The sequence below is a fragment of the Abramis brama genome (genome assembly GCF_963993115.1).
Source record: "Abramis brama genome assembly, chromosome: 3".
Taxonomy (NCBI): Eukaryota; Metazoa; Chordata; class Actinopteri; order Cypriniformes; family Leuciscidae; genus Abramis; species Abramis brama.
Window position 1 is genome coordinate 43,881,707 of NC_139965.1, and position 144,179 is coordinate 44,025,885.

The 144,179-nt window shown below is 39.0% G+C and overlaps 1 protein-coding gene across 1 annotated transcript; it reads right to left on the reverse strand.

Annotated features, from left to right (window-relative positions):
- Positions 1-8,682: 8,682 nt before the first annotated feature.
- LOC311079575 (B-cell scaffold protein with ankyrin repeats-like) lies at positions 8,683-117,469 on the reverse strand. Its single transcript, XM_084109129.1, has 16 exons — positions 117,334-117,469; positions 115,839-116,234; positions 102,552-102,676; positions 99,875-100,013; positions 99,205-99,347; positions 96,273-96,387; positions 93,110-93,303; positions 54,977-55,037; positions 27,446-27,652; positions 18,362-18,424; positions 18,002-18,183; positions 13,703-13,766; positions 13,293-13,322; positions 9,635-9,714; positions 9,482-9,516; positions 8,683-9,309 (listed from the first exon to the last, which is right to left on the reverse strand). The coding sequence occupies exons 1-15, from the start codon at positions 117,344-117,346 to the stop codon at positions 9,484-9,486; spliced, it is 1,845 nt and encodes a 614-aa protein (XP_083965255.1). The 5' UTR covers positions 117,347-117,469; the 3' UTR covers positions 8,683-9,309; positions 9,482-9,483.
- Between the last annotated feature and the right edge of the window lie 26,710 nt (positions 117,470-144,179).

The window sequence follows — 144,179 nt, forward strand, 5'->3', positions numbered from 1 at the left end:
ACTTTCAATAAAGATCAATGTTCCCATGGGTGAAATGCTCCTTTAAGATTGCTTTATTAAAAATCTTCCTGATCAGTTTCATTACCCAGATAGCTTAGAAGAACTCAATATTGCGACAGAAACTTTTAACTCTCTCTTTTCCAGTACTTTAGACACAGTTGCTCCGATGTGCTTAAAGAAGATTAAAGAAAACAAAACTAGAGGTGTTTCGCATTTCATGGAAAGAGAGCACGATTGCATACAGAGAGGCATTAAAAGCTGCTAGATCTGCTTATTTTTCAACCCTATTAGAAGAAAATAAACAAAACCCTAGGTATTTATTTGAAACAGTGGCTAAACTAACGAAAAATAAAGCTTCAAGCCCAGAAGTTTCCAACACAGCAGTAATGACTTTATGAACTTCTTCACTTATAAGATTGATAATATCAGGGAGAAAATTATAACCATGCAACCGTCTACTACAGTATCGCATCAGACAGTGCATTGTAGTCTCCCTAAGGAAAAATTTGATTCATTCATTGCTACAGAAGAGGAAGAATTCGCTAAACTTGTTAAATAGACCAAGTGGTCACTCACCGAGTGGTCAGGGGTGTTCACTGATATGCTCACACAAAAATCGCTGCAAAAGATGCTTTCCAACAGGTGTTTTACCATTCGTTGTAAAACTGTGGACCTATTTTTACAAATGCCTCACACCCGTACATTCTTCCATTGAGAGCTTGAATAATAGACACTCCTACAGAAAGAATACAAACAACCCCACTTCCGGCGGAGTAATACCGTACCTCACAGCACATCCAATACAAGTCAATGGAGTTGGACAAAAACTACGATAAAACCTGTTGGAAAGCATCTTTTGCAGCGATTTTTGTGTGAGCATATCAGTGAACACCCCTGACCACTCGGTGAGTTTCACGTCTTTGTAAACGAAAGTTTAATGCGTTTTAGGAAGGATTGTTCCAGTGCACATATGCAGCCATTCTGGAGGTGGGGGGGGAGGTGGGGGGGGGGGGGGGGGGGGGAAGCGAAAGAAACCTAAAATTCTCGGGCCAGCAGCATGTGTCCAAATTTTTATCTTAACCATTCTATTTCATCAGAAACGATTTGTAAACAGGGCTTTAAGTGTAAAATACCGAACTTGTCCTTTAATTTCAAGATCTGAGGTGAATTATCCATTGTTGCTTTTACAGCTACAAAGCTGGGAGAACTACTATATGATATTCAAAGTCACATTGCATGCTTTTAATATTAAATAAAGCACATTAACAGTACCTGAGATTATCATTGCCACACTTTGTGTTTGTTGTTCCAGCCGCGACGTCGCAGAAAAATAAAAACCGTTTCTAAAATAGAATCGTCGCGTGTCTCCGTTAGGACAAACACTCTGATTAACATGGAAAAGATACATTTTATTGTGCGCCGCGTGTAGTTAGGACACGATGAAGAATGGCATCTATGCTAATATTAGTCTTTCTGTTTATCCCGAGGTTTACTGTAGTCAGCCGGATCCGGGCTGTATCCGGGCCGTATCCAGATCAGATGAAGGACCTGCGCCTAGACATAACCACAACGCAGCCCTGAAGTGTCAGCAGAGACCATGTCAACTAGACTATCCACTACGAAGGCCTCATCAACACGACATAAGTTTTTTTTTCCTCTGTGCAGATGAAAACATTATCAAAATGATTCCAGTTCACACGGATACAAGGAAACAACTAAACAAAGCTGTGTTGTGCATGCCAGACAAGTAACTGGCAATGTCACTTTGTAAAGAAAGACTACAAACGCGCACACATACGCATTCAAATGTGCATGCCTATAGACTAAACGTAATATGCATGTGCATGTCGTCACCTTTTTTACAGATTCACGTTTTTGCACTTTTGCACACGAAACTTGCACTTTGAAACCTACTTTGAAAGTTTGCATTCTCAGGTCACAAAAAACCCCCCAAAAAAACCTTGTTGTGTAAATGAACGGCCAGAACCCATTAAAAGTTTTCTTTTTTCAGTTCAAATGGTCAAAACGGTGTCGTGTAAGTGGCCCCTAAGTTAATAACTAATGATTTTTACAACTGAAGTGAATCAATCAAAACTTACTTAAAGGGGTGGTATAATGCCCTTTTCACAAGATGTAAATTAAGTCTCTGATGTCCCCAGAGTGTGTATGTGAAGTTTTAGCTCAAAATACCCCACAGATATTTGTATATAGCATGTTAAAACTGTCACTTTTTGAGGGTGAGCAAAAACGCACCGTTTTTGTGTCTGTCCCTTTAAATGCAAATGTGCTGCTGCTCCTGGCACAGGGGGTGGAGCTTCAACAACTCATGTCCTCTTACCTCACACACACATGCACTGAAAATTTCAAAAACTTTTAGCCTTTTATGTTCAAACCGGACAAAGATGGAGAGACTCAAGAAGAAGTGACAACATGTAGAATGCAACAGGACATTTTTGAATGGTTAGTTTGTGAATTTATGTAGCTTATGTGTAGTTATCTCCTAGTCATTGATTAGCATATTCTGTCATGATAATCTATAAATCGTGTTCAGGGGGCGGGGTTTATGTAAATTCTATGGTTGGTGATGTCACTAACCCGGGAGGAATGTGGTGTAGTCCCTACCAGCCGTTTGTTGTAGTCCTTAAAAAGCAATTTCTTTAAAAGAAAATATCTCCCTTTGCTTTGAACTTTGAGCGTTGTTACTTTGCAGATGTTGTTTATGCCCAAACAGCAATATTACACACTAACTAAAGTTAAGAAAGTGAAATCATAATCACCCCTTTAAGCTAAACAATGACTAGTATTTTTTGCATTAATTTCTTATTATCATTGTAAAGCTGCTTTGAAACAATCTGTTTTGTAAAAAGCGCTATATAAATCAAAGTGACTTGACTTGACTAAACATTTGATATTAATTACTACCATACTTCAGATGTACTTCAGACACAATAGTTGTCTTAGATGTATTACATCGAATTTGATTGGCCAAGTGGTGATCAGAAAGCGTTGATACAGTCCAACAAAACTGGAACTTTTTTCCCTGTTTGTATTAATTTGTCTGCATTTGTGCACATTCCAGACAGACTGTCAGTCTGTGGATTAGTTGATGAGGATAGTTTAGTTTAGGAGCAAAATGAAGCAACTAACAATTTTATGTCTAAAAAACAAAAGCTATAAGCTACACTTTGTAACTTTTGTCCCTCTGGCAGTAAAACTGCATGTGTTTCGCGGAAGAACAGTGTTTTGGTTGTGCTTCGGCTCTGCTGCTCCTCTGTACGAATGAATGTAGTTTGAGGCAGTGTATACATGGTGCACACTGTACACATTATCTGAGTGGATGGAAAAAAATAATGTTTTATTTTTGTTTTGTTTGTTTGTTTTCACAACAGGGGATTCACTGGAGGTTTGCTGTTTTGAATGATCCCTGGTTATTTTTTTCTCATTGTCTCAAACTTTCACCTTCACGCTAACCACAGCCGGAGATGCTTTTCTTTGTGTATGAATATGATGTGACACGAACCTACCAATGACAAATGTATGCTTTTTCCCATGAAATTAGTCACCACAGCTCTAAAATTGAATCATTATTATAGTGAAGACATGGTTTGATAGATTTTTTTAACTCTCTAATTAATAACATTTTGTTATTTTTTCATTAACAAAAAAAGTTATGATATATGGTCTGAATATCAGCAAGACAGTGTTATTTAGAAAAACAACATTCTTGCTTAATTCTACTTAATGTTTTTCATTAGCACTTTTTTTGTTATACTGGTTGAAACTCTTTTCACATCCTGATAGCAATCAATAATATAAGTGGTATAAATATTAAATATATATTAAAATGAGACAAAGAGATAATTTAACATCGCCTCTTGTGACACTTTGCAGACTCTGCTCTGGCTGTGCACGCTCATGTGATTTGAGAGGGTGTGAGCTTTTGCTTTCAAAACTAGCTTGCTATTGCTAGCCTCTACAAAACTGCACACCCTAAGATTAGTCTGGAGCACCTTGACATTTGGCTAGGGTAAGCTCTCTTGGAAAGAGTATAAATATTACAAAGCCAAGTAAACTTTCAGTCTACATTCATTGCATGCAGAACTTCAGCATCCACAAGGTCTGGAAATGGTCCAAGCATTTATTAAATATAAATATGTTCTGCAATCAGCCCTTTCATGCTTTACAGTATTTGTTCAATCACTAAAACTCTTATAAAAACATACTAAATCAACCCTCCCCCAACATACCACAGCCCTTCATGAGGACATCAAGCAGTCAAAACATCCTTGCAAAAACACAACCATCAGCTTCAAAGACTCAACTCCCTCTTAGAAGAAGCGGACCGCAAATAAAAGATAAAGCCTTTAGCCATCCCTTTTTATCATCGTAGCCTTTGATTCAATCTGTGAGTGACTTTGGTGGGGAACGCAAGTCACCGGGCTTCCATAGAGATAGTCTTCTCGCTTCGCCTCAGCGGAAGTGACCTTTTTAGGGGCTGCTTAAAAATGCAGAGCCGCTGACCTGCGGCGGAATTACTGCATCCCTGTGGCCGCGGACAGCTTGGCCTCGCCTGGGCGCTGCTGCACAAAGGCCCTGCATTGGGGAACAGTGCTGCTAATCTACCCAAAGCTCCAGCACAGGGGCTTTCAGCCACAGACTCAAGGGTACAGCCACACTCCAGGGGTCTCTTTTGGCCCCTGATCAGACAGGCGAGGGGTCGGCAGGGGCTGTGCTGTCCTGTGTACCTTTGCCCTTGCACCAGATGCTGTTTTGCCCTTCAGGGAATGGAGTAGCTCTGGAAGGGGGCACCAAAACACCATAACCAAGGCGAGAGGAGATGGAGGATTGAAACGTTCCGCTGGGGGGCGGATGACATTTTAGAAAGTGCTTGCGAGGGACTTACTGAATTATAGTCCCTGCTTCTCCTGTGCCTGCGAAAGGTTTACAAAAGGAAGCACAGGCAGAGATTAAAAGCCCAGCTGGAACACCAAGGGGAAAGGTTGAGGGATTAAATCACAACAGAATTCTGTTCAGAACTACTTCTATCTCCAGAATATGTAAATTGATGGTTATCTTGTTTTTCTTCTTTAGCCAGATATCATTTTTAAAGTAAGAGAGACAGTTGTGCCCAGCTGTATTTGAACATCCGGGTTTTCCAGTATCTCTCTAAACACATTCAGCCACAGCGATTTCTTGATTTCTCCTCTTTTATGCTTGATTAATGCTGTCTTTATTTTGCCAAGTGTAAGACGTATGCACCTCTAGTTTACTTTAAAAAAGGTGATTTGCAGGTCTTTTACATAACAAATGACTAGGCACTTAATAACTTAGCAGCAGTGGTGTAGTCTACGTGATACGCAGGTATACGCCGTATACCCACTAGAAAAGGCCAAGGATTTCCGTATACCCACTTAAAAAATCGTGAGGATACGTAACAACTTCGTTTTGTGTCAGAACTTTCACACTTTCATTCATAAATTCACCCCGTCTGTGTTTGCGAAGCGACACCGAATCGCGGAATCCAGTCACAAATGGAGCTTGCTAAGCAGAACGTCATCACGGAATTTGGCTATTTTTTAATGAATAAATCAAAAGTAGGGATATGATATGGACTAGTGTCTGTGAATATTAAAGTTAAAAGAGACTGCAATTGTTCTACGCGTCTCTGGGAATGAGCGCTCTATGTGTGCTCCACTACGCACACACACACACACACACACTGAAGCACGCGTGACTCACGCTCGTGGTGTTTTCAGCGTTTCACTGTATTGAGACATGATGTAGGATAGGATACACATGTGCACTTTCATCGCAGAGCTGCTATGAGAGTCAATGCACGAGAATTTCACCATTTAATTTGACAAAACTATCGTCATTCATTCGTTTCATATAGCCTACACATAGAAACTGTAATGTCTTCAAAACAACCTGTCAAAATAAAAGTTCGGTATAACTTGAAGAAATTATAACAGAAATATATTACTATTGCACAGTAGAGTATACTTCAAGTAGGCCTAATAATAATAATAATAATAATAATAATAATAATAATAGTTTATTAAAACACACAGAAACTCAAATGTCTACAACCCACCAAAATAAAAGTTTGGTCTAACTCAAAGAAATTAGAAAGAAATTGCACAGTAAAATGATTTTTAAAATAATAATAATAATAAAATCTATTAAAACGTTATTTTAAGGGAATATCACACAATTTTTCATACATGTTATAATTTAAACAGTAAACTTGCCAAAACAATAAATTTGTATTTGTGCCTATAATTTTTTTTTTTTTTAAATTGTCAGCTGATAAAACCTGTGCTTCAGGGACCATATTCATATAACATCTAAGGCTAAATGTAGCTCTTAACTGGCTAAATTAGATGGTGATTAACACTAAACAGTAGAAAATCAGTCCAGTCTCCCCAGCTGTAAATGTCATTGGCTGTTAAAGTCTTGTGTTGCTTATAATAAATTGACATGTTGATAACACCTAATACTTCATAATGCTCTCAATTTCATGTCGATGCATATATGCATTAGTGAGTGTGGTGGTGCTTATGGGGTGACGCTCTGGGATGGGTGAGTATGAGGCGGTATATTACAGTATACTCACTACAAAAAACTAGACTACACCACTGCTTAGCAGTAATAACAAGCCCATTGTGGGAGTTTGTAAATATCAAATATGTGATACGCATTGCATTAAAATGACAAGTGAAAAGTTGGGTCAGTGCCTCATGCTTGATGATTTTCTCCTGCCAGTATTTCAGAAAAGTATTTTGTTAAACATTTGTTGAGGTGCAGTCAGCACTAACACTCTCAGAGGACACCTGGCTCTTGTATTTGCTGATTGGCAATCACTCCATGCATTGTCCTTAGCATTACAAACACTCAGCATTAAGAGGGCAAGCCATTAGCAACATGTTAATGAAGAGTGCCATTTACACTAATAAGAGCTGCGTGGTGACTGTGAGAATCAGTGCAAGGTTTGTGGCTCATTTAAAGCCAGGTTTAACTCTGAAAACATATTTCCATGCGACTCATTTCAATTCATTTCAGTTAATGTCAAACACTTCGGCATTGCTTCAGGCTGCTCATGGATGTGCTGGTGAGCATAAAGGCAGAATGGGGGGCTGGGGGTGGGGGGATCCTGCTGTGGTGGACTCCATTTAACGGCCTGGTTCTTCCCAGACAGGAACCCCAAATCAAAGCTCTTCTTATCAACCGGAGGTACCCCGACAGCGACCTTGGCCCTTGTTGAGGAGGGTCACGTACTGTACACATGCAGGGGGATTATGGGATGAGAGAATGCCACTGGCTGTGAAATTGCCTGATTTTTATTAGGGTGCAAAGGGGAAGCAGCTGTGTATAATTCTTGGTATTAATCCCAGGGACAGGGACTAGAATGCATTTTTGTGTGCAATTGTGTTTTCGTAGACCCGTGGGCTTCTGTTATGAAAAAAAAAACAAAACAAAAAAAAACTGTGGGAACTATAATTTTACATATCTGCGCAAGTGATTTTTTACCTCAGAAATTTGAAAAGGTTAGTTCAAATAAACTAAAATCCAATGAAATCATAAATTATAAAAAATGTATATGGCTGATATATGGCAGAGGTATGGTCTGGGTTTACAATTGGTTTTGCAGTCGACTGTGTGCCTCAGCTGGGTTGGATCTCTATCAGTTTGTGGTATTATGAGAGTATTGTTGGTGCATTTGAATCCTAATCCTGCCCTTCACTCCCCCTGATAAAGCTCTATACTTCAGGGAAGACTTAATCCTTTGTGTTGGGTTTATCATTTCTCTTCCAGCTTGAGAAAAGTGAGAGCTCCTGATGTTAATTTCCATAAGAGGCCAAGGACTAGCGATATAAATGATCATATTTATTTTGGCAACTAACAGTCGTGATTAGATGCTGCCGATTGATATTTCTCTTGCATGTGAACTGAATGAGATCTAACATGTCAGAACGTCATACAAGATGGAGGGCTTGAGTGCTTCCCTATCCTGTTCAGGCTGGTGCTGCTTCTTTTATACTGGACTGAACACTCTCATAGTTGAAAAAGGAATGTCGAAGCTTGATCCAGCCCAGGATCAGAAAGCCCATCTCTTTCCCAGAGCAGCAGGTGACAGGCAAACACACGGCACAAATGCCACCAAGGCTGCAGGAGCCGAATCATCTCTGGAGGCAGAAATGGCTCATCCAAGCACTGCAGAGCAGTAAGGCTTTAATACATATTATTCACAAAGAGCATGATTGATAATGCAAATGTGTCCAGCTGCTAGGGTTGGCAGGCAGAGCGGGTTAGCAGCACCGCTCCCGGGGTTTTGCCTCAAATCGCAGATCCGCATTAGATCGTGTCCCCTGACACAGAAGTGGCGTGTGGGAAGACCTCACTTCTGTAGATGCTTTCTCCCAGACGCTTGTTTGTGTCCTTACTTACAATCAGTGATCCGTATGGTACTGAGAGGTCCACTGGGACAATGGGATGTGCAATGACTTTGTTTTTGTCTATCAAAATACCCGTCAATACAACATGAGAAATCTGCGTAAACCAGAAATCCGATCGCCATGCTTAGTAGCACAGCACCCCCTTAGGACCAGAACATGCAATGTAACTAAAAATATCATTAAAACCATGAAACAGAAAACATTAAAAAGACATCCTTATCAAATTATAGTAGAATCTCAGGTTGAATGTTCTTTATTGGATATAAATAATACATTTGACAACATTTTAAAGAAATGATAAATGTATTGTCCAAATAATATTGAGTAAACAGTGGTGGTGAAGGCTACAAAAAGATCTTTATATAAAAAAAATTACAACTACTAAAGTCTTCAGAAATCAATCCCAGTTCATGTTATGAAGCATTAAGTAAAATATAAACAAAAAAACAAAACAAATAGTGGGATAGTAAAATAGTGAATAGTGGGATATGACTAAGTATGACTATTTGATTTTTCTATTGCTCTGACGGACTGGATACTAACCAACCTGATCTCATGATCTCATGGGAAAACTATTTTACTTGGTGGCACTTTCATATGAATGTGTATGAGGGGATTCATATGAAAACATGATTAAAAAAAAAAAAAAAAAGGAAGCATGAAGTTCCACCCCTAACCATAACAAATTTGGTATTGTACAAATTCAAACAAATTAGCCACCACTTCGCTAAAACGTAAAATAGTTACAAATTGCTGTGATATTGTGCTAATATTACCAACAATGTATCAGTTCCTGTTTAGTGCATTTCTTCAGAGCAGCATTTCTAGTGCATTAAATCCTCAAACAGGATGACTGAAATAAGACAAAATAAATAAATTCATTAATTTGACATAAAGGTGACAACACATTGTGGCACTTACTGCATTACATGTGTGTTATGTTTTGGCTCAATCAATAACACTTACAAAATCACTGTGCATATTTTTATTTAAAGAAAATGATAAATGGTTTGTTCGTTACTTACTTTTACTGCTTGTCTGCCTTCTTGAAGAAATTTGTCTATTAAAAAATAATAGATAATATATAAGACAACTAACTGGATAAAACAATCTGCTGGCTAAGTATTATAGAATTCTTGAGGAACAGTACATGTACAAAATGTCCCTCATAAACTCACATTCTGTCCTTTAAGAGGTTTACTGTAGAACTCTGTGTCCAGTTGCTGGCTCGCTCTTCGACACTCGTTTGCAGATGCAGCTACACAGAATACACATACATACCAACGTGATCTCATGAGAATACGTGTGTATTTTTACGTAAAGTGTAGTTCTACCATACGTACATTTATTTACGTTTTATACACGCAGAAACGTATAATACTGACGTATTTACAGCACTAAAACGTATAATATTTACGTATTGACAGCAAAAAAAACAATTTATTTACGTATAAACAGCTTTACCGACTTACAAATTTGTACGTATTCCTATTTAACTTAATGCATATTAAAATCGTGGCATTAATGTTTTGACTCTATTGCATTCAATTGTCTTATCAATTAAATTTTTTGTCACATTTATTAATACAGTTTAACTGTCACATTCACCACCTTCACCGTCTGCCTTCTCTTCACTACACTTCCCAGCATCCCTCGTGTCTTCACACCTGCACTCACTCTCCCCTGAGTAATCATCATCACCTGTACCTCGTCATCTCACCCCTTTATATTCTACACTCACCCTTCAGTCATTGTCTGGCCTCGTCAATTCATGACACTCAGACTCCCCGAACACTTACCTGGTTCCTTACCTGAGACGCCATCATCCTTCATCCGTCTGCCTACCTTCATCATCGATCCTCCGTCATCACCATCTGCAAGAAAGAAAGAAAGAGACACTTTACCAATTCAGCTAAGACCATTCAAGATTATCTGTGTTACTGTTACTCACCAATTGTCTTCATCTCCGATTCATTCTGCAATTAAACCTTTAAACTTACCATCTTGTCTGTTTCATCTGTAAACCCTGACAGAAGACCAGACCAAAGATGCAGAATCTTTTGGATTCCAGAGCTAACCTATTGTCCCTATATGACACAGCCCCGTTCATCCGGTTGGTTCCTGCCGAGCCGGCATTCCAGTTCGGATCCAGAACGCAACACTACGATGATTTCTCCGGTCCCCCTTTTCCACTGCTCCCGCCCAGCCCACCCTCATCACCGCTGGTCCCGTCCAGCACAGAGCCCTCTTCACCGCTGGTCCCGTCCAGCACAAAGCCCTCTTCACCGCTGGTTCCGTCCAGTTCAAAGCCCTCTTCACAGCTGGTTCCGTCCAGCTTAAAGCCCTCTTCAACGCTGGTTCCATCCAGCAGAAAGCCCTCTTCACAGCTGGTTCCGTCCAGCTTAAAGCCCTCTTCAACGCTGGTTCCGTCCAGCAGAAAGCCCTCTTCGACGCTGGTCCCGCCCAGCCCACCCTTTTCGACGCTGGTCCCGCCCAGCCCACCCTTTTCGACGCTGGTTCCGCCCAGCACAAAGCCCTCATCGCTGGATCTGCCCAGCACAAGGCCTTCATCGCTGATCCTGTCGTCTTCGAAGCCGCCTTCGCCGCTGGTTCTGTCCAGCACAGAGCCTTCTTCACCGCTGGTCCCGTCCAGCACAGAGCCTTCTTCACCGCTGGTCCCGTCCAGCACAGAGCCTTCACCGCTGGTCCCGTCCAGCACAGAGCCTTCTCATCCTGTTTTGCCAGCTGGGTAGGTGGATCTCCATTCTTCGCCTCCAACCTCCGTGTCCAGTACTCCGCCTCAGCCCATCTGTTCATCACCGTCCCCTTGGCTCCTACCTCCTTCAGTTTCTCCGTGGCCCATCAGTACACCAGTTCCGCCAGGCTCCCTCGTCCCCCCGGATTCACCTTGGTCATTCGTCCACCTTCCCTCACCTCTGGACTTCACTCCTCTGGCTACGCCTCGTCCCTTCGTCCCCCCGGCTCTGTTGGACTCCTTGGTCCTCAGTCCCTCTGCCTTCACCGTGCCCTTCTCAGACTCCCCGAACACTTACCTGGTTCCTTACCTGAGACGCTATCATCCTTCATCCGTCTGCCTACCTTCATCATCGATCCTCCGTCATCACCATCTGCAAGAAAGAAAGAAAGAAAGAGACACTTTACCAATTCAGCTAAGACCATTCAAGATTATCTGTGTTACTGTTACTCACCAATTGTCTTCATCTCCGATTCATTCTGCAATTAAACCTTTAAACTTACCATCTTGTCTGTTTCATCTGTAAACCCTGACATTAACGTTACTCGTATAATAACGTTACTCAAATAATTTCGCTCTGTTCCTTCTGCTGCAAACTCGTTTCGGAGGATTAGCCTACATGGTGTTAAACAAGAATACACTTTAAAACCTTAAAATACCTTCTTTAATCGTTTAACCATTTTGTAATATTTGGTTTAACGTTATCTACTGTGAGACACAAAAGGCGTTTTTCTCCTATAGACCCATAATACACTAAAACACAACATAAATTCACAAAAGACATCAATTTTATTAGCTTGATGTAATCCAAATCTTTAGAATCCAAACTTTTGCAAGAAACAGATCCAAATTCAGCCCTTTATCCAGTGATCTTCATCTCCGTTTCTCAGCAGAGACCGTAAACGTCAAATCCCGCGCTCGTGGTGAATTCAAATTCAAAAATTGTGCCCGAAGCGTTACGACACGTTTTACAGCAGTGATATCAAACGCTCATTGGCTCTTGCATGCTTCGTCACAGATTGCGACATGCCGTTTTTAAGTTGGTGTACTACATTTGAAATGGAGAAGCGCGCGCCTTCACAGAGCGAACCGAAACCGGATTAACATTTTCATGGATTAATAACTTAAATTCTGCTCTGTAACGTTACCTCATACGAAACTATTATATACTGCCAGAGAGGACTGCGACACATCGTCATGTGAACGGCTTTTGGTACCGGTTTTGACATTTTCTCAATAAATAAAATATTGTGATTATACGTGTCTGTCTGTTGTTTTTCTTTATAATTGTAGTTAAGAAATTGTTAGGTTTAGGGGTAACTTAGGGGTAGGATTAGTGGCTCAAACTATTTTTGAATGCTATTGTTAATAAAACTGACATTTCCCTACACATATCTGTCCATTACGTTTTATCCTTTTAATATTGTCAATAAAATGGGTATGTTTACGTGTGGGAGTAACGTTAGGGTTAAGGGATCTTACATTTATAATCTATAAAATGGTAAAAGGGCAATTATACAGATATCTTTATGATATGAAATATTCGTAAATAGTTTACGTTTTTTAGCTGAAAAAACGTAATAATGTTACGTTTAAACGTTGCAGTTACGTCCATATTATACGTTTCAGCATGTATCCAAACGTACAAAAAAGTACGTTTTCTATATTTGAAAATTACGTATTAATACCTACGTATTAACGATGAGACCAGGCTGTACATACATACACTTAGCACCACAGGGAAACTTCTCCACCTCAGCCCTCCAATAAACTATCAGACACTTTTATCATGAGTATACAGAGCTTAGTAAGGGGTGGCTGGCTCTAGATGGTACTTTGACAGTCATATAAATCCCAAAGACACTCTTACAGAAATATATAAAAGGTAGTACGTCTTCTCAAAGACTTCCATTTTTCCCAGACACAGAGACTAAAACCCTTGTGTAAAAGCCATTCTTCTCGCTAACAGTTCCCCTGAGACACAAAAAAGCCGCATTGCCACAGATATGGAGGAGACAGATACAGAGATAAAGTAACAGCAACAAAAAAAAGTTTTCTTGCTTTCATGACAGGGCACTTACTTGGCGTGTGATGAATAATGCTGATTTTATCTGATGGAGAGAAAAGAGGCCTGTTAACTGACATATTATATATTTCCATTTCGTCTTGCTCACCCATGGTGACTTTATTTTTTCTGTCATATTCTCGCTGTAATCTTTACAGCAAGGATTATATCTCACTGATCCATGAAATGTTTTCTCTCAACTGATTGGCTCTGGCTCTATTTTGAGATTGATTCATCATTGTGCAGAATGAACAACACAAGCAGAGAAACAGTCTTTTGATGTCTATCCAAAACACCTTATAAAAACATATAAAAACACCTTTTTGTAAACTCTTGGAAGCATCAAAGAGAAATTTCTAGGGCCTTGTGTCAGACTTTGTATGAGAGATTTATCTCAAATTTATTGAACAGATGCAATAAACCTACCATAGACACTTTCATCATCCTCACTGTTGCTGATGATACTTGCCCTCAACTGCTGTATTTTCTCCTGTGGAAAACAATTAGTTGAACAGGCTTTAATATGCACTTTTTAGGAGCATACCAAGATGATTCAAACATGTATTTGTTGGTAGTTTATAGAGCATAATATATATATATAGTAAAACACTCTAGTAATCTTTATTTTATTTACAACTTTGAATTTTTTTTTTTTTTTTTTACACAATGTATGTAGTTACTGTAGTAATCACAATAACTAGGTAACCTTAACCCATCTGCTTATTTTACTCATTACTTTCTTGGGTAAGTACACTGTAAGTGCACACATTGTACTGTAAAGTAAAGTGCAAATTTTGAAGTATGTCTGCTGTGCAGGTTGGTGGGATGCACTTGTAAAAAATAACCTCTTACAGCAGTAATGATGGAGATGACTCAGGTGTGCACAACTAAAACTATAAAATCTACAGTAATTATACACTAGTATATACTAGTATAATATATAAACTATAAGTATAAATAATATTTGTGTATCAGTCCCTTTATACAGAGAATAATTGCACTTTATTTCGACATTCCACTTTAGGCATTCTACATATACAAGTATGCATTCTACTATAAGTAACTTTGCAACTACATGTCAAATAACTAATTAATTTGCTACTACATGTCAACTTACTCTCATTAGAGTATTAATAGACTGTTGGGTTAGGGTTAGTAGAATAAGTTGACATGTAGTTGCAAAGTTAGTTATAGTTAGTAAAGTAGACTATCGAAATAAAGTGTTACCCATGGTTTTTATACAGTACATTTACAGTCATTGGGCCCTATATTTTAACGATCTAAGCGCATGCAAGCGCAGGGCGCAAGTTCACTTAGGGCGTGTCCGAATCCACTTTTTCCTTAAACCAATCAGAGTCTCATCTCCCATTGCCTTTAAATGCCAGTTGCGCTGGCGCCATGGCAGATTTGCTTTTTACATGACGGAATTTGATAGTGGAAAGACCGAACGCATCTCCAGAGCGCAAACGGAACTGCTCGTGCGCGAGGTAAAAGTGCGCAAGCAGACCATCTACGGAACAAGCCGGATTCCACCATATCTTTATGTACACAATAATAATCTTTTACATTGTAATCCTTTTATTTTAAATATTTGGCATGTTTGTGTGCTGCTGTGCATCCCTGTGTGTTTAATAAGCAGAGTGTATGCCCGTTGTGGACCCGCCTATAGGCGCACATTACTAACCATTAATTGACTTTAGACAAGGTTTCAATTGGTCAATAGCCCAGTCTATTTCTGTTGCCTCAAAATAGCAGCGTGCCAACAATGCGCCAGAACACACCTCGTTTTCAGACCAGCACGCCCATGGGCGCACAAATGGGTGCAAATGCATTTGCTATTTAAACAACGCGAAAACGAAAACTGCGTCGGACTGAAACTAGCAAAAAACCCTTTTGAAAAAAACACGCTGCATTGCGTCGGGTGTAAGACAGAGCCCATAGTGTCACTGTTATGTTCAGTTAATTTCAGTTTTCATGGACTTCTAGTTTGTTTTCATTTGTCACATGTGTTCCTTTCTTTAGATTCCATGGTTACTATTATTAGTTAGGTTTAGCTGTTCACCATGTTATCGCCATGTTATAAGTTCCTATGTGTTCCCTTTGAGTTTGTCCGGTCTCTTTTCAGTTAAGTGTGTGTTTCCCGCTACCTTTTTGGATTTACACCTATTTGGATTCTTATATTAAACCTTGTATTGGAACTTTATTCGTCTTTGTCTTCATCAGTCTGCCGATGCACACTCGTTACACCTTGTATATATTACATTTGTACCTACAATATGTTGCATGATCCACTGCTGTCAGGTAGAAATATTTTTATTTCATTCTTGCCTTATGTTTTAACTTTAATAAGAAAAATGACAATAAAATTGACTTATAGTGTTTCTTCACTTACAGGTACTTTTATGTCCAAGGAGTGATTTGTATTAAAACTAAAAGATTTTTCTTTTGTCATTAAGGACTAATTAAAATTATAAGAAACTTTTTTATATATATATATATATATATATATATATATATATATATATATATATATATATATATATATATATATATACACAGTCGTGGTCAAAATTGATGGCACCCCTGATAAATATGATAAAAAATGGCTGTAAAAAATAAATCTGCATTGTTTATCCTTTTTTATCTTTCATTCAAATAATTCACAAAAATCTAACCTTTCATTGAAGTAAAAGAATTGAAATTGGGGGGTAAATCACATTATGAAATAAAAAATTTTTTCCAAAACACGCTGGCCATAATTGTTGGCACCCCTAGAATTTTTTTATGAGAAAAATATCTCTGAAGTATATTCCCATTAATATTTACCTTTTTTAGCACACCAGGGTGACTAGGAACATGAAATTGTCTAGCTATGACTTCTTGTTTCACAGGTGTTTAAATATGAGGAAACACAAAGGCCAAATTTCCTGAATCATCCATCACAATGAATAAAACCAAAGAATACAGTTCTGATGTGCAGCAAAAGATTGTTGAGCATTACAAAATAGAAAGTGGCTGTAAGAAAATATCTAAAGAATTGAAAATCCCCATTTTGACCATCAGGGCAATAATTAAGAAGTTATAATCAACTAAAGATGTTACGAATCTGCCAGGAAGAGGACGTGTGTCTATATTATCTTAATGGATAGTGAGGAGGATGGTTTGAGTGGCCAAAGACTCTCCAAGGATCACAGATGGAGAATTGCAGAGATTAGTTGAGTCTTGGGGTCAGAAAGCCTAAAAAAAATTATCATCAAACAACCCCTACATCACCACATGTTGTTTGGGAGGGTTTCAAGAAAAATCCACCTCGCTCCTCCAAGAACAAAATCCAGCATATTCAGTTGTCAGACACGACTGGATCTTCAAAAGGGACCGGATTCTGTGGTCAGATGAACCTAAAACAAAGGGCTTTTTGGCAGCAAACCCAGCAGATGTGTTTGGTGCAAACAGGGATGAAGAGTACCCCATGCCTACGGTCAAATACACTGCTGGATATTATATGTTGTGGGCCTATTTATTTGCTGGAGGTCCTGGACATCTTGTTCAGATACATGGTATTATGGATTCTAGCAAATACAAACAGATAAAAAATCAAAACCTGACGACCTCTGCTAGAAATCTTATACTGGGCCGTGGTTGGATCTTCCATCAGGACAACGGTCCAAAACAAACATCAGAATCAACACAAAAATGGATAACTGAGCACAAAATGAAGCTTCTGCCATGACCGTCCCAGTTCCCTGACCTGATGAGTGGAGTGAACTGAACAGAAGAAGCACCAACATGGATCTGGGAATCTGAAGGATCTGGAGAGATTCCGTATGGAGGAATGGTCTCTGATCTCTTGTCAGGTGTTCTCCAAACTCATCAGGCATTATAGAAGAAAACTCAGATCTGTTATCTTGGCAAAAGGAGGTTGCAAAAAGTATTTAATAACAGGGTGCCAACAATTATGGCCAACGTGTTTTGGAGAAAAAAACATTTATTTTATAATGTGATTTACCCCCCCCACTTTCAATTCTTTTACTTCAATGAAAGGTTAGATTTTTGTGAATTTTTTGAATGAAAGATCAAAAGGATAAACAATGCAGATTTATTTTTTACAGCCATTTTTTATCATATTTATCAGGGGTGCCATCAATTTTGACCACGACTGTATATATATATAGATGTGTATATATTCATATATGTGTATATATTCATATTATATATATACATTTTATATATATATATATATATATATATATATATATATATATATATATATATATATATATATATATATATACACAGTGAGGAAAATAAGTATTTGAACACCCTGCTATTTTGCAAGTTCTCCCACTTGGAAATCATGGAGGGGTCTGAAATTGTCATCGTAGGTGCATGTCCACTGTGAGAGACATAATCTAAATATATATATATATATATATATATATATATATATATATATATATATATATATATATATATATATATATATATATATATATATATATATTGGCAAAATGTGATTTGTTTCATGATAAAAAAGTTGTTGATTTTTATTTCCAAACATGTTTACAATGTAATTTCCACCACCGAATGCTATTAAACACAATGCAAGGTTTAATATGTGATTAAAATGACATGTTAGAATACTATTATAATACACAAACTAGGATTGTGGTATTTTAAAGAGAGATACACATAAACATGTTTTTGAAATAAATTTGCTTTCCTCACCTGTTGGACACTGTCCATTCCCTTCTGGAGCCTTTGCCAGTCATTGAATCGATCCAGAGCATCATCTATACTTAGAGTGCCCATCTTCACCTCCTCCTGAAGTTTGATCAGCTCATCCAATCCTGGCGGCTGACTGGGCACAAAGGTGTCATAAGTGGACGAGATGCTGTCCCTCTGCCTCGCTGTCACAATGGAGACCACAAAGTAGTTAAAATGTTGGACATATGATTTATCAATATTTAGTTATTATTTAAACTCAGGAGGAATAATGCTTACAGCAGATCCAAAACATGAAATCTCATGTCATTTCATAGTGTATACTGTATAAAACTATTCCATTTTCAGACAAACAAATCTTACCCTGTCTAGTAGGAAGAGAGTATAGTGTTTCAGCATCTCCTTGGGACTTTTTCTTTTGGAATACTGTTAAAGAAAAATCACATAAATACAGCACTATTATAGTTGTGGTTATTGCTTCCACACTGCATCAGTATACCAAACACATCTGAGAATGAGTCTGCATTATCCTGGAATGTCCACAAGGTGGAGGCATGTATTCAAAAACATTCAACTCTCCCAGTCTCACAACAAACAGCATGAATGTTTCAAGATACGAGGTGTGTCAATATTGGATTATAATTAAATGTTTAATTATATATATATATATATATATATATGTGAAACAGTTTCACAATCCTCATTGGAATAGTTGAATGAAATATAAGGCTCAATGAGATCAATGGATTTAAAGTGAAGCATGCAGTTAATGATGAAACTGATCGTGCTTTAAATGATATGCTGCATGCTCTCTGTGTCCCACTGCCATACAACTTTGAACCTGATCCTTTTGTCATTGTTTGAGGCAGATGAGAAAAGTGGTTCTGAACTCCGGTCCTAGGGACCCACTGCTCTGCACATTTTGTATGTCTTCTTTATTTAACACACCTGATTCAGATCCTCAGCTCTTTAGGAAAGAGCTCTGAGTGTGTCATATAAGGGAAACAGTGAGTTTAAAGAAGTTGAGAGTCACTGCCTATAACATACTCATGAAGAGCACCACATTTAATTCAACATAGATTACAAAAGTAGCTGCAATAATGGGGAATTTTATGTGGCAGTCCTGCATACTTGGGAATCCTCTTTCATTCTGTCGTCGTCCCCTGAGAAAATAAATGGTGCTGGCTTTCATTCTCTGTTATCAAGGGTTTCGTTACACTTGTGAAGTCCAAGTTGCCGTAGTTTGAGTCCAAAGGCACAGTACACATTGGCCCCTCCCCCGAAGGCTCTCTACCTCATGAATAGGCGAAGAAATTTGATCCGTGCGTAGGCGAAAGACCCTATGTAGGAATGGATGGAAAAATCTTGCTTTTTTGCACTTAGTTTTTTCATGTTGTGGAATAAGAGAGATGGAAAACATATGTAATGTGCAATGCAGTTGACTCTACTTGGCCCCTGCTCTAAATGGTTGCAGATGTTGCCATAGTGGTCTAAATGGTGTGTGTGTGTGTGTGTGTGTGTGTGTGTGTGTGTGTGTGTGTGTGTGTGTGTGTTTGGGTGGTAAACCCTACAAAATGGACATTTTTTGATCCCCATTAGGAACACAGATTATAAATGTGTTTTTTTTTTGTGTTTTTTTGGAAAAACTTCTCGTCTGAAATTTTCGTACGTTAAAAAATAAATACAACCTCACGTTGTGTCAATCACGTTTAAGGTCCTTGCACACTGAGTCCGAAATTTTCGCATGCGTTTTTTTCATATTCGTCATTCGTTGGTTTTGAATTGTCAAAACACCATTCAAAATGCTTGCTACGGATGCGAAAAACACAGAAAATCGAACCTGATCCGAATTGGTTTATGACGGACGAAAGTTTCGGAGGCAGTGTATAAGCTTGATTGACAAAAAGTGACCTTTAGGGTTGTGTTTAGGGGTAGGGTTAGGGGATAGAATATACAGTTGTCCAGTATAAAAATCATTATGTCTATGGAAAGTCCCCATAACATAGTCCCCCATACCAGCTCCCACTGTAAAGACCAGCACATTATGACACACAGTATTCCCAGCAGCGAGACTGATAAACTCTTCCCAACCCCCTCTGAACCCAACACACGCATACAGTACATACACTCATCTTGCTTACCGCAGCACTGCCACACAGACACAGCATAATGACAAGGAAATATGACTCTAAAACAGTAGCTAAAACTACACCCTAAAGACTTGTTCAACAATCTGTGAAGAGAGTGATGATGATGTATGATTCAGTTTCAACCACTCATGTAACGAATTTAATACAAATGGTTCATGGAAAATAACATGCCTCAAGATTTTTATTACTTTGAACATTGTGCACACTATATTTAATGTGCTCTGATGATGTATGTGAAATATATACAAGGCCATTTAAACTGGTCCATGTTATTCTTTCTAAAACTTTCACTTAACGTCAGTGATTAGTGGCAATCAGTGGTTAAAATGAACTATGAAGACTCCCTCCATGATATAAATACAAATGCCCAGATAATATGAATTTGATGTAAGCCTGTTGTGATGTCTGTATAAAATACAGAAATATATACAAAATGAGTTTGTATATCAGAAGGAGGGGATTTCAGAGAGAAGCTGATAACAACTAGCCTGGGTTTCCCCATGCTGCCTTGCGCGCAGCGCGATTTTATTCACGCTGCTAGGCAGCCTGGATTCCATGGACCAGATTTTCGCCTCAGCGAGGGGACCAATCACAGAACGGGGAGGGAGCAGCAAGACGATGACGACATCTATGCGACACACTGAAGCAGTTTGTTTATATCTATGGATCCAACATGGCAGCAGTGTCCATATATACCTTCTACCCTCATGTTTGTCTTGCACAAACGGCAATAGTCGCTGAACGCCATCGTGTATACATAAATCTCTGACCCATCGTCTTCTTCCTCGTCAAATTTCTGTCGCTCTACATACGTCATCTGGTATAATTGAAACAACTGGCTATAAGCTGCATACAGGCGCATTTGATAGACATTCGTAGTGCCCAATAAACGGCTCTGAACATGTGGTTCCCAGACCACGTCTCACTGAGACGAGGTCTGACGTTAGCCAGGCTAGATAACAACTATCCTGAAAAAATAGCACATATTCTTCTTCTTTTTGTCCATCATTCTTCTTTTTTCCTTCTCCTCATATTTCAGTCCAATAAGAAACCTTAGCCAAGATTTTGATTGTCAATCAGAAAAAAATGTCTTCAGTACTGAACTTCTACAACCGAGATTTTAAAATCTGAAAAAATACAGACAGATGAGCAGATAGGGACACTACTACAGACAGACAGTTTTCTGAATGTGAGTCACTGCAGTGCATATGTTTTCATCTCTGCATTAAAATATGAGGCTATTACAAGGCGACCATAGCAACACTAGCTAGTTACCATCGGTTTCATGCAAAATAGCTTCTGATAGTGTTGTAAATATATCTTGTTGCTTTGCCTTACAGTTCCATTCAAAGGACACATATATCAAGCATAGCATCAGTTCTAGCAGGTCAAGTTAGTCAAGCTCGCATCAGCTGACTCTCAGCTGATCCATGTCTACCTATAGGAATACGATGCCTATCACTGTATTCATATAAGCTCCTTCAGTATTATCAACAGCTATCATATTTCTCAGGTACCAATTCCCTCCTCCATAGACCAACGCTACTTTTGCGTCATCGAAGGGCAACGCCCCTTTTTGGGGGAAGACAAACGGATTCCCCTGAGAACAGAACTCGCTCGCTCTAGACCTGCAAAGTTTCTTGATAGCAAAAATCGCACAAACATACACTCTCTTTGACGGCCGAGGACCGTGAGCGGTATTTAAAGAAGCTACTGGATAGGGAGTTACAGAGGTGTCCCTTTGAAATGGTCGAAAACTGGATTAATGACCCCACGCAGTGGCCAAATATGGACTATTCAGACATCTAACGTTACCACTATCTCGTGGAATCACCAAGTAAGTAACGTTAGCCTTTTTTTGTGTCATTAACACACTCACAGTATGACAAACTAGACGATGAGGCCATGTCAAGAGGAGTCGGTGGTTTACTTGGATCATATTTCACTTGATTTAAGCTATTAACAGTTTTGTTGTCGACTAGCTATACTAGTAAGAAACCCTCAAACACTGTAATCAGAACAATCATGTCAGAGGCTAAAAACATAAATAGTCCGTACCTTAAGTGGGGTAGAGACAATGAAAAACATGCCCCATACATAGGTCCCATACATATTTTGCCGTACACTGTAAACCTTTTTACAACTTTCAAAGTCCTAGCACTTTCTAGACACAAGCAGAAACCAGCCAAGTCCACTTTAGTCCTAGCCTGCCACTATTTCAACAGTAAAATCAGTTAACAGCCAAGGTAGCGTGCCTAGTGAGAGCTAACGTTAATCACGTAGCTGCTAGCAGCTTCGTCTTTCTAACTAGTAAGTTATAGCTAGTCGACAACAAAACTATGTCAATAGCTTAAATCAAGTGAAATATGATCCAAGTAAACCACCGACTCCTCTTGACATGGCCTCATCGTCTAGTTTGTACTATTTTTTACAGTCTATGAGTTTGTCATACTGTGAGTGTGTTAATGACAAAAAAAAAAAATAGGCTACTTACTTGGTGATTCCACGAGATAGTGGTAGATGTCTGAATAGTCCAAAGAGAGTGTATATTTGTGCGATTTTTGCTATCAAGAAACTTTGCAGGTCTAGAGCGAGCGAGTTCTGTTCTCAGGGGAATCCGTTTGTTTTCCCCAAAAAAGGGGCGTTACCCTTCGATGACGCAAAAGTAGCGTTGGTCTATCCCCAGCTCCTCCTCTCGTCAGTCAGGATTTGGCATTCTGAATCCCCCTGAATCAGACTAACATTCTCTAATTATGTTGTACAATAAAATTAATTAATGATATCTGCAACACATTCATGTTGGTTCTGTTCTGTTTATCCAAAGGGGGGTTATTGCTGCTTGCCCTGCTCTTATCCATGCTAGACTGCATGGATCCGCAGGGAGTTCTTTCCCAGAACAGAACCATACCGCCAATCCAAACTGTATGCTAACTGTCAATCGTATTTGATGATAGTGGTCCTGAAAAAAAACTGGCTCATACTCACAAACACTAGGCTTTGCTGCTCAGACTCTAGTGTTAAATATGAGAATAGTGACAAATATAAGGCTATTAAAAATGATGTATGCCTCCAAAGAAACAGTGGCAATTAGCTAGAGACATGGCTGTGGACACTTGATGTGTTGTAACTTTTAGTTGCCAAGCAATTGTTCCTATGTGAGTGCTGGTCAAAGGTGATGCAGGAATTGCGTGTTTTATTGTTTCACAAAAATAAGACAAAAGTTATATCTGGAATCATGCTCTGAATTTGCAAGGAATGTCTAAAAGGGTTGAATACTGTTGTTCATGAGATCTTTCGGTCATAAGAAGCTAAAATTATTGTGATCTAGGAAGAGTACTGCTTCTTTTATGCTTTATGAATACAGCTCAAGAACTGTGTAAATTATTTATAAAGCTCTAACAATACAAGTCACTTGGCACCTTCATCTAAATTAATTATTAATGAAACTGAAATTGAACATTTTAGAATGCTGCCTGTGATGAACGGTCCATATTAAGGTCTCTTTTCTCCCAGTCTATTAAAGGATTATAGGGGAAATAACAGTCTGACATATTAAGTATTTATAAACACTGAGAACTGACTGAACTGGGCCAGCACAGCGGCACCATCCATTGTAATAGGCAAAATTGAAGGAATCATTTAGACAAGCATCAGCTCTTGGAATCATTTTTTTTATATGTTTTGATGTCACAACAGATATTGAATAAGTGAATTTGCTGTCAGTGTCACCAATCCATTAAAGGTCCTCAATTGGCCAATGACAAGAACAAATTCTGCATAAATAATAATACCGTAAATCCTCTAATATAGGCCCGGCCTTTATTTTACTCAAGCGCATTGTGGCCCAGGCCTTTATTGGAAGGAGGCCAGAATTAGAGACAGGCCTTTATTTCTATTTGAGCAAAACAGACTACCAGTAGAATGAATAAAAACGAGATTTTGTGTCTATTTGAACCTATAAAATACTAGGTTCATTTATTGAAAATAAATGCTCTGCGGCTGCCACGGTAAACAACATTAGCCTACCGGTGACCAGTGGTGGAATGTAATGGAGTACAAATACTTCTTACTTTACTTAAAGGGGCTATATGCGTTTTTCTGAAATTTAAACTCGCGACTGACACCTGTGGCCAAAAAACAGAACTGCTCTTCCTTTCTGCTCGCTCTCGTACGTGCACACTTCACAAGTCATCTGCTGCAAGGAGGTCAACATTATGTTTACAGAGGTAAGAACAGTCAAATACATATATTGTTTGAGATAAGTGTTCTCTTACACTGATAAGAGTAAGTTTCTCCATTGCACTGCTTGCGAGTGTAGGCTACTTGCTGACTAGCGGTGGTGGCAGAGTGATCTGAAACGTTTAACATAGACGCGCTTGACGTCAGACAGCGCGGGAAAAATCCGACCCGACAGAAAATAGGAAAAATAGGATACAGGCTTATAGGTACACCCACTGTGAGCGGACAAGGTGTCAGTATGCTCATCAGGAGATGTTTGAGTCATAAATGGTAAAATAAAAAGGCTATTGTTACGTTTATTTTGGGGAAAAAGTTGCATATAGCCCCTTTAAGTAAATTTTTCACGTATCTGTACTTTACTTAAGTAGAATAAATAGTGCATGCTTTTGACTTTTACTTCGTTACTTTTTGCAGCAATTATTATACTTTCTACTCCACTACATTTTTACAACATTTCGTTACATTTTCTGATCAGTTTTTCCCCCTGCCAAAACAGGGATTTAAAAAAAAATCTCCATGTTTTCGGTGCTGACGCGTTCATGGTGGCGCTGCCAATAAAGCACCTAAGCTGTCACAAAGAACCGGCAAAAGTAATGAATATGTAAAATATAGCAAGGAGACATTTCAATTGTTTATTAATAAACAAGCGTTTTCTGTGTCGGCTGCAAAGATGAAGTTGATGAAGACGATGCTGACTCGTGATCTTCGCAGTAGTGAACGCGCCAGAGAGAAATGCGCATTTCATACGGATTAAGCAGAGAGCAGTCTGTTTTCTTTCGTTTTGAATTGTTCTGTTTAAAAGTACACATTTAAAGCTGTCTAAAGATATATTTATCAGGTCTGTAAGGCTTGCCATATATACGCTGAGTTTCGGTTAATTTATGAGACGCGCTTCAGTTTACATGCTGGCGCCTCCGTGTTGTGATTATCTATTTTCTATTTACTTCTTATTTATTAAATCCTGGCAATTGGTTGATGAAAATTAAGATACAATTAATACAAAACGAAATTCACTTAAAAAAAAAGGCTTTGTGCTTTCTGTTTGAGGTGTCTGTGAAAGTTTTAAAGCTGTCTTTTAGTGCCGCTTTCAGTGCGCTCACGTCCGTAACTGTTTTTTCCTCATAAATGGAAACACGAAAAATAAATTAAAATGAATATTTTGTGTTCTGTGGAGAGCCAACCCTTCCTCATCCGGTTAGTATTACTTTTGGTTTGCGCAGTGTAATTCACAGAATTACTAAAAAATATTTTGCTACCTAAAAGTTAAATATTTTTTGTGTCCCGTAACGCATGTGTAGCCTAGGCTATTTCCCTCATATTAAATATAAAACGCATGTGTAGACTGATATTTTTCAATATGTATTAAATGCATTTTCTGAGAATTTATATTTCAAGTTTTTACTGCAAATGTCCCGTTTATAACGCTGGAATTGCCCAATATTAAATTTATCCTCAACTAGTTTTGTGGTGTAGGTCTACGTATTGTATAATGTTAACTTCAAAAAAGGGGTGTGTCGCGATTCTGCCTTCTCACACCGCGACACAGGTTCGTAGGTCTGAGTGTAGCGATTTCGGATTCATATTGCATATTGTTACAGCCCTAGTTATTAGAATATATACATTATGAGAATAAATTGTTAATAAAATTAGGGATGTCCCGATCCGATCACGTGATCGGAAATCGGGCCCGATCGCGTGTTTTCAGACTCGATCGGAATCGGACGTTACCTCCCGATCAGGACTCGGATATATATGTATTTATATTCTCATTATTTTTTAACACCTCTATTATGCGGTGACACAGAGTTACGGCGGTTTCACACTGCACGCGTTATTAGAGTGTAAGCAGCGCAGGAGCAGTGCATATGGTGAGCAGGAGCAGGACACACGCGTTTTGCTTTCATACTGGCAGCGTTTGTCACGCGCGGCTGAACCGCGGGTTGTGTACAGACAGAGTCTATAATGGATAAGTTGGCATTGCTTTTTTTCGTTTTCAAATACATTTAAGAGAAAAGACTTGTCAAGAAGCTTATTTTATTAATAATTTCATTTATATAACTTTTGGTTCATCTTTGTTTTTATTGTTATGGCAACAAGTTTGTTTTTGGACATTTGTTTTCTTTTTAAATTGCTGTTGGTCATTTGATTGACTGTTTAAAACACAATAGATATCATCAATGCACTTTTTGGATAAAACTGCGGTGTATTTTGGCCATGATCAATGTATTGTCACTTTAATTCAGCAAAAATAGACTCGGCGCCGAAACGATCACGGCACTCCTGCTCTGCTACGCACTGCCGCGCCACCTCTGCGTGCGGTGTGAATGCTCTAAAGCCTGGTTTAATCTGTTAACATGGGCGGCGAAAAAAATACGCGCTGCACGCTCTGCTAACAGTGCAGTGTGAAACTGGCATAAGAGTTAGGAGTGCAGTTCCTAAAAGCACATTACTGGCTACACACTGTGGCACTTTTATTTTTTATTTGTTTACATGCCTACCGGATATTTTAAGTTGAGGTGCTATTTGTTTATATATTAGACTTTTTTTATATTTACTGTTGCACTAAAGTCCAAAAGTGAAGAATTTATTTATTACTTGATTGTTCAAGCTACCTCACAGAAGTGCTCTGTTTGTTAACAGAGTTGTTGAATGTTAAAATAAGGTGAATTAAATAAAAAATAAGGAACATCCTGGATCTGTTTTTTTCGCTCTTCTTTATTCTTTTTTTTTTGCATTATAGAAGTATCGGATCGGGACTCGGTATCGGCAGATACTTAAAATCAAATGACTTGGACTCGGACTCGAGGGCAAAAAAACCTGATCGGGACATCCCTAAATAAAATGTTACTATCACAAGCATAATGTTGTGGCCTGCCCAGTAAAACGTTGGTTCTAATAATAGCTCCGGCCACTATTAAAGACCGGCCTTTATTTACCTCGACAGCGAGACTGGCCAATGTTAGAGACCCGGCCGCTAATGGAATACAGGCCAATATTAGAGGCCAATATTATTATTATTAATAATTTCTTGATCTTAATTAAAGTAGAAAATTCAAACCTTGTGCAATGAAAGGAGTCTTGTCCTCCGGGGTGGGAAGTGAATCAGGCCGTGGGGTCGGTGCAGGGGGGCGGTTCACTATTACCACAGGGCTGCTGGATGTAAGGATGGTGTCATACTCTTCCTCATTTCTACCCAGAGGAGTATAGACATTCTCATCTTCATTGTTTTGGTGTTCCTCATTAGGATCACCCACCCGAAGATTATCTGTGTAAAGAACAGCAGGGGTAAATTTCTTGTCTGTATTTGCGTGTTCCAGACTGTTGGTCAATATATTAAAAATACTATTAAAAATACATTTTGAAAAACACTTTATATATATATATATATTATATATAAAAAAATCTTTATATGATATGATCTTACTTTTATTAATACGATACAGTGAATGACAATCCTCTGTTGTATTCCAGAGATGTACAACTTGGGCAGTTTTGAATTATGATTAATTTACAGCACAGCAAAATAAAAATGTTTTGAATTTCATAATGAACTTGGGCAAGCTCTGTGCTGACTCCACACATTATTTTTCGTGACTGAAATGCTGAATGAAGGAAGTGAAATGAAGGCTTCCTTTCAAGGATACTACAAATTGAGACATCCTTCTAAGATGTTTGATGATGTTGGAACTGAGGTATGCAGCCATCCAATCGAGAAATACTCAAATGACTGTCTTAATGAGTGAGCCATTGAATCATTCACTCATTCGATTTGTAAAAAAAAACCAAAAAAAAACTGCTCATTCATGGTGAAACACCACTGTGTGTTGCTCAGAGGAGCAGCGGTTAATTTTGCTGTGGGTTCTTAGGGGCCAAGCCCCGAAGGGGCTGAGGCACCTATTGTATCTGTTAGTTTTCTTATTATTAGGGGCCAAGCCCCGAAGGGGCAAGGCACCTATTGTATCTGTTAGTTTTCTTATTAGGGGCCAAGCCCCGAAGGGGCAAGGCACCTATTGTATCTGTTAGTTTTCTTATTATTATTATTATTATTCTTCTTCTTCCGCCAATGGAAGTCTATGGCAGCCCTATGAACCGTACATAGGAAAATGATGAAATTTGGCACAGTTGTAGAGATGGCCATGAATAGTAATTGGACCAAATTTGGTGTCTCTAGGGTCAACTCTATAGCGCCACCACCAGTTCAAAAATTCAACATTGAAATGATTATAACTTTTGAACCATTTGATCTAGAAAAATAAAAGTTAGTACACCTGATTCCTCTCATCATGCTGATCAAAACCAATATAGTCCATTAAGACTCCGCCCATTACAGTAGTAGCCATTTTGAAAAGTACAGTATTCAGTTTTTTCGCTACTCCTCCTTCAAAATTTCTCCAATTTTGTCCAAAATTTGCTCAAATGATCTTTGGACTGAGCCGCACAGAAATGACTGAACAGATTTTTTTTATTCATCTTTGTTCAAAAGTTATGGTGTCACAAACTTGACGAGGTCCACCCAAAATTGGCTAAGAGGCTGTATCTCGGCCAAAGTTTGATCAATCGAAACAAAAATTGGTACACTTCATCAGAAGCTTGGTTTGAGGTTCCATGCCAAAGTTGGGAACAGCGCCACCTACGGGTTATGAGATATGAAAAATTGCTATTTTGGCCAATAACTTTTGGACAGTTTGTCAGAAAATCATAAATGTGGTATCTATGGATTCCTTGCATCATGCCAAATCCGTGGATACCAATTTTGCCAGGATGGGATCTACCACGTGTCCGCCATTTTGAATTTTGTCATAATTTGCAATAACTTTTAAACTATTTGACATATCTTCACAAAAATTAGCATTGATCATTGACACATTGTCATGAAGGTACATGAGAAGATTGAACACAGCGCCACCTAGTGTTCCATGGATATAAGGTATTTTGCAAAAATGCTTATAACTTTTGAAAACATTGTTCAAATTTTGATTTCTTTACGTCATTATGTTCCTTGGCTTATGCCGATTCCGTTGATATCTCATTTGTCATTTTCCAACAATGTGACTATCCGCCATATTGGAACAAATCAAAAACAGTTTTTTCGCTACTCCTCCTTCAAATCTTGCTCAATTTTGTCCAAAATTTGATCAGATGATCGTTGGACTGAGCCGCACAGAAATGACTGAACAGATTTCTGATATTCGCTACCGTTCCCGAGATATTCATCTTCAAAGTTGACCTAGCCTGTGTTTTTTGCCTTATGCTAGTTAACTTATCATAATAATTGGTTAGCATGCTAACCAGATGCCATTCTTTCTAATGTGGCTCTTCAGCTATCAGGTTAACCATAAGCTACATTAGCATTAAGCTATCTTAGCATGCTAATCTCGTTAACATGATTTTGTGTGCTTATTCTTACACTGAAGCCTCTGCTCTGAAGCTTTGTAAAACAAGTCCTCTGGGTGGTGCAATCTGTTCAACCATGCGTCATGAATCCCGAACCATTCCGGTCGTGGGTTCGAGACCAGTGTGGGGCAATTATAAAATTGTCATTTGAACTCCTTTATCATCTGGGTAAAAGCTGTACTAATGTTTCTAACACTGGGATTAGAAATGTGTTTTTTCTACATTCTGTGTTTGTTCTCATCAGAACTTTTGTTCATTTTGATTTCATCCTATCTGTACCTCTGAACCCATCTGTTCTTCATGTACATTCTATTTCTGCTGTTTTTGCTCTTCTGGCTCCGCATTGCGCTACAGCCCTACTGTGCTACAGCGGCTTGGCCCCTGTATTGCTGCTTGCAGCTATATTTATTATTATTATTATTATTCTTCTTCCGCCAATGGAAGTCTATGGCAGCCCTATGAACCGTACATAGGAAAATGATGAAATTTGGCACAGTTGTAGAGATGGCCATGAATAGTAATTGGACCAAATTTGGTGTCTCTATGACCAACTCTATAGCGCCACCACCAGTTCAAAAATTCAACATTGAAATGGTTATAACTTTTGAACCCTTTGATCTAGAGAAATATAACTTAGTACACTTGATTCCGCTCATCATGCTGATCAAAATCAATAGCTTACATTAATACTCCGCCCATTACAGTAGTAGCCATTTTGTAAAGTACAGTATTCCGTTTTTTCGCTACTCCTCCTTCAAAATTTGTCCAATTTTGTCCAAAATTTGCTCAAATGATCTTTGGACTGAGCCGCATAGAAATGACTGAACAGATTTTTTTTATTCATCTTTGTTCAAAAGTTATGATGTCGCAAACTTAATGAGGTTGACCCAAAATTGGTGTAGAGGCTGTATCTCGGCCAAAGTTTGATCAATCGAAAGAAAAATTGGTACACTTGATTGGAAGCATGGTTTGAGGGTCCGTGCCAAAGTTGGGAACAGCGCCACCTACGGGTCATGAGATATGGAAAATAGCTATTTTGGTCAATAACTTTTGAACAGTTTGTCAGAAAATCATAAATGTGGTATCTATGGATTCCTTGGGTCATGCCGAATCCATGGATACCGATTATGCCAGGATGGGATGTACCACGTGTCCGCCATTTTGAATTTTGTCATAATTTGCAATAACTTTTAAACTATTTGACATATCTTCACAAAATTTAGTATGGATCATCGACACAATGTCCTGAAGGTACATGAGAAGATTGAGCACAGCGCCACCTAGTGTTCCAGAGATATAAGGTCTTTTGTAAAAACGCTTATAACTTTTGTAAATATTATTCAAATTTTTATTTCTTTATGTCATTACATTCTTTGGCTTATGCCGATTCCGTCGATATCTCATTTTTCATTTTCCAACAATGTGACTATCCGCCATATTGGAACAAATGAAAAACAGTTTTTTTACTACTCCTCCTTCAAATCTTGCTAAATTTTGTCCAAAATTTGATCATATGTTCTTTGGACTGAGCTGCACAGAAATGACTGAACAGATTTTTGATATTCGCTACCGTTCCCGAGATATTCATCTCCGAATTTGACCTAGCCTGTGTTTGTTGCCTTATGCCAGTTACCTTAGCATAATAATTGGTTAGCATGCTAACCAGATGCCATTCTTTCTAATGTGGCTCTTCAGCTATCAGGATAACCATAAGCTACATTAGCATTAAGCTAGCTTAGCATGCTAATCTCGTTAACATGATTTTGTGTGCTTATTCTTACACTGAAGCCTCTCCTCTGCAGCTTTGTAAAACAAGTCCTCTGGGTGGCGCAATCTGTTCAACCATGCGTCATGAATCCCGAACCATTCCGGTCGTGGGTTCGAGACCAGTGTGGGGCGACTTTGAAATTGTGTATAAAATTGTCATTTGAACTCCTTTATTATCTAGGTAAGAGCTGTACTAATGTTTCTAACACTGGGATTAGAAATAAGTGTTTTTTTTTCTACATTCTGTGTTCATTCTCATCAGAACTTCTGTTCATTTTGATTTTATCCTATCTGTACCTCTGAACCCATCTGTTCATGTACATTCTATTTCTGCTGTTTTTGCTCTTCTGGCTCCGCATTGCGCTACAGCCCTACTGTGCTACAGTGGCTTGGCCCCTGTATTGCTGCTTGCAGCTATATTTAGGGGCCAAGCCCCGAAGGGGCAAGGCACCTATTGTATCTGTTAGTTTTCTTATTATTAGGGGCCAAGCCCCGAAGGGGCAAGGCACCTATTGTATCTGTTAGTTTTCTTATTAGGGGCCAAGCCCCGAAGGGGCAAGGCACCTATTGTATCTGTTAGTTTTCTTATTATTATTATTCTTCTTCTTCTTCTTCTTCTTCTTCTTCCGCCAATGGAAGTCTATGGCAGCCCTATGAACCGTACATAGGAAAATGATGAAATTTGGCACAGTTGTAGAGATAGCCATGAATAGTAATTGGACCAAATTTGGTGTCTCTAGGACCAACTCTATAGCGCCACCACCAGTTCAAAAATTCAACATTGAAATGGTTATAACTTTTGAACCCTTTGATCTAGAGAAATAAAACTTAGTACACTTGATTCATCTCATCATGGTGATCAAAATCAATAGCTTACATTAAGACTCCGCCCATTACAGTAGTAGCCATTTTGTAAAGTACAGTATTCCGTTTTTTCGCTACTCCTCCTTCAAAATTTGTCCAATTTTGTCCAAAATTTGCTCAAATGATCTTTGGACTGAGCCGCATAGAAATGACTGAACAGATTTTTTTTATTCATCTTTGTTCAAAAGTTATGATGTCGCAAACTTAATGAGGTTGACCCAAAATTGGTGTAGAGGCTGTATCTCGGCCAAAGTTTGATCAATCGAAACAAAAATTGATACACTTGATTGGAAGCATTGTTTGAGGGTCCGTGCCAAAGTTGGGAACAGCGCCACCTACGGGTCATGAGATATGGAAAATAGCTATTTTGGTCAATAACTTTTGAACAGTTTGTCAGAAAATCATAAATGTGGTATCTATGGATTCCTTGGGTCATGCCAAATCCATGCATACCGATTTTGCCAGGATGGGATGTACCACGTGTCCGCCATTTTGAATTTTGTCATAATTTGCAATAACTTTTAAACTATTTGACATATCTTCACAAAATTTAGTATGGATCATCGACACAATGTCCTGAAAGTACATGAGAAGATTGAGCACAGCGCCACCTAGTGTTCCAGAGATATAAGGTCTTTTGTAAAAACGCTTATAACTTTTGTAAATATTGTTCAAATTTTGATTTCTTTATGTCATTACATTCTTTGGCTTATGCCGATTCCGTCGATATCTCATTTGTCATTTTCCAACAATGTGACTATCCGCCATATTGGAACAAATGAAAAACAGTTTTTTCGCTACTCCTCCTTCAAATCTTACTCAATTTTGTCCAAAATTTGATCAGATGTTCTTTGGACTGAGCTGCACAGAAATGACTGAACAGATTTTTGATATTCGCTACCGTTCCTGAGATATTCATCTCCGAATTTGACCTAGCCTGTGTATGTTGCCTTATGCCAGTTACCTTAGCATAATAATTGGTTAGCATGCTAACCAGATGCCATTCTTTCTAATGTGGCTCTAGAGCTATCAGGATAACCATAAGCTACATTAGCATTAAGCTAGCTTAGCATGCTAATCTCGTTAACATGTTTTTGTGTGCTTATTCTTACACTGAAGCCTCTCCTCTGCAGCTTTGAAATTTACGTCCTCTGAGTGGCGCAAGTTGTTAAACCATGTGTCATGAATCCCGAACCATTACGGTCGTGGGTTCGATTCCTGTGTGGCACATGTCCAGACTGAAGAGGTACTGTGGCCTTAAGTGGTGGAAAAGTTGTTTTAGTTCCACACATGATGTGTATCTGAGAAAGGATCTCCATAAATATAACATGCAGCAAATTTATATAAAACATCTTCATATTGAGTTCATTTTCACTTGTACTACTAAAACAGCTGTTTTTTTTTTTTTTCAAATTTAGCACACTTGTAGTGATTGTAATGAATAGCAATTGGACCAATTTTAGAGTCTCTAGGACCACCTCTATAGCGCCACCACCAGTTCAAAAATTCAAGGAAGGGCAGGAGAGGGGCAGAGGGGGCAGGAGAGGGGCAGGGGTCAGGAGAGGGGCAGGGATCAGGAGAGGGGCAGGGAGGGGAGTGATGGGGAGAGTTGCTGCTGCTTCAGGGCTTGGCCCCTGTATTGCTGCTTGCAGCTATATTTATTATTATTATTATTCTTCTTCTTCCGCCAATGGAAGTCTATGGCAGCCCTATGAACCGTACATAGGAAAATGATGAAATTTGGCACAGTTGTAGAGATGGCCATGAATAGTAATTGGACCAAATTTGGTGTCTCTAGGGTCAACTCTATAGCGCCACCACCAGTTAAAAAATTCAACATTGAAATGATTATAACTTTTGAACCATTTGATCTAGAAAAATAAAAGTTAGTACACCTGATTCCTCTCATCATGCTGATCAAAACCAATATAGTCCATTAAGACTCCGCCCATTACAGTAGTAGCCATTTTGAAAAGTACAGTATTCAGTTTTTTCGCTACTCCTCCTTCAAAATTTCTCCAATTTTGTCCAAAATTTGCTCAAATGATCTTTGGACTGAGCCGCACAGAAATGACTGAACAGATTTTTTTTTATTCATCTTTGTTCAAAAGTTATGGTGTCACAAACTTGACGAGGTCCACCCAAAATTGGCTAAGAGGCTGTATCTCGGCCAAAGTTTGATCAATCGAAACAAAAATTGGTACACTTCATCAGAAGCTTGGTCTGAGGTTCCATGCCAAAGTTGGGAACAGCGCCACCTACGGGTTATGAGATATGAAAAATTGCTATTTTGGCCAATAACTTTTGGACAGTTTGTCAGAAAATCATAAATGTGGTATCTATGGATTCCTTGCATCATGCCAAATCCGTGGATACCAATTTTGCCAGGATGGGATCTACCACGTGTCCGCCATTTTGAATTTTGTCATAATTTGCAATAACTTTTAAACTATTTGACATATCTTCACAAAAATTAGCATTGATCATTGACACATTGTCATGAAGGTACATGAGAAGATTGAACACAGCGCCACCTAGTGTTCCATGGATATAAGGTATTTTGCAAAAATGCTTATAACTTTTGAAAACATTGTTCAAATTTTGATTTCTTTACGTCATTATGTTCCTTGGCTTATGCCGATTCCGTTGATATCTCATTTGTCATTTTCCAACAATGTGACTATCCGCCATATTGGAACAAATGAAAAACAGTTTTTTCGCTACTCCTCCTTCAAATCTTGCTCAATTTTGTCCAAAATTTGATCAGATGATCTTTGGACTGAGCCGCACAGAAATGACTGAACATATTTCTGATATTCGCTACCGTTCCCGAGATATTCATCTTCAAAGTTGACCTAGCCTGTGTTTTTTGCCTTATGCTAGTTAACTTATCATAATAATTGGTTAGCATGCTAACCAGATGCCATTCTTTCTAATGTGGCTCTTCAGCTATCAGGTTAACCATAAGCTACATTAGCATTAAGCTAGCTTAGCATGCTAATCTCGTTAACATGATTTTGTGTGCTTATTCTTACACTGAAGCCTCTGCTCTGAAGCTTTGTAAAACAAGTCCTCTGGGTGGTGCAATCTGTTCAACCATGCGTCATGTATCCCGAACCATTCCGGTCGTGGGTTCGAGACCAGTGTGGGGCAATTATAAAATTGTCATTTGAACTCCTTTATCATCTGGGTAAAAGCTGTACTAATGTTTCTAACACTGGGATTAGAAATGTGTTTTTTCTACATTCTGTGTTTGTTCTCATCAGAACTTTTGTTCATTTTGATTTCATCCTATCTGTACCTCTGAACCCATCTGTTCTTCATGTACATTCTATTTCTGCTGTTTTTGCTCTTCTGGCTCCGCATTGCGCTACAGCCCTACTGTGCTACAGCGGCTTGGCCCCTGTATTGCTGCTTGCAGCTATATTTAGGGGCCAAGCCCCGAAGGGGCAAGGCACCTATTGTATCTGTTAGTTTTCTTATTATTATTATTATTATTATTATTCTTCCGCCAATGGAAGTCTATGGCAGCCCTATGAACCGTACATAGGAAAATGATGAAATTTGGCACAGTTGTAGAGATGGCCATGAATAGTAATTGGACCAAATTTGGTGTCTCTAGGGTCAACTCTATAGCGCCACCACCAGTTCAAAAATTCAACATTGAAATGATTATAACTTTTGAACCATTTGATCTAGAAAAATAAAAGTTAGTACACCTGATTCCTCTCATCATGCTGATCAAAACCAATATAGTCCATTAAGACTCCGCCCATTACAGTAGTAGCCATTTTGAAAAGTACAGTATTCAGTTTTTTCGCTACTCCTCCTTCAAAATTTCTCCAATTTTGTCCAAAATTTGCTCAAATGATCTTTGGACTGAGCCGCACAGAAATGACTGAACAGATTTTTTTTTATTCATCTTTGTTCAAAAGTTATGGTGTCACAAACTTGACGAGGTCCACCCAAAATTGGCTAAGAGGCTGTATCTCGGCCAAAGTTTGATCAATCGAAACAAAAATTGGTACACTTCATCAGAAGCTTGGTCTGAGGTTCCATGCCAAAGTTGGGAACAGCGCCACCTACGGGTTATGAGATATGAAAAATTGCTATTTTGGCCAATAACTTTTGGACAGTTTGTCAGAAAATCATAAATGTGGTATCTATGGATTCCTTGCATCATGCCAAATCCGTGGATACCAATTTTGCCAGGATGGGATCTACCACGTGTCCGCCATTTTGAATTTTGTCATAATTTGCAATAACTTTTAAACTATTTGACATATCTTCACAAAAATTAGCATTGATCATCGACACAATGTCCTGAAGGTACATGAGAAGATTGAACACAGCGCCACCTAGTGTTCCATAGATATAAGATCTTTTGCAAAAACGCTTATAACTTTTGAAAACATTGTTCAAATTTTGATTTCTTTACGTCATTATGTTCCTTGTCTTATGCCGATTCCGTTGATATCTCATTTGTCATTTTCCAACAATGTGACTATCTGCCATATTGGAACAAATGAAAAACAGTTTTTTCGCTACTCCTCCTTCAAATCTTGCTCAATTTTGTCCAAAATGTGATCAGATGATCTTCGGACTGAGCCGCACAGAAATGACTGAACAGATTTCTGATATTCACTACCGTTCCCGAGATATTCATCTTCAAAGTTGACCTAGCCTGTGTTTTTTGCCTTATGCTAGTTAACTTAGCATAATAATTGGTTAGCATGCTAACCAGATGCCATTCTTTCTAATGTGGCTCTTCAGCTATCAGGATAACCATAAGGTACATTAGCATTAAGCTAGCTTAGCATGCTAATCTCGTTAACATGATTTTGTGTGCTTATTCTTACACTGAAGCCTCTGCTCTGAAGCTTTGCAAAACAAGTCCTCTGGGTGGCGCAATCTGTTCAACCATGCGTCATGAATCCCGAACCATTCCGGTCGTGGGTTCGAGACCAGTGTGGGGCAACTATAAAATTGTCATTTGAACTCCTTTATCATCTGGGTAAAAGCTGTACTAATGTTTCTAACACTGGGATTAGAAATGTGTTTTTTCTACATTCTGTGTTTGTTCTCATCAGAACTTTTGTTCATTTTGATTTCATCCTATCTGTACCTCTGAACCCATCTGTTCTTCATGTACATTCTATTTCTGCTGTTTTTGCTCTTCTGGCTCCGCATTGCGCTACAGCCCTACTGTGCTACAGCGGCTTGGCCCCTGTATTGCTGCTTGCAGCTATATTTAGGGGCCAAGCCCCGAAGGGGCAAGGCACCTATTGTATCTGTTAGTTTTCTTATTATTATTATTATTATTATTATTCTTCCGCCAATGGAAGTCTATGGCAGCCCTATGAACCGTACATAGGAAAATGATGAAATTTGGCACAGTTGTAGAGATGGCCATGAATAGTAATTGGACCAAATTTGGTGTCTCTAGGGTCAACTCTATAGCGCCACCACCAGTTCAAAAATTCAACATTGAAATGATTATAACTTTTGAACCATTTGATCTAGAAAAATAAAAGTTAGTACACCTGATTCCTCTCATCATGCTGATCAAAACCAATATAGTCCATTAAGACTCCGCCCATTACAGTAGTAGCCATTTTGAAAAGTACAGTATTCAGTTTTTTCGCTACTCCTCCTTCAAAATTTCTCCAATTTTGTCCAAAATTTGCTCAAATGATCTTTGGACTGAGCCGCACAGAAATGACTGAACAGATTTTTTTTATTCATCTTTGTTCAAAAGTTATGGTGTCACAAACTTGACGAGGTCCACCCAAAATTGGCTAAGAGGCTGTATCTCGGCCAAAGTTTGATCAATCGAAACAAAAATTGGTACACTTCATCAGAAGCTTGGTTTGAGGTTCCATGCCAAAGTTGGGAACAGCGCCACCTACGGGTCATGAGATATGGAAAATAGCTATTTTGGTCAATAACTTTTGAACAGTTTGTCAGAAAATCATAAATGTGGTATCTATGGATTCCTTGGGTCATGCCGAATCCATGGATACCGATTTTGCCAGGATGGGATCTACCACGTGTCCGCCATTTTGAATTTTGTCATAATTTGCAATAACTTTTAAACTATTTGACATATCTTCACAAAAATTAGCATTGATCATTGACACATTGTCATGAAGGTACATGAGAAGATTGAACACAGCGCCACCTAGTGTTCCATGGATATAAGGTATTTTGCAAAAATGCTTATAACTTTTGAAAACATTGTTCAAATTTTGATTTCTTTACGTCATTATGTTCCTTGGCTTATGCCGATTCCGTTGATATCTCATTTGTCATTTTCCAACAATGTGACTATCCGCCATATTGGAACAAATGAAAAACAGTTTTTTCGCTACTCCTCCTTCAAATCTTGCTCAATTTTGTCCAAAATTTGATCAGATGATCTTTGGACTGAGCCACACAGAAATGACTGAACAGATTTCTGATATTCACTACCGTTCCCGAGATATTCATCTTCAAAGTTGACCTAGCCTGTGTTTTTTGCCTTATGCTAGTTAACTTATCATAATAATTGGTTAGCATGCTAACCAGATGCCATTCTTTCTAATGTGGCTCTTCAGCTATCAGGTTAACCATAAGCTACATTAGCATTAAGCTAGCTTAGCATGCTAATCTCGTTAACATGATTTTGTGTGCTTATTCTTACACTGAAGCCTCTGCTCTGAAGCTTTGTAAAACAAGTCCTCTGGGTGGTGCAATCTGTTCAACCATGCGTCATGAATCCCGAACCATTCCGGTCGTGGGTTCGAGACCAGTGTGGGGCAATTATAAAATTGTCATTTGAACTCCTTTATCATCTGGGTAAAAGCTGTACTAATGTTTCTAACACTGGGATTAGAAATGTGTTTTTTCTACATTCTGTGTTTGTTCTCATCAGAACTTTTGTTCATTTTGATTTCATCCTATCTGTACCTCTGAACCCATCTGTTCTTCATGTACATTCTATTTCTGCTGTTTTTGCTCTTCTGGCTCCGCATTGCGCTACAGCCCTACTGTGCTACAGCGGCTTGGCCCCTGTATTGCTGCTTGCAGCTATATTTATTAGGGGCCAAGCCCCGAAGGGGCAAGGCACCTATTGTATCTGTTAGTTTTCTTATTATTATTATTCTTCTTCTTCTTCTTCTTCTTCTTCTTCCACCAATGGAAGTCTATGGCAGCCCTATGAACCGTACATAGGAAAATGATGAAATTTGGCACAGTTGTAGAGATAGCCATGAATAGTAATTGGACCAAATTTGGTGTCTCTAGGACCAACTCTATAGCGCCACCACCAGTTCAAAAATTCAACATTGAAATGGTTATAACTTTTGAACCCTTTGATCTAGAGAAATAAAACTTAGTACACTTGATTCATCTCATCATGGTGATCAAAATCAATAGCTTACATTAAGACTCCGCCCATTACAGTAGTAGCCATTTTGCAAAGTACAGTATTCCGTTTTTTCGCTACTCCTCCTTCAAAATTTGTCCAATTTTGTCCAAAATTTGCTCAAATGATCTTTGGACTGAGCCGCATAGAAATGACTGAACAGATTTTTTTTATTCATCTTTGTTCAAAAGTTATGATGTCGCAAACTTAATGAGGTTGACCCAAAATTGGTGTAGAGGCTGTATCTCGGCCAAAGTTTGATCAATCGAAACAAAAATTGATACACTTGATTGGAAGCATTGTTTGAGGGTCCGTGCCAAAGTTGGGAACAGCGCCACCTACGGGTCATGAGATATGGAAAATAGCTATTTTGGTCAATAACTTTTGAACAGTTTGTCAGAAAATCATAAATGTGGTATCTATGGATTCCTTGGGTCATGCCAAATCCATGCATACCGATTTTGCCAGGATGGGATGTACCACGTGTCCGCCATTTTGAATTTTGTCATAATTTGCAATAACTTTTAAACTATTTGACATATCTTCACAAAATTTAGTATGGATCATCGACACAATGTCCTGAAAGTACATGAGAAGATTGAGCACAGCGCCACCTAGTGTTCCAGAGATATAAGGTCTTTTGTAAAAACGCTTATAACTTTTGTAAATATTGTTCAAATTTTGATTTCTTTATGTCATTACATTCTTTGGCTTATGCCGATTCCGTCGATATCTCATTTGTCATTTTCCAACAATGTGACTATCCGCCATATTGGAACAAATGAAAAACAGTTTTTTCGCTACTCCTCCTTCAAATCTTACTCAATTTTGTCCAAAATTTGATCAGATGTTCTTTGGACTGAGCTGCACAGAAATGACTGAACAGATTTTTGATATTCGCTACCGTTCCTGAGATATTCATCTCCGAATTTGACCTAGCCTGTGTATGTTGCCTTATGCCAGTTACCTTAGCATAATAATTGGTTAGCATGCTAACCAGATGCCATTCTTTCTAATGTGGCTCTAGAGCTATCAGGATAACCATAAGCTACATTAGCATTAAGCTAGCTTAGCATGCTAATCTCGTTAACATGTTTTTGTGTGCTTATTCTTACACTGAAGCCTCTCCTCTGCAGCTTTGAAATTTACGTCCTCTGAGTGGCGCAAGTTGTTAAACCATGTGTCATGAATCCCGAACCATTACGGTCGTGGGTTCGATTCCTGTGTGGCACATGTCCAGACTGAAGAGGTACTGTGGCCTTAAGTGGTGGAAAAGTTGTTTTAGTTCCACACATGATGTGTATCTGAGAAAGGATCTCCATAAATATAACATGCAGCAAATTTATATAAAACATCTTCATATTGAGTTCATTTTCACTTGTACTACTAAAACAGCTGTTTTTTTTTTTTTTCAAATTTAGCACACTTGTAGTGATTGTAATGAATAGCAATTGGACCAATTTTAGAGTCTCTAGGACCACCTCTATAGCGCCACCACCAGTTCAAAAATTCAAGGAAGGGCAGGAGAGGGGCAGAGGGGGCAGGAGAGGGGCAGGGGTCAGGAGAGGGGCAGGGATCAGGAGAGGGGCAGGGAGGGGAGTGATGGGGAGAGTTGCTGCTGCTTCAGGGCTTGGCCCCTGTATTGCTGCTTGCAGCTATATTTATTATTATTCTTCTTCTTCCGCCAATGGAAGTCTATGGCAGCCCTATGAACCGTACATAGGAAAATGATGAAATTTGGCACAGTTGTAGAGATGGCCATGAATAGTAATTGGACCAAATTTGGTGTCTCTAGGGTCAACTCTATAGCGCCACCACCAGTTCAAAAATTCAACATTGAAATGATTATAACTTTTGAACCATTTGATCTAGAAAAATAAAAGTTAGTACACCTGATTCCTCTCATCATGCTGATCAAAACCAATATAGTCCATTAAGACTCCGCCCATTACAGTAGTAGCCATTTTGAAAAGTACAGTATTCAGTTTTTTCGCTACTCCTCCTTCAAAATTTCTCCAATTTTGTCCAAAATTTGCTCAAATGATCTTTGGACTGAGCCGCACAGAAATGACTGAACAGATTTTTTTTATTCATCTTTGTTCAAAAGTTATGGTGTCACAAACTTGACGAGGTCCACCCAAAATTGGCTAAGAGGCTGTATCTCGGCCAAAGTTTGATCAATCGAAACAAAAATTGGTACACTTCATCAGAAGCTTGGTTTGAGGTTCCATGCCAAAGTTGGGAACAGCGCCACCTACGGGTCATGAGATATGGAAAATAGCTATTTTGGTCAATAACTTTTGAACAGTTTGTCAGAAAATCATAAATGTGGTATCTATGGATTCCTTGGGTCATGCCGAATCCATGGATACCGATTTTGCCAGGATGGGATCTACCACGTGTCCGCCATTTTGAATTTTGTCATAATTTGCAATAACTTTTAAACTATTTGACATATCTTCACAAAAATTAGCATTGATCATTGACACATTGTCATGAAGGTACATGAGAAGATTGAACACAGCGCCACCTAGTGTTCCATGGATATAAGGTATTTTGCAAAAATGCTTATAACTTTTGAAAACATTGTTCAAATTTTGATTTCTTTACGTCATTATGTTCCTTGGCTTATGCCGATTCCGTTGATATCTCATTTGTCATTTTCCAACAATGTGACTATCCGCCATATTGGAACAAATCAAAAACAGTTTTTTCGCTACTCCTCCTTCAAATCTTGCTCAATTTTGTCCAAAATTTGATCAGATGATCTTTGGACTGAGCCGCACAGAAATGACTGAACAGATTTCTGATATTCGCTACCGTTCCCGAGATATTCATCTTCAAAGTTGACCTAGCCTGTGTTTTTTGCCTTATGCTAGTTAACTTATCATAATAATTGGTTAGCATGCTAACCAGATGCCATTCTTTCTAATGTGGCTCTTCAGCTATCAGGTTAACCATAAGCTACATTAGCATTAAGCTAGCTTAGCATGCTAATCTCGTTAACATGATTTTGTGTGCTTATTCTTACACTGAAGCCTCTGCTCTGAAGCTTTGTAAAACAAGTCCTCTGGGTGGTGCAATCTGTTCAACCATGCGTCATGAATCCCGAACCATTCCGGTCGTGGGTTCGAGACCAGTGTGGGGCAATTATAAAATTGTCATTTGAACTCCTTTATCATCTGGGTAAAAGCTGTACTAATGTTTCTAACACTGGGATTAGAAATGTGTTTTTTCTACATTCTGTGTTTGTTCTCATCAGAACTTTTGTTCATTTTGATTTCATCCTATCTGTACCTCTGAACCCATCTGTTCTTCATGTACATTCTATTTCTGCTGTTTTTGCTCTTCTGGCTCCGCATTGCGCTACAGCCCTACTGTGCTACAGCGGCTTGGCCCCTGTATTGCTGCTTGCAGCTATATTTATTATTATTCTTCCCAGTGGAAGTCTATGGCAGCCCTATGAACCGTAAGTAGGAAAATGATGAAATTTGGCACACTTGTACATATGGTCATGACAAGTAATTGGACCAATTTTAGAGTCTCTAGGATCAACTCTATAGCGCCACCACCAGTTCAAAAATTCAACATTCAAAGGGTCATAAATTTTGAACCATTTGATCTAGAAAAATTAAACTTAGTACACTTGATTCCTCTCATCATGGTGATCAAGACCAATATAGTCCATTAAGACTCCGCCCATTACAGTAGTGGCCATTTTGAAAAGTACAGTATTAAGTTTTTTCGCTACTCCTCTTTCAAAATTTGACCAAATTTGACAAAAATGTACTCAAATGATCTTTGGACTGAGACGCACAGAAATGACTGAACAGATTTTTTTTATTCAAGTTTGTTCAAAAGTTATGGTGTCACAAAGTTAACGAGGTCGACCCAAAATTGGTTCAGAGGCTGTATCTCAGTCAAAAATTGATCAATCGAAACGAAAATTGGTACACTTCATCAGAAGCATGATCTGAGCTTCCATGCCAAATTTGGGAACAGCGCCACCTACGGGTCATGAGATATGGAAAATGGCTATTTTGGCCAATAACTTTTGAACAGTTTGTCAGAAAATCATAAATTTGGTATCTATGGATTCCTTGGGTCATGCTGAATCCATGGATACTGATTTTGCCAGGATTCAATGAACCACTTGTCCACCATTTTGATTTTTGTCATAAATTGCATTATCTTATTAAGTATTTGACATATCGGCACCAAAATTGGTAAGGATCATCATTAGCATGGCCTGAAGGTACCTGAGAACTTTGAACACAGCGCCACCTAGTGTTCCAGAGGTATAAGGTGTTTTGCAAATATGCTTATAACTTTTGAAAACATAGGTTAAAATTTGATTTCTTTATGTCATTACGTTCCTTGGATTATGCAGATTCCGACGATATCTCATTTGTCATTTTCCAACAATGTGACTGTCCGCCATATTGAAGCAAATGGTAAACAGTTTTTTCGCTACTCCTCCTTCAAATCTTGCTCAATTTTGCCCAAAGTTTGCTCAGATGATCTTTGGACCAAGCCGCACAGAAATGACCGAACAGATTTTTGATATTCGCTACCGTTCCCGAGATATTCGTCTCCAAAGTTGACCTAGCCTGTGTTTGTTGCCTTATGCTAGTTAGCTTAGCATAATAATTGGTTAGCATGCTAACCAGATGCCATTCTTTCTAATGCGGCTCTTCAGCTATCATGATAACCATAAGCTACATTAGCATTAAGCTAGCTTAGCATGCTAATCTCGTTAACATGATTTTGTGTGCTCATTCATACACTGAAGCCTCTCCTCTGCAGTTTGGTAAAACATGTCCTCTGGGTGGCGCAAGCGGTTCAACCATGCGTCATGAATCCCGAACCATTCTGGTCGTGGGTTCGAGACCAGTGTGGGGCGACTTTGAAATTGTGTATAAAATAGTCATTTAAATTCCTTCTGGCTCTGCACTGCTGTTGGTGCTTAAATGCTATTGTGCTTGATGTACATTTACATGTATATTCAATTTGTGCTGTTTTTGTTCTTGCGGCTCCGCACTGCTATAGTAAGAATACTTTGGTTATTAAAGTTTCTTATAAAGTTTTGAAAGCAGAGTATTTTTAGCTACTTTTTGAACCCAGGGAACCATTGGAGGGCTTGGCCCCTTTGAGGCTGCTTGCAGCTTTAATTTTGTAACTATTTTCACTGACAAAGGAAAAATAAACAAAGTAACTGGCAATATTGTGTCTAAAAAGTTAATAAATTACTGTGTTTCACAATTGCTTTGACTCAATTCTCAAATAAACTTTTCTCAAAACAATACATTTCTTGTTTTGAACAATTAGTTCCTTGTGTGTTGCATGTGTTTTGGCATAAAAGAGTAATTTTCTCAATAACTAAATGCACATAACTTTCTAATCAAAACTGACGAGTTGATTCTCAGTAACGTTGTCACAACTTCTAAACATTCTTTCATGAAGTGAGTCATCACATGCAAAATGATCAATTCGGTTGTCAAAATCTGTCAACATACATGTATGTTCTACAAATGTGTATGACATGGAATGTAAAATTGGCAAATTACTTGCTATAGTAATAAAATAGGAATCACAATCTTACCAATCAACCAATCAAGTTTGGAAGCATATATAGGTCATTTTCTGGCAATTTTTTTGTTCACTATATTTGTAAGATTTACATGTAAGAATTATGTAAAATTGATATGCAAATGGGAATGTTTACATGTAACAAAATAAATGTTCTGTATAAATAGATATCTGCATATTATTTGAATGTGTACTACAGTTTTCCCAGTAAACTTTTACCTACTGTTGTGATACACAATACCATTTAGCTACACAAAATTAAATGTTTAGGGCGAGTTATTCACAAACAGAGTTGTGATGTCCCACAAAACTAATGACTAAAAATAATGACAAATGTATTTGAAAAAAATAATAATAATTGCATTAACCATGCTTGTATTTTAATGCATTGTATTTTTAGGGCTTGCATTTTTATAGGATGAAATTCAACATGGTCGTATATTTAAACTGTAAATATTTCATTTCAAAACATTTCAGACACATTTTCAGTATTAAAAATTCAATAATCCATATTTACCTTTCAGACTTCATTTTTAAAATATTCGGTCTGTTTAAAAATACAACTTATTTGACAATAAATTTTCAGTCCATTTTATTTAGCTTTACAAATTAGCTTCCACAAATTCAGTGGTTCAAATTCAACAGAAAATTCAACATTGCACATCCGGGAACTGCAGGAAAAGCAGTAGAGTACCGATGCATAATCTCTATGTGCTGTTTGTTTGCTCACCAGCAGGTGGTGCAAGCGTTTGTTAACTAAAACCAGAGAAACAGTTAGAGAGAATCGTTCATTCACAAAAATGGATTTACAGAAATGGAGAAAGTGGTAAGTGTATGTGATGATTATCAGGGCCAGTATATATGCAGAAAAGCTGATAAAGACACACAATTTGTGTTTACGGTCGGTCCGTGTACTTTTTCGTTCATTCATTATTCTATTTCGGAATGAAAGATGAAATTTAAAAAAGTGTGCAGCTTGGTTTTTTGTTTAAAAGAAAAAAAGCAGAAATGGCTGTATTTTGTTTTCCAAATGTATTGTTGTCATCAAATAATAGTATTAGAAAATTGGACAACATTTCTGATCGTTTTTTAATTTGTAATATTTATTTGTACGTTTATTGTATTTCATTTGACTGATCCTATCTTTACCCGAAAGTGAATTACACCGTCGTGCGAAGTAGGGCTGGGCGATATATCGCATGACATTGTTATGCGCATCTCATCAGTAAAGCCGGTTCCTTGATTAGTAGTAAATCACCTGCTTTCAAATGGAGTGGCATTTACTACACAGAGCCGTAGTTCACTGACAAGCTGAGCCATATCGCATTAATTATCGCAGGCGATACGTCCGAATTATACGTCCGCGATAATTAATGCGATATGGCTCAGCTTGTCAGTGAATTACGGCTCTGTGTAGTAAATGCCGCTCCATTTGAAAGCAGATGATGGCGATTTATTACTAATCAAGGAACCGGCTTTACTGACGAGATGCGCATAACAATGTCATGCGATATATCGCCCAGCCCTAGTGCGAAGTCATAGATATCTACGCTAGATGTTGCCTTGGCTACGGCAGTTCATTGGAACGAATGCGTCAATAGAGCCACCATCTTGGAACAGGGGAGCCCCTCCTCTTTAATGCATCAGCGTCAATGTAGGCAAAGGTATATATTATCTCTTCTGATTATTCTTTTCACTCCTCTATCAGAAATCTTGCGAGAAGCACTGGTCGAGGCAAATTTATGGTGAAATTATTGTCTTTCCACTTCCGTATTATGGCCCCAAAAGTGCTCACTGGACCATTCAGAAGCTTAGAATGGCGCCTATAACCAATGCCATCATTATGTTTTGCAACAATTAGGTTGCGAAGGTCTTGAGACAGCTCTTTGCTTTTACCCATCATGAGATGTGTCTTGTGTGACACCTTGGCAATGAGACCTTTTTGTAGGCCATCATTTGGGACTGAACCAGCTGTTATTAATTTCCACTGACAGGGGGCTGGATTGCTTTTTAATTACTGTAAGTTTTCAGCAGTTGTCTTGGCTTTCAATGCCTTTTTGCGCCTCCCTTTCTTCATGTGTTCAATACTTTTTCCCTGTGTCATTTCACATTATTACACATAACTTAATTTCTGAACTTATTTTTGTTTGTTTCTTTGTATGTATGGCTTACTTGGGTTGTTACCAACATCTGGTGAAAATTTCATGTCAATAGCACCTTTGGAAATATATTTACTGAGAAAAATGATGACAATACTTATTTCCCCCGCTGTATATATGTATATATATATATATATATATATATATATATATATACAGCGGGGGAAATAAGTATTGTCATCATTTTTCTCAGTAAATATATTTCCAAAGGTGCTATTGACATAGCCATATATATATATATATATATATATGGATATATATATATGGATATATATATATATATATATGGATATATATATATATATATATGGATATATATATATATATATATATATATATATATATATATATATATATATATATATATATATATATATCCATATATATATATATATATATATATATATATATATCCATATATATATATATATATATATATATATATATATATGTATGGGGGGCCAAACAGGAAATAATTCTATGAAAATCCGAATATAAAGTTAAAACTCTGAATATATAGTTGTAAATCCTGAAAATATAAATGTAACCCTGAATATATAGTTATAACTCTGAATATATAGTTATAAATCTGAATATATAAATGTAAATCCCGAATATATAGTTAAAACTCTGAATATATAAATGTAATCCTGAATATATAACTCTGAATATATAAATGTAAATCCTGAATATATAGTTATAACTCTGAATATATAAATGTAAATCTGAATATATAAATGTAAATCCCGAATATATAGTTATAACTCTGAATATTTAAATGTAACTCTGAATATATAGTTATAACTCTGAATATATAAATGTAAATCCTGAATATATAGTTATAACTCTGAATATATAAATGTAAATCCTGAATATAGTTATAACTCTGAATATATAAATGTAAATCTGAATATATAAATGTAAATCCCGAATATATAGTTATAACTCTGAATATATAAATGTAAATCTGAATATACAGTTATAACTCTGAATATATAAATGTAAATCCCGAATATATAGTTAAAACTCGGAATATATAAATGTAAATCCTGAATATATAAATGTAACCCTGAATATATAGTTATAACTCAGCATGTTAGCTCCGCTCAATATTCCGCTCTATGCCAATGTGCTCCACTCAATCGCTCACGGCCCAAGCGCTCAAATCCCGCTCCGACATGAAATCTCAGTGTAACGTAGGCTACTGTACTATAGCCTTTGTTGATTATTTTTAAGGCATTGTTGGGGGCATTTACCATTTTGCATAGGTGGTCTCAGCACATTGTTTGTGTGATAATAGGCCATTCTTTAAACTTTATTAGTTTCAGAAAGATTCTCGCGGATACAGAGACAGTTGAAACAAAGGTAGATCTTTATTTTACAAAAGCACAAGGTTTTGGTGTTATTGTGAATGTACACAAATTTGTAGACCCTTTGTAGTTGTCTTACACACTAATCTGTATGGCCAAAAATTGACGGAGTTTCTTCCGCTGTCATTAAAGAAAAATCCATCAGAACGCGCTGGCGCGTTCGTTGTACAGGGTTAGAGAAAAGCTTATTTAGTTTCATATTTATGTTTAAATAATATGCTGGGCTGCATTTCCCGAAAACCTTCTTTTACGCTATCATTCTTAAGTTATAACTCAGGCTTTACCTTAACGTTAATAAGTGTTTCCCGAAACGTTCTTAGTACGAATAATTTAGAATGAATAATTCAAACGAATGTCCCAAAAAAATTTTTTTTTTAAATAATTATATATATTAAATGGGGGGGGGGGGGGATATTTTATTCGTTTCGGGAAACACTCATTAACGTTAAGGTAAAGCCTGAGTTATAACTTAAGAATGATAGCGTAAAAGAAGGTTTTCGGGAAATGCAGCCCAGCATATTATAGTTAGTACAGTACACTTAGTACAGTAGCCTACGTTACACTGAGATATATATTACAATTTATATATATATAGTTTTAACTATATATTCGGGATTTACATTTATATATTCAGAGTTATAACTATATATTCAGGATTTACATTTATATATTCAGAGTTATAACTATATATTCAGGATTTACATTTATATTTTCAGAGTTATAACTATATATTCAGAATTACATTTATATATTCAGAGTTTTAACTATATATTCGGATTTACATTTATATATTCAGAGTTTTAACTATATATTCGGGATTTACATTTATATATTCAGATTTACATTTATATATTCAGAGTTATAACTATATATTCAGGATTTACATTTATATATTCAGAGTTATAACTATATATTCAGGATTTACATTTATATATTCAGAGTTATAACTATATATTCAGGATTTACATTTATATATTCAGAGTTATAACTATATATTCAGAGTTACATTTAAATATTCAGAGTTATAACTATATATTCAGGATTTACATTTATATATTCAGATTTACATTTATATATTCAGAGTTATAACTATATATTCAGGATTTACATTTATATATTCAGAGTTATAACTATATATTCAGGGTTACATTTATATATTCAGGATTTACAACTATATATTCAGAGTTATAACTATATATTCGGATTTACATAGAATTATTTCCTGTTTGGCCCCCCATATATATGTATGTATGTATATATATATATATATATATATATATATATATGAGCAAAACTTGGCCACTAAATATTTAATATTCAATTATTTTAATGATCACAATTAAAGTTTTAATTTTATTAAATTGAACAAGTAAACGTTGCATTCATATTCTGGGCTCATCAGATTTTTTGTACATAGCATAGCCTACTTTGTTATGATTTTAGTATCATAATGATTAATAAATGCACGCACAATTATCCGTGAACTTGATTTGAACAAATGCCTTTCAACTGGTGTGTGCAAAATTCAGAATTAGGCTAAATGAATGTGCAGCAATTTGTACAAATAGAGAGTCTGTAGGCCTACTATACTGTTGTAGCCATTAAATAAGCGCATTTAGATTCATATTTGTTAAAATATTATAATGTTATTTTTTTTTTTTCATTTATGTTGATTTATGAAAAGTGAACAGCACGAGTAAGATAGGATGCGCAATATATCGAGAGACATGGAGCAGGTCAGACATGATTTTGACCACTTCATTAAGTTTTGTTTTGTAGAAAGCCTTTCTTTAAAGTGAATTTCGTTTTGTATAAATTGTATCTTAATTTTAATAAATTTTTCATCAACCAATTGCCTGGATTTAATAAATAAGAAGTAAATATAACAGACAATATAATCATGGAGGCGCCCGCGCGGTCACTTGCATTGCTCGTGAACTGGAGCGCATCTCATCCTAACTTAACGAAACTCAGTGTATGCCTCACACAGACATGAGAAATACATCAAATACACAAAGCTTGAAATGTCTTTAAACGAAATAATTCAAAACTAAAAGAAATAGGCTACTCTCTGATTATGTAATCCATTATGTGCATTTCTCTCTAGAGGCGCGACACTGTCACAAGAAAACACTATTTTATTAATAAAAATCAATGCACGCGTCACTGGATTTACAAATGCACATCTTGCTTGTTGCACGCACACATATTATGTCGAAATAACGAGATATTATGTTGAAATAACATTATTATTAATAATACATCTTTTAGAATATTTGTTTGAATGCTGAATGTTGCGCTTGTTCAATTTAATAAAATTAAAACTTTAATTGTGATCATTAAAATAATTGAATATTAAATATTTAGTGGCCAAGTTTTGCTAATTTATATTTATATTTATATATTTATATTATATATATATATATATATATATATATATATATATATATATATATATATATATATATATATATATATATATATATATATATATATATATATATATATATTCGTTCCAATGAACTGCCGTAGCCAAGGCGACATCTAGTGTAGATATCTATGACTTTACACAACGGTGTAATTTACTTCCGGGTAAAGATAGGATCAGTCAAATGAAATACAATAAACGTACAAATAAATATTACAAATTAAAAAACGATCGGAAATGTCGTCCAATTTTCGAATACTATTATTTGATGACAACAATACATTTGGAAAACAAAATACAGCCATTTCTGCTTTTTTTCTTTTAAACAAAAAACCAAGCTGCACCCTTTTTTAAATTTCATCTTTCATTCCGAAATAGAATAATGAATGAACGAAAAAGTACATGTATGCTGTAATACAACTGGGGTTGCCCTTATACGTCATACTCCAGAATTCCCCAACAACTTTTAATGAGAAAAATGCGAAAAGATGGAATTTGAACATAATGCAAAGTTTCATGCTAAGCGTTGAAATACTGGCATAAAAGTTGGTTGATATTTATTCATATAAATATGAGCTCATGTGGTAGTGAAAAAATAGCAATATTTACACATCATCTGAGAGTTTATTTTATTGAATATAAAAAGTCTAAAAGGTGTGCATCACGCCTGACACCTACATGAACACTTTACAGTTGGTTTTATGACTGTAAGTCATTCTCTTCAAAATGCTACTGAAGTTAGAAACGACGGTCCCTAAAATTGTTAACATTGAACTAAGCATTGTCCCATAAAGAAAACGCTTAATATGGTTTACTGTGATGATAAAAGACCAAATTCGGCATAATATACTATGTACAGTTAAGCAGATGAGCCCAGAATATAAATGCAATGTGCAAAATTTCACGTTTACCGTTTTCATCCCATAGAAAACCATTATAAAGAAAACGCTAAGCGTGCAGCTGCTTGCATCACCAATATAGCGAGTTCGGTCTTTTTATAGCCTATATGCACCCTGGGCTTCTTCGTCCGAAAACGACCAAAAACTTGAACGTTTCGAATTGTTTATTTTTTTTGCTTCATCGGATGGGGGTGAAACTTGGTGACTTTTGTTGTATTATCTATATGAACACACAAAAAAAAAATCAAGGAGATGATTCTGATATGTTAAAGGGTCGTAAAAAAAATAGTCACACTTAGCTTCCTCCCGGTCAAAAACGGGCGACATAGGAAATGAATGGGAAATACGAAAAAATAGGAAAACTCAGAGAAACTTTTGGTGGTACAAGCTACAGATCAGCCACTGTGCTGAAAAAAAGTGTACAGCAATGAAGGGGTGACACTCTAAAACATCAAGAATGCAAATAAGACACCCTCCCCCCCACACACACACACCCACACACACAAACACACACACACACACAGAGAGAAATGAACTGGTAAGACTGAAACAGCAAATTTTGCCCCAAACTATATAAAAATTATATAATCATAACTCCAAAACTATAGCAAGGAGAGTCAAAAGGTAGGTATCGTTTGAAAGAACTCTTTTTAAATTTTTTGAAAATATAAATTACATTACATTTGGACATTGTCCTGCCAAGAAACGGCGGATAAAAGACAATATATATATATATATATATATATATATATATAATTGTTATTATGATTTTGCATATCTTTCATGGAATAACTCAGGAAGGAAATAAGGTAGGAGGAAAATTCTTTTTTAGTGAAGTCCCCCTACATGTTAGCTGCATCTGGATAAAAAAATAATATTTTTTGGATAAAGGAATCAAAAGTTACAGCATTTGGAAAAGAGATAGCCTTTTTGTACAGTCTTTGACACCCCCTCATGGGCAATTTTTTCTCCATGAAGAATATCTTGTCATAAAAGCAATAGATTATGTTAATTTTGGGCTCATTTTAATTGTAATAATATGCTGTAAAAAATGAAGTGCCATTTTCAATTATCTGAGAATGTTTCATGAGCTGTATGATGTTTTTGACACATTGCAGTACATTATTTTATAGATTATGAAAAAAAAGAAATTCTATTTATCAGCAAATAACTCAGCAATACTTAAGAGTTTTTCAAAGTGGATACATTCACTGTAAAGTTCAGACTCTAAGCTTTCAAATGACATCAACTTTGTGTTAATCAAGGAAAGATTTTTTTAAAATATGGTAATGAATATTTTCGCAGCTAGGTGGCGCCTGCTGGCGGTACACTCGGTTTTAGAGGGATTACTCAGCACTCGTTAGGAGTTAATAAATGTATTTAAAAGTAGAAAAATGTTGTTCCATTCAGTGGTTGCTTAGTAATTCATTTTTTTTCTTTCCGAATGGAAATAAATCAAATAAATAAATAAAAAAGCTATAGGCCGCCTATAGGCGGTTATAGGACATGACACATATTTATACATTTTGAAGCCACTAGATGGCGCTCTTCTCACTTGAAATTTTTTTTTTTTTTAGGCCTGCACTCTATTTTGATGTGAAATGTTGCATTTATTGAAAAATAAAATAAAATAAATAAAATAAAAATATATATATTAATTCTAATGGAAAAAATAGCTCATAAAAATTATATAATTAATGCAAAGTATCATAAAAAATTCTAAAAATTCTAAATAATAATCAGAAAACATTATAGAACAAATGTTTAAGGTTATTTAGAATGTTTTGAAGCATCGAAAATACATTTTGGTCCAAAATTAACAAAAACTACGACTTTATTCAACATTGTATTCTCTTCCGGTCTGTTTTCCATCCGCGTCCACGAGTCCACATTGACGCTGCTGACGTAAGACGCTGCTGACGTGTTATCTGGTGCGTCAATGTGGACTCGGATGGAAAACCGACCGGAAGAGAATACAATGTTGAATAAAGTCGTAGTTTTTGTTAATTTTGGACCAAAATGTATTTTCGATGCTTCAAAACATTCTAAATAACCCACTGATGTCACATGGACTACTTTGATGATGTCTTTATTACCTTTATGGACGTGAACAGTGACACGTCCATTGACTTACAATGGAGGGACAGAAAGCTCTCGGAATAAATCTAAAATATCTTAAGATGTCTTCAGAAGAGAAACGGAGGTCTTACGGGTTTGGAGTGACATGAGGGTGAGTCATTAATGACATAATGTTCATTTTTGGGTAAACTAACCCTTTAAGCGTTTTCTTTACAACAGGTTTATATAGGAGGGAAACTTGAAACTTTGCGTGTTAAGTTCATATTCTGAGTGCATCTGCTTACCTGAATATAGTATGCACCATTAATAATGTTTACTGAGTTAGGTCTTGTATTAGTCCATTATGCCACATTAAGCATTTTTCACATTAAGAGTTGTTGGGGAATCCTGGAGTATTCAACATGTTTTTTTGTTTCAAATACATTTGTCATTATTTTACTTCCATTAAGAATGTTAAGACTGTTTAAAAAATTTGCCAAAGCAATTAAGAAAAACTGTAACTTTTTATTTATGAAATTGTATAAGCAATGTTACACTTGCTACTGGTCTGAGTATCAGCTGATATTTGAAAGTATAGCATTCTTGCTCATGACATTGATTAAATATACAAAATATTAATATTTTCACTTACATACCTGCTCTGCCCATCAACTCATATACACCGGTGTCAGTGTTGCCATCATTGTCATCAGAAACCTATGAGAACATTGTTAATGACACATGAATGACAAATGACAACATTTTAAAATAGCATATATTTGACCAAAAAGATCAACACAATCCTTGTAAAATGTTTAAACATCAAAGTAACATACATTTTTGCAAGTGCTTTAGAAAAAAGAAAAATGTTTGGTTAAACTGCTGATGTACTGTACATCAGGTCTTCTATGATGATTCAGAACTGAGTTGAAATTAGCTTGAATATGACAGTATTAGAAAAGACAATATGTCGTTTACTGACAGACTATAAAGTTGGTCAGTTCAACCAATTTTAAACAGTTCAAACAATAAATACAAAATGATGATAAGTAGGCACACTACAAAGTGTTAACTTAAGTGTAATGCACACTTCTTTCTTACTGCCGTTCCTTAGCAACCTGCTACTATTCACTTGTGATAACAGCCTCCACTTATTTCCCTTCAATATTGATTATGCACATTATGCATTCAGTGTTATGAATATATTCATTAGAGTAGAAAGGGAGAATTTACAGATAGACAAGACAAGCTAATTACACATCACAAGTTGAGGGGTTGTGAAAGACAGCTGCTTTGATGTTGGACATGAGTGTAACATTATCATTTATCCACAAGTGCTCTCTTGTTGTGATGAATAATTCAAATATTTTTCTGTTGTCAGAGAAATAATCTGACATGTCAACAAACTGATTGACAGACAAGTAAAAAAAGACCAAGCTGTGGGTTAAATAACCATGTTGCTTATTAAAACTATATTTGGAAATGATTTGATTCAGTTTCAGTTTTTAATAACCATGTTTTCAAATGCATGTTTATGGCACTGCTCTTGTCCTAAGGTTACACATCTGATCTAGTGCATGACTAAAGTGTAGGCTAAAAAAAAATCTTTCAGCTAAGACTGACGTACTTATAAGAACGCTAAATGTGGCTTAATGCATATTAGAATGTCCCCTTATTATGTCGAAATAATGAGATATTATGTTGAAATAACGAGATATTATGTTGAAATAACGACTTATGTCGAAATAACGAGTTATGACGTCGAAATAACAACTTATGGCGAAATAACGAGATATTATGTCGAAACAACGACTTAATATCTCGAAATAACGAGATAAGTTTTCTTTTTCTTTTTTTTTCAACTTGCGGTTCAGGGCTTCCGTAAAAATCAGTGCCAAAGGGTCAATTACAAAGTGTGTATAAGACAAATAAGAACCTTCCTTCATTTTTGCCAAAAACTATCTGAAGCAAATTATAGTGATTTTCTTGGGGAATCAAAGTCATAACCTTTGCATCATTAGTGTCATTCTACAGGAATTACAAGGCATTACAAGAACTCTAAAACATTTCATAGGGCAAGAAGCTCTTTTCCTTTCTGCCTGCTGCTTCTCCTTCCAGCCATACCTCTGACCTGGGCAGGACATGTTAATGTGACTGAGAGGGGAACAATGAGACAACAATATTCTATGTAGAAAACTAATTTTGTTTAAGCTTGATTTCTCTTCAATCGAGGAGCAATTATGGTGATATTGCCAAATGGTCATAAAGTTTACCCTAACAACACTATATCATGCTTCAGGCTGGGGCTTCTTTTACCCCCAGAGTGGGGTTAAAATGCCCCCTCTATAGCTTATTAATATATGATTTTTAAATCAAAACTAATTTCTTTTACCATTTATTTCAACACAAATTATTCAACACAAATTATATTCATTAATAACCAATGAAAATAAATATATTTACATTAATATCGATTCTGCCAAACCTATATTGTGTACCCTTCCTAAAACTACATTTAAAGACCTCATTGTGGCATCACATCACATCAAGTTACACAAAGTTTTTCTGTGAATGCAGTTTGAGTGACTGAGAATGGAAATGTATCTCAATAAAATCACAGTAATATTTATTAGCATGCAAAAATGGTCATATTGAGATCCAAATGCTTCAAAAAACCCACAGCTGAATTGTGATAAGACCATGTTACTCATCTATTTTGTGAATATGTCATTTGAGTCAGAAAGTGTCAACAACGATATACTTTAAAGCAAGCTAAATGTCTTTTCAGGGAAATGTGTAAAGTTGATTTGACTATTCTATTATACACTAACTGAAAGCCCCCACTGTTAAACATTACTGAGGCAGATGCTGTGAGGCTGTTATTCAAATATCAAACAAATCTCAGTGCTATGCCAGTATCCTGCTGGTAATAATGCATTCATTCAATGACTGTGCTCAAGTTGGACTAAAAACGCAATAAAAAGTAATGGCTGTTTGATGAAGGATCATTAGTAAAGATGCAACATGGATGTTCAAATGTAAAGGGAGACTGTTCTCTCTCTGAGAAGCAGAAGCGAGGATCTTTTTTTCTGTTTTTTTTTTACCAGTTTTTTCTTCTTGATCGTTTTAAGGGTTAGTACACTCAAAAATGAAAATTCTTTCATCATTTACTCACCATCATGTTGTTCAAAACCCATAAGACTTTCGCTCATCTTCCGGAACACAAATGAAGATACTTTTAATGAAATCTGAGTGATTTAAGTCCCTCCATTGACAGATTTGCAACTAACATTTTGATTCTTCAAAAAGTTCATAAACAAATCCATATGAATTGAGTGGTTTAGTCCACATATAAACATTCATCAGTATATCAGAGCTCGAGTTGAAACTGCTTCATCGAGCCCCTCATCAGTGGACAGCAAGCCAAATAAGTTTAACCTAATACCTTAAAGACAATATGGGCAAACTTGTTCATTGAAGGGCCCTTAGAAATCAATCCACCCCTTGGATCAATACACCACAAACATTAAGCAATTTCACTCCTCTCCATTCAGGATTCAACCTACATTTTGAGTGCATGTCAACTCAAAGCAATGCTGGTCTCCTGCAAAACATGGCTACCTTATACAATTGATAATATTATTTTAATGGCAGCATTAAACTTTAAATTTGAGGTTATTTAAGATTTCCGATGTTCTTGGTACTTTGGGTCTACCAACACTGTGGGAGTTGCATTAGTGTGGGGTAGTGTTGCACGATATACCGGTACTAGAAAGGTATCGCGATACCCTGCTATTAAAAACGATATGATATTAACTTTTATTAGTACCGGTACTTTAAGAGTGACAGTACTCTAAATAATAAGAGCAGTATTTATTAATTTGCGTAGCTGTGTGACAGCAGGAGTCAGGACGTGTACATTCACTAAACAACGGAAGCAGAACAGTAAAATATACGCGCAGCACTTGACAAAGAAACTTGCATGCATGAGAAAATAAAGCGCGGGATGTGCTCGCGCTGCCGGGCTCAGACCTGAAGCGTGCGCACACGCCGTTCAGACAGCATGCGATCGCGACTTCAGTTCTCTTTCGCGGATTATTAGGTTTGAATAGTCAAAATGATATGTAAAAATGCACGTCCTGGCGAGTATTCACGTAAACACAGTCGGGTATGTCTTTAGTGAACATAAACCGTTTGTAAAAAGAAATCGTATATGTTCCAATGTAGGCTATTGGATATGTGCAGGTCTTAAAGGGCCGGACCGGCAGCTAATATTCTGTGTGATTAATGTTAATCCAACAACAAAAGAAAATAGACAGTCACCCAATGCTTCACTGAATAAATTGAATCTATTTATTAATAATCAGTCTATAGTTAATTTATAGAGTGAAGACCTTATTTTTTTCAGCTACAGAAGATCTATTTAGCTTTCAAAAAAGAAATTAAGCACTGTTTATTTTATTTGTCTCTTATAGTATTTGTCATATTGTTTGTAATTTGCTTTTTTGCCTATTTTTAATAACAAAGATACAATTTAATTAAATATCTATATTACAATTCTAAAATTACATTTAAAAAATATGAAATGACTCGTATCATGAAATAAGATTTTGGTCATCCCAACCTCTTCAGAGTTGTGAAAGGTTTGCAAATGTTAGCATGATTGATAATGTGATTGTTGCAAACATCTCAGTAAGGATGTTCATGTATTATTATTATTATTTTTAATAAAGAGGAGGGAATGGTCATAAAGCAGGGCAGGAACATGCTGGTCATGTGAGTTTTTAGCTTTTTAAAATTACTTTATTAAAACAATGATTTGTAAGTTCTGTCATATTTTTCAATTACTTTTACTGTTTTAGTTTTTTGCCGTGGTATCGATTCAGTATCGGTATCGAGGTATTTTGGTCTGGTATCGTATCGAAGTCATAATTTTGGTATCGTGACAACACTAGTGTGGGGTGTAATGTTCTAGATGTGACATGCTAATGTAAAGCCCTCACAGACTGAGCTGTCAGTGAAAGTTTACTGAAGTTACTTTAACACAATTTATATTATGTGGTGTATTAAGGGAGTTAGCACAGATAACACTTTCTTTAGTCAAAAGAGACCATCTTAATCCATAACACTCCACCAAAAACAGAATGGAATACTTAAACTTCAAAATGTTGATTTTGTTTAACCAAAATGTTTCTGTTTGTCAGTTTCTGGCTAATGTTTGACCAGCACTGGTGAAGCTTACCCTGAAGGGCTTAAAGTGCTTAGCCCAGAGATTAAGGGAGCTGTTCTGAACCAGGAGATGGTGAACACACCACTCCTTCCCCTGGAGGAGGGCAGGGTGGAAAATCTTTAGTTAGGGTTTCAAGCATGAAATGCTGAAACCCTATTGTAATTGTAAGGATTCGTAAAACGCATCGTGCAGGACAAACCGTAAGGCCTAGAGACTTGAAACCTGGCCAGATGGTAGGCCTCAATTTGGGGACAACCTATCAGAGTATGACCCCGATTGGCCCATAGGTGGCGCTACAGCAACCAAAAGTTCAAAATCGCTCATAACTCTTAGACCGTTTGTCCCAGGATCAAGTGTCTTATATCGTTGGAATCTTGGCTCAAGGCGGACAAAATGGCTATCTCCGATTTGGATGTAGGCAGGGAAAAATTTCTGCTATGTCGAATTTTGTCCAAAACCTACTTTTGCGAACTAGTCCCTGGTTTTTCGCCCGATCGGAACCAAACCAGTCTAGGACAATTCTCTGGACTCTCTAGATCAATAATTATCAAAAAAAAGTTGAACTTTGGCATTTGGGTGGCTGTAACAGGGTCATTTAGAAAAGGGGCGTGGCAAAATACACTCAAAAGCCTATAAATCCCAAAGGAAAACTCAGAACTTCACAAAAATTGATGAGCATATGTGTCAGAACACGGTGAGGAAGCATGCAGAGTTTCATGGAGATCGGACCATAGGTGGCGCTATAACTGGCAAAAAGCCTTCATTCTTATTAGGGGTTCAAGCATGAAATGCTGAAACCCTATTGTAATTGTAAGGATTCGTAAAACGCATCGTGCAGGACAAACCGTAAGGCCTAGAGACTTGAAACCTGGCCAGATGGTAGGCCTCAATTCGGGGACAACCTATCAGAGTTTGACCCCGATTGGCCCATAGGTGGCGCTGCAGCAACCAAAAGTTCAAAATCGCTCATAACTCTTAGACCGTTTGTCCCAGGATCAAGTGTCTTATATCGTTGGAATCCTTGGCTCAAGGCGGACAAAATGGCTATCTCCGATTTGCTCGCCCTTCAGGCGCAAATTTCGAGTAAATTGCATTTTTTTGAAAAACCTATTTTTGCAAACTTCTCCTAGGTTTTTGGCCCGATCGGAACCAAACCACTGCAAGAATATTCTCTGGAGTCTGACAATCAATAATCATCCAAAAAATTCAAAATTTCAATTAACGGTCGATAAGGGGAACCAAAATATTTGATGGCACCAGGGCCACTTTTACTAAAACGGTTATAAATTGTGAACGGAAAGAGATTTTTTTGCTAAACTTGGGATACATCTTCCTGAGCTCAACCTGAGATCACTTGAAAAAAATCGCAACAATTGGCCACTTGGTGGCACTATAAAACGGTTATAACTTGTGAACGGAAAGAGATATTTTCGCAAAACTTGGGACACATGTTCATGAGCTCATTCTGAGGTCACGTGAAAAAAAATCATGACAATTGGCCACTTGGTGGCACTATAAAATGGTTATAACTTGTGAGCGGAAAGAGATATTTTCGCTAAACTTGGCACACGTTCATAAGCTCAATCTGAGTTGACATGAAAAAAATCGTGACAATTGGCCACTTGGTGGCGCTATAACAGTGAAAAAAATCATGAAAATAGCTATAAGCGCACCCAACTGTTAGTCTACTGAAAATTGGCACGCAGTGTCTTTGTCCAGGGTGCCATGATAGTCTATGAGAACATTGGTGTATCTCAAAAAACTCAGTATACGTCATTGGCACAATGCCTTGAAGGAGCCTTAGAAGTTTCAAGCCAGTGTTTTTTCACAGGAGGGACCTCCTAAGACTCCTGAATCCTTGCCGAGTCCAACAATACCAAACATGCCAGGTTTCGACCTTTTGGTTTTTGTAAGTGTCATTTAGAGCTTTAAAAAATTTTGTTTATCTTCAAAGCCGTTAGTACAATCGAGACAACAACCAAAAAAACAAAGGAAATTTGAAAACATAGGTAAATAGCTAAACAATAACGCCAAAATGTTAAAATTATGATAGGAACTGACAAAAAAATTAATTAAATCCAATAAATTTCACCCATGGATCATTTTGATGCTCTCACATGTTTGAAACGAACAATGATGGATTGTGATGAAATTTGTTTTGAATTGGGACTGGCGAATCCCCGTCCATACTGTCAATGACCATTCGCAAAGACCCGCCCACTTTAGTTACTGTTGCTATGTCTGTCAAGCGACGCCACTCTCACACCACACCAAGTTCTCACGCAGTGAAAAATACATTGCGGATCAGAGAGGAGACTGCGCGCTGACAGACAAGTACTTTTGATATGAAACAAATGGCGCTTTTCCACTACACAGTACCAGCTCGCCACGGCTCGGCTAGACTCGACTCGACTCGGCTTTGTTTGGTTTTCCACTGTGTAAAAGTTGTACCTGTACCTGCTTCCAGGTACTTTTTTTCGTACCACCTCCGGCGAGGTTCTAAGCGAGCTGAGGCGATACTAAAATGTGACGTGAAAACATGGCAGACTGCTGATTGGTCAGAGAGAATCGTCACTATTCACTGCGTCATCATTGCACGCGCCAGACGGAGTATCCTGAATAAAAAACAGCAAAAACAAAAACATCCAAAAACAGCATACACTCGATTTCCTCCATTGTCCTGTGTGTGTGGCAGCGGATGTATCTCGCGTAGAAGATTAAGTCACGGCAGTTTTCTGCGGCGTCGCTATGACGACCAGGTACTATTGTGGAGGTACTATCTGCAATGGAAAACGGAGCGAAAAGCGAGCCGAGCCGAGTCGAGTTGAGCTGGTACTGGTAATGGAAAAGCGCCAAAAGTCTCACCTTTCAAATGTAGTCATTTTTTAGAGACATTTAAACAATAAATACCATTTTGTGACTCTTTAATGTGTCTGACAGATCGCTGTAGACTCGAGGCTCAGTTAAAGCTGCTCGTGAACCAATCATCTCTTCCTTTTAGTTAATTTATAGCATTAAAATAAACATGAATGAACATAAAAGAAATGTTGTTTTAAAGTGCTAAGACGTCAGCACACTTTGTTTTTCAAATTTAAATCCTCCAATGTTAATCTACTAACTCTCCTGACTGCTTTGTGGGACAAAATGGCAGATTATGATTAGTCAGATCGCCTGTCAATCAAACTCCCTGCGAAGGGTCAATTGAGAATGCCGTGCGCACAATCCTGATCTAATCGACAACTTTGCAGTTGCACATAGGAAAGCCCGGAAAATCCCGCTATAATGTAAGAGAGCATCTTTTTTATGTATTTGGACCTAGGCCTAACAATGTGTTATGGTGCGCTGTCACCAGTGTTTTTTTTTTCCGTTTTTTTTTGTTTTGGTGAGCGTAGGCTCCTCCTGATTTTGTTAGTCATCTCATCTCTTATATGCTGTGTATGATCATATCCTGCCCTATTCATGGTAGCCTACTCGCGGACATTGCGTTATCAATGTCATCAATTGCGTCATCAAGGGGCCCGCCTTGATAATCCTACTTAAGGGCCCAGTGTTGGCTCGTTACGCCACTGAATATAATTGTCTAAACTCCTTATCAAAATTACATATTTACAACAAATCTGACACATATATATGGGCACACTTTGAGTACTACTAATAAAAGTGGTGGAGATCAGGCAAGACTATAAGAAGACTCAGGCAAAAAGGTTCTATAACTGTAAAAACGCTTTAAAACCATATATTCCCTATGGTAAACTGCCTGTATTGGCTGTAAATTGACTTTTTCATTTATGGCAGTTGTTAAATGCTTGGTAAAAAAAACTTAATCTCTTTTGATGCTTGTGTGCTTAAAGGCCTTAACTGCTTGAACCCCGATGAATGCTGCTTGCAGCTTTAATTTTGTTTTATTTCTGTTCCGACGCAGGTCCCAGCGGTACCCACTTTTTCAATAAAAGAGCAGTTTCCTCAACCATACTCGGTCTGTGCTGACAGTGAGCAACACTCCGCTTCCTCTTTCTCAGCCACCCCTTCATTCGCCACGGGCGGGGAGTTTGCATTTCAAGGACGCATTGCTTCCTCAAGCCTCCCTAGCCAGTCCCTCTCGGGACCCACAGAGCCAAGTAAGTGTCACACCACATTCACTGCCTCTACTTCGGGATGCTATTCTTCCAGGGTTAGGTCCCAGTGCTCCTTGCTGACTCAGCTATGCGATTCAGACTCAGCTATGCGATTCAGTTTGCCAGGCATCCCCTCAGGTTCAATGGCGTCCTGTTTACCTCAGTGGCAAGCAAAGACACCCCTGTCCTGCGTGTGAAAATTACAGTCCTCCTGGCGTAGGACGCAATAGAGTCTGTCCCTCCAGCCGAGATGAAGTCAGGGTTTTACAGCCCATACTTAAAGGGTAACTCTCGCCAAAATGCAACCTAAGGTCTTTTTGTTAATCTACCCGAAGCAAAATTTCATTTTAAAAGCATAATTAGAATGGAAACGCCACTTTTAAGTTTGACCGTATTTTCGTTTTCGGTCAAAATGCCTTTTGAATGGGAGTGCTTGGGGCACTTCTATGATAGCATCAAAAATCGCTATTTTTAAAACACTAAGAAGGCTCGACACAACATGAAACTTTGCTTGAAGTATCACCAGGGGCTCTTCACATGAACTCGAGCATTGAGAACATTGTGTACACAGAGTTTACTAAAAAGAAAGATTTTGAACAACTCACTGTAGCTGTGTCCGCCGGCATTTTGACAGTCAAAAATAGTTGATCTCCGAATGTGAATGAACTGACTCTGAATTTTAGTACTGCTTCTTATATGAACATCCTTTTTCAAATACAAGGTCAATATTGATTTTCACTAACGACAAAACAAATTATCCGTGAATTTATATGGAACTAAGCTTTAGGAGCTTTCCATCTTTACTCTCCTCCCTGTTACATTGCATTAAGGAACAGGTGGTAAACCTGCAAGCGCTGCCCCCAGAGGAGGCAGACCCAGCCCTTGTGTTACTGTGTCCTGTTTGTGTAAACCCTACATTCAGATTCATCAATTGGAATGAATTCAGTCCGATTGAAAAAAAAGTTGTTCATGTAAACATAGCCATTGTGATTACTCGTTACTACTGCTCAGAGTATGAAAATCTAATTCCCTGCTCTTAGCAAAGCCATCCATTGAATTGACAAAATTGTAACATTTTCTGTTGAAAATTTACAAGCAATGCAATTGAGATGCTTACACTTACATTTGCTTGTCATTTGAATTCGCATAATTACACAAGTCTTAAAGTAAATAAAATATAAAAAAAAAAAACATTGCACTAACTGTACTATGATTTCGAAAATCGAATTGGACAGGGTAAATTGTGTGATTCTCGATTAGTAATCCGGCCCCTTCTTATAAATGAGAAAATGCTGTCCCTTGAAAATGCTGAGAAATTAGAAAATGCTGAGAAAATGCTGTCCCTTGTCATTATCAAAGTTGCCCATCCCTGGTCTGCACACTGACTCAGTCAGCTTATATTTCTTTGTTGACAATTGAAAACTGTAACAACTGACAATGCACTATGGAAATTATAAAGGCCCAACTGTCCAAGCAAGGTTTTGGAGTCTAAATTCCCAATGTTTGTGAAATAAAGATAACCACATTCAAGGTTTTACATAAACAAAATAATTAGTTGTCCATGTATCATAGAACACAGTTTAAAAGTAGAGGCATAAAACTGATCAGGATAGAAAGAGAGGGCAAGGGTATAGAGATGACGCAACTGCGAAAAAACAGAACTCAGTTAAAGCAGAAACACTTTTTAATAAGATTTCTGTCTCAATGCTGTGCTGTTTGCAAAACAAAACAAGTGTAATTAGATGGGTAAAGGCTAATGGGAAAGCCAGGGAGAAGCCACTTCTCTTTGACATTACTCTGGTACAAACTTGGATGGCAAATGAGCAATCAGCCCTCTAGAATAATTTTTGTTTTCTTCCTGCATGATTAGCCTCTATCGATAGATTCATTAAAGGGACAATGTGTAGGTTTTTAGGTATTTTATTATCTAAAATCAATATTTTTATTCATAAATATGTCCTCAATGGTATACAAATACCTCTGCTAATTATCTGACTTATCCTCGTAAATGAAGAATTTATTATCTTTATATACATGGGACGGGTAGGTCCACGGAGGCTTCCATGTAGTTCTGCCATCTTGAAAAACTATAATAGCAGAGAGGGACAAAAAGTACTAAGCCAACGCGTTTCCACAATGCGTTTTCATTCAGAGCCAGCGTCACGTGACTGAAGCCAGCAGAAGCGGAGGACCAGAGCAGTGAGATGCGCTTGTCACTGCCGCGGCAAGTTTAAAAGGCTGCACTGCACGTTATTTATAATGGAGGACCATACAAATGCTGAGTCACAGGATAAGGAGTCCTCGTCGTCGAAAAAGTCCGAAATAGACCGTAAAAGGAAACGTGACCGGAGATTACAAAAAACAAGGGTTAATGTCGGGATAGCTAATGCAGGAGAAAGCTTTCAAAAGAGATGCTGAAGTTGCCTGCTTTCTTCTCGACAGGTAAGTCAATGTTACGGTCTTAACACTAGAAGTGCCAGAATTCCATAACTACTAGAACTGCCGCAAGCGGTCAAATAGATTCCAAACTCTATATCTTTAATGATAAATAACCAATTGAGAGATTAATGCATTTATTGTATTAGGATTTTCTTTTAAAAACAAAACAACACCAAACTGTACATTTAAACAAGTTTAATTATACATTTATAAATAAATAATATCCGTAGATGTCCTGAACAAAATGACAGAGTAGCCTAGCCTATGTTTTCATGTTTCCACTGTTCGATCGCGCCCGCCTACACACACACACACACCATATTACAGCATTGCAATCTTGACATTGCAGCCTGTTCATTATAGCCATAATAAAATAGTCAACCTAACATATAAAAATTCCACTGCTCTGAATATAGTCAGTAGCCTAGTACAATTCGTACCATTTTTGCGCGTGTGAAGAGGATGATTTTTCCATCGCTATTGGAACGTGAGTGAAGTACAAAGCCTGTAATAAAGAATAGTTTACCATCCAAATACATTGCAAATGTTGAAACATTTTGATTCTAATTAGAGAGTTACGTGAGCCTAACGCCGCTTACTTTCACTTTCGCTTATAAAGTATTTCATTTTGGCTTGTTTATAGTTATTTTTTCATTCTTGTTCTGTTCTGAATATCATTACATTTAAATGATTTGTTGTTGAATATGTTTGTGTATTTTTTTTACCAAATTTTATTGTTGTGTATATGTATAGCCTATAATAATACCGCGGAATTCATTGCGGTCAATCTGACCGTCTATGGCCGAAATACAGGTAAATGTTCATTTGTTTTTTTACCTTATGTGTAATTTATATGAAAAACATTTTAAATGAAAATACAGACACTTTTAGGAAAAGTCAGGTACCGGCTGGATTTTATTTATTTTTTCAACAAAGTTATTGCAGATATAAAATTCAAAACGGTCAAAATGACCGCCATGGCACTTCTAGTGTTAATTACAAGCTTTTTTTCATTGCTTGGTTGTGAACTTTATTATATAGACAGTAGGACATTTATAGTTAACAGTTAAACAGGCTCTTTGATGAATAGCAGCTATTGAGTAAAGTAGACCTAAAAACAAGGTTGTAAGTTTTGTTTGTTCAAAACTGTAACATTCGTTTGTTCGTTGTGTCAAGTTGTAGTTTGTTTGAAATAACAAACCAGTTCACCCGAAGGAAAACTCGATGAAGTGCTATTATAAGACATCCTGTCATAGCTTTTTGGTACATAACGGCTACCGTAGATGCAACACGCATTTGAAAATGCGAGGCGCTGGAGAGCACTATTTGTTTGAGTGCAAAATACAATTTCACCGCTAGATGGGAGAAATTCCTACACAATGTCCCTTTAAATATGCATTGTAATATTGCTGTTGTGTTGTTTGAATAATGCATGAGGGCAGTAATAAAGGGAGGAGAGATTTGAAAGAAATGCCCTGGCTTGTCACAGTGGTTCAAATCTGTTATTCTATTTCCAAATTAAATTAAATTAAATTAAATTAATGTATCCTTATTGTTACGCGATGGCAGGGACATGGAGAGGAAAGAAACCAGTCAAGGAAACAGAATTATAATCCACACAAGGGAATCAGGAACATAATCCAAACAGAGAAACCAGGTGTGCAACAATATAGAACACACACATACAGGAACAACAACTCAAACACAAGGGTATAAATACACATGGATCACAAGGACTAACCAGGGACAGGTGAAGGATATTACAGTAGTAACTATGAAAACAAATGAGGGTAACTATAGAAACTAACATGATAGGCAATGAAAACAAGGGAAACATGAACTAAACTAAACTTTACCTGACATAATAAAATTGTAAACATTTGATTTTATTCTGACTTGCTCTGAAATTATTTTCCCAAATAGATTAAATGGATTCGTATGTTACCGCAAAATCTGCGTCAGATTAGTGACGACTAATATTTGGCACTAATTCAAGTGTACTTGGTTTTGTAAAGACAAGAAGTGACTTTCCATTTAGGACAGCAAAATGCTGCTTGACCAACCTAAATTTGGGTGTGTCTTACCTCTGTTTTAATTTAATGTTACTTTAGATAAGTGTATGTGGGAAACCACGGCATGGCCAATCCAAAGCGATTTTAAGAGTAGTAATGTTAGTCGACTTATATCTGTAGTAGTGGCCATACCTCTGCCTGAAGAAAACATTACTTTAAATTCAAGTGTAAACTAAAACTATGGGGGCTATACAAAAGTATCTTTGATTGTGTAAATGTGAATGCATCCATCTCAGGTATATAGCCAATTACCTCTGTTTAGTGACCGAAAACTGACGAGTTTGTGATCATGAGACCCACGTTAAACAGAAGGCGTGAGGACCTCAAAGTGACATAGCTTCCAAATATAGATGGGTAAAATATAAGTAAAGAGTTAAAAAGAATAAACAAATGTGCTGCTAAACTATTACATATATACATATGTATATATATGTATATATATGTATATATATGTATATACATACATACATACATACATATATTATATATATATATATATATATATATATATACATACATATGAAACTGGACTATGATGCTATTTTCTTTTAGATCTGCTGTAACAACAAAGAAACAAATTCTGCTGCATTATTTTCCTGTTATTACTGTAAAGCTGCTTTGAAACAATCTGTCTTGTAAAAAGCGCTATATAAATAAAGGTGATTTGACTTGACAGAGTTTAAATAAAGCCTAGGTTCGGCTCTAGGAAGATTTAAAAATAGATGTTTGGGCCAAATTAAATTCAATCAATTAACAGCCGGCTATTTTATTACAAATACTCAAAAAACTTTGAGTAAACAATTTTCATAATTTAAATGAATACACAATTGTCTGGTTCTCACTCAAACACCATGAACCAAAAAAAAAAGAAAGAAAAAAAGTTTAATATTGAGTCCAAAGTTGTGAAGTCCAGGAATAAAAAATACATAAAACAAAACAAAGTCTCAATAGTCCTTCTGGATCCCTTGTTTGTTTGTTTGTTTGTTTGTTTGTGTGTGTGTGTGTGTGTGTGTGTAAAATACTCAAATGTTCATGTGTGTAAGGCCTTTTTGTGTTTTCTACCTGGGTAGTGTGTATGTGCTTAGCTTTCAGTTCGGATCCGTGTAGAATCACGATGATTCTTTTGAATCGTAGATCAGGCTCTGGCTCGCCGTTCAAAGGTGGATAACTCAACAGAATCAGCATTAAAAAAACAAAACAATCAGAGTTCTCGTAAAAGAAAGACCAGTAATAAAAAGCATTGACTGTTTTTTTCCCCTTAGTAACAGGATGAATTGGCAAACTTGTGCACCCATGTTCAGCTGGCTTCTTCATCTAAATTTGATATAATCAACTCATTTAACATACCGCAGAGTTAACCGTCTTAGTAGTTAATAGCAGTAAGAAAACCCTCTAATGGTTAATAATAGTACTGCACCAAATTATAAATTAGTTTCTTTGTGGTATACAAATTAAAAGGATTTACAAAATAGCTTTACAATTGGACAAAAAAGAAAAAAGTTCAATGTGCAACTCAAAGGGGTTACATGCTGAATACTGTAGTCGAGAGGTTTCAGGAGGCTTTAAGTGCCACCTCCCTCGCCATCCCCTGGCCTCAGCAGCCCCAGCCTACCAGCTCCTCATTTAGAACGCAGCAAAAGGAGAGTGTTGCTTATTGTCCCCCTCCTCAAAAACCATAGGGGTTGGGACAACACCTAGCTGAAGCCTTCTAAGCAGAAGACCGATCTGAGGAATGTTCTTCTCGCGAAGAAGGCTTTGGCTAAGAAGAAGCCCTGATGCCAGTGGTGTCAGGCTTCTGAGGGCAGCCCCCTCCTGGGTGGAACGGTGTACACCTCATTATACGGTGCCCACACCACCTCTGTGCCCTCAGGAGGCCATTCTACAAAAAAGTCATTATTTTACACATACCATACATTATTATTGCTATTCTTTGCCCCGCCTTTCTGGAATGTGTCGATTTCTACAAAGCTCATCGTTCTGGAAAGCTTGGTGTGCTCTGATTGGCCAGCGATCCAGTGCAATGTGATTGGCCCGAATAGCTTAAGCATGTGATGGAAATGTAACGCCCCTTACCATATTTGGAACATCAGTTCCCAAAGCAATAATGACAGGTGATAATAATGTTGGTACTACCTTATCATTTCGAGCCCGTAGCAAATTCTGAAAACATACTTACAGGCTGTGTCTATGAGTCAGAAGCACCAGACTGTACTTGCAAAGATACAGCTTTTAGAATCAGACTTTGTGCATAGCCGGCCTTGTACTCTGCTAGGTTCTGGAGACAGTCTGGGGTAGGGTTAGGGTTAGACCGCTAGGAGGCGCCTTCTGGCCCATATCTATCTGCGTCTCATATTGACGCTAAAGGGTGCCATGTGCGTTGGATGTAGACGAAATGTCAAAAGCGTCAGTATATGACGCCTTGAGATGAGATCGGGCTGGAAATTGCATCATATGACCCATTTAAGTACACCAGAGGCCAGCCTCGAGAGGCTGGTTGCCTTAGTAGATTATCTGTCAGAATGGAGGATTCTGCCAAACATATCTCAACGGGTCCTGCAGATTTATAGAAAAAGGTTCACGTCCACAACGGGTTGTTACTCACAGTAGTACATCCAGAGCAGGCTCTGGTGATGGAACAAGAAGTGAAGTCTCTATGAGCAAAGGAAGCTAGAACGGGTTCCTCCATCCGACAGAGACTCAGGGTTTTACAGCCGGTACTTCATTGTACCCAAAAAGAATGGAGGGTTGCGTCCTATATTACATATTTGTCTTCTGAATTGTTCTATCAGGAAACTCAGGTTCAACATGTTGACATTGAAGCAGATTGTGACTCAAATCAGATCCAATGACTGGTTTGTCACAATAGATCTAAAGGATGCATACTTCCATGTCTCCATCCTTCCACAACACAGGAAGTTCCTGAGGTTTGCTATCAGGGGCGAAAGAAAAAACAGTATCGGGTTCTTTCGTTCGGCCTAGCTCTATCAACCCGCACATTCACGAAATGCATGGATGCAGCTCTGGCACCTCTCAGACTGCAAGGGAGTCGCATTTTGAACTATACAGACGGCTGGCTTATTCTAGCACAGTCGGAGCAGATGGCGGTTCGGCATTGAGATGTCATTCTTGCTCATATAAAGAAGTTGGGGTTGAGACTGGAAGGTGTGTGCTTTCTCCAGTACAGAGGACCACCTTTCTTGATGTGGTGTGGGATTCAGTGATGATGCAGGCAGTGCTATCACCTGCTCGTGTTGCTACTATCCTCTCAGTCATAAAACAGATAAAGCTAGGCCAGTAACTTACTGTGAAACAGTTTTAGAGACTGTTGGGTCTAAAGAGAGCTGCGTCCAACATGATACCTTTTGGCCTGCTGTATATGAGGCCCCTGTAGTAGTGGCTCAAGACCAAGGGGTTTTCCCAGAGGGGGAACCCACTTCATATCATCAAGATCAGACGGCGGTGCCTCCGCGCCTTGGTTATATGGAGGAAAACTTGGTTCTTGTCCCAGGGTCAAGTGTCAGGAGCTCATTGTCATCGAGTCACTCTCTCGACAGATGCTTCTCTCACCTGCTGGGGAGCGGTAATGGAAGGCTGCTCAGCTCAGGGTCAGTGGAGGAGTCATCATCTTTCGTCTTCATGGCATTGAAGCACTTCCTCCCAGACCTAAGAGGTCATCATGTGCTTGTGTGTATAGAACACACATCAGTGGTCTCTTACATAAATCATCAGGGGGTCTGCGTTCGCGTCCACTATGCAAACTGGTGCATCAGATTCTCCTGTGGTCCCTAGGGAAGATGCTCTCCCTGAGAGCAGTTTACATTCCGGGGTATCAGAATGTAGGAGCAGACGTCCTGTCGAGACAGGGGATGAAGCCCGGGGAATGGAGACTTCACCTTGAGGTGGTGGAGCACATATGGGAGGTTTACGGCCAGCAGAAGTGGATCTGTTTGCGTCTCAGGACACAATGCACTGTCCACTTTGGTTCTCCCTCACACATCCAGCTCCACTGGGGTTGGACGCTATGGTACAGACATGGCCAAGGCTACGTCTGTACGCTTTTCTCCGATTGCTCTGCGCCTAGGAATCCTGGAGAAGGTCTGCCGGAACGGAATAAGTCTACTACTAGTAGCGCCATACTAGCCGAGCCAATCTCCCATGGAGATTCTGGTCAGGAGGGACCTTCTGTCTCAGGGCGGAGGAGTGATCCTCCATCCCCGCCCGGAGATTTGTAACTTGTAGGTTTGGCCTCTGAGGGGGCCCAACTCATAGGCTCTGGTTAACCGAGGTTGTGGAGACCATACTTCACTCCAGAGCTCTGTTTTCGCTTCTTGGTGTAGAATATGACATTGGGATCCAGGTAATTGCCCACTTACGTCACCCTCCCGTGACTTTCACTCTTGCCATTGGACTAGTTGACATGCTTCAGACGCAATCGCGCAGGGGCGTTCCCAAAGCGTCATTGATGCAGCGTCTTGTTCCCTTCTCAGGGAACTATGGTTACAGTCGTAACCTGAGGCGTTTTTTTTTTTATCTTTCTGTATGGGAAAACAGTAAAGTGTTTTTCTTTTTTTCTTTTCTTTTTTTAAACAGAACTGCTGTTGATATTCCGATTGGAATTATACAGATGTTGGATAATATTTGTTCCTTAGTGTAAAATGGAAATGCATGGTAATTTTATAAATGCTAGAAAAAACAATATGGTGTAACATAATACAGCCTCTCTCTGCATAAATCAAAAAAAAAAAAAAAGTAAACAAAAAAGTAAAACAGTAGTCCATGTTTGTTTGGGATTTGAACATGTGTAATATAAATCGTTGAACCAATGCTCACTTAACCACGAATTGAATCTCTAAGAAATGCCAAGAGTTCCATTTAACAGCAGTACTCAGTGTGTCCGCGCACATGAGAGAGAAGTGCTCTTCCTTGGTCTCATTCTGCAATAGTAAAAATAATCAGCATCCTTGAACCTAATTTTTTATCACTGACTTTATTCCTCGGGGAGCAGTGCGATCACTGATCAGATTTTGAACACGGCCCCTTGCACTATAATAAACAAAAAAGATAAATATCTTGCATATGATGGTGTGTGTTTTTTGTTTATTATAGTGCAAGGGGCCATGTTCAAAATCTGATCAGTGATCGCACTGCTCCCAGAGGAACTTGCCCACCAACATCTACAATATTAAATAGGCTATTGTTGTCGTCTTTATTTTAAACTTTTTATTCTATTTTTTTCTGTTCTAACAGTTTATTCTATTCTGTTTTTTTTGTTTGTTTTTTGTTTAACATATTTAATCACTCATTCTTACGGAGCCCCTGAGGGGACCTGTGCAAAAAAAAATAATAATACAGACTTTCTTGGCGCACGAGAAACTTTCGCTTGCTCACGCGTTACAATTTCCGGTTTGCGTTATAGCGTCATTAATACAAATGTGGAAATATGGATGATGTATGTATCATTTATGCATGTATTACATTGCCAACATGGGGGAAACAAAATATTAACATAAAAAAGTACAAAATATTAAAGGGATAGTTAACAAGAAAGTGAAAATATTCACACTTGTTCCAAACCAGAGGACCTGCTTCTGAGGAACACAAAAGATGTTACGCAGAATATTAGGCATTGGCAGCCTCAGTATCCATTTACAACCATTGTATGAAAAATATGAAAGCAAATTATGACAAAGAAATCTGATGACTGTTTAATGAACATTCTGCAAAACATTTTTGTGTTCACAGAAGAAAGTCTGAAAAAGACAGAATGTTTTAAATTTATATAAAATATAAAAATATAAATTTTAGATAAAGGTTTGAATTTTTTTATTCAAACTGCAATTAGTAGTGTAATTGAATCAGTGTGTCTTTCGTTCAGTATAGTTTTTTTATTTAATATTTAAAGTAGAAAATTAGAAAAGAGTTCCTTTTTCGTTATATAAACAATATTTCTAAAACGTTTTTCGTTCTGAGGTAGAAAATTTAATAAACAGCTTGAATTTTTTGATTTCTAGTCAAGTCAAGTCAAGTCGCCTTCATTTATATAGCGCTTTTAACAATATGGTTGCAAAGCAGCTTTTGCATAATAGAAAATTACTGTAACAGATTGTTTATAGGCTTGACAACAGCTCTTGGATAAAGTTCCACACGTCCACATCATGTTGTTTTCTTTCTTTTTCAAAGGCATGACATTTTGTAGTCATTTTGAATGTACACAAATAAAAATATACATTTTACTGTTTCGAATGACGGAGTATGAAACGATAAAGTATTAAGTTATTTCCACAGCTGAGGAACAAATCCAAGTGATGGCGCCGGCGAATCGCGCTATTAACAACATCAGTTCACTTCTGGCATTAACTTGACATCACAGCCGTTTCATTATTAAATGATTATTAATTCCTGTTCAGTATTAAACTTTGGACTGAACGAAAGATGCGCGAACCCAACTTTGCGGTATAGTTTCAGTTTCGATTCAAATAAATTCTGTAGCAGCCCTTCAACTTGGAATAAACAGGATTGGGAGTGTTTCCATACGGGTGTACTTTAATTCAGATGAGTGTGCATAGCACCAACACCGTGAAAACTTAAAAGGAAAATAACAAAGGCAATTTATTTTTACAAAATAATCCTTTGACAAATGCACTTTAGCAAGCTAGCATCACATTGATAACAGCATAGCAGGCAACAGCCATCATGAAATGAATCTCATTACCATTTACATGAACGTATGAAATGAATTCATATGAAATAGTACATTACAATGAACCACATACCTCGCTCCGCATATCAAAGGGTGCTAGAGAGTGGTGATCCAGGGAAGGCTGCCGCCATTAACTTAACTTGGACGTTGGAGAGCTAGCTAGCAACTTCATAAATTATTCTCAAATTATTACTGCCAAACAAATCAAGCACAGAGTAGTATAACACTTCAAAGAACACTTTAGCTGAAGGTTACAGTAATATTGTCCAATCTCTGACTCTAAACATGCATCGTCTTGTAACGTGCCTTCTCGTGCCTTCTTGTGTTTTTATTGAACGAGCGTGAGCGTGAGCGTGGAGAGATTAGTCCCCCATGCAGATAGCATGATGTCAAAATAAAAGTCACATGAAATAAAAGTATGAAACGGGATAATCATAATAAAACACTGCTAGTGGTCATCTACAAATTCGTTTAGGCTTGGCGTTTAAAATAGGCTAAAGGTTGTTTGTAATAAAGGGCACAATGGGCTGTTTTTATAGACTACTATGTTTTTATTTTTATTTTTTATTATTATTATAAGAGGTTACTTATTTTTCATTTCTTGTTGTTTTCTGATACCATTCATTTAAGGATTTGGCAATGGGGAATTAAAATACGCATAGCCTATATGTGTAACGTCTCTGGGTTGAAGATAAAGATGAAGAAGACGATGATCCACGATATACAAAAATACTCTAAAGTTTATTTACAAAGGAAAACTCGAAACAGTGAGCGTGTGCTCAAACATACAACACTCAACATTGACCGACAACTGAAGATCCAAAAGGGAGAACTTAAATACACAGATGATAATGGGTGACGACAGCTGTGACGGTGATGATGAAGATTGACTAATTAGCTAAACACAGGTGACAGAACTGAACTAATGATGATGATGATACTGACAAAGAAAACAAACAGAAAGTCCATGAAAACATGACAATATGTTATTAATAGTGTTTATAATGTTAATGTTGTATTTTATTTACAGGTCTTTTACACTATTTCTGAATATAGACTATAGCCTAATAATATAATGCGTGTTTCCCTCTCAACATGACTGAGTGCGCCACGCACAAGCGCGCATCCTTGAGATATAAATTATAGGCCGATACATTTTAATAAAAAAGGCCTACATCATAAAACTCAGAAGAGTATGTATTTTAATATCTCTGATGTTCTCTGTTCTCTGGTTGTTAGACAGTATAAGTCTGAATGACAGTTCATGCATGAACGTTAGGACTATACAGTCAATTATTACCTTTTTGTATTGTTTAAAATATTTAATTTACAACGAATTATATTGATTTATATCTTAATTTATTATTATTATTATTATTTTAAACTTACTGGACGAGGGCGACCATGGTAGGCCAACAGTCGTCATTTACGCTGTATTTACAGTATATCTATACAGAAGAAGCTAGGCTCTTCGGTACGGGTTGTGTCGAACCATTCGTTAGTCTGGTTGTTTGATGAGAAAAAGATGAAATGTAGTTGCAATAAACGCGTTAAGAATCCGTACAACTGCAGCAGAGGATGACTATTTTATTCTGCAGTGCGGAACTGAGGAAGAGCTGATGACGGAACAGTTTGATCAAGATAAATAGCAATCTTGTGAACTTTACTTCTTAAAAAAACTGTTTCCTTCATCTCAGTAGCAGAAGATTATTACTTGTTTTTTTTATTTTTTATCAATACACATACAAATACAAAGTTTATTAAAAGTATATTCAAAGTTAATACAATTATTTGAATTGTGACTAAAATATGTCTCTAAGTCTTGTCTTTAATAGCACCTTGCTTGGGATTTTTGCTAAAATAGACACTTCAAAACATGTCAAACAACAACATTAATGATATATACATCATCCATATTTCCACATTTGTATTAATGACGCTATAACGCAAACCGAAAGTTTCTCGTGCCCACGCGAAAGTTTCTCGTGCGCACGCAATAGTTTCTCGTGCCCACGCGAAAGTTTCTCGTGCGCACGCGATAGTTTCTCGTGCGCACGCGAAAGTCCTATTTTTTATTTTTTATTTGCAAAGGTCCGCTCAGGGGCTCCGTACATTCTTGTCGAAGTAATAAAAACATTTTTTTACAAGACCTTGTGCCGTTTAAAAAATAAAAAATAAACAGATAGCTTACAAACAGAGATAGCCTATATAACAGTTCACACTCATACAAATAATAGCCTATGTGAACTGGTGAACTTGTATATGATCGTTTGTTTAAACAACATTAACCAATGTTTTTGATTTATTTATTTATTTTTAATAATAAAAGTATTACTTTATAATCTTACCCTGCAGTTTCAACTCCACCAAATCTTTGTTTGTTTCATTATTGTACAGTAAATATCAATAGCTCTTGTTTTGATTTTTCATGTTTGTTGTAGGAAATTACCATCATTGTATAGTATTTCATCCTTACTGTTAATTTATGACTTCAGCTCCACTGACATTTCAAAATGCAGCAATTGCAACTGTTTTGCAAAATGTTCCTTTGCGCCACCTGACGGTCATTTCACGAACGACTTTGAAATGCGACTGGTTTATTTACCTCGGCAGTAAACGCGGCGGTAATAGGCATTCTGGTTGACTACCAACTGTACATATGTTTCTAATGCTACACTAGGCATATTCTACAGCAGCACAAACCTCTATAATTTCATCATTATTGTTTTCATCAGTTGTCTCTAGGATTTTGGGTTTAATACCTATTATTAAATGAGAAGGGATTTAGAAACATCACTGTGCTTTAGACACTGATCATTCACAATAATATGACAGTCATGATGGATTTGCCTGTATACATGCTGTGTAACAGATTGTTGTCTTGTACATTTTAATGGGATTATGTATTAAGAGAGCCAAGCTGAAAAACGTCTTCCTCTCGGTTCAGCTAATAGATTCCTAGATAAACATTTGGATACATACCGAATGAGGATTGTGTGACGTTAGAAAAATGCTCCATGCAACACAATCCTTCTTGCTTTCATAACATAACCAAGCATATTAGCAAAATTATGGGGAAAAAACACCATTAGTAAATGGAAATCTGAGCATTAGCATTCTCCCAACCCCCTTATGACCCTTTTAGCCAAAGAGTACAACATTCAGTGCATCCATGCAACCATAAAGTAAACAATGCTGCAATGCACTAGGTATCTTTTTGTCTTTCTTCAAACATCTGTTTGAGGGGTTTTACTAGAGAAGAGGCATGTATAGAGGCATGTATTAATGAAATATGGAGTGTAACCTTAACCCTCTGGGGTCTGAGGTGTTTTCTGGGCCCTGGAGGTGTTCTGACATGCGCTGACATCAAGCTCTGCTACAATAATATATCAGCAGCATGTATGTAAAAGTTTGTAGTTTTGAGATAATGACATTTATGCATGGTTTGTGAGAACAAAAAAAACCCAATTGTCACTGAAATAAGGACATGAAACCCATACTGATTATTTTTTCACACGACTTTTGAATTTTTTTATCACGTAGCTTAGAATATTTGCTCCAAAACTATGTGAAAATGATCCTGACAACTCATTCAGATAAAACAATATATTGATTTTAAATTTGTAAGACATGTTTTGTGTAAGAAAGCTTTATGCAAGGAGGTGTGAACACATCATTAATATTTATGGTTTTCACACCTGAGAAAGACAAAGACCCTCCCATAATGGCCCTATTAGGTGCTATCAGGCCCTATCATTATGAGCAACCTTGCACAAAGAATGAGGAGATTTAAAAAAGAATGGCTTTTTGATTGTTTGGATTTATTTACAACACAACATAATCCAAAGATACACAACAAATGACAAAAAAGCACATTATTTAACAGACTGATCTAAAGACACAGACTTGAACAGTCACACACCTTTGTGCCATTCCTGAAACGTACTTACCTGTCATTTCAAAGGTGTTTGATTTTTCACTTTACCATGTTCATGTACAGAGACTCATGTGAATGTTGAAGTCAGCAGAACTCATCAGTGGCCTCTGGTCCCTGTATAAAAAAATAAAAATAAACACCTGTGAACATGCTGATATCAAGAGAAACTATAGGGCTGCACGATTTTGAGAATACATTTTAGATTTTTCTGGTTAAAATTGCTTTTTAAAAATCACAAAACACACACATACACACACACACACACACACACACACACACACACACACATATATATATGTATGATTTTTTAACTATTTATTTGTATGATACAGCTGCAAATAAGTATTTGAACACCTGATAAAATCAATGTTAATATTTGGTACAGTAGCCTTTGTTTGCAATTACAGAGGTCAAACGTTTCCTGTAGTTTTTCACGAGGTTTGCACACACTGCAGTAGGGATTTTGGCCCACTCCTCCACACAGATCTTCTCTAGATCAGTCAGGTTTCTGGGCTGTCGCTGAGAAACACGGAGTTTGAGCTCCCTCCAAAGATTCTCTATTGGGTTTAGGTCTGGAGACTGGCTAGGCCACGCCAGAACCTTGATATGCTTCTTACAGAGCCACTCCTTGGTTATCCTGGCTGTGTGCTTCGGGTCATTGTCATGTTGGAAGACCCAGCCTCGACCCATCTTCAATGCTCTAACTGAGGGAAGGAGGTTGTTCCCCAAAATCTCGCAATACATGGCCCCGGTCATCCTCTCCTTAATACAGTGCAGTCGCCCTGTCCCATGTGCAGAAAAAAAACCCCAAAGCATGATGCTACCACCCCCATGCTTCACAGTAGGGATGGTGTTCTTGGGATGGTACTCATCATTCTTCTTCCTCCAAACACGTTTAGTGGAATTATGACCAAAAAGTTCTATTTTGGTCTAATCTGACCACATGACTTTCTCCCATGACTCCTCTGGATCATCCAAATGGTCATTGGCAAACTTAAGACGGGCCTTGACATGTGCTGGTTTAAGCAGGGGAACCTTCCGTGCCATGCATGATTTCAAACCATGACGTCTTAGTGTACTACCAACAGTAACCTTGGAAATGGTGGTCCCAGCTCTTTTCAGGTCATTGACCAGCTCCTCCCGTGTAGTTCTGGGCTGATTTCTCACCTTTCTTAGGATCATTGAGACCCCACGAGGTGAGATCTTGCATGGAGCCCCAGTCCGAGGGAGATTGACAGTCATGTTTAGCTTCTTCCATTTTCTAATGATTGCTCCAACAGTGGACCTTTTTTCACCAAGCTGCTTGGCAATTTCCCCGTAGCCCTTTCCAGCCTTGTGGAGGTGTACAATTTTGTCTCTAGTGTCTTTGGACAGCTCTTTGGTCTTGGCCATGTTAGTAGTTGGATTCTTACTGATTGTATGGGGTGGACATGTGTCTTTATGCAGCTAACAACCTCAAACAGGTGCATCTAATTTAGGATAATAAATGGAGTGGAGGTGGACATTTTAAAGGCAGACTAACAGGTCTTTGAGGGTCAGAATTCTAGCTGATAGACAGGTGTTCAAATACTTATTTGCAGCTGTATCATACAAATAAATAGTTAAAAAATCATATATTGTGATTTCTGGATTTTTTTTTTAGATTATGTCTCTCACAGTGGACATGCACCTACGATGACAATTTCAGACCCCTCCATGATTTCCAAGTGGGAGAACTTGCAAAATAGCAGGGTGTTCAAATACTTATTTTCCTCACTGTATATATATATATACACATATAAAATGAACACCAGGTTTGTTGTGCCTTGTAGGCATAGGCTGCAGTGCTGCATAAAATAATAATAACAATAACCTATAGCAGGCAGCCTATCAGTCGTTAAAAAGGAACACTTCAGTAACACTACACTAGAGAAAAATGTATTGATTATCATATGTCACTTCAAATGTTTCCATTCATTATGACGTTATGAAATGAAATTGGAGTAAAAACATGAAGCCTAATGTTTGGTGCATTTTGCTTTTCAAACGCACAGCGCGTTATTTACTGAAGCGATCGAGCCGCTCCAAACTATGAAACATTATTGTTACCATATACTGTACATATCTACGTTTGAGCATATATCCACAAACACAGTATTTAACAGTGAACACGGGTCTAAACATAATATTCAGCATATATCTAGCAACAGTTCAACTGCAATGTGAAGTTTATGCAACAATAACATTAACTAATATAATTCACAATACATTTCTTACCTTACATCTTTCTTGTCTTCAAATCGTGTTCTTCTTCTTCTGAGGTAAATCCAATGTAAACTGACTAAGCTCACAGCGTGTCTTCCAAACTCGACAAAAAGAAGAGACTGAGGAAGTTTGGTGTTTGGTTTTTGAGGTAATGAGCGCGTTCGCGTTCCTTAAAGGGTAACTAACCCCCTGGTCAGAGCCTGACTCCACCCACTGGCAATATTTGAAAAATGCTAGAAAAGTGGGCAGACCCCAGCGGAGATAGAGGGGACGAACCGAGGGCGGGGCTGAGCGGGGGGGGGGGCATGCACCTGAGACCTGCTGTCAGACTGACTAAAATGGAGAGTGACTCACAGGGTCACAAGACGATGTAAAGTACATGCATCTGATGAGTTTTATCGAGTTGATGTCAATAGCGCGCGCTCTCTGTAGCAGGGACGTGCGGTCAGGGTAGGCAGGGTAGGCAGTGCCTCACCAAAGGAAATGTTGACATTACATTTATTAATTCCAAGAACTTTATTAATTCACCACATTATTAATTGCATTTATTTTATTCCAAATATTAATTTTTGTAACAAAAATTTTCAGGAATACACATATAATATACTCATTTTGCCATTGTTTGCTCCTAAAACCATTGTTTCATGCAGGAAATTCAAGGCCATGGCCATTGAGGCAGAGGTTAGCAGTGCCTCTTTGGTCCATAGAACGTAGTTTACGTAGGTTTGCGCATGCGCAGTCAGTTCTCATGCTGTCTTGAATTATCAACATTGAGGCAGAGACCGAGCTTGCTTCATGTCACGTGATCCACTCGCTCTCACTCAATCCGCACTTCCCGATCTAGCGGCGCCTAGCGTTGGCTGTCAACAGGCCCGGGGTGGGTAATCGGGAGAATTCCCGGTGGGCCGCTTCACTTTTGGGCCGGTCGAGGATTTTTGTTTTTTCACATTTGTCACGTTAGTTACATTAGGCTACACACGTTCCGCATTCTGACACCGCAGCGCGCAGCCTCTGCATAGGTTGTACCATGTGAGGGAGTTCTCCCCTCCCCTCCTATAGAGTTGGTTGGGTCCATATAGCCCGTCTTTTCCAAAACGTTTTCTCGGGTAACTACCGCGGCACCGCCGGCGCCTACCGATAGCTGGGCCGGCCCGGTAGCTATGCGTCAGGGAGGATGGATGGGAGGAAGAGGCCAGGAGGTATGGAAGCTTGTTTCCGCCACAGAATAAAACATTTTAAAAGATAATTGCGACTTTTTATCTCACAATTGCGAGTTTACATCTCGCAATTCTGTCATTATTTCTCAGAATTGCGTGAAATAAAGTCGCAATTGCGTGTTATAAAGTCAGAATTGCGAGATATAAAGTCAGAATTGTGTGAAATAAAGTCGCAATTGCATGTTATAAAGTCAGAATTGCAAGATATAAAGTCAGAATTGTTTGAAATAAAGTCGCAATTGCTTCTTATAAAGTCTAAGTGAATTATTATTTAACCTTTACATTATTTTTGGAACCATGGCATTAATACAAACTACACAATAGTGACTAGGCTGCTTGTAGGTTCGCTGACACCGCGCCGCCTCCCTCTTACTGTGTCCCGCACAAAACATTTGTTTGTTGTATAATATATATCTATCATAAGATAGATGTGTCCATTAATTTGATTATTAGATTTGATTGTGCATTAGCCTCACATATGACTTTGCTGTATGCAGGCAGCGATGTGATGATGCCTGATATGAACTTGGGTTGCTTCATTAACTGAATGAATATGAACATATGCCACATTGATAGGTCACAGCCTACCCATGACAAGATTTCACCGCACGTTACTGCTCTGTAGGCATATTCATATTTTGCCGCTATGTGAAAAAATCCAGCAAAATGCGCCGGCGCGTTTGTCGACCCCAGAGGATTAACTTTAGCCTAACCATAAATTGTGATTAAAATATATATGATTGTAACAGTCTGAATAGAAGTTAAGGCTATAGGAATGTTGCGTTTACGTGTGTAACACATTCTGTCCTTTGGGACTTGCCATAGGCAAGAGAGAGATGGGCATGCGCATAAGATGACCAGGGGTCCCGGGAGGACATGTGGGGTTGACGCGGGAAAGATTAAAGAGTGTGCACCGTTCATGGAACTTCTGTGTCTCGTTTTCATTATTTTATTATCCAAAAGTGTTTAGGCAAACCCAATACAAAAGCTTGGTTACATGATCACTCACATCAAGACGCTGCTGCGGTGGTGGAGTCCATGCAGGAGTAGCGTTTGGCACTGCGTCGCTTTTCAGCGCGAGCTGTGTGGAGAAGCCCATTTCCACCTCTATTGCGTTGGAGAAGCAATCCCGCGTAAAATGCAGCAGCAGGTTACACACTTGAGCTCTAGGCGGGAACTCACAGTCTTCCAGGCCAAGTGCATGCAACCACTGGCGCCTAATTTCCAAGTCTGCTGGAAAGCTATGCAGTCCAGCAGTGCTGTTGCAACCAGCAACACTACACCTACATACCCTCCTGACCACTGTACTAAATACAGATAAAGCTACGCTAGCTCGTACCAAGGGCGTGGTGAGCTCATACCAAGGGCGTGGTGAGCTGGAACCTGCTTACGTCACGTAGTACCGCAAACATCCAATAGGAAAATTCAAATGCAGTAGCCAACGTTCACCGTTCACCGTTCCTGATCACATTAAAAATAATGAGCAAGGGTTTGAGAAACTGGACATCTTGTTGGTTTTATGCAAATTACTTAAACAGAGAATATTTGTTTTCATTTTGAATCCGATCATTTAAAAGTACACACTTAAATGTTTATAAAGATATATGGCTCATAAATGTGTGACAAGTATTCTCTGAGTTTTGTTTCAGTTTATAGACGTGCTCAAGAAAAAAAAGTTCACAGAGACAGATAGGCAGAAAGCACACCGTTTATTGTCTTTATTTTACAAAAGCACAATGTTTTGTTTTGATTGTAAGTGGACACATACAAAAGTAGACATCTCACAGATTCTTTTTTCATATTTTTTTTTCTGTATGACCATAAATGACGGAGTAATTTAAGTTTATTGTGCTACTACGTGAAGAAAATCCAGCGCGTTTTGCCGACCCCAGAGGGTTAAAGGGCTGCTTATTTAAAATATGCTCTATTATTTCATATATTTACTAATATGTGGTCAACTTCAATGGTAGAGTGGAATGGAAAGAGAAAAAAACAGGAAATAAAATCTAACCTCACTGACCCTTTTTTTCATGAGTGTTCTATCTGGATTACTTCTAATAGCATGGTTACATGTAACATGTACTTACGCATGTAAATGATCTCTTGTGTTTGATTTGTCATTTCACAGTCATTTTAAATTTGGCTTGAAAATAGTGGCATGGTTAATAGTATGAGCAGTATGAGATACTTCAGAGAATCTAAAGCCCTATTCACACGGGATAAGTATTACCTGGTGACCTCTAGTCATTTGTAATAATTGCGGAGGTTGTCTGTAGCCCTATTCGCACAGGATTAGTATTACCCCTGGACCTCTGTAATTAAGAAATTACCCCCTGACGTCTGTGTTTTTGGTGACTCATTCACACGGGCAAATAAATGTTCGTAATTCCCTCGAGTTTACGGACTTTACAGCGTGCGCCCACCCATTCACACTTCACTAGCTGAACGTGCTGAAATGAAGATCGCGCTGCAGTATTGCAATTCAAAAAAAGAACTTATTTAAAACCAATTTATTAGAGAAATATATTATATATATTATAGAATATCATATTATTGTATAAATATATAATATATCTTCTTTTTCTTTTATTCTTTGTCCATATTTACAACAAGCCTGCCTGAAGAAGGTATTATAAATACCAAAACGTCGCGATAGGCTTGAATTTTTGAATTTTTACTCTTTCACACTTTGATTTCTTGAGATACTTACAGGATGGACGTCTTTAGAGGCCGTGTGAGACAAAGAAATGCTCCACGATACAGACTACTAAATTACACTACCACAAAAAGCGTCCAAACTTTCCAAAAGAGCTTCCATGTTGCGCCAAAATACTTAATTTGACGTTTCCATGACAACGGTCCAAGTTGAGCTTCCGGATCACGTCTTTACTGTAGTTTGTTTTCTCTTTTGCAGCACTTCATAGTTTTTATTGGAGAAAAACTATAATCGGATTGGAGTAGAGCATATCGAGAGATTTTATTGTTAATATAGTTTTAATACAGATGTAAAATGGACTGTTAAACAGCCCATAATGGTTATTACGTTCTTTAGGAAACGATAGGCTCACAGAAAAACAGCCCAAATCACAGACATGGGGATTCGCACGGGACTAGTATTATCAGAGGACCCCTGTGTTGGCCGAAATACGGTAGGTATTTTTTCGGGGGAATTTTTACAGACATTTTTACAGACATGGCAGATTCGCATGGGATAAAAATCACAGACGACCTCTGCAATTATTACAAATTACCGGAGGTCCCTAGGTAATACTAATCCCGTGCGAATAGGGCTTGTGATCTTAAGCCCTATTCGCACGGGATTAGTATTACCCCTGGACCTCTGTAATTAGGAAATTACCCCCTGACGTCTGTGTTTTTGGTGGCTCATTCACACGGGCAAATAAATGTTCGTAATTCCCTGGAGTTTACGGACTTTACAGCGTGCGCCCACCCATTCACACTTCACTAGCTGAACGTGCTGAAACGAAGATCGCGCTGCAGTATTGCAATTCAAAAAAAGAACTTATTTAAAACCAATTTATTAGAGAAATATATTATAGAATATCATAGCATTGTATAAATATATAATATATCTTCTTTTTCTTTTATTCTTTGTCCATATTTACAACAAGCCTGCCTGAAGAAGGTATTATGAATACCGAAACGTCGCGATAGGCTTGTTTTTCTATTCATTTTATTTGGTTTATTTCATTTTATATCATTTTTACTCTTTCACACTTTGATTTCTTGAGATAGCCTACTTACAGGATGGACGTCTTTAGAGGCCGTGTGAGACAAAGAAATGCTCCACGATACAGACTACTAAGTTACACTACCACAAAAAGCATCCAAACTTTCCAAAAGAGCTTCCATGTTGCGCCAAAATACTTAATTTGACGTTTCCATGACAACGGTCCGAGTTGAGCTTCCGGATCACGTCTTTACTGTAGTTTGTTTTCTCTTTTGCAGCACTTCATAGTTTTTATCAATGGTTATTACGTTCTTTAGAAAACGATAGGCTCACAGAAAAACAGCCCAAATCACAGACATGGGGATTCGCACGGGACTGGTATTATCAGAGGACCCATGTGTTGGCCAAAATACGGTAGGTAATTTTCGGGGGAATTTTTACAGACATTTTTACAGACATGGCAGATTCGCACGGGATAAAAATCACAGACGACCTCTGCGATTATTACAAATTACCGGAGGTCCCTAGGTAATACTAATCCCGTGCGAATAGGGCTTTAATCCCGTGCGAATCAGCCATGTCTGTAATTTGTAAAGTAAAAATTCCCCCGCAAATGACCTACCATATTTCAGCGAACACCGAGGTCCTGTGATAATATTAGTCCCGTGCGAATCTGCATCTCTGTGATTTGGAGTATATAATATATAATTATATAATTTTTTCAAGGTTTTTGTTTCCTGTGCGCTTTTTATCCATCTTTAGCGAAGAATGGAGGCTGCGATGGAGTGTTTTGGTAGTATTTTGGGTGCTGGGTCATATCGCTATACACCATATGATATACAACTACAATTTGCAGAAAGAGAAAGCTGAAAACCATCAGAAGAGCGAAAACAAAAAGAATGATTAGATGGAGATGGATGACATGTATAACAGCATGTGGTAAGGAACATTCTTCTGTTTATGATATATCATACAGCTAGACCTATAATAACGACAAGACATTTCCAAGCAATAGCCCATTGACATCATATCTGGGAGATAAGTCAGTAAATTCGAGTAAAATCACAGGCTTCACTTATCCTGTGCGAGTGTGCCACACGAAATTCAGATGTGGGTGGGTATTTCTAAATCACACGAGGTCCCCAGATAATACTAATCCAGTGTGAATAGGGCTTAAGAATCTGAAGAACTGAAAATTCCAACTTGATAACAATTCACTTTCATGAAAATTGTATTATTTGTAATACTCTATTTTGTAGCAGTACACTTCTAGCAGACATAGCAGAAGATTTCAGATTTCAAACAAGCATCCAAACTTTAATTCGAGGACTACTTTTCAAATCTTTTAGAAGAAAACAAATACAACCCATATTTATTTGATGGTGGCTTAATTAACGAGAAATAAAGCATCAACCGTTTCGGACTGCATTTCTCAGCAGCACAGCAGTCATTATTTTATGAATTTCTTTACTTACAAGATTGATAATATCAGATACAATATTATAACCATGCAACCTTCTGCTAGAGTATCACATTTGTGCACTATAGGCACTGAGGAAGAATTCCATTAATTGGGAAGGAGAAATTGTCTAAACTTGTTAAATAATCAAAATCAACAACATGTACTTAAGACCCTATACCTATTATAGATAGACCTATTATTATATTATAAAACACCCCCCCCCCCCCCCCCCCCATCTTCTTAATATTATTAATTCATCATTGACGTTATAGGATATGTCCCAAAAACTTTCAAGCTGACTGTTATTAAGCCTCTTATTAAAAAATAAATAAATAAATAAACTTGATCCTATTGATTTAGTTAACTACAGACCAATCTTGAATACATTTTCTGTCAAAAATATCCTCACAACTATGTTCTTTCTTGGAGAGAAATGGTATTTGTGAGGACTTTCAGTCGGGATCCAGTATCAACGTACTGAGACAGCTCTCATCAGAGTTACAAATGATTTTCTTTTATCATCTGATCACGGTTGCATCTCTCTATTAGTGTTACTTAGTGCTGCCTTTGTTATTATCGACCACAAAATTCTTTTGGACAGGCTTAAAAACGACGTCAGCATTAGTGGAATTGCATTGGCATAGTTCAAAACGTACTTATCTGACAGTTATCAATTTTGTAGCAGTAAATGAAAAGGTATCATATCGATCACAAGTTCACAAGGCTCAGTACGGACCGTTGCTTGTCACACTGTACATTCTACCCTTGGGAGTACGGGAGTATTAGGAAACATGCCATTAGTTTTCACAGTTACGCTGATGATACTCAGCTCTATATTTCTTCAAGGCTCAACAAAGCATACCAATTATCAAAATGAACAGAATGCATTGTTGATATAAGAAATTGGATGACAAATAATTCATTTCCTACTACTACGTTCAGAAAAAAACAAACAAAGGTTTTAATTATTGGATCTAAAACCTCTGCATGGAATAACATAGAATACTGGCTAACTCTTGATGAATGCTCTGTCAAATCTTCGTCATCAGTTAGGGATCTGGGTGTGCTATTTGATAGCAATCTTTTATTTGAAAGCCACATTTCTAGCATTTGTAAACAAGACAAGCCCTCTGAACAGATCCTCAGCAAAGACCTCTGTGAATAGATGAGTCCTTTGGCACAGATCCCCTGGCCAGCTATGAACGCCTCATGCCAGGACCAGCTGGGACCTAAATGGAGTTTTAACAAGAAGGACGTTCATCGTGCTTAAGGCCACTGATAAGCCAGTTGTGTACTACTGGCTCAATGGCAGTCCTACCTTCATGTTTCAAACTTTGGTTCACTTCCGGTTAGAGCGTACGCTGGCGTGTCTGACTGCCGCTGCTCTACCAGCTCAGTTTTCTTGCGTGAACCTATATTTTAATTTTAAGCTGATCCGTTTTGGATTCAAGGGAGCGCCTGTTCTACCTGAAGGCCTTTCGTCCACTAAAATTATATTTCCTCCGATGAGGATTGGCACTTACTGGCTGGTGTAGGAAGGATTTTGGCGAGTTGTGATCGACTGCTCTCGGCTGGACGATCAGCTGTTAATCGCGGGGATCGCCCGAACTTCCTGCCAACACTTCATCTCCATCAACATTGGCTTGCCGCGGAAGACTTTGTCTTGTGAGTGCAATATTGGATCGGCCGTCTCCGCCGGATGATCGGCTATAAATCGCGGGATTTCCTGATCCACCTGCATACTCTTCATCTATCTACCATCGGCCTGTCGCGGAAGAGTCGCATAGACTCAGCTCTGCGCTCGGACGGTCCTGCTGCGGACTGGGATGCTACTGCCTTTCGGCTGGAGGATCGGATAGCTGTGGATATCGCTCGATTTACTCGTCGGCCATCTATTACAACAGCGGCTTCACAGACGTGTGTTAGGACATAGACCAGGTGATGGTGGCGCTACAGAGGATGCTGTCCTTCCTGCTCACTGCTCTGGCATGTCACAGCTGTTTTAATGTACTTTTCTACACTGCTGTTCCGTCTCTTGGTTATCATACAAGTATGGCTATCTTCTACTCATCTCTGGATCTGCATAAACTAAACTCAACATATCGTCTGCCTGTGGACATTTATAATTACTGTGCTCACTTGAAAATTGTGCGCCGTCCTCGATATGTCCACCGAGGATCCCGGCGCGGTTTCTATAAAGACGCACAGTTCACTTCTCTGTTCAATGACGTCATTCCAGTAATTTCATCCTGTCGGTCTTCCTCCAAGCCAGTCGCAAAGTTACGGTCAGTAAACCTGTTAAATCTTTTTTCTATCAAGATTTCATCTCCTAATCATGAAATAGCAGAATCTCAGACACTGAGGATGGCCTTGATAAACGCGAGGTCATTATCTAATAAATCGTTCATTTTAAATGACTTTTTCACTACAAACTCACTGGACTTTCTGTGACTGAAACCTGGCTGAAACCTGATGATTTCTCATCTCTTGGTGAACTTTCTCCCCCGGATTGTGCCTTTTTTACCACCCCAAGACTTTCCGGTCAGGGTGGGGGTGTTGCTACTGTTTTTAAAAATCATTTTAAAAACAATCAACTGCAAACGGATGTGTACTCAAGCTTTGAAGTACAGTTAATGAGAATTAACATAGGGAGTCCTGTATTATGTGCATTGATTTACAGGCCTCCTAAATTTAACAAAGATTTCATCCAACAATTCTCTGAGTTTCTTTCTAATATTGTATCCCGTTGTGATAGGCTGTTGATTCTAGGAGACTTTAACATTCATATTTGTTGTCCATCTAAACCTTTGGTGAAAGAATTTTCTTGTCTTATTGAATCTTTTAACCTGTCACAATCAGTCTTGAGCCCTACTCATAATCTGGGTCACATTTTAGATCTGGTGTTGTCACATGGTTTTTCTGTAACAAATCTGAGAGTAGTTGATGCTGCTATTTCAGACCATATGCCAATTGTGTTTGAATCTGTTTGTATTGTTCCCACCTCAACTCGCTCAAAGTCTTTGAACTACTCTCGTTTTATCCAACCTTCTACTGCCAGCTTATTTTCCGAGTACTATCAGGCCAACCTTGTGGACGACATCCCATTTGACAAATTAAATACTGAAGAGATGGTGGAGGTTTTTACTAAAGCCTGCTCCATTTCTTTAGACGTTGTTGCTCCCCTTAAGCCCAGGAAAGCTAAGGGAAAGGGCCCCACACAGCCTTGGCTAAATGATTTTACTCGCTCTCTTAGACAAGAGTGTCGTAAGGCAGAGCGAAAGTGGAAAAAAGATAAACTTCAAATTTCATATGAATGTTTAACTGCATGCTTAATCACTTACCAAAAATCAGTGAAAGAGGAAAAGTCCAAATTCCTCTCAAAACTCATCACAGAAAATGCAAATCGGCCGAGAATGCTGTTTAAGACAATTGATTCTGTGCTAAAACCCTTACCAGCCCCTACTCTTGTTCTATCTCGAGAAACATGTGAGAACTTTTCACAGTTTTTTAATGAAAAAGTTCTGACGATCAAGGGTTCCATTAAGCCAGTAATATATACTCCACCTTTGACCTGTTCACCAATCGATTCACTAACTTGTTTTCACCCTGTTTCCTCTTCTCAGCTGGCTGATATTGTTTCTAGGGCAAAATGTTCCAGTTGTGAGTCTGATGTTGTTCCTACTCGTCTCTTTAAGGAAGTGTTCGAAACTTTGTGCCCAGCTGTAACAGATATTATTAACAGTTCTCTAGCGACCGGAATTGTCCCTGCTAGTTTTAAACATGCTGTAGTTCACCCTCTGCTTAAGAAACCCCATTTGGATCCATCTCTCCTCAATAATTTTAGACCTATATCTAAGTTGCCTTTTATTTCTAAACTTTTAGAGAGAGTTGTGCATAGCCAGTTGAATACCTACCTCAGTACATCCAATATTTCTGATACTTTTCAGTCTGGTTTTAGATCTATGCACAGTACAGAAACTGCTTTGTTGAAGGTCAACAATGACCTTTTGCAAATCCTCGACACCGGATCGCACGCAGTACTTGTCTTACTAGATTTAAGCGCTGCTTTTGATACGATCAACCATAGTACCTTGCTGCATCGGTTGGAAAAAGTGGTGGGCATTCAGGGCGTTGCCTTGCAGTGGTTAGCCTCGTATCTCAAAGACAGAACCTTCTCAGTAAATATGGGGAAATTTACTTCTACATCTGTTCCCCTACTTTGTGGTGTGCCCCAAGGGTCCATTTTAAGCCCGCTCCTCTTTTCACTCTATATGTTGCCACTGGGTGCCATTTTTGAGAAACATAGGATATCCTATCACTGTTACGCTGACGATACACAGTTTTATCTACCGGCAAAAACTGATATGTCCTATCCCCTGGAAGCACTGTGTGACTGTTTTGAGGAGATCAAATGTTGGATGGCAAATAATTTCTTACAATTAAATGAAAGTAAGAGCGAAATTTTGATCTTAGGCCCATCTAGTTTCTCATCTACTTCTAATTTCGGTTCCTTCCCTGTCAGTGCTCGACCTCATGTAAGGAATCTCGGATTTACATTGGATTCGGCACTTAATTTTGAAAAACAAGTCAGCTCAGTGGTAAAAGGCAGTTTCTTTCACTTGAGATCGATTGCAAAAGTAAAACATTTCTTGTCTCGGAAAGAATTAGAGATTGTAATCCACGCCTTCATTACATCACGGCTGGACTACTGTAATTCCCTGTACTGTGGTCTGCCTCAAACTACAATCTCTCGCCTGCAAGTTGTTCAAAATGCTGCAGCGAGACTTCTGACCGGTACAAAAAAGAGAGATCACATTTCACCTATCCTAGAAATTTTACATTCATGGCTTCCGGTTAAGTTCAGAATCGATTTTAAAATTGCAGTTTTTGTGTACAAGGCGCTATCCGGTGTTGCACCAAAATACTTATCTGACCTTCTGACTTTGTACACTCCCCAAAGAACTCTCAGGTCTTGTAATCAGCTTCTTTTAACTGTCCCACGCTTTCGCTGTAAAACCAAGGGTGGTCGGGCCTTCTCTGCTGTGGCACCTAAACTCTGGAACAGTTTACCCTTCGCTGTGAGGTCTGCCCCGTCATTATCCAGTTTTAAATCAGCGCTAAAAACTTATTTATTCTCTCTGGCTTTTAATTAAGTCGCTTTTGATTGATTTTATATGATCTATTAAATGGATTATATCGGGTGTAATCGTGTCTATAATTGTATTTTGTCTTGTCTATTCTAATGCTTTTTATTTGCACACTGTAGCTCTGTACAGCACTTTGGCGCAACTCTGTTGTTTTTAAATGTGCTATAGAAATAAAATTTGACTTGACTTGACTTGAAACTGCTGGGCAGAAACTCTTACTTCCCACCTAATGCCCGTGTGACGTATTCCAATCAGTATAACACCATGTCCATTTATCTAAGCAAGAGAACTTGTCCCCTGACTGAGCCTGGTTTCCATGGCTTTTTCTCCATTTCTATCACCTGATAGAGTTTGGTTTCCATGCCACTGTCACCTTTGGCTTGCTTTGTTGGGGACACTTAATAATATTATTGATATGACTATACTGACACTATCGGATGAGAACAAAACTTGAACTGCACTGAATAATGACACGATTGTTTTCAGAGATGATTAAAAAAAAATGTAATAACTATGTTTCAGAAGTTTTACTCACCAATGACTCCTGTAGGAGGATGTAGAGCTCGTGGCCATGTATATGTGCAAGATCCAATGGCGTATTTCCATGACTGTTGGAGACCTTTAGGGCCTGCCGGGATCCAGGACACTGTAGCAGAGCACTGGCCAGATCTTGCAATCCATGCTGGGCAGCAAAATGCAGGAGAGTAGGAATGTCCTCTGAGCTACACTCTGGTAAAGAAAATCAATGCAGTTTTGTCAGGTGACCTAAAAAATGTGCTTCATGTTGTAACATTTAATTTTACTGGTTTTATTTACTCAGTCTAACTGATTATTTTAGGTTATACCAAAGAAAATTATTTCCAATACATTTACACAAAAATACATTTCCAAGTTTGACAGTGTAAATCTCATTAAAGGTGCTCCATTTAAATGAGTTGACTTTCAATAATTTGTCACGGTTCAGGGTGCATTATCAGCTTCACCCTGATGTTTGTGTTTGTCCTGTCATTTTCTGCAGCTCGTGACCTGAGCAATCAGTGCTGATTTTGCAGCGCGGGTGCGCACAGATGATGAGCTGATTTCAGTCACCTGTTGCTTGTTCCCATTTCCCCTTATAATCTCTTCTGTGTATGCCCCTTGTTGTCAGTAGATCATTTTGTGCTTCGTCTCATGGGTTTGTGGCATTGTTCTGTGTGGTATCTGTGTCTAACCTCTGTTCACTGCTGTTCCCAGGACGCTTGGATGAGGAGTGACAGCTGGTTTCCCTCGCTGTTCTCTCGGTCTTGTCTCGTTCCCCGTCCTGTGTGGGCGTGCACCTTGGGTGATCTCCATAGCCTATGCTGTCCACTGAGCACTGTACGGACAGCTCTAGAGCTCCCAGATTCATGTCGTTCCTTTTTATCTCAGTGCTCTCTGACTCAGTGCTCTATGAAGGCGACCTATTTTATTCCCCTCCCCAAATTGCCTTCAGCGAGGTAGACAGCTTCTGTTCTCTTAGATCACGTTTTCCGTATTCATGGCAAACTGGTGAATGTGGTCTCTGAAAGGGGTCCCTGAAAGGAGTCTATCCTCCAGGTATCACCCGCAGATTAACGGTCAGGCCGATCGTGCTAACCAGGATCTGGAGAGGGTTTTGCGCTGTGTGGCGTCTGCCACCAATTCTTTCACTGTTTCACCAAAGAAACAGTTATTCGACTGGTGACAGGAACAAGGCATCGGCGGACCGCCACCGTACTAAGCCCCCACTTTACATGTGTGGTCATAAGGTCTGGTTATCTTCCCAGGACATTCCTCTCAGGCTTCCCTCACGTAAACTGGGGCCCAAATTTATTGGACCATTTTTTTATCACTAAGGTGCTCAGACCGATGTCGGTTCAACTCAAATTAACTCCCGTTTAAATATAGATTTAGAATATCTCTAAGATCAAGCTGGTCATTCGTTTCCCCCTTTAGCCCCAAACCTCTGTCCCTAGACTAATCGATGTCAGACGAAGGGGTAGAGGTCATCAATACCTAGTAGACTGGGAAGTCTATGGTCCGGAGGAGAGATGCTGGGTTCCAGCTCGTGACTGGATCGCACTCTCATCGACTAATTCCATCAGCGTCATGGTGAGTCCTCCGGGGCGTTTGAAAGTGATTAATGTGAATATGTCAGTCAGCACGGCATCTCACATCAAGTTTGTAGAGAGAGCTTTTTTCTGTCCATTTTAAATTCTGATTTTGTCCGCCTCTGAAATGGGTCAAACCATAGACATTACCTGAGAAGTTCAAGTAAATACACTAGAAATCCGCGCTCATTCAAGGATGTGCGTTTATTGCATGGACGGAGAAAGCATGGACACCGGCAGGATTTCATCTCACGGTACGAACAAAAGTTTTTTTTTATTTAACACTAAAAAGTTAAATAAGCATATATAGCCTAACTATTACGCATCTTTCGAACCATCAGTGAGTAACGGTACTGCAGAATAAGTGTAGCCTACTCTCTCTAGACATTTTAAACGTGTTTAGATCTGAAAACTGCAAAAAGCAACAAAATGTTGTTCACAGAGGAAAACAACTGAAAAACAGCACTGGTTGTTCTCTCGATACTGTCCGTTTGTTTTACTGAGTGAGAAATCGCTTCAGATGATTCAGTGAGAGAGAGCAGTCCGAATGAATGCGAGTGGATTCGTTTTGCAAATGCATTTGACCAATTCATAATTAAGAACATAATTTAAGCTTCAAAAATATATGTGCGCAGTTCACAGCTGTTAAATTTAATAAATAAAGCGAAGCAAACAGACAACAAATTGTTCGTCACTAGAGCAACAGTAGACCCCCGTCACTATAGCATCAACATGTGAATAGGATGTTTAAGTCGACATGCATCGCAGGTCACATTCCATTTTTATTCCCTAATCTAAATGTTCAGTAAGAAAACATGTAGGTTGGGACCTGATTTTATCCATCAGGAATTCACTGTGAGTGATTAAAATAGGGTGTAACATCCAAAATGGATAGAGGTGGTTGGAGGGGACGGGCTAAAAAGTAATAGGAATGTGTGTCATCAGTAAAGGTGCAATTACATGAGTGAAATTTTGGCAACAATTGGCGGACAAAAAAAGGTCCATTCTCAATAGTGTAGTGATGCAAGAAGCACTAATATCACAAAAGTCACTTCAAAACCAAGCAGCTTTCGGTTTGTCAACTTTTACTCCCGATCATGCAAATTTCTATTGAAAATGCCTTTGCCTGCACACTTTTGCTACTGTAAATGTGAATGCACCTTAATAATGATAACAGCATATAATGTGATAAATCCTAAGAAGGTTGCAGAAGAAGTTACTTATTTCTTATACTCAGTTCAACCTATTGACTTTTCAGCTTTTATTGTGCACTGTTTTGCAGACAATTTTTTTGTGCACACACAATAACACTGCCAATTGCTCCATGTTAATCTGCAGTGGATCTGGGTCATGCTGTATTTATGTGGGCAGGGAGGCACATGTCAAAGAAACAAGTGCACAGTAATGCACTTCAGTGGGCTGAGGTTACTTCCCTTCATCATTTATTCATGCCTATAATAGACTATAAAATAAAGTGCTAGTAGCATTAGCCTTTTCATGCTGATCTAGAAATGGCTGTCTGCAAGCGGAGGGTGAGAGTGAGACCTAAAATGGGTTAAAAGAGCTAAACAGAACTAGAGAAGCCCTTACCCCCAGCAGGAGACTGATCACACTGCAGGCCCTGGAAACCTCCTGTCGGCATTTTCTGGATCAGACAAGAAGCTAGAGTTTGATCCAGCTTTTCCAAGGAAGGCACCTGAAAGGCCTTAATATGAACATAAGAAAGATTGTAAACCTTTACAATTCTTGAAAGCCGAAGAGTGTGACACTAGCATAAGTGCAAATATAATTTTCTCATTTACAGTTATTTCTACATATTCAGATGGGATACGTATTTTAACATTGCAAAGTGATACACCTTTAAAATAAGATACACCTTAGAGCTGTCATTTAGCATTTTGTATACTAATTTGTACAATATATATTATATATGTGGTCATGGGGCACAATAAACCATTTGCATGACTATAAAATTGTACATTGTCTTGCCAGCAATAGTAAATGTTTCTTTTAATTTGTTGTGGAATTTGCCACATTGGCCAATGACTGCAGACTGTAGCAACATTAAAGCCTGAAAACCAGAAGTGGACAGCAATCAAACTGAAAGTGTTAAGTTTTCAGCTTTATGAATTATTTGCCACCTTTGCTTAAAGGACAAATCCAGTGAAAAATGAACCTAGGGGTAATTAACACATGGTTACCGAGTCGATCGTTCCCTGCGATGCGTTTTCATGAAAATCGAATGTATAGAGTTTTATCTTTAAAAACAGATTAGCTCATAACACTAGTATATGGGGCACAGAGTAAGTAAAAGTAAATCGCTAGTTAATACCACTAACAAGGCTCAAAGTAGCCTCACACTAACACGGTAGCATAATGAGGGTCCCTACATGCAAACCAAAGCATTGAGAACTTTGTAAGTGTACAGACAGTTTAATAAGAAGATACTTTATAAAGACAGTACATTACGCGTTTACAGACAGGCGTCATCTTGGAAAACAGTCTCGACTAATCGAGTCACGAACGCCGTGCTAAGTGAGCTGGTCGATAGGAATTACGCATAGTGAAATCTTGTTAGTGGTATTAACCAGCGATTTACTTTTACTTACTCTGTGCCCCATATACTAGTGTTATGAGCTAATCTGTTTTTAAAGATAAAACTCTATACATTAGATTTTCATGAAAACGCATCGCAGGGAACGATCGACTTGGTAACCATGTGTTAATTACCCCTAGGTTCATTTTTCACTGGATTTGTCCTTTAACTATGGCTATACCTAATTCATTCACATCTGTCCCATTTGTGACTAATAAATGCTGATTAACTTAATGGCAGAAGCTGAACTTCTCCAGTCCGTATCCCGCGACGGTCCGCACAATGTTCACAGCATGCAGTTTCTGTCATTTGGAGGGTCCGCGGATGCCCGCGTGAAGCCTGCCCAAATACACTGTTCCAACAACATTATACAAAGCAGCATATCCTTCTCCATCGTTTTTGTTTGATACCCAGCTATACCTTTCTTTGAAAATTATGATATGCACTCTTTGTTAGGCTGTCTTGCAGAGGGAGGGTAGATGCTGGCTGCCAGCTAATTTTCTTATTCGCTGAATGAATCTAAAACAGAAATTGTAGTTTTTGGACCACCAGCATATATTACACAGATAAACAACAATCTGGGTCCTTTATCTGTGAATTCTCATGCTCATGCTAGAAATTTGGGAGTGATCTTTGATGACGGCCTAGAACTTGATAAACAAATCAATTCAGTGGTGAAGAGTGGCTTTTATCATCTCAGATCCATTGCAAAATTGAAAGTGTTTTTATCACGGATTTGGAGACAATGATTCATGCTTTTGTTTACTCTAGGCTGCAACTCCTTGTACTTTGATGTGGCAGTCCTTCAGTTCGCCTTCAAATGGTAAACAATGCTGCTACCAGGCTTCTTACTGGAATTAGAAAAAGGAAACATATTTATCCTGTTCTGGCTTCACTACACGGGTTGCCGGTTGAATAATTTAAGGTTTTATTATATGTGTATAAGGGGTTAAATGGCCCGACCCCACAATATATTACAGATTTCCTTCTCCATCGGAAATGCTCTAGGCCCTTAAGGTCTTCAAATAGGTTGATGCTGACCGTGCCGAGGTTTTGTTTGAAGTTAAAAGGTGATTGTGCCTTTTGTGTTGCTGCTCCACGCCTGTGGAATGATTTGCCGGTACCTTATGCATTCTGACGTCTTCTGATGTTGAAAGTTGTAAGTATTTTATTGTTTTATTTTGTCAAATTGTACAGCACTTTGGTCAGCACTGCCTGACTTTAAATGTGCTTTAGAAATATATGTGCCTTGCATTGCCTTGTTTTGGTTCTTGTTCTTAACTTGCATGCAATAGACCTTATTCAAAGCAGCGTCATTTTTTATTTTTAACGGTAATGAAAGCGAGGCTGAGAGGAATAGACATGCATCTCTTCAGTGGGTTGTACAGTTTTGGTGTTTTTGGATTGTTCTACAGACAAAACACTGCAAAAATATCTTTCCAATAAATTTTAGTAGACATAAAAACTCCCGACAATATGAGCTGCGTAAAATTATAAATGATCTAGGAGCTTTTTACAGCTTTTTACAATGGATGCCATTGAAAATACGCTAAGTCTATCCCTCACAGCCTTGCTTTGATACCTGTCATGGCGCTGCTCTGAATAAGGTCTATGGCTGTGTCATGAGTGATTCACTACTTTTTGTCTTCTATCCTTTCGAGCAAATGTCCTGTTACTAACACAACTCAGTGCTGCCCTCTGACGTCTGGAAGAGTATAAAAAGCAATTGCACTGCGCATGTGTCAAACTTGTCTATCCAGGCTCATTCGCGGTTGAGTATACTTTTAAAGCTGTGCAGACATGACTGTGCGCAAGACGGAGCGGAATGCAGAAAATGAAGTATTCCTGGGCCTTAAGCATGTGAGTTAAAGCTTAATTACAGATTAAAAGCCTATTTACACCAAGACACAACAGACATGTGGTTACCTGGCACATAAACTTCACAGGATCTGCAGCCTGCTGAAGTAATTGGGCAATATCTCCCATGATGGTGTAGTATTGAATGCAGGTATTGCCTTTAACCTGGCCTTTACTGTAAAGTGTCACAATCACCTCTCCAGCAGTAAAATCTGCAAACACAGATTATTTTACCACCAAAGAATAATATTATGAATACTATATATAGCCGTTTCATACATGATCAAAAATGAAGTAATTTACTCACCATCATGTCGATAAAACATATTGGACATTCTTTTCAGTAAAATTACAATGAATAGGAACTGGCTTTAGATTTGTGCCGTGTGAATCATATGACAGTTCTACTTTTTTTCCCCAAAGCTTGGGAAAGCTTTGTTTCCAATTCATTGTAATTGCACAGAAAAGAATGAGAACAAGAAAGTCATACAGGTTTGGAATGACATTAGGGTGAGTAAAAACTGACAGTTTTCATTTTGTGGCATCCATTGCTTTAGAATGCCAAGTCAAGTCAAATTTATTTGTATAGCGTTTTTCACAATACTCGTTGTTTCAAAGCGGCTTTACAGAAAATCATGTTAAAATGTATAATATATGATTTTTTTCATGTAGCAACCAAAATATTTTTTACACCCTTTCATAAAATAAATGCCTTAAACATCTTTGTAGGCCATGTTACCAGGTGCAGTGACACTCAGTGTGCTCTCATTCCAATTCACAGGCTTCACTCTCACTCTCTGCTTGTTCCCACTGAACTCAACCTCTGCATCTTTGCTGGCCATGATCTCCTGCAGAAGAATGAATATCTTCCCTGGATTCTGTTAAGACACAGAGCATGGCAATATTCAGTCTAACCTACACACTGTGAAGAGCTCTATCTCAGTAAGACGGCAGTGTTAAGCATTCGCAAACAGAGAGCTCTGCGATCTCCTGCTCCATATGCCCTTGACTAATAGACTGGCGATGAATGACTTGTAAGATACATAATAGCAACATTTCTTGAACATCGCAACCAAGCATTTTGTAATGTGTTCAAGATTCATATATTCAAAACTGCTAATGCAGTTTTATTATGGTTACCTGCTAAATGTAAATGCTTAAAGGGATAGTTCACCCAAAAATTCTAATTCTATCATCATTTAATCACCCTCATGTCATTCCAAACTCACAAGACTTTCGTCCATTCCATCCAAACTTTCAAGTTTCAAAAAGTGCATAAAGTCATTGTAAATAAATTTTCTTCTGAAGAGACACGATCACTTTGTATCAGTGGCGTGCACAGACCTCCTCCGGGGCAGGGGCGGAAGGACCAAAAAGGGCACTTTTTTAAAAAACTTTTATTTTTTAAATAAATCACCTGTATTTAAAGCAGTACCCATCTGTCTGTTGTGTTTTTATATATTTTAATGACTTCCTCACAATTATTTGGAATAGCTCGCTCGATGGATGTTGAAACAATTAGAATGCATAACACATCAAACAAAAATAGTGAAATGATGATAATATTACTAAATATTATTTACTTTACCAAACAAAACAGAGAATCAAGTACTGTAATATGAGGAATTCATGTTTAGTTATGTTGATGTTATAAATTTTATGTATGTAGGCTATTCATTAAAGTGTTAGCTATCATGAAATCAGTAACACTTTACAATAAGGTTTCATTAGTTAAATTTGTTAACATGAACTAATAATGAACTGCACTTCTACACCATTTATTAACCTTAGTTAATATTAATTTCAGCATTTACTAAAACATTATTAAAATCAAAAGTTGTATTTGTTAACGTTAGTTAATGCACTGACTGTGACATAACATGAACAAACAATTAAAAGTTGTATTATTATTAACTAAGATTAACAAATAGGCCTACAGTAGCCTAACAGATGTTTTGCTCATGATTAGTTAATGTTAGTTAATATAAATAATAAACAAATGAACCTTATTGTAAAGTGTACTATGAAATCAAAGATATAAATTCCTTACAATTTAGAGCTGGACATGGACTTAAAATTTCCTTTCACTAGATGTATTTCCCCAAGCTAATAACACTTATGGCCTTGGATAAAAACGAATGACATTGTCAGACTCAGAATGCGGCTGAAATTGAGTTATACTTTTATGATTGTTAAGCATAACTCACATGCTGCCGCAACTTTTACAGTAGCATGGTAGGATAAATGTAACTTTTCCGTATTAGCTTAAAGGAATAGTTCACTTTAAAATGAAAATTCTGTCATCATATACTCACCCTCATGTTGTTTCAAACCTGTATGAATTTCTTTCTTCTGCTGAACACAGAGGAAGATATTTAGAAGAATGTCAGTAACCAGACAGTTTCTGGGTCCCATTGACTTCCATAGTATATTTTTTTCCTACTATGAAAGTCAATGGGACCCAGAAACTGACTGGTTACCGACATTCTTCAAAATATCTTCCTTTGTGTTCAGCAGAAGAAAGAAATTCATACAGGTTTGAAACAACATGAGGGTGAGTATATGATGACAAATTTTTCATTTTAAAGTGAACTATTCCTTTAATGTTACCTGCTGCCCGTTCAGTTTGAAGACTCGCGGCGAACTGCTGCGTACATAGCGCTGCAAAGGAAACTCCGCCTACCACTTCACCTCCGCCAAATGCTTCCGCCAAAAAAATTTATCTAATTTTTAAAATGTATTTAATTTTTTTTGTATTATTATTGTTAGTGGCAATAACAATGGTGTATAAGTGTATTGTTATTTATTATAATATTTATTTTAATAATTATTATTATTTACATTTATCAGAGAGGGGCACAATACATTTTGAGACATGATGTATGTCTCAAAATACATTGAGACATACATCACACATACCCGGATGACCTACTACTTCTGGCGAGATTCTGAAGTGCTCATTCGATGAACACATTACTATCCCATGAGGCCACGGGAGAGGATTTGTGAATGGAGGTGAAGCAAAACAACTGACACAGTCAATGAAAACATGGCAGATGAAGTATGTCTGAAATTTATTCATACTACACACATTCATAATATATAGAACATACTTTTTTTAATCGGTCACAAAGTAAGTTTCAAACCAAATGTTGCACTTACTATAAAGTTTGTGACTTCATATGCAGCAAATGTCTTTATTAACTTTATGAAGCTTGAGAAATATCAAATCTCTCAGGTTTCATAAAAAAATATCTTCATTTGTTTTGATGATAGACGAAAGAATTATGGGTTTGGACAACATGAGGGTTAGTACTTGAGGGCAACTTTTTTAGGTGAACCATCCCTTTAAGTAGCTGAAGATTTAAGTAGGTGAATAAAAAAATAAAAATAATAATAATTGTGTTGTGTCTTACCTCACATGGTACACGGCTGGGTAGGACCAATAAAGTCTTATTAGCAACAAGAGTATTATTAGACAGTTTCTTCTCTACTTTCAACTCCTGGACTGATCTTCCATCCACTGCTGCTGTCTGTACACCTGGAGAAGCATGCCCTATTAATGAACTACTGATGATATAAACTGTGAGGAAATATGAAGATGCTCACAGAGAAAGGCCTGATATCTCTTACACATTTACTGTACATTTTTTCCCCTCTGTGGCAGGTTATGAAATTAATTTCTGTTATTGAAAACATTGCCTTACATCCAGACTTACTACGTTCCAGACGTTTCAGACTTACTGAAATGGTCTTTTGGCTGGCTTGCCAACAAGCTCTATCAAATACTTACAACAAAGAATTGAGCTGTATAGAATGCTGACTTGTTCTACACTGCGGAATCAAATTATTACAGAATTTAAAGTTACTATGAAATAAAAATTGAGACTTCTAAGTTTATGGAATATTTATTATAAATTATGTCTTTGCACATCATTATTTTAAAATTCATGTGCCCTCATTATTTTTAATCAAAATAATGTGGGAACGCAAATATCTTTGCGAGGGAACGCGACAGTTTTGCTTGGGAACGCAAATAACTTTACGAGGGAACGCAAAAGTTTTGCGAGGGATCGCAAATTTTCTCGAGGAACGCAAAATATTTGAAAGAAAAAAAGTTTTCACATTTTTTCCACTACCCTTTAGGGGTTCCGTAGATATATGTCACAATAGGAACAAAAAGACTACCCAACTTCCATTTCATGTTGACTTTAATTCTCCTCACTAGTGACCTCTTATTCATTTTAAAATGTATTTATGGTGTTCCCCCATACCTCATCAAAATGATTATTATATATAGTAAACTCAAGCTAGATCATTCACATTGTCACAATCCCGGTATTGTGCCTTTTGTTTTGTATGGACTTTTTAGTCCGTTCTCATGGTTTCTGTGCACCCTCCCTGCTTTTGGTTTCTGTATCTCCCTTTCGAAAGGGAACTAGCGCTGCGTCCCCTAGGGGTTGCTATGGGGAATGCCTTCGGCATGACTGGTGTCTAAAGCATGAGTCTAAACATGACAATGAACTTGACATTAGCAATCTCAGTTCGCACTGTTCCTATTCTCGAGGGATGTAGGGCGCGCATTTGGGTGGAAGCCGTCAACACTTCAAAGAAGCTGGATGCGTTTTGTATGATGCATTCACTAAACTGACTACAAGTGACAGGTAATGAGTTTTTTTACTTTCTGCTCTTTCCTGAGGGATAGTAGTTTGCATTTGCACGAGCGCATTCTAAGGCACTCATAGTGATGCGTTCGTGTCTGTTCTCGCTTTTCGCGATGCGGTCCCAGTAATTGGTTCCACCTAGGCTTGACTCTCCTGAGGGATGATCGTTGAGCGCCTGCAATCTGCAGTGCGGGTCCCACGGCCACCATTACGGTGAGCCGGGATTAAGCACGGGTTGTAGGCAGAGCAGGGACGAGTCAAAAAGGAAGTTTCCTTTTTGGCTCCTCTTGTTAGCTCAAATAATACTATTGATCTATGCATGTATCTAATTCTGAGGAATTAGAGACAGAAGAGTGTAGTAATTTGTTGTTTGTAGCAAGGTTAGTTGTGGGATAAAGGAGGCAGGAACCAGCGAACATTCAAACAAACTTTAATAATCATAAAATAAACAAACAACAAAACGAAAGTAAAGATGGCAGCCCCTCACAGACGACTGCTGCCACACCTAACAAAACATAACATAACAAAGTCCAGGCCTGGTCCTCTCTCGTCCTTCACAATCGTCGCTCCTCCTTTTATACTTCCGCTCCTCCGTGAGAGATACGAGACCGGTGCATCATCAGTAATTCTCTCCGTTCTCTCACGGCCCTCGGCCTCGTCCTGCTCGCCACATTATTATTATAACAATTAGGGTGTTTTGCATGAGACAGACTTTATGGAAAACATTTCTGTCTGCACAAAACTGCCCCGCTCCTGTGGATAACCGAGCTCTGCCTGGATAGCAGTATCGAGTCCTTAGGCATTCTGTAAGCCTCCTTGGTAAGCTGTCCTGAGCGTAGGACGTTGTATGGCTGCCTCTCGCTTTAGAGAGTTCTTCTGAGGCTTCTGCTCCCTAGAGCTCTGCCCAGACAGTGAGTCTGAGTTGTTATGCTTTGAGAAGCCTCCTTGCTTAGCTGTTCTGAGCATAGGACATTGTTAGGCCGCCTCTCGTTTGAGAGTCATCATGCTGAGGTCTCTGTCCCCAGAGCTCAGCTAGGCAGTACGCTAGGTTGATAAGCTCTCTGTGAGCCTCCTTGGCTACAGCCTTTACAGTAGTGGAGCATTTTTAGGCTTCCTCTCGTTATAGAGAGTCTTCTTGGGCCACCACTCCCTAGAGCTCTCTCACTTTAGAGAGTCACCATATTCAGACCGCCATCATTGGAGCTCGGCCAAGCATTAGTGTCAAGTTGTTAAACTCTCTGTAAGCCTCCTTGATTACTGCCTTTACAGAGCTCCGCCTGGGCAGCAGTATCAAGTTTCTAGGCACTCTTTGCACCTCCTTGATGGCAATTCTTAGCACTGGGCATAGTAGACCTCCTCTCGCTGTGGGGAGTTGTCATGCTAAGACCTCTGTCCTTAGAACTCAACTAGGCAGTAGTGTCAAATTGTTTTCACTACTGCATTTAAATGTTGCTAGGCCTTTATCCTTCGAGGCCTCCACTCCTTAGAGCGCCACTTGAATAGCAATTCCGATTTGTAGGCTCTCTGTGAGACTCCTTGTATCCCCTGAGCTCTGCCCGATATTGTGTCAAGTTGCTGGCCCTATTATGTAGCTGCCTTGACAGGCGTAGGACTTAGTGCTGAGGCCTCTGTCCCATGAGCTCAGCCAGGGGCCAAGTTGCTAGGCTCTCTGTGAGCATCCTTGGCTAATGCACCAAAACCGGAGCGTTTGCTAGGCCTCCTCTCGCTGTAGAGTGTTATCCTGCTGAGGTCTCCGCTCCCCAGAGCTCCACCTGGATGGCAGTCCTGTGTTGTTAGACTCTTGGAGAGCCTCCTTGGAAGCTGTCCTGAGTGTGGAATATAGTAGGGTTCCTCTCGCTTTAGAGAGTCGTCATCGACTTCATCGAGAGTCGCTTCTGAGGCCTCCATTCTTAGAGCTCGACCAGACGGTACTACTGAGTTGTTAGGCTCCCTCTTAGCCTCCTTGGTTACTGCCTGTACTATGGAGCATTGTTAGGCCTCCTCTCACTATAGAGACACTTTGTAGAGGCCTCCGTTTCTCAGAGCTCTACCTGGATAACAATATGAAGTGGCTAGGCTCTCTGTGAGCCTCCTTGTAATCTGTCCTGGGTCTTGGACGAAGTTAGGCCTCCTCTCACTTAGAGAGTCAGCATGCTGAGGCCTCCGCTCCTAGAGCTTGGCTATTGTTTCCTGAGTCGTTAGGCTCTCTGTGAGCCTCATTGGCTACTGCAAGGGTTGTTAGGCCTCTTCTCACTAGAAAGAGTTATCTTTATTGAGGCCTCCACTCCCTAGAGCTCTGCTAGGATAGCGATTGCGAGTTGTAGGCTCTCTGTGAGTCTCCTTGCAAGATGCCCTGAGCTTGGGGCGTTGTTAGGTCTCATCTCGATTTAGAGAGTCGTCTTACTGAGGCCTCCGCCACTAGAGCTCGGCTAGGCAGAAGGGTAGTATGCTAGGTTGAAGGCTCTCTGGGAGCCCCCTTGGCTACTGACCCTAGTGTGGAGTGTTGCTAGGCCTCCTCTCATTGTGAGAGTTGTTATACTGAGACCTACACTCTGCGGAGCTTCGGGTCAGTTAGACTGAGTTCTTTAGCTCTTTCTGAGCTTTCTCTGTACTGCCCTTGGTTTAGAGCGTTGCTAGGCCTCTTGTTTGAGGCCTCCACTCTTTAGGGCTGTCTCACAATGTCTATGTTTTAGGCTCTCTGCGAGCCTCCTTGGACGCTGGACTGAATATGAACAAAGTTAGGCTTCCTCTCCTTATAGTCATCCTGTTGAGAGCTGCGCTCTTGAGAAGCTCCGGTCTATGATCGTGCTGCTGGTGTGCACCTTAGGGATGAGGACTCTTCTGAGTCCTTCAACTTAGCTCAGCCAATAGGGCACTCATCCCTTCAGCATGACAGCCTGGGTATTACGTTCCCCATAGCGACCCCAAGGGGACACAGCACAAGTTCCCTTATGAAAGAATTAGCCATGGTTCCCTGAGAATAGGGAATATGTAACCATGGTTCCCTGAGAATAGGGAACAAGACGCTGCATCCCTTTGCCATGCTTTCTGTATTCCTGCACATATCTCCTTCAGACAAGAAGTGAATGACGTATTCCACAGGTGCCCTTTTATACACACGGTCGCACCAGTAGTGACGTCATAGGCTGCCGCCTGCCAATGTCAAGTTCATTTTCGTGTTTAGACTCATGCTTCAGCCAGCAGTCATGCCGGAGGCATTCCCCATAGCGACCCCTAGGGGACGCAGTGTCTCGTTCCCTATTCTCAGGGTTCATGGTTACATGCATAACCTGAGATGGTTCTCTTGGTTACAGTGTTAGTTACTAAAGCTACTGTCATTAGTTACACCTGTCATTAATTATCTTAATTTTCTCTGTGTATTTAATATAAGATATACAAGTTTGAATAATTAATTTCATAGTTTAATAAATAGAATTTAAGGTTAAAAAGTTAAGATTCATTGACCAGCAATGACGTTATGATTTCGCTCAATGAGAAAAATGCATTGGGTAATGTTCATGTTTTACTGAATACAGCATTTAAAATGTTAAATATTTGTTGTGTAATAATATATGTGAAAATGCTTTAAAAATGCCTGTGAGTTACACAAATGTTTTGTGAATTTATTTTATTTCTGAAAGTTTTGTGAATGAGCTAATGACATTTGAGTTCAAAGGACAAGGAAGTGAGCGGAGCGAGAGAAAAACATGAAGACAACGATTGAAACGGAAAAAGTAGAGAGAGAGATAACGACGAATGAGTAAGAGGGGAAAAGAGTGTTGTCTGCTGAAATAGAAACACTGACTACGTTTACATGCAGCCAATAACCCGTTCAAAACCGGGATATTAGCAATAACCCGGTCACGCACGGCCATGTAAACACCAGCAAAAACCTGAATATGCTCATATCCCGGTTTTTAAAAACCCGGATATGATCCCTGGGGTACCCCTTTTCTAACCCGAATATTTGGTCATGTAAACGCGTATCGGCATATCCCCATAAAAAGGAACATTGATTTGTGTTCTGCGCATGTTCTATTCGCAAGGAATCTTGGTCTTTTGAGTAGAGATGGCGCATACAACAACCCGCGTGCAGTATACCGGAAGTAAACAAGAAGTAGAGGTAAACATGGCGAGACGCAGCACAGCACCACACTTTTGGAGCGAGGAGGAAAACGCAAACAAAGGCGATGGCTATCTGCCCCGAACTATTCATTATCCGCGTGCTGCTGCTGTTGTTGTTGTCTTTGGATACAGGAAGAAGAATCGGAAATGACACATATTGCGTCTTAAGGTTGTCCGTACGTCCAGACGCTAACCGTGTGTCGCCGTTTACATCGGGATATTGCCAATTGATTACAGATTCCATGTATACAGGAGTAACTCTCTCTGCTCACGCATGTAAACGGGTTATTCCGAATGTTTCAGAAACCCAAATAGTGACCTTAACCCGACCATAACCCGATATTTGACAGCTTGTAAACGTAGTCACTGTTAATGTAATGTACCAGTTTAGTGAAAGTGTTCAACCAGGACTCTTATACGAAACATTAATGGTGATAGTTCTGTCTGTTTGAGTGGACTACTCAGCACAAGCAGACAGAAATAAATATAAGTTAGCTGCTGACTTAGTGGCTAGTGCTTTTGCATGGACTTTGCTAACAAGCTAGCGGACAGCGACCTCGACTATTAAGCCTGTGTGGAACTGCGAGACTGACGACGAACAAAGACCCCGACAGAGCCAGATAGCATTACAGATTCGTGGACTTTGCCGAATTCGTCAGCTGCGTGAGTTTTCTCGTTAACCGTGACTCTTCTCTTCAACTGTCTTCTCTTCATCGTGAATCTTCTCATATCTGGGTCATTCTACAGAAACGTCCACTTTTGGTAGGGCAAGATGTCTTAAAATTGATTTCTTTTTCTAACATTTAAACTTACACCACATTATTAGATTACCCTTTGACTTTATGAATACGCATAAATTACAGCTTAATGATTTTTTATATTTTTTGTACATTTATTTAAAGACCGCATGTACCATTTTTTTGTCACTGGTGTTACCTTACTTCTTTGGCAATATTAAAGGTTTTTATGAAATATTATTTCAATTTTTTTTTCAGCACATGTAGACAGAGTTAGCGAAAAATAATAATAACGCAACAAATAAGGAGATTATGTTTTATTTATTTTAATCAGGTTTGTTAAAAGTGTGCTTGAATGAGGTTAGTTCATCTGCCCTACCATCTATTTGCTATAACAATGAAAATATTTGAAAACCAGTTAAAATCAAGTTAAAATCAAGTAATGATGCAATCCTTTAAATCTTAACTTTTGAGTGTAGCAGAATAAAATGGATGTAACATTATTACTATGTCACATGTGACATTGCATTTAATGTGACAGAAAAAAAGACAGTAACACCAGTGACACAATAAAGTTTATCTATAAATGGAAGTCACTGGTGTTACCCATAAGAAAGGTGACACCAGTGACAGTAACACCAGTGACAATTTTCATGAAAAATTAATTTTACAAAATGGCTGCTGCAAGGTAACAAACCACATGTTGTCAATCATGGTATACTAACTAAATTAAGTAGTTTAATCCATTTGTATTCTAGTTTTTTTACAATTACCTAACAGTAAAGTAGGTCATACCAGTGACTTCAACTAAAAGCTTCATATGAAATCATGAGATAAATGAGAAGATTTCTGCTAACTGAAAAGAGACAGTGGATCTACCGTGGGCTTTTCTTCATAGATATACAGGAATTGGAAGAAGGAAGTCAAGTGATGTCTCATCAGTGTGATTTTTATTTCAAAATAAGAGATTTTTGTTTAACGGTAACACCAGTGACACAACTCCAGGGGACCACTACTTTCATTATAAATTTTATAATATTTATTCTGCATTTTTTTTATATATATCATTTACATAATATATTTGATAGTTATGTATACATTATTGTATTTTAAATGGTGTAAAAATCTGTTATTGACCTCAAAATAAAGCATTTTCCCTCTGTACATGACTGTGGGGACGAGCACTTCTGTGGTGCTTGAAATTCTATATAATTAATAAAAATCAAATATTGCCACATTGATGGCTCAAGAGGGTGTAATTGTTCAAATAACATATTGTTTTATTTTAAAATGTAAAGAAATTGTAACCCGAAAGTGTTTTTTAAGTGTAATATTTCTGTAAAGGCTAGGGACAGAAAAATGGACATTTTCATAGAATGACCCATCTCCTGCTGCTGTCACCTTTGATCCTGTGCGTGTGAGGCTACATTCCCATTGAGTACAGGTACCATTCTTTTGTTTTTGCCTGCGTGGTGAAGCAGCCATTTTGTTTCAGGCTACAATGTACCCAAGCAACATTCAGGCCTGCATCATTTGAGCATTTGAAGGGTATTTCAAATTAGGCTAGGTTAATTGCCGGCTATTTTCTTTTCTTGGGCCCTTATGTTTTGAATGTGAATTTGAATGGATATGTGATCTGAAAAGTTATTTTGACAAGACACATTTAATTACTGACCTACTTGTTCTTAGTAAATCTTTTATACTTTTTTTATAAAACAGTTGTGGTTAATGACTATTTTGATATTGTAAAGGAACACGCCGACTTTTTGGGACTTTAGCTTACTCACCGTATCCCCCAGAGTTAGATAAGTCCATACATACCCTTTTCATCTCCGTGCGTAACTCTGTCTGACTCACCCACTGCTAGCCTAGCTTAGCACAAAGACTGGAGGTAAACGGCTCCAGCTAGCATACTGCTCCCAATAAGCTCCCAAACAATTTTTTACTCAAATAAACATATCATTTATTTGTATTTTTTTCAAAACAAAAATAAATGATATGTTTATTTGAGTAAAAAATTGTTTATTTGATCAATTCCTTCAAAGAAACAACACACTAAAGCCTGTAAAGTATTGAAATAAATATAAGTAAATACTGGTAACTTATACTGGTAAATAATATAATAAAGTTGAATCTATTTAAAAAAAAACAAAAAAAACTTTCGTTTAATATTTACACACAAAGACGCGTGATATAACCTACCGCTCTGCCCTTTGAAAGGGATGTGGGACACGAGCAGGAAAGAGACCATCGATCTCTTTTCTGATATCTTCATGTTTTCTACTTGTTGTAAAAGGTATGAAGAGCGAATTTTATCTTTCACAAGGGCAAGACATTTAGGCTATGTTTGATATTGCGCTGCCAGAGAAAGTGAAACTAAAATCACCCGCGAGTAAAACGCGCTTTACAAATAAACTTTACGCACCTTACCAATTACCATGTCTAATAACAAGCACAAACTGTGTTAAAAAGAATTTGACATACAAGTAAAAATGTGCGTCTACAGCATTTTTTCTACTTTACCACAGTAAAGAATATGAAAATAATAGACCTAATTAAAAGCGAACCAAGGAAGAAACATTTATAATCCCCTTCGGAAGTGAGACGCGAGTGAAGATTCCATGAAGAAACGAGATTCCATGCAGGGATGAGTCACGATTTTTTAATATTCGATTAGTTGATTTAATTATAGAATATCTAATAGGTTGTGTGATTATTCTCTAAAAAAATCTCCATGTTCTGGTGCTGATGCGGTGGTGACGCGTTCATGTAACCAGAGGGTGACGCTGCCAATAACGCACATAACAGCTGTCACAAAGAACCAGCAAAAGTAATGATTATTAATGTGTCAAATATAGCAAGGAGACATTTGAAATGTTTATTAATAAACTAGTGTTTTCTGTGTCAGTGTGGGGCTGCAAAGATGAAGTTGACGATGCTGACTCGTCATCTTGGTAGTGAACGCGTCTATAGAGAGAAATGCACACTTCATACAGAATACATAAGCATAGGCTAGTCGGTTTACTATCGTTTTGTTTAAAAGTAGACAATTCAAACTTTCTATATGGAATAACTAATGGAATATTGTTAAATTTGCTGATAATCGGGTGACCAGATCACAAACCAGAATTCAAAGCCAACAAAGCTTAAATCTATGGGCTCACGCACAACTCCCTCATTCGTTATGAATCCAAACTTTTCTATGGCTGAGATGTAACATTTAATTGCTTACATATTATTTATTTTGTAAACAAAGCTTTGTGCTTCACAATTTTTTTTGGCGGACCACCGCCGGTGCTACTCAGCCACCGCGGTGGTGCGGTTGTCAAGTTTACCAGCACAGCCCTAGTCTATCCTACTAATGTGGCCAGATCTATCATGCTGCAGGCCTTTTGTCCACCTCCCTTCCAGAACTCGGACCAGGAAAAGAATAATCTGCTATGCCCAGTCAGGGCGCTAGATGCCTATCTCCACAGAGCTGCACTGTGGCCTAAATCTGAACAGTTGTTCGTATGTTTTGGGCCCGCTAACAAAGGGTCCCCTGCATCTAAGCAGAGAATGAGCAAGTGGGTGGTTGAGGCTATCTCACTTGCTTATGAATCGGTCGGACAGCCTTCACCTATGGCTGTCCGTTCCCATTCTACTAGGAGTATGGCGGCCTTCAAGGCCCTTATAACAGGAGTTGCTTTCCAAGATGTTTGTGATGTGGCAGATTGGTCCTAACTGCACACATTTGTAAGGTTCTACTCTTTAAACTTGGACTCTACACCAGGGTCCCAGGTGCTCTCGTCCTAGTGCTGCTCCTCGCGATTTCACACTGGACAGACACTTGTCGCTATGGTGGCATTGGCATAGATGTTCCCTTAGCGTCAATCAACGCAGCGCGACTTCCCTTGAAAGGGAACGCATCGGTTATGACTGTAACCTCAGTTCCCTGAAGAGGCAACGAGAAGCTGCATCACCTTGCCATATCTCCTATGTGCCTGTCAGCGACTACTTCACAATTTTACGAAGCTAGCGCGGCTCTGTTTTGGGCAGGCTTTATAGTTTCCTGGTTCATGACGTCACCCGCCTCTGACGTTCCATCACACCATTGGACTGATATTACATGTGCTTCAATACGTCATCACACGAAGCGTTTCCTTAACGTCAATCGACGCAGCGTCTCGTTCCCTCTTCAGGGAACCGAGGTTACAGTAAAATCTCTTTTCATGTAGTTGTGATGTTATATTATTTCATTAAAAAAATTAAAAAAAAGGTAGACCTCACTTCATTGACAGTATAGGATTATGTTGATCTGTATTCTTGTACAAACAGACGCTGTATTAAGCAGTACATTAAGTATTGAATGAAAATGTCTCTGAAAAGTATGTGTATTTGACAAATATTGCATTTATTTCACTTCAGCTGTGGTAAAGTATGCATGTATGTCTCCTTTTTCAGCTCCTCCCTGCCTGCACGCAGCAACTCTTGCCGATCGGTTACATCCAGCCACAGTCGATGTCGAGCACACCTTTTGTTTTTGCTTTCTGTTTTCACAGCCTCCCCACCTAACTTAGTTAATTAATTTGTCACCATAGTTAGTCATTTGATTATTCATATAGTGCAGCTGTGGTCTAATTAGTTATCCTTGTTTGTCAGTGTATATAAGTCCCCTTGTTTCAGTGCTCTTTTGTAAGTTCTCATTAACGCATGTTCTGAGTTTGGTGTCAAAGACCAAAGTCTCTTAATCTGCCACTATGAATAACTCAATAACTTCCTCATTTACACATTTTATGCCACCTACTGGCAGTTTTAATTTCTTATTTAGAGTATCATTTCATTAAAAACAAAAATAGTAATTTCATATTTTTCATAGTTTGTCCAAAATTGTAAATTCTGTTTATCTACATTTATTTTGAAGGATGTTTATCGCTTGGCAGCCCTAATAATGCTGTCAATTTTGTGACTATGCAAATGTAAGTAAATGTACGTGTGGCAGAAAAAAATACATACAAATACCTATGAGATCACATTGTTATAATTTGGCTGCATCAGTTAGGTTAGTGTTAGGACACAAAGCATTAAAAAAACGATTTAACTCTTTACATATCTATCTATCCCTTATAGGAATATCTAGGGGTCATAGGGCTGGAGCCTATCCCAGTTTCTCTAGGCCAGAGGCAGGGGAAAGCACCCTAAACAGATGGTGAGTCCATCACAGGGCTCTCACACACAGACTCTCCAATTCACCTAACCTATGTCTTTAGACTGTGGGGTAACCCACAGGGAGAGCATGCAAACTCCACAGAAAGGACCCCTGGCGGACCTTCTTGCTGTGAGGCAACAACACTAACCACTGGGCCTTTTGTGTAAGGATTCCACTGGAGGAAAGTTTGACATGAAAACATGGATATGAAACAAAATCAAAAACCAAATGTGACAATTTGTATATAGGCTAATTATATGCTTATATTAACAATTTAGAGACTACAAAATATAAACTATGAATTAATTATAAACTAATAGTTTACAAATTATTCATTTATGAGTACTTTATTACTGTATTATTATAAAGTGTTACCCATCTTTAAATATATATATTTTTTCTTACTAACCACTGAAAACTTGCAGGTACTTTCAAGTACATTGTTAAATTTCTTTACCACCCCTGTTATCAGAGGAATTATTTTAAAATGTACATATTTACATAATTTTTCAAAAGCATTTGTTGCTACTGTTACTCTCACTTTTAAATGGATCTAATAATAAGAACTGCTAAAGAGAATGTTTACCTCATTGCAAAGTGACCATTTTCACAGCAAGGTAAATTACTCCCAGAGGAGGTGATCAAGATTTACATATTCAGTGATAAGTACTGAGTTTGACGCATGAGGAAGTGCACACATTTGCATATTGTTTGTCCTGTGCTGAAGCATCCATCAGCAAAAAGCATTTCTTACCGCATCAAACTGTAAAAGAACAGTGTATGGGCACATCGCTGCATTTGTCATTATAATCTGAATGATGTTTAAGGCTATACAGTATTTTATGAGTAATATGGTATGCAAAGCTACAGTTGAAATTAACCACTTTGTTCTTTTTTAGATAGCTGTTCATTTGCGTAACTGTTTTTTAAGATGGAGCTTCAAGAAGCTGTACAGGCATTAAATGTGGTGAAACTCGTCTCCATTACACATGAAACACTGGTTTAAAAAAGGGTCTAAGTCTCAAAACTGATGTAGCAAATACACTATAATTGCACTCACCGCTTCTCACTCAATGGATAATACATTACACAGTGTTCTCATATCAACATGTGGCAAACTTTTCACTGCTGCAGAAGGGATTTCAGAAGCATTAATAATAAAACCAGTTCAGGTTTATGAATAGTAACCTCCTGAGAGATGTGTTCCACTATTGGGTATTACTGTCAAGTAAGGAACTGTGTGTGTAATACACCCTGTAATTCATAGTCATGAAGATAGTTTAAATCCAATCTCAGTTTCTGAAATTTCATACCCTAACATCCAAATTGGCTGAGCTAGACAGGAGTAAAAATGTATATTAAACAACAATGGTCTGTCTGTACTGTATATATGCCCAGTTCGTAAGTGTGTCAACTACATTATTCTCAAAAGAACTGCAGATTGTGATGTAGTTAAGGGATGATAGTAATTCCCTTTCAGAGGAGGGATAATCAAGGAGGGATAATGAAGCCTCACATGTGCCAAGAACAGCTCTGTCTCTGGCCCTCTCCTCACACAATTCCATAATTACAGTCTCCAAGACCACCAATTATAGCAGCAAAATGTAAACCTGATTAAACTCCCCCCATAGGTGCTGCTTAACCTGCAACAACAAGCTATTTGTCACAATGCAACTTCTTCATGGGGGTTAATACTTTCAGCTGGGTAGACCAGTAATTCAATGTGTAGTCTATAGTCTAATTCCCACTCTTACTAAATCAGACCTCAGGAAGTCGCAGTAGATTTACCAGTGAGAGTTTCAATGGCAGAGCATTACCTTTTAAGATTTACCTGTGAGATGATTAAGGTCCTTCGAAGGAAACATTTATTCATTTACTATTAATTATTCAGAGTGACTTATGCTACTTTTTACTACAGGGAGAGTCCCCTTGGAGCAATCTAGGCTACCGAGCAACTTCCAAAAAAACCCCAAACCTTCACCTCCTCACCTTTGTGTACAATCTCTGCCACAGCCAATCGATAGTCCTGGGGGTCCTGCTCGCTGGAGATCTGGAGGCACTCCTCACCCTTCAGTGGAACTAGCTCCAGCAGAGGATCCAGGCTCTCCACCCCACACAGGAGAATTATCACACGGGTCTCCGGTCGCAATACACGAGCCAGAAAGAACCGCCGGAGCTGGCATAGCCCCTCTAGCATGCCACGTGACAGGATAAGCAGCTTACATTTGTACTCTCCCAGTCTCAGGAAGTCATCCTGGCGACTGGTCACCATAGCAATATCATAACAACAAATACCAGTCTCAGGAATGGGGCCTATCAGGTGGAAGCGCAGGTACGATGCCCACTGCTCTGCCTCCGCCTCATAGATGATCAGGAGATCTGCCGCTAAAAAAAAGATGGTGTAAATAAAATATGCATCAATTGTTCTTCAATTTTGTTAGAAATGTATTCTGAATTTCTAAACATTTGTGAAACGTAATTATGTGAAATATGTAATTATTTTTGTTCTAGTTAGTGGTGCTTATGATGCAAAGCATATTACTATTGTCCTGCATACTTCTTTCGGACAAAATTTCAGCTCATAAATTCTCCCACAGGTTTGTCATACAACCATGAATGAGGTGTCAAATATTTCAGCTTAGACAGGAGAGATGTGCTATGGCTTTTATAACCCATGGGGAGTACAAAGTTCATAGAGACATGGGGGTTGGCTTATTTGATTCAGGCAGCCCACCGCTCTGGAAGTATCACCTGGACAACTGTCTAGCCACACCCTAGCAACATGCAAAAGCCACATCTTGGCAACAGAACTGGACATGGGAGTTGGCTCTATTGTAATCAGGTCACCGCAACATATTTTGTTGATCCTGGAACAACATTCTTGTCCAAAGATTTAGTCTTAATCAGAGGGAAATGATAGGTGAATAACACTGATGTAGAAGCATCTAACCCTGGTTGTAAGCCTAAACTTGACAAACTGTAAACTTGACCCCTCAAATCTGATTAATTGTTTGGAATGTTGTTCCAGGGTCAACAAAGATGTTGATGCAGGAACATGTACTTGGTGAAATCAGGGTCACCATTGTAACCACTCAGAACACCCTAGCAATTCTCCAGTGTCAAGTGTTGCCATGTTTTTTTGTTTTTTTTTTTCAAATATACTTGTCCAGTTTATTTTAAATTATCTAGTTTAAATTTATATTTTATTAAAGTATTCAACTATTATTATTTATACATTTTAAGATACAGTTACATCTATTTAAGATGTAGTTAGATTTCACAATTTTGCTACAATACAATTTAAAGTTATTATTTTTATTTTTATTTATTTATTTTTTTTAATCTCCAGTTAAAGCAAATCTTGTGAGTAACAGACATTTACAACATTTGATATTTTTGAAATTTCAGTAGTAAATTAACTGAACAACAAACAACTGAAAAAGTTAAAGACTCAAAAACGATAAAGAAATAAAGGTAAACTTACATGTGTTGCTCATCTCTCTCTCTCTCTCTGTACCGATGTGTGCTGCTGTGTTCTATGATGGTGAGGGTGTTTGATCAAACAATGGCACCTTTGTGCACTCTGACCAATCTCTCCACACTCTGCTAGTTTCCGTGTCATGGAGGCACAGGTGTCTGAATGGTTTTCACATGCATGTTTATTTAAATATAGGAAGTCGAAGTTGATCATTTCAATGTGCCATTTGTCTGTTAATGAACAGAAATTATAAAATAAACAATAAATAAAAATATTCAGTCTCCATATTTTGATACTTATAAAGCTTTGAAAAGGTTTTAAAGAAAGTTTCAAATCATAACAATATAGTCTGGTTCCAGCTGTTCGGAGTACTAATGAATATCGAAAGATACATAAGAGTTAGAATGAGTGAAGGAGAGTTAATCAGAGTGGGCACAAAATCCCCTCCTACAACACTTCAGTGTTTTCTTGCATGCGAATAGACTTAGTTATCCTGCACGCTTTACCTGCCCTACGCTTTCGAAAATGTTATGATGCCTTTGCATCTATTTGAAGTCCCCATTCATTGTAATTATGAAAAAGAGCAACAAACGCAGTCGTCAATTCAGAATTCATCAGCGAGCGAGAGAGAGAGAGAGAGAGAGAGAAACTTGACTTTTAAGTTCTGCTTTTAATTTACAATAAATAATATATTGAATCATAAACAGAAAAACAACCTGCCACTGTAGATCACCAGTTCTTTTTTCAATGGGGGCTTGTGCAAGGTCCTCCAGCTGCCTTTTGGGGAAGCATCTGACCCATACACACACATTGTATATAGAGTTTTCTTACTGGTGTCACTAAAACAATTCCAGCTGAGGTGTTTTAAAGGCAAGCAGACTTTCTTCTATTTCCTGCCATGTCCCAACTGCGGCTGTTTTATCCAATTTTTCAACTCTGGAAAAGCAGAAATATGAACTTTGTTCAACAGCATTTGCACAAATCGGACTGACTTTATATTGATCTTTGAAGCTAAGTTTTCTCCTGACAACCATCCATCTTTATTTAATAAATGTCCAACTTTGTTTATACCTGCATTCCACATAGCTTCCTTCAGGGACCATGATTGTAAAATATCCACATCTATTGCAGGATTGCACAAAAGAAGCTCTTCCCTCAGCCACAAGTTCTCTTACGAGAGGTTCTCTCGTATTTGCGTAAGTTTAGCTTACGCTACGGGAAAAGTCATCTTTTCTCGAGATACTGAAGCCAAAAATTATCCTTAATTTTCATATATTGTCCACGCAGTGCAGCAGGCAGCTAGCAGAGCTAGAGCGAGCAATACTGCGCGCTCATTGGCTGCCGCGCGGCAACTGCTTTAGCCTACCGGTGAGCCCGGCGTGACGTCACGCCCAATGAGGGCGCACAGCCCGCCAGAATGGGCGGCGTCAGAGCGTATATAAGGAAGGCTCGGAGGCTAAAACTCTGATTTCTGTCTCTTCAGCGAAGCTCACTGCATCGCTGTTCTCCGAGAGAAGCCGCCGCCGTCGAGAAAGCATCGAGCCAGCGTAGGACAGCGCCTGGAGAAGCCGGACGAGTTTTCGCCGCCTTCAGCCTGCCGTGCCAGCTCAGCTATCCGGCGACATATATCCTTTCTCTGAATTGCATTGCTTGTTTTGTGTGTGTGTTTCGCTACACGCGACACTAAAAGAGCAGAGGCGTTTGTTTCAAAATGCCTCGTAATTCCTGCGGCTCGTGCCGCTCTCACCTCAGCGATAGAGACCGCCATGTGATCTGCGCTCTCTGCCTGGGACGTGACCACGCTGCCGTTGCCATGGCTTCGGGCGGCTGTGAATACTGCGAAGAACTGCCGATGTCGACCCTGCGGGCTCGACTCGCCTTGTTCAACGCTGACCCCGCTCCAGTCTCTGCGCCGCGGAAGAAGAAGCGCCGCTCCCAGAGACCACCGGAGCCCGAGACTCGAGTCAGGCTTTCGCCGGAGCTCCTCCCGCGAGCCTCGCTCTCTCCCTCTCCGCCTCCGCTTCCCGACGCGCAGCCGCCGGCTCTCGCCCTCGGTGCCGTCGCCTCAGGGGATGAAGCGGAGGACGACGCTCTTCTGGACAGCTGCTCTCTCCTGGCATCAGACAGCGAAGGGTGGACCGGTTCTCACCGCTCCGCCCCTTCCTCTACACGCGAGTCTGGTAGGACCCACGCCAGTGTGGACGCCGAGCTTCTCCGCCTCCTCACTTTGGCCGTTGAAAACCTGGGCCTCGAATGGTCCCAGCCTGCGGTGCCCGCACCGAACAGGCTCGACGGGTTCTTCCTACCCAGCCGCAGCCACTCGCCAGCGTCCAGACCAGCGCCTTTCCTGCCTGAGCTCCACGCGGAGCTCTCTAAGTCGTGGGACGCTCCAGTTTCAGCCAGACTCCGCTCTCCAGCTTCGTCGACGCTTTCGCACGTGGATGGAGCCGAGGCGAAGGGGTATAACCACATCCCCCCGGTTGAACAGGCGGTCGCAGCGCACCTTTGCCCCCCATCCGCGAGATGACGCTCAAAGTCTGCCCTCCCGTCTAAAGCCTGCAGGACCACTTCCGCCTTTGTCGGCCGCGCTTTCTCCGCCGCTGGTCAAGCCGCTTCAGCCCTGCACACTATGGCGGTGCTTCAGATCCTCCAAGCCGACCTCCTCCGCCAGCTGGACGAGAAGGGCCCGGATCAGACCGCTTTTACGGACCTGCGCAGCGCGACGGACCTCTCCCTTCGCGCTACGAAGGTCGCAGCACAGGCTATCGGGCGATCCATGGCCTCGCTCACCGTCACAGAGCGCCACCTCTGGCTCACGCTCGCTGACATGGGAGAATCCGAGCGGTCCGTTTTCCTCAACGCCCCGCTCTCCCCCATCGGCCTCTTCGGCCCTGCTGTGAGCGGCCTCGTCGACCGATTCTCGGAGGTGCAGAAGGCCTCGCAGGCCATGAATCTTTTCCTGCCTCGCCGCTCGAGCTCCGCTGCAGGCCGCTCTCAGTCTAAACAGCCTCCTGCACGCAGCTCCACTCAGCGCTCGTCTCGACCTCCGCCTTCGCAGCAGCGTCAGCGTGGCCGCCCCAGGTCACGTTCAACCAGCCAGCACAGGCCGCCTCCCCCGCGGGGCCCCCGGCCTAGGATTTCGCTGAAACCTGAGCCTGCGAAGTCCTCCTAGCACGCGCTGGGAGGAAAAGACGGTTGAGTCCCGCTGAGGCCGGACCGCCGTCCAAACTCATCTGCCTTCCTCTGCCAGTCCCCTTAGTAAAGGCTACTGCAGTAGTGTTCTCCGCAGCCAACAAGCCAGTTTCAAAACTCTCTCGCCTGCACCCAAACGCCGTTTTTACGGCGAACCAGATAAATCGCAAAAAGAGCATAATGTCTGGTCACCCGGCTCACGCCGACGGTGTTATGAGTGTAGTAAATATATTTTACTTATATTACTTTACTCTATATTTTATCTTTCCTGCCGTTTATATTGCTTAAAGCTACACTGTGTAATTTTTTAAGTTGATTCTTAGCAAAAAACACTTTGTTCTTTCTTTGTTCTTCTATGAGCTCATTCATGTGTAATTCCATCAACTAATCCTAATACTACTAATCAGGGCCGTCCATAAGGGGGGATAAAGGGGAACGTTTTCTGGGGCCCAGCCGCTAGAGGGGGCCCATGCAGTCCAGCTCTAATTATGTTCATCCTAAATATAAGCAAAAGTTACCATATTTTATTTTGAACCAAAATAGCACCATTAATTGTTGAAAGTGAGAAAAAAAATGCATTTTATTTAATGTTGCTTGAGTAAAATGTAGCCTGTGTCATAATGAAACACCCCTTTCCTGAAAATGGTCTGAGCTATTTTTTGTTGTACTTAATATCGCGAGCGGGCGCGGGCGCCGTGAGCGCTGAGCGAGCAGCAGGTACGAGTAGTGAGTTGTCGTCGAAAAAGATGAATAAAGCAAAAAAGCTGGGGGGGGGCTAAACATAGAAAAAGAAAGAGGGAAAAGGAGATGGCATGTCAATTGATGAGACAGCAGCTAAATAAGTGGATGAAAGGAAGGTAGGATTTAAAGTGTGACGTCCAGGCATGTAGATCCATCTGGCCATCGGGACTACCGGGAGATTCCCAGTGGGCCGACGTGCTTTTTGGGCCGATGCATCCCATACTTTTTTTCTTTTTTTGTCTTAACGGCCCATAAAACTGTACATTCGTTTTGTTTTGTTTTGCTTAATCGGCGGCGCTGGGTTAGTGCCGGTGTAATGCATTGGTAAAAAAAAGTCAGCGTTAGTTTTTTTTCTGAAACACCGGCCCATGAAACAAGTAGATCAGCGGCCCATTGGTTCTTTGGAACTATACGGTTATCCGGACCAGTGACAGGTAGGTTTAGGGGCGGGGTTAGGGGTAGGCCATCGTATGGTCCAGATAACCGTATAGTAGCCTACCGGTTCTTTTCTTGATGGTCACTGGGCTGGCCCAATCACATCTTTAATGTGAAGTATAGAAATATACTCTTTCAAGTATGGAAATTAGTACAAAACTAATTATGAAAGTTTCCATTATTTTTCAGTGCATTTGTTTTACAATATATGGCTATTATATCATGGGATTAATATTATAACTATTATCACAGTGTAATGTAGACAGACACTGTAACTAAAAGAGGTTTTAATTTTTAATTTGCACACTGAATATGGGTTGGAGTTTTTAATTTTGAACTCTCAAAGTGCACCAGATTGATGAATTTAACATTAAAAAGCACAAAATTTTCTTACGGGGGGTGCCCCCCAACCCCCCTACCCCCCTACCCCCCTAGAGGTACAGAGGTCCACTCACCACAGCTTTACCAAAAATCCTGTAAGAAACACTGGTATTGCTATGGCAATGCAGTTTATATTTATTTATTTATTTGATTCATCACTGTGGAGTATAGTTCAAATGTATTAATAAATTACATTTTTTTTACTTATTTCATCTATTAACTCTCACTCGTTCCTACTCACTCATTACATGGCACACTTATTTATTTATTTATTTGTTGTTTTTTTTGTTTTGTTTTGTTACTCAGTGACAGCAAAATTGTTGCTGCATACCCTTCTGACACTGGGTAGTTGCGCCCCTAAGTCTCTCTCAGTTAAATGTATGTGTTAATGTAGGAGAGAGAGAGAGAGAGCACACGCATGATATGAGTAGCCTATAGCAGATTTGGGGAGGGCCCATTCACTGGACCTTTTCAGGGGCCCAGTCATTTCTGTGGGCGGGCCTGCTACTAATACTACTAACTAATACTAAGTATTCTCGTAAGCGTAGAATCTGCCATTCAGAATACATACAAGCGAGTCACTCGAATGGCGACAGCCATGTTGCGCCTCCATCTTGAAAATACATTAGCCAAAGAGGGACATACCTGGAAATTCAAGCTTCGCCTTTCGCGCTTTTACACTCAGTGGCTCAGTAGCAGATTTGAAAGCCCTAGGAGTTAAAACGCCCTTGGAATGGGAGGGGCTAGAAAGTAATATTCAGTTGGTAGTCATATAGAATTTCACCGCTAGATGGGAGAAAATCTTAAACAGTGTAGCTTTAATATAATTTAATCATCGCAATATATTGATATTATCTAATTTTGTCTGAAACATTGATCTGACATCGCTAGCTTTAATCTAAATCGCTACCGCTTGCACAACACGCTAGCATTTCGCTAGCCAGTTAATCTGCCAACTGTGATTGCAGTCTTTTTTTCTCTCGCACACTCGCGCCTTTTACAAGTCCATCAAACAACTGTGTTGAGTTGGATCAGTCAACAAACATGGTGAGTCATGTCTTCTGTTATTGCCACTTGCACTTCTTGCCACATGTATAGTATAGCCTTCTCTGTCAGCACTGAGGGCTTCATTTGTAATAAATGCAGCGAGATAGTCAGGCTGACGGTGAAGATATTAGAACTAGAGACACGCATCCAAACTTTAATCGAGGATAATAAGAATGCAAGGCCATTAGATACTGCTTTGGATGCGACTAGCTTAGTGAACTCTTTACATTGTTTGGTTACGGTTGTAGAGGCCGTGCAGCAGGGCAACTGGGTGACTGTGAGACGGCATGGTTGTGAGACAAAAACACTGCTCTTCTGTTCTGATTAGAACATCAAACAGGTTCTCCCCACTCAGTGACGCACACACTGAGAATCCTGTTGAAAGTGCCCTAGTTATTGGCGATTCTATTACAAGAAACGTGAAAATAGAGCCACCAGCCACCATAGTCACATGTTTGCCGGGAGCCAGAGCGCCTGACATCAAAGCAAATTTAAAAGTTCTGCCTAATGCTAATCGTAAATTATCTAGGATTATTATTCACGTCGGCAATTATGATGTTCGACTTCGCCAGTCGGAGATCACTAAAATTAACATTAAAGAGGTGTGTGAACTCGCAAGTATGATGTTAGACGCTGTAATATGCTCTGGCCCCCTTCCTGTTCGCCGGAGTGATGAGATACTTAGTAGACTGTCCTCACTCAATGGCTGGCTGTCTAAAGTCCTATTCGGACGGGATTAACTTTACAAGGGTAGATGTAATGTCATTTTACCACAGGACGTCTGTAATATTAATGGCCAATTCGCACGGGATAAGATATCTCAGTAAAACTAGCATAAGTGGGAGGGGTAATTCGATTTACGCACCGCCGTCACCCTCATGACGTCATGTGTGTATTATGTGGCTTCCTGATATCACGTGCGCAAACACATATAACCTATATTTATGTATATAAAACAGTTATGTCTGGTCGAACGATGTATTAACTTCAGATTGGATTATGTTGGTAATAGGTACTTACCTAACACTAAAAGATGTTTCGTGCCTCTAACAAGTGCTTTCTGTCACGGTTCATGGGTTCACTGTCTCGCCCTCGCTGTCTGTCAGTGTTGTGTGTATTAGTGTGTGGGCGTGTCTCATTGAGCACCCTATTTATTGTTTGTGATTCCATCCTGTCTTTGTCAGATCGTTGTGAGGCTTCACTAAGAGCACTGAGCACCCATCACTCCTGTATCCACTGGTCTTCCTCATGTGGATCGCCTTCCCGGATCTACCGCTTCCTGTCTGGATTATATCGAGAGATATTCTGGTGAGCCCAGTCTCTGTAGAGCATTTTTGACTAAATGTTCCATCTTTTTCTCTCTTCAACCAGTGACCTTCGCCACGGAACAGTCTAGAGTGGCACTGGTAATGACTTTGTTGTCGGGACGCACAGCTCTGTTTACAAGCTCTGTGGGGAACGGCGGTGTGGGAGAACCAACATCCCTGCTGTTCCTCGTTCCAAGCACTCGGCGAGGAAATGAGATGGGTATTTGATCGCGCGGTTACGGGTCGGGAGGCTGCCCGTAAACTCGCCGATCTCCGCCAGAACAACATGTCAGTATCCAACTATTCCATCGAGTTCCGGACCCTGGCCGCCGAGTGCAAATGGAATGAGGCTGGACACTTTCTCATTGACTGTCCAGTAAAAGACCAAGGCCAACAGTAGAACGGAGGTTACTCGAGGTTACGAAATCCTCAACAGCGACTCTCCTCCCGGTAAGACTGCAATGGGCATACCAGTTCCACATCTGCCAGGCTCTGGTGGACTCAGGATCTGAGGGTAACCTCATAGACTGTTCCTTAGTAGAACGTCTTCAGATTCCAGTCACTTCACTTGAGCACAAGATTTCAGTCAATGCCATTAATGGACAGGTACTCCCAGGCATCACTCATTCTACATGTGTTCTCACTCTTGTCACATCTGGAAATCATACCGAAAAGACATCTTTCCTCATCACCAAATCACCGTTCGCACCAGTGGTATTGGGACATCCGTGGTTGGTTCAACACCAACCCAGAGTGGAATGGGGTCAAAATACAGTTTCTGCCTGGAGTGACCGTTGTTATGCCTCTTGTCTTGTGTCTGCTTGTCCATCTGTTTCTTGTTCTGTGTTGCAGGAGGAGCCAGTGAATCTGTCTAACATGCCACCTGAGTATCTTGACCTGAAGGAAGTGTTCAGTAAGTCCCGGGCTGCTTCTCTTCCCCCGCATCGTCCCTACGACTGTGCTATAAATTTACTACCAGGTACGTCTCCGCCTAAGGGCAAGTTATACTCGCTCTCTGTTCCTGATAGGGAGGTCATGGAGAAATATATTTCTGATTCTCTGGCTGCAGGGATCATCCGTCCTTCTTCGTCTCCCGCTGGCGCGGGGTTCTTTTTCGTGGGGAAGAAGGATGGCTCCCTGCGACCGTGTATTGACTACCGAGGGCTGAACAACATCACGGTAAAGAATACCTATCCTTTGCCGTTGATGTCTTCAGCCTTCGAGCGGTTACAGGGAGCGTCTCTTTTCACGAAATTGGACCAACGTAACACCTACCATTTGGTCCGCATAAGAAGGGGGGATGAGTGGAAAACGGCTTTCAATACCCCCAGGGGACACTTTGAATACTTGGTTATGCCCTTCGGCCTATCCAACTCCCCCGCTGTTTTCCAAGCACTCTACCCGTAACCGCGCGATCAAATACCCATCTCATTTCCTCGCCGAGTGCTTGGAACGAGGAACAGCAGGGATGTTGGTTCTCCCACACCGCCGTTCCCCACAGAGTCGCGCGTCCCGTCAACAAAGTCATTACCAGTGCCACTCTAGACTGTTCCGTGGGCGAAGGTCACTGGTTGAAGAGAGAAAAGATGGAACATTTAGTCAAAAATGCTCTACAGAGACTGGGCTCACCAGAATATCTCTCGGGGGTGGGGATGCGCGGCTCGGGCTGGTTGACGATGTTAGATGGCTCGCGAGGAACAGGCGGCGGGTTCGGTGCAGTGGGAGTTCTCAGATGTTGTAATTGAGTGGTGAGCTCGGACACCTGCGTTACCAGCGCCTGTACAGCCTGACCAGTAGCAGCCATCTGTTCCTCTTGACGATCCATCCGAACGACGTTGTTCGAAAGAAATTCCTGAAGCTCGGCTGCTTTCGCTGGATCCATTTTCACGGTCAGATCGTTCTGTCACACTCTGTATGGAAAGAACGAGAGTAGAATCCAATTGCGAGAAAACAGCAAGGTTTATTGTAAACAGTAAAAGCAATGAAGCTGGTCAGTAAAGATCGAACAGACAGGAAGAGGCACTGGCAACGCAGGGACACAATGGGCAGAATAATCTATTTAATAATAAATATTACTCTTTCAATGGGACCAGGGTCTAGAAGGGACAGACAGCGGTTGGAGCAACCCATCCGGGGGACGATTGGAAGTCTTGCCTAGGCATAGAAAATATACTAATTTCTACTCTCACTTACAATAAATTTTCCAGGTTCTACTTCAATTTTTAAAAAAATAAAATGTCAGCCTTTATAGCAGTAGAAAAAAGAATTGCAACTCCTGCACTAGTATTAGACCCATGGCTTAAGCAGCTTTCTCCCTCCCACCATAAGCTCCAGTATACCTCATTCCTATAATCACTATGAGCTTCTTGAAACAAGATTTTCAACTTAATTAGTTCTAACAAAGCATCATTCTTTGCCTTATCTCTCAAATCATGAACATTAAGAGATCCTACTCTTAAGACCCCCATGAAAGAGATAGGGAAAATAAAAAACAGTAAAGAATCTTCCCATCTCCTCCTCTGCTTGATCCACAGCCTTTACATGTCTATCTTACTTGTCTATCAATCTCAGCAATGTTTACAGCCTTTTCCAATTCATCACTTATATCAGCATTTCCGACATGCAACTGTACATGCTAACCTTGGGAGATATCATTAGGAAGCATGGAATTAGTTTTCACTGTTATGCTGATGATACGCAGCTCTATATTTCTTCATGCCCTGACGAAACTTGCCAATTCACATGCATAGCGGAATGCATAGCTGATTTAAAAAAATGGATGACTAGTAATTTCCTACTACTTAATTCTGAAAAAACAGAGATTCTAATTACTGGACAAAAAACTTCCTCACGTAATAACCTAGAATACTGTCTAACACTTGATGGCTGCTCTGTCAAGTCCTCGTCGTTGGTTAGGAACCTGGGTGTGCTCTTTGATACCAATCTTTCATTTGAAAGTCACGTGTCTAGTATCTGTAAAACTGCATTTTTCCATCTTAAAAATATATCTAAATTACGTCATATGCTCTCATTGACAAATGTGGAACAATTAGTTCATGCGTTCATGACATCAAGGCTAGATTATTGTAATGCTCTTATGGGTGGTTGCACTGCACACTTAATAAACAAATTACAGCTGGTCCAAAACGCAGCAGCTCGAGTTCATACCAGAACCAGGAAGTATGACCATATTAGCCCTGTTCTGTCAACATTGCATTGACTCCCTATTAAACATCGTATACATTTTTTAATATTGCTGATTACTTACAAAGCACTAAAGGGTTTAGCTCTGCAGTACTTGAACGAGCTCTTAACACATTATAGTCCTTCACGTCTATTGCAATCTAGAATTCCGGCCAGTTGATAATACCTAGAATTTCAAAATTGACTGCTGGCTGTAGATCCTTTTCCAATTTAGCACCAAAACTTTGGAACAGTCTTCCTAACATTGTCCGGGAAGCAGACACACTCTGTCAGCTCAAAGCTAGACTAAAAACACATCTCTTTGACCTAGCATACAGATAACACTTTATAGACTTCTATAATTCAATGTTAGGCTGCATAGATTAGGTCAGCCGGAACCGGGAACACTTCCCATAAATCCTGATGTACTCATTACATCATAATAAGAAGAATGGTGTCTACGCTAATATTAGTCTCTCTGTTTATCCCAAGGTTTACCGCAGTCCGCCGGATCCAGGGCATATCCAGATCTGATGAAGGACCTGCGCCTGGAGGCGACGACAACGCAGTCCTTAAGTGTCAACTAGTCTCTCCCCTGTGAAGGCCTCCCTCCCCTCCCTTTACCTCTCTACAGATTAAGCGTTGTCGGGATAATTCCGGTTTGCGTGGCTACACAGAAGCGATAAAAATTCTGTATTATAAATTTTAAGGCCAGACAAGTAGTTTGTTGAGGATTGGTGTGTACGGAAGGACTACACGCCTGCGCACATATATTCAAACACGCGTACCTATAGATTGAACTCTTAATACACATGTGCATGCCATCAGCGTTCTCACGGGTTCGCGTTTTTGAAAGTTTGCGCAGAAAGAACTTAAGAGTTTTCTGTTAAAACAGTGTCGTGCGGCCCCTAAGTTAATAACTAATGATCGTTGCAACGGAAGTGAATAAATCAAAACTAGCTTTAGCTGGACAATAACTTTATTCTAGAGCTGCTATAAAGCCAAAACAATCTCTGTTACTTTATTTTCCTATAATCAATGTAAAGCCGCTTTGGAACAATCTACATTGTTAAAAGCGCTATATAAATGAAGATGATTTGACTTGTCTTCTTAAGGACAAAACATGCTTCAGCATACTGGTTTTACATCCTAAAGGAATTGATCTCAACAGGCTTACGATTTTTCCAAATCTTATGAGTTATTTCATAATTACGTCGTTAGGCACGAAAGGCGGTACATTTGAGACAGTCATCTTTGTTGCAGGAACCGATAACGGAGTCACAGAAACGTCTCGATTACGTATGTAACCCTTGTTCCCTGAAGGAGGGAATGGTGGTACAGCAGTGGTACACCAACTGTGACGACAGGACTTGACGTCTCCGTTCCCTCCTTCAGGGAGTGAGGGTTACCAGTCAGCAACTGGGGAACCCAACTGGAGCAGAATAACGCACTTATTTGGTCCTTAGGAGGGGAATGGCGCAACAAGCAGACACTTGAAGGGTTAGTTCACCCAAAAATTTAAATTTTGTCAGCAATTACTCACCCTCATGTTGTTCCAACCCCGTAAGACTTTCGTTCATCTTTGGAACACAAATTAAGATATTTTTGATGAAATCTGAGAACTGTCTCACTCCTTCATAGGCTACTAGGTAATTGCATTTGCCAGCCCAGAAAAGTTAGTAAAGACATTGTTAAAATAGTCCGAGTGACTACAGTGGCTCAACCTTAAGTTTATCAAGTGACGAGAATACTTTTTGTGCGCAAAACATAACGACTTTATTCAACAAACTCTCTCTTACGCTATTCACTTTGTTGGACTATTCACAAAGTACAGCTCTTCCTTGTTTTACGGCAGAACGCTGGTTCACCATTGGCTGAGCACGATCACATGATCACATGCATGCGTTATGGTGCTTACGTGAATCGCGTAGCAGACTGGCATGGAGGAGAATAGATTGTTGAATTAAGTCGTTATTTTTGTTTGTTTTTGCACACAAAAAGTATTCTCATTGCTTCATAACATTAAGGTTGAACCACTGGAACATGGAATTTGCCCATGGTAATTACGTTGCAGTCTGTGGATGGTTCAAACAGCTCTCGAATTTCATCAAAAATATCTTAATTTGTGTTCCAAAGATGAACGAAGCTCTTAAGGGTTTGTATCTACATGAGGGTGAGTAATTAATGACAGAATTTTGGGTGAATTAACCCTTTGAGCGGGGTCTCCAGTGTTAATGGCTATGCAAAGCCATTCGAAAAAAAAACGAAGCCGGCAGCAGGGTGGAAGCAGCAGCTGGCCACTGGGGAAGAATGTGTCTGATCGCCTCTGTCTGCTTCTGTGCAGCTGAGAACTGCTGGGCAAAGTTCTCAACTGTGTTGCCGAAAAGGCCAGTCTGGGAGATAGGGGAGTCAAGGTTAATTACATGTAACAAAAGTGTCAGGAACAGTTGTATGTATTATTTGTGTGATTTTTGGTACTAAACTGACCTGAAAGCAGTGACAACAACAGAGAGAGACAGAGTTTTGCTGCTTGTCAGTTGTGTTGCATTGTGTTTACATGGCAACTCTGCTCTGCTCCAGTGTTTGAATGCGACTCCAATGTTCAACGTGCACTCGCATTTAAACACGTCAAAGTCACGCAGCATTTACATAAATAAACATCTAGAATTAGAACATTACATCAATAAATACATCTAGAATTAAAACATTACATCATAAAAAGGCAAAAAAAAAAAAAAAAAACTGCAACTGCAATTATCAGGGGGAAAAACACAGCAGTTTCAAGTTCAAAGTTCAAAACAGCAAATAAGAAATAACCTACATGAATAAAATGTAAATATGGCCAGACATTTTCACGTGTCATTATATTATTAACATTTTATTTACAAATCAAGCTCATATTGAGTGACGAGATTTTTGACCAGCTAATTTCGGAGAATGTCAGAGATGCATGCTTTGAGAAAAACATTGACAGCCATATCTGAGGCAGTAAGTGTATAACGTTTTCATCGACTTACAGGTTATAAAGTTTACTGTAGCTATGCGGGCACTCAGTTTTTTTTCTGACATTTGGCCAAAATCACAAATGCTACACTAAGACACCCTTTTCCGCTCCTCAAACACATAAAACATTAGTTGTTACAGTGTTTCTTGAGTAAAGAAAACATTGAACTTATGCAAACAGACAGTTATTTATTTACCCTAATGTTGTAAACAAGCTCGCTCCAAACTGTGTGCAGCACTTCATTTATGATAGATGCGGATGGAGTTATGGGGTTTGACTGACAGTCTGAAGAGCCAATGGAGTTACAAGGTTTAGTCACAAGAGCTTTTTAATACCTATTCATTTTTTAAATATTTCAAAACCCACTAAGAGAGATGTAAAGGGTGACCAATAGTAATGATTTATGAAATCAGGACAGTGATTAATAACTCTACACTATAAATGTTTGCATTTACCTTTGCATGTACTTCTGAAATATTATTCTGAGACGACGGGGCTTCTGGTTAAACACTAGGATGATCTCAATCAATTGTCTCTTATATTTTATATATAAGTATTATTAGTATTAGTAAGTGTTAGTATTAAAGGGGACCTATTATGCAAAATTCCCTTTTACATGGTGTTTGAACATAAATGTGTGTTGGCAGTGTCAAGTCAAGTCACCTTCATTTATATAGCGCTTTTAACAATATAGATTGTTTCAAAGCAGCTTTACAGTGATAATAGGAAATTACAGTAACAGATTGTTTTGGCTTTAAAGCAGCTCTAGAATTAAGTTATTGTCCAGCTAAAGTTAGTTTTGATTGATTGATTCACTTCCGTTGCAAAGATCATTAGTTATTAACTTAGGGGCCGCTAACACGACACCGTTCTAACAGAAAACACTCAACATGCTCCGGCCTGCTCATCCGTACAAAACAGTGCCTGGTGGCTCGAGAACGCAAACCCTGAAATAGATTCCAAGGTGCAAGCCTTGAATTTTTTTTTGAAACCGGCGAAAACGCAGATGGCGTGCAGATGCGCATCACGTGTTTAGTCTATAGGTATGCGCGTTTGAATATATTTAGGTGCGCAGGTGTGTAGTCCTTCTTTACAAACCAACCCTGAAACAAACTACTTGTCTGGCCTTAAAAACTGATAATAAAAAATTATTTATCGCTTCCGCGTAGCCATGTGAACCTGAATTATCCCGACAACGTTTTATCTGTACAGAGGTAAAGGGAAGGGAAAGAGGCCTTCACAGGAGAGAGACTAGTTGACACTTCAGGACTGTGTTGTCGTTGTGTCCAGGCGCAGGTCCTTCATCAGATCTGGATGCGATCCGGCGGACTGCAGTAAACCTCGGGATAAACAGAGAGACTAATATTAGCGTAGACGCCATACTTCTTATGATGTAACAAGTACATCAGGATTTATGGGAAGTGTTCCCGGTTCTGGCTGACCTAATATATGCAACCTAACACTGAATTATATAAGTCTATAATGTGTTATGTGTATGCTAGGTCAGAGAGATGTGTTTTTAGTCTAGATTTGTACTGACAGAATAGCTGTGTCCCAATGTGAAGGCTGCATCCTCCGAAGGCCGTATTTGAAGGCCGATTGCGTCACAGCGGTGCGACGAAGGACGTCCCAATTCAAAGGCTGCATCCTTGGAAGGTCGCATTTGAAAGCCGATTGCGTAACCGCGGCGCGATGAAGGCTGTCCCAATTCAATTCTGCATCCTTCGAAGGCCGTATTCAAAGGACGGTTGCATCATCGCGCCACGACGAAGGCTACCCTGATTCAGAAGCGACGCCAAATGCACCCGTGAAAGGAAGGATACATAAAAGGATCCTTAGCTGCCTATCCTACACCATAAGTCATTGCGCGCCGCTGACAACAGCATTTTTATTTATTTTTTAAAGGCGGCCGAGACTAGAGTTCGGTGGTGGACAGCAAATTCACATTTAAATGTAAGTATTATGTTTTCATTTACTCAAATAGCTAGCGAAACCAGAGTTAACCCTCAGAGGTCGGAGATCACGCCGGCGTGATCTGCTCGCTTTTTTGAATTGAGACCCCAAATACTCTTTTGACTTTGATTTTACAAAACAAATTTCATACATCAATCGATTCTGTTAAATGTGTATTATTTTTGTGTATACTCACAATAAAAACAAAGTGTTGTGCTCAGTGACGGACTGGCCATTGGGCAATGTGGGCAAATGCCACTGCGGCCGCCTGGTCTCATCACTTGTTGTGGCCGCATCACAAACAAATAAATAGGCTAAATAAAGCGAGGAAGCGGCCGCCTATTGGCGCAATGGCTGCAAGCTCGCCGCTCATCACAACTTGTGGCGCACAACCATATAAAAAGGCTAAATAAATAAATAAAGCGGAGATGCGGCCGCCTTTTGGCGGATTGGCCGCCCGCAACCGGCAGCACAGCCAGCGGCTCGCTCGGCGCTCATCACAACCATATAAAAAGGCTAAATAAACAGTGTTGGGTGTAACGCGTTACAAAGTAATAACTGTAATAATATTACTTTTTTCAGTAACTGGTAGTGTAAGACATTACTCGTCTGAAAATGGTAATATTATTACAGTTTTCCCGAGCTAGTTACTTGCGTTACATTTGCCAGTAGCACCTTCATCACACACAAGGCACACAACACAGAGAACAGAAGGGAAGGGGAGGAGGGCGTGAATGGAACAGTGATTGGTCTGGGTTTGGCACGAGGTATCATTTACCATCACCGATTGGTCGACACGCGGCAGTTAAGGCCAATCAGGGATGACTTCCCTAATGAATATTCATGAGTCTTCCCCTACCATCCTGGGGAAAAAAATATAGCGCCCCGGACGCGCGCGGGCAACCCGTTCACTCTCACCGCCTTCAAACAACACGAGCGCTGTATTGCTCTCTCTCCCTCGCGCATATAGTAAAAGGTCGGAAGACCGGTTGTGTTTTATAGACAATTTTGCATATAAATGACTATTTATAGGGCTTGAATTACAACCTGAAATTGCGCATGCGCGGGTAAAACTGCTGTGGTGAAACTGTGGCTCTGCGGCTCTGCTGACAGATATTATTGGGACAGATGGGGAAAAATGGAAGCGTCAACAACGGCAAGTACAAGTACAGTTGTTTGTAGTTATTTGTGCTAGACAGTGCCAGTCTGTTGTTGGCGTAATAAAGACCCTAAAGAACACTCCTCCTTTGTATGTTCTCCCTCCATCTGATGCATCTCAGGCAATTATAGAGTAATTAAGAAAAAAAATGTAACTAGTAATATAACTAGTTACTTTCTCCAGGGAGTAATAAAGTAAAGTAAGGCATTACTATTTTTGAGAGTAATATGTAATATGTAATATATTATTTTTTGAGTAACTAGCCCCAACACTGTAAATAAATAAATAAAGCGGAGTGTCTGCAACAATAGGCCGTCGCAAATCAACAGACTTATGAACTGACAAAATGTAAAAATGTGTACGTTGAATGCAATGTAAGTCGCTTTGGATAAAAGCGTCTGCCAAATGCATAAATGTAAATGTAAATATGAATAAAATAATAATAAATTAAGCGGAGCTGCAGGCGGCCACAAAAAAACAAGGAAAAAAGCAAACAAACAAACACCACGGCCTATCTCTGAAAAATAATAGCCCTATGAACTAAATAATAATAATAATAATAATGACTTTTTATTTCTATTTTTCCTGTGAAGGACAAATAGCCTAAATGTATGTAATCTCTCTATTGTGAGATAGATGCATGATGTGATTGACAGAGTGGCAGAGAAAAGCAAATTATTGCGCAACCTGCTACTGTAACCACATGAAGGTAAAACATTTATTTTTCATGTCTTGGTTAAGCTATTATTGGAGTGTGTTGTTTGTGTAATGTTATGTTTCTTTGTTGGTTGCAGATGACTTGAGAAGACAAATGTGGCCTCTCTGCTAAAATTGCCAGGGCCTCTTTTTGGTGCCAGTCCGCCACTGGTTGTGCTTTTTGCCAAATAAATAAAAATAAACACGAAGCGAGTTCTGCCTTCTCTCTGCCAGTAAAGTCCATTCTGAAACGCGTCCGAAAATGAGCAATAACTCAGTGAATACTCAGTCAAACAGGCATACAGACACACAGGCATGAAGCTTGAATTATCTTCTTTTAAATGAAGTAATTTATATAAAAAACAAATATTCTCATCTTGTGAAATCTGTATTAAAAGAGAGCGATTCCAGTCGACCTCATTAGAGCTAATTCAAATGTAATGTGACTCCGCCCACGGAGAGCGCGCGCTATTCAAACGCAAATGGCTGAGGTAATCGCGCAATCCTGTGAACGCCCCCATATCAGCTCGAGAAAACCAAAACACAAGTTTATTCAGAACATTACTTGTTTACAACGTCTCGCAGCGCTGTGAGGAATAATGAGGAATACGAGCTGAGGAATACTAGTAAGTTTTTCCTTCTTGGGTTTCTGTTTATGAATGAATGAACGGCATAGATGCGCGCTGTTTACCACAGCTGGCAAAAAACAATATTACGTGACAGTTCTCCATTATGGACGCGAGCACTCTAAAAAAAAGCACTACAAGACTTTCAAACTTTCACAGAGACCTCAAAACAGAAAGTACAAATCCTTTCTTTAAAACGAATTTCGTTTTGTATCAATTGTATCTTAATTTTAATAATTTTTTCATTAACAAATTTCCTGGATTTAAAGTAAATATAGGCTAGCAATCACAACATAAGGTGCTTGAACTGTGTGAATGAATGATGTTTTAGCAAACTGTATTGCTAACCTATACTGAGATGAGTAAAAATCGACTGAAATATGTTGAAATAAAATGTAGGCTATTTGTATAAGCAACGTATTAAACTGCAAATTAACAATATGCCCTAATATTTCATGAAAACAACGTTACACAGTCAGGCGAAATATGAAAGACAACATCTTGTTGACTAGATTTGGGTACAGTTTTTACTGTAGAGTATACTGCCACGTCAAATAAGCTTTTGTTTAGCGATTTCTATATATAAATTACTATTTTTGTCAAAAATAAGTCATCAACTAAGATGTTAGCTGTTCCAATGTTGACTAAATTCAAACTAATAAATACATAGATAAAATGTAGGCCTATAATCATTTTTTTTTTACAAAGAAAGAGTACACTTGAAATATTGTTGAAATTGTAATTATTGTTGTAATTGTAACCTTTTTAATAAAATAGCAAAACATATTTACAAGATATAGATGTAAGCAAAATCTTAAATGGTCAATATAAGTCTTCTTCTAAATATATCTTTTGTCCTTGCATTGTGGCTCAGTCAGTTTCACACCTGAGTGAATGGCTCATCATTATGCAGAGTGGGTGGAACATTGTATTTCTCAGGTGTAAACCACTCCTCGTTCACGCCCCCCTCGCATATTGGCTTTCCAAGCAAAACCTGTTTTACATCAATTTAAATCAATGTATGGTTTTATGTGAACGATAAAGCAAGACTATTTTCACATAATTTTGAAGAAAAAATTCTAGGCGAGGACATCCATTAGTCAAAAGTCTTATTGACACATATTTACTATGTGTTTTGTGGCCTTATTTCAGAAATTTTAGTTTTTAGTTTTTTCAATATTGATTTTTTCCATAATGGATCCATGGTTTGTCCTCATGGATGAGGTGTTGGGACAGAGGCATTGCACCAACCCCCCTGTCCTCATTGCCTCAATTCCTGAGGACACACCAGGGCCAAGTTCAGTAGTAGGTGCCCACGGTGAGGAGGAGCCAGGGGCAGCAGCACCCGCACCAGTAGCAGCACCAGCACCAGCGGGAGCACCATCACCAGCAGGAGCACCACCACCAGCACCAGCACGAAGGCGGCGAGACAGAGGACGAGTTTTTGGACTTGATCAGAGAAGACATGCAACTAAAGAGGGAGGCAGAGGCGATGAGAGCACAGGAGAGTAGGGAGAGGATGGACAGGCTGTTTTCTCTTCTTGATTCTTCATTTGTCAGGTAGTTTGAGGCAAAACTTGTGGTAATAACGTTATTAGTTTAACGACCTATTTGTAATATTTGCACTAGTCTATCTCACTTGTGTATTATAAGAAATATCACTCACCCAATAAAGCCCAAAACAATAAGAAAAGCAGTAGATAAGGCAATGGGGTTCACTTTTATGTGTTTTTGTAGTGCTGTCATGCAAGCTATGTGGTTTTAACCAAATTTGAGTATACAGAAATATGATTTCTTAAGTATTTTGTATGCATGTTTTGATGTGTCATATTTTGCAGTGTTAACAATGCACTTAAGATTGCACCCCTGTACTTAACACCCCTTTTTGCTTTTTTAGAGCAATTCAGGAGAAAATGGGTCTGGGGAAGGTAACTCCCATACAGGCAAATAAATAAATAAATAAATAAATAAATATATAAAGAAAATTAATACACACATCTTTGCTGAAATGTATTGTGCTGTTGTTGTTAACAAGCCATGGTTAATTTGCTCTGCCCTTAGGATTGCAAGTGTCCTGGGACAGGTGAGTGTGTGAGTGGGAAACCCACTGCTGAAACTTGGCCCTGGTTTGTCCTCATGGATGAGGTGTTGGGACAGAGGCATTGCACCAACCCCCCTGTCATCATTGCCTCAATTCCTGAGGACACAACAGGGCCAAGTTCAGTAGTAGGTGCCCACGGTGAGGAGGAGCCAGGGGCAGCAGCACCCGCACCAGTAGCAGCACCAGCACCAGCACCAGCGGGAGCACCATCACCAGCAGGAGCACCACCACCAGCACCAGCACGAAGGCGGCGAGACAGAGGACAAGTTTTTGGACTTGATCAGAGAAGACATGCAACTAAAGAGGGAGGCAGAGGCGATGAGAGCACAGGAGAGTAGGGAGAGGATGGACAGGCTGTTTTCTCTTCTTGAGAGAATGATTGAAAAAAAAAATATATATATATATATATATATATATATATATTCTACATATTCTTGCTTAACTTTTTTTCACTTTTTATTTATTTATTTTTTTTTATTTATTTTTTTTATTAGGTTTTCAATTTTTGACAATAAACATGGCAAAAAGAAACACAACAAACAACAACACATCTACCAATCCCTCCCACCCCACCCCGCGGTCTCTTTATAATGGGATACAAAATGGACAGATAAGTCTACAGAAAAACAGTCACAGGAATGATAAAAACATTTATAAAAAACAATAAAAAATAAGAATAAAAAATAAAGAAATGGGATAAAGTGTTGAAGTGTTCAAACTGAGTCCTGAACATTGCTTTGCGCAATATACTTGGAGACCTTATAAGCAGCTGTTGTCCATATTTTTAGTGTTGAGATTTGAGCCAAGTTCACCCGAGCTGTGGATATTTCTAACATTATAATGTCCCGAAGTTGAAACAACCACTTGAAAATATCCAAGGTATGTGGTGGGAGCCAATGTTGAGCTATGAGTTTTTTTGCAGACGTTAAACCGGCCAGGTAGACAATTTTTTGCAGCTTAGAGAAGTCAAACTGAGAGTCATCATTTAGTAATAATACTGAGGGTGTCACTGGAATCGGATATTCAATGATTTTCGATAAGATACCACATACCTCAGTCCAAAAATGTTTAACCTTTTCACATTCCCACATCATATGGAAAAAGGAACCAAGTTGTTGGTCAGGACATTTATCACAAAAAGGACTGAAGGAGGGGTCAATACGATGTCTTTTGAGTGGGGTCCAATAAGTTCTGTGACAGAAGTTATAGTGAATCAGTTGGTGATTAGGATTCCTAGATGAAGTAAAAATGTTCTGCCATACTCTTCCCCAGTCGGTGACATCCTCCTGTTGTTCACAATCTCTTTCCCATGCACACTTTATAGCTAGGCGATTTGCTGAAGCCTCTAAGGCCTTCCCGTACATCCATGAAGTAAAGTGACTAGAAGAGGATGATTCAAACCAAGCAATGATCGGATGTATAGGAAGTGTTTCCCCCCAGGGCACCCCATAGGCCTTCATGGCTGACCTTATGCGCAGATATAAAAACAAAGAAGAGGGTTCTGGTCCATACCTCTCACACAGTTCTTGAAAGCTTAACAAGCGTTTAGGACCAGCAATATCATTCAATGTATAAATGCCCTTCTGCATCCAGTCTCTAGAGAAAAATGGTATACCTCCCGAACGGATATTATTATTATACCAAATAGGTGTATGGGTGTGCCAAATATGCGAAAAATTAATACATTTTTCCATAAGTTTGAAATTGACTACTGTGTAGGCCATGACTGGACCAAAAGCTTGCAAACATTGCTTGTTGTTTAGCCCAGAAAACAGTATATCTTGTAACCTGTATTTGCCAGCTAAGCTCTCCTCTATTTCTCTCCAAGGAACCCTAGAGAGCGGGTCTAGCCAATCCTTTATGAATTTGATTTGAGAGGACCTATGATACAATTCGAAATTCGGAAGCGCTAACCCACCATTATGTTTTGCACGCTGCAGTGTTTCAAATTTCAATCTGGGTTGCTTGCCATTCCAGATGAATTTACGAATTTTAGAATTGAGTTTGTGCCAAAACATTTTAGGTGCAGGTAACGGAATCATGGAGCTAAGAAAATTGATTCGTGGCAAAACATTCATTTTAACACTCGCTATTCTGGCATGTAATGATAATGGCAACGAGGTCCATTTTTGGAGATCTTGTTCAACCTTAGTTAGAATTTGTAGATAATTGGCATCAGGTATGCCATGGAGGGAAGACTGAACAACAATACCTAAGTAACTTAGTGAAGATTGTATGGCGATATTACAAGGTAGTCTAACTTTCTGAGCCACGCTATTAAGTGGGAGCAAAGAGGATTTATCCCAATTAATTCTGTACCCAGAGAGCACACTGAACTTTTCAAACACCTTCAGTATCTGGGGAAATGAAACTTGAAGATCCGAGATAAACAGTAAAATATCATCGGCATAGAGTGATATATGCTGCTTATGAGAGTTAACTGAGATTGAACAGACATTTTCCTGTCTTATCAGTTGGGCTAGGGGCTCGAGTGACATTGCAAATAGCATAGGGGATAATGGGCACCCTTGTCTTGTGCCTCGTTGTAAATTAAAGGGTAAAGAATGTACTCCATTAGTCATAACAGAGGCCGTGGGGTTTCTATATAAAACTCTTATCATGTTTATGAAGCCTTTGCCCAGACCGAACACCTCCAAAACAGACCAGAGGTAGTCCCACTCCAGCCTGTCAAACGAAAGAACCGCAGCTGGAGTGGGACAACCCTGGGATTCATGAATGACGTGCAATAGTCTCCGAATGTTGTCCGCCGCTAATCTATTAGGCATGAAGCCAGACTGGTCAGGGTGGACTAAAAAATTCACATATCGCTGTAGTCGCAAGGCGAGAATTCTGGCATACATTTTTATATCAGTGTTTAGCAAACTAATGGGTCTGTAGTTTGCACAATCCGTATGATCTTTCCCTTTTTTGGGTATCAGCGATATAAGTGCCGTATTCATCTGCAGGTGAAAGGCGCCCACCTCTACTGCCGCGTGGATGGCAGTCAGGAAGACAGGTCCGAGAAGATCAAAATATTTAAGAAATAATTCTGCAGGGATCCCGTCTAAACCTGGCGCCTTGCCTTTCTTAGCACCTTGTAACGCCCCTTTAAGTTCCTCCAAAGTAACTGGCTGTCCTAAAGATTCAGCTTCCTCATGACTAAGTCGAGGTAGAGTAAGAGACTGCAAAAAGGCAGTACAACTTGAGCTTGAGGGATTAAGTTCAGACGTATAGAGTTTGGAAAAGAAATCGGAAAATGAGGAATTAATTTCTTTGCTATTCCCAACCAGTCCTTTAGAAGGGTGCTTCATTTTTTCACTGTAGGCTTTTGCCTGATTTTGCTTCAGTCTTAAGGCTAAAAGTTTGCTCGGTCTGGCACCACTAAAGTAATAGGACTGTCTGGTTCTGTGAATCACAAATTCTGCTTTCCTTCTCAAAAGATCGTTCAATTCCGCTTTAAGGGTCTGAAGCGTCTTATAATTTGAATTAGAGAAAGAAGATTTTAGTGACAAATCAAGTTTTTGACATTCTTTTTCTAAATGGTCAATTCTCTGATTATGTGCCTTTTTTACGTTAGTAGCAAAGGCTATAGAAAAATCTTTGATAAAACCTTTTGTAGCTTCCCAGACAAAAATAGGGTCTTCAACCGAACCAATATTAAATGAAAGAAATTCGGACAGACTGGCTTTGAAGTCTTCATCGAACTTATTGTTCTGTAAAAGAGAGTTATTAAAATGCCAGCGCGGAGATCTTTCAACAGATGGAGCACATTCAAATTCTACCATTAAAGAATTATGATCTGCAAGAATAGCTGGTAGTATAATTGTCTGGTCAAAAGAGTTCAAAAGTTCCTTGGAGCATAGTAGATAATCTATTCTAGAAAAAGAGAGATGTCGTGCTGAGAAAAAGGTATAATGGGGGGTTCCCCGATCTCCAAACATCAACCAAATTTAGCGTTTTTATGAAATCATTAAGCGCAGCCGAAGAATTAAGCTGAACTTGACTGCAGGAAGAAGATCTGTCCAGTACAGGGTCAATCACCGCATTCATATCCCCTCCGATAATCAGAGAATAGTCTATCAATGAAAGTAAATGATTAGTTACATGTGGGAAAAAATTTGTCTCAAATATTGTAGGAGCATAGATTGATACAAAAGCTATTTTCCTCCCCTTAATGTTTGTACAGAAATATGCAAGCCTGCCAGATTGATCCTGACTTTCTCTGTCAATCTTGAGGTTACAGTTACGTGCAATCAAAATAACTGTACCTTTAGTTTTAGTGTTATCAGTAGAAAAGGCTACAACTTTATAAAATTTATTCTGTAATCTCTGAACATCTGCTCTCTTTAGATGAGTTTCCTGAATTAGAGCGATATCAATCGCTTTCCTGCGCAAGTAGATAAAGAATTTAGCTTGCTTATTTGGACTGTTAAGACCTCTAATATTAAGTGATATAATTTTTAATTTATCCATAATCTAATGAAACAAAGGTACGAATTTTAATATGATTTGCAAAACCAAAATGTATCTGTTTAACCTGTGACAAAACTAAAACATTGTAAGAGGTAAATAGAAGTAACATGAACAAAAAAAACCCATTAGAGACCGCAAATTCCCCCATCATTATAAGGGCCCGTGACAACATCCACCGTCGTTCAACAGAACGTCAAACACTCTCTTCCATTGAACATGAAGTATGTAGTATATAACAACGAAGTATACATAGTATAAACAGTAGTGACAGCCATATATTATATGTATAAAATAAATAGAACAAAATACAAATGTTTGACCGATTTAGAAAAAAAAAGTAAAAAAAAAAAAGTAAACAGGACTCCTCTGAAATGAGTCGTTAATATTGCTAGCACTTTACATTATCGGCGTACTCACTTCTATCACGGTTGACTCATTTTACTCATCCATAGACTCTGGAGGTGGCTCTGGACCATAAAAGGACAATTTACGTCTGGCGCCCGATCCAGGAGTATTACGAGCTTCCACTAAGAAATCCTCCGCTTTTTTGACTGAATCAAAAGAGTGTTGATTACCACCAAAGCTGACACGAAGAGTGGCGGGGTATATGAGGAAGTTTGGAATTCCCAGAGTGTGCAATTCCTTTTGAATGCTTCCGAAGGCCTGTCGTCTACGGGAGGTAAACCCACTGTAGTCTGCGAAAAAACACAGTATGGACTCTTGGTCACGAATTGGTTCGGTTTTCGTCACTTCCCTGGCTCCCTGAAGAATCGCCTGTCGATCCTGGTACCGTAGCACGCGAAAGATCAAAGTGCGGGATTTACCGGAGCCATAGATTCTATGCGCGCGGTCTATTTCGATCGATCCCTTCCTCTTCAGCGCGGGCATCCAGATAGGGAGCATCTTTTGAAGGAAGCCAGTTGGATCATCTCCTTCCCGGCCCTGAGGCAGCCCCACCAAACGTAAATTATTACGACGAGACCTGTCTTCTAACTCCGCAATTTTCAAGGTGAGGTTAGCTGCTCTGTTGTGCACATGTTCAAATCCTTCTTTATCTGATGCGTCTCCCCTTGAATCTTGTCTACTTTCGAACCCAAGTCTCGTACTGTGTTGGTTTGGGATTGCACTTCTTGGCAGAGCTCGATCAAAGAGGATTTCACGTCCTCCATAGCCATCCGAATTGCATTTTGAATCGTAGTTTCAAGCGCGACTTGTTGTTTTGAAAGCGCCTCTGCAATGGCGTCTGTCAGATTAGCCTCAGTGCTCGCTAGATTCATCTTTTTCTTCCCAGAGGGAGTTGTGGACGGCGAGGAGTCCTGTTTTTTGTTTCCGTACATTATACTGACACTATGCAGAGTAAAAAAAAAACTGGCTGTCAATTCTATATATTGTTATTTGGGAAAAGGAAGGAGGTTTGGACGGAGCATCAGAGACCTTCGACCATCGCGCGCATGGGTCACGTGACCTCTCTACTTTTTTTTTTCACTTTTATTTTTTAAAAGGAAAGAAAAATTCTGTACATTTATTTTTATGCAACTTTAAATGTGTAAATAAAATAGAATGAATTGTTCTGGACATTGTTTATTTTTGTAATGACAGTCATCATTTCTAGATGAAACAAATTCTTCTATACCTTTTTTTTCAAATAAAATTGGTAAATGAAAATCATTTGTTCTATAGGCTACATTAAAGTATTTACAACATACGTTAAACATATCAAAATCAACATAAACATTTAAATTTACAGTACATAAAATAAGAAAAAAATTATGTAGACTTGTATTGAGCTGAGCAGGGAGACCCTGGTGGTGCCGCTGGACCGGGATGGGCTGCCCCTGGAAATGCCTTCTGCTGGTGGGACATCATCTGGGATGGTCTCCAGAGTGTTTAAGTGCATATTTCCACTATCCACTAAGTTGTCTACCAACAGGTTTGCAGGGCTGATTCAATCGACGGCTTTCTGAAAAAAGTACTTTTAATAACATCTGCATTGGGGAAAAACTACTAATACCTTAGTTAAGCAAAATTATCTTGCACACTCTAATGTACTTAAAGAATCAAGAGTAAAACTAAAGGTATGTATTCTGCGGGGGGAAAAAACTCCTTGTCAGGGTTTTTATGATGGTTTTGCATTTATATTAGGCTACTACTGCATTACTGCATAGGCTATGTTGCATTTTACTTCTGTATATTTTCAAGGTTGTTACATTATATACTTTTGTGTAGTTTAATGTAAAATCATATTGTGATGTGAGGGAAAAAAAGTACTTCAGTAGGTTACTTCACATTTGTATGTGAATACTTAACAAAATGTAGACCTATTGTCACAATATTGACAAATTGTTGCTAACTACAGCTGCGTCCAATATCAAAGGGCGCATCTGAAGTGCTCGGACCGGTCTAGCCTACAGAGGATTGTTCTTGCCACCTGGCAACTGTGACAGCTGCCGATGACGAGCGGGAGAAATACTGGACTTTTTTATATTCAATTGGGTTTTATATTCAAACAGGGCTAAACCGAAAATACATGACCTGGCAGCACCGGGGCTGAAAC

What these genes read in the sequence shown, in the direction of transcription:
- LOC311079575 (XM_084109129.1), bottom strand. An exon ending in ACTGAGTGTCACTGCACCTG is followed by an intron (nt 99,348 to 99,874) that starts GTAACATGGCCT and finishes CTGTGTTTGCAG; the next exon opens with ATTTTACTGCTGGAGAGGTG. An exon ending in CTGTGAAGTTTATGTGCCAG is followed by an intron (nt 96,388 to 99,204) that starts GTAACCACATGT and finishes GTTCATATTAAG; the next exon opens with GCCTTTCAGGTGCCTTCCTT.